The following is a 144,179-nucleotide window of genomic DNA, read 5'->3' as shown; positions in this document are numbered from 1 at the left end:
CCATATTGATTATCAAATTCCATTAAAAATGTGTTGGAATTTATTTTTAGAATTGCATTGAATTTACAGATAAATACAGATAGAATTACCATATTTTGAGTTTGGAATATTCCTATCAATAAATATTGTATATCTGCCCAATATTTTGATATTTTTAATGTTCCTTAATGATGTTTCTTTTTTCCTTTTTGTGAAATCTAACATGTACTTTATTAAAACACTTCTTAGGTATCTTATAATGTTTGTGGCTATTATGAATATATCTATGTTTTCTTGTTTGTTTTAAGTAAGGCTCATGGGGCCCAGTGCAGGGCTTAAACTCACAAGTCTGAGATCAAGCCCTGAGCTGAGACCAAGAGATGGATGCTTAACCAACTGAGCCACCCAGGTGCCCCTGTATGTATGTATTTTTTAAAAAAGATTTATATATTTATTTGAAAGAGACAGAGAGAGTGTACACACATGGGTGAGGGGCAAGGGAGAGAATCTTCAAGCAGACTCCCCGCTGAGTGTGGAGCCTGACTTGGGACTTAATCCCATGACCCATGAGATCATGACCTGAGCTGAAACCAAGCGTTGGATGCTTAACCAGCTAAGCCACCCAGGTGCCCAAATCTATATATTTTTAATTGCATTTCTAAATTGATTGTTTCTGACAGATAAGAGATTTATCAACTCATATATATTTCTCTTATAACTAGTGAACTTGATTTACTCTTTTATCAGTTCTAATTCCCTGTAGATTTTTTAAATGCAATTATAATATCCATCAACAATGACGTTTTTTCTTTAACACTATTTATTTTAAAAATGTACTATTGTGTTTGTTAGGACTACCAGGACAATGTTAAATAGAAATGATAATTTCTCCTTGCAATGCTATTAGTTTTTGTCTTACATAGTTTTATGCTCTGTTCTTAGGTGCTACATATTAAGGATTGTTACATCTTCTTGGAGAATTGACAGCTTATTGTTATGTAATGCTCTTCTTTATCCCTGATTTTTTCCTTGCTTTGATGTAGACTCTGTCTGAAATTACTATACCTACTCCTGCTTTCTTTTGATTAGTGTTAGCATGGTAAAATTTTTCCCCATCCATTTACTTTTAATCTATATATGTCTTTATAATTAAAGTGAGTTTCTTATAGACAACATATAATTAGGTCTTGTGTTTTGATCCTCCCTGACAATTTCTGTCTTTTAATTAATGCATTTAGAACATTGACATTCAAAGTGATTACTGATATAGTTAGATTAGTATCAACCATACTTATTACTGTTTTCTGTTTGTGGTCCTTGTTTTTTGCTCCTACTTCTCTCTTCCACTCTTTATTTGCCTATTGTGGTTTTATTTTAGCATTTTATACAATTCCATTTCCTCTCCTTTCTTAGCATATTAGTTATACGTCTTTTTTTTTTACAATTTTTTTTAGTGTTTGCCCTAAAGTTTCTAATATACATTGACAATTAATCCAAATCCACTCCCACTTTCAAATAACACTCTATTACTTCATGGGTGAGTGCCTTATAATAGCAACATCATCCCAGTGCCTCTCCATTGCCTCCCAATGCCCACTGTTGCTTCTACCATTGCTGTCATTCATTTCACACATATATAAGCATTCCTATATGTATAAGGTGTATGAAGGCATAAGGTATATATAAAATGCATATATGTACACTGATATATGTTCATATATAAGGTATATACATAAGTGTACATGAGGGAATACATTGTTGCTATTATTACTTGGAACAAAAAATATCTGTTGTCTCTGGTAGATCGATTAAGAAAGAAAAATAAAAATTTTTATCTTACCTTCATTTTTTCCTTCTTTGATGCTTTTCCCTTCCTTTATGTAGATTAAGGTACCTTATCTATGTTATTTTCCTTCTTTGTAAGAACTTCTTTCAACATTTCTTGTAAGGTAAGTCTACCTGAAGCAAATTCCTCTTCAATTTTTGTCTGAGAAAGTCTTTATTTCTCCTTCACTTCTAAAAGATAATTTCATAGGGTACAGGATTCTAGGTTGGTGGTTTTTTTCCCTCTCAACACTCCACTCTTCTTTCTTGCATTTTTTAAAGATTTTATTTATTATATTTTTAGTGAGCCCATGTGTGTTTCTCAGTTGTCCTTCCCCCCCCCCCACTTAAATGGGAGGCTAATGATGCCTGGAGTTGATTATTTCCCTTCCCCCAAGTCAATTAGGCTCTGATAAAACCCCAGCAGGTTAGGCTCTGGTTAACTAGTTTCTCCTGAGGGCAGGTTTTGTTCAGGCTATTAGAGTGATGTGGTGTCATTCAAAATGGTTCCTTTCCCCTTCTGTTGCTGAAAGCCTGAAGGAATTCTTTGATATTTACTGTGAAAACCTGGCTGAGCTCCCGAAGGTAAATTCTCATGAAATTGTGGGGCCTTCTATGACTGATTCTCCCTGGAGTTCTTAATTCTCAGAGTTGTCTACATTGAGCCTCCAGCAGTTCATACCCTGTAGTTCCTTGGGCATTGGTTTCTGCTCCTGAGTCTCTGTTGGTAAGCTGTGACTTCCTGCATTTTCCTGTCTCTCTAATCTTGGGGGCTCTTGTTTGCCCTGTGTCCTCCCCTTTCTTGTGGATTCAAGAAGTGTTGTTGATTTTTTAGTCTGTTCAGCATTTGACTTGTTAGGATGGAGTGGTGACTTCTAAGTTCATTAAATGTGGAAACTTCTGAGCTTTTTTTTTTTAAGATTTTATTTATTTATTTGAGAGAGAGAGAGAGAGAGAGAGAGAAAACATGAGCAGGGGGCGGGGCAGAGGGAGAGGGAGAAGCAAACTCCCTGCTGAGCAGGGAGCTCGACATGGGGCTTCCTCCCAGGACCCTGGGATCACGACCTGAGCCAAAGGCAGATGCCCAACCACCTGAGCCACCCATTTGCCCCCTACCTTCTGAGTGCTATTTTGACCCTATTAAAAGAAGATAAATGGCCTGGTGGAGTGCAGACTTAGTTCCACTTGGGTTCCTACATCAGTGCTGGTAAGCCCCCTCTTGATTCCTGATCATGGAGGAGGAGGTTGAAGGCCTGAGCATGGAGGGTGTGGTCATAGTGCTATTGAGGGGGGCCCACTTGATGTCCTTGGAGGGAGAGTAGCAAGTGCTCCACATTCTTGACTGATGATAAAGGATGACTGGGAAACGCTGTTTTACATTTACCTCGAGTATCTCCTCTTGGTCTCTGATAATTATGGGAAGAAGAAGGTGGAAAGATTTCATTTATTCTATATGCAGGATATTGATATCTGTGTTAATAAGTGAAATCTGCCTATAATTTTTTTTGGTTGTCATGTAAAGGAAGGTCACCCTAGCCTTATAAAACAAGTTTGAAAGAATTCCTTCTTTTATTATTCTCTGGAACAGTTTGTGTAAGACAGGGCTTTTGTGTTGCTTGAAAGTTTAGTAAAAGTTGTCTGTAAAACTGTCTGAGCCTCATGGGGTTCATGTTTGGGTTTGTGGGAAGGTGAGGGTATGAAAAGATGGGGGTAGTGAGATGGATTTTTCAACTCTCAATTTCTTTAATAGATATTTAGTTTATCTATTTTGTCTTTGATTAGAATCATTAATTTACTCATTTTTCTATAAAATTGTTCATTGCATCCCAGTTTTCAAATTTAATGGCATAAAAGTATTTCTAATATCCTGCAAAGATTGGAAAAAAAAATTCTCCATTGTACCTATAGGTTTATTCCCTTTTTAATTTTTATCTTGACTAGTTTAGAGATGGATTTGACTATTTTATTAGTTTTTTAAAGAATGTTTTCATTCATTGTTTTTCTCTATTTATCTTGCTTTTCTATATTATTTCCTTTTCCAAATTTCTTTAGGTTATCTTAAATTGCACATTTAGTATATAGGTTTCAAATCTTCATTATTTGCAGAAAGATGAAATATATACATTTGCATAAATATAGATACCTGTGTGCAGATGTGTACATCCCTGTAAGTACTGTTTTAGTTGCCTCCCATAGATTTTAAATGTGATTATTTAAGCTTCTGTCTTTTAATTCACTTTTTGTTCCTGACAGCTGGGCATTTCTCTTTCTTGTGAGCTCTCTTATATATTTTAAATACTTCTCTGTTGGCAATATTTTAATTGTGGAAAATGGGGTTCCATTTTAGGTTAGTCTACTGTGTTGCTGGAATTGGGAGACAAATGTACCTCTTAGATTTGATAATGATTTTCTTTTTGTACTAAGAGGGGAGAAAAATAATGCATCATTAATATTGAAATTTCTTCTTTTATTATTAGTTTCAGAGGTAGAATTGAGTGGTTCATCAGTTGCATATAACAACCAGTGCTCATTACATCACATGCCCTCCTGAATGCCCATAATCCAATTGACCCTTCCACCCCAACCCACCTCCCCTCCAGCAGCCCTCAGCTTGTTTCCTAGAGTTCAGCGTCTCTTAACAGTTTGCCTGCTTTCAATTTTTATCTTATTTTATTTTTCCTTCCCTTTTCCTATGTTCATCTGTTTTGTTTCTTAACTTCCTGAAAAATAAAAATAAGATCTGTTAAGTCAAAGAGGAGAAGTAAATGAATTTATAGGCAGGGATATTTATAAGTTTTCCTAATTAAGTTTTTAATTTTAATTCCAGTGTAGTTAACATACAGTGTTATATTAGTTTCAGGTATACAACACCAGATGCTCATCATGATAAAGGTGCTCTTAATCCCCTTCACCTATTTCATCCATCCCTGACCTACCTGCCCTCAGGTGACCATCAGTTTGTTCTTTACATTAAAGAGTCTGTTTTTTGGTTTCCCTCTCTCTCTCTCTTTTTCCTTTTCTTATTTGTTTTGTTTCTTAAATTCCACATATAAGTGAAATTATATGGTATTTGTCTTTCTCTGACTGACTTATTTCACTTAACATTATACTCTCTAATTCGATCCATATTTTTGCAAATGGCAAGATTTCATTCTTTTTTATGGCTGAGTAATATTCCATTGTACATATATACCTCATCTTCTTTGTCCATTCATCTTTTGATGGGCACTTGGGCTGCTTCCATAATTTGGCTATTGTAAATGATGCTGCAATAGACACGGGTACACATATCCCTTTGAATTGGTGTTTTTCTATTTTAGGGGTAAATGCCCAGTAGTGTGATTATGGACCTTAGGGTAGTTCTATTTTTAACTTTTTGAGGATCCTCCATATTGTTTTCCTCAGTGGCTATACCAGTTTGCAATCCCACCAACAGGGCAAGAAGTTTCCCCTTTCTCCACATCCTCACCAACACCTGTTGTTTCTTGTGTTGTTGATTTTAACCATTCTGACAGGTGTGAGGTGATACTTCATTGTAGTTTTGATTTGTATTTCCCTTATGATGAGTGATGTTGAACATCTTTTTATGTGTCTGTTGGCGATCTGGATATCTTCCGTGGAGAAATGCCTGTTTATGTCTTCTGCCCATTTTTAATTGGATTGTTTGGTTTTTAGGTGTTGAGTTGTACCACTTTATTATATGTTTTGGATACTAACCCTTTATCAGATATGTCATTTGCAAATATTTTCTCCCATTCAGTAGGTTGCCCTTTAGTTTTGTTGACTGTTTACATCACTGTGCAGATGCTTTTTATTTTGATGTAGTCCCAAGAGTTCAGTTTTGCTTTTATTTTACTTGCCTCAGGAGACCTATCTAGAAAAATTTTTCTGTGGCCAATGTCAGAGAAATTACTGCTTGTGCTTTCTTCTAGGATTTTTATGGCTTTGGGTCTCACATTTAGTCTTTAATCCATTTTGAGTTTATTTTTTTTCTTTAAATTTTATTGTTATGTTAATCACCATACATTACATCATTAGTTTTTGATGTACTGTTCCATGATTCATTGTTTGTGCATAACACCCAGTGCTCCATGCAGAACGTGCCCTCTTTAATACCCATCACCAGGCTAACCCATCCCCCTACCCCCTCCCTTCTAGAACCCTCAGTTTGTTTTTCAAAGTCCATCGTCTCTCATGGTTCGTCTCCCCCTCCGATTTCCCCCCCCTTCATTCTTCCCCTCCTGCTATCTTCTTTTTTTTTTTGTTTTTTCTTAACATATATTGCATTATTTGTTTCAGAGGTACAGGTCTGTGATTCAACAGTCTTGCACAATTCACAGCAATCACCATAGCACATACCCTCCCCAATGTCTATCACCCAGCCACCCCATCCCTCCCACCCCAGCCCCACTCCAGCAACCCTCAGTTTGTTTCCTGAGATTAAGAATTCCTCATATCAGTGAGATCATACGATACATGTCTTTCTCTGATTGACTTATTTCGCTCAGCATAACACCCTCCAGTTCCATCCACGTCATTGCAAATGGCAAGATCTCATTCCTTTTGATGGCTGCATAATATTCCATTGTGTATATATACCACCACTTCTTTATCCATTCATCTGTCGATGGACATCTCGGCTCTTTCCACAGTTTGGCTATTGTGGACATTGCTGCTATAAACACTGGGGTGCACATAACCCTTTGGATCCCTACATTTGTATCTTTGGGGTAAATACCCAGTAGTGCAATTGCTGGATTGTATGGTAGCTCTATTTTCAACTTTTTGAGGAACTTCCATACTGTTTTCCAGAGTGGCTGCACCAGCTTGCATTCCCACCAACAGTGTAGGAGGGTTCCCCTTTGCATCCCCACCAACATCTGTCATTTCCTTACTTGTTAATTTTAGCCATTCTGACTGGTGTGAGGTGGTATCTCACTGAGGTTTTGATTTGGATTTCCCTGATGCCGAGCGATGTTGAGCACTTTTTCATGTGCCTGTTGGCCATTTGGATGTCTTCTTTGGAAAAATGTCTGTTCATGTCTTCTGCCCATTTCTTGATTGGATTATTTGTTCTTTGGGTATTGAGTTTGATAAGTTCTTTATAGATTTTTGGATACTAGCCCTTTATCTGATATGTCATTTACAAATATTTTCTCCCATTCTCTCGGTTGTCTTTTGGTTTTGTAGACTGTTTCTTTTGCTGTGCAAAAGCTTTTTATCTTGATGAAATCCCAATAGTTCATTTTTGCCCTTGCTTCCTTTGCCTTTGGTGATGTTTCTAGGAAGAAGTTGCTGCAGTTGAGGTCAAAGAGGTTGCTACCTGTGTTAGCCTTTAGGATTTTGATGGACTCCTGTCTCACATTTAGGTCGTTCAACCATTTGGAGTCTATTTTTGTGTGTGGTGTAAGGACATGGTTCAGTTTCACTCTTCTGCATGTGGCTGTCCAATTTTCCCAACACCATTTGTTGAAGAGACTGTCTTTTTTCCATTGGACATTCTTTCCTGCTTTGTCAAAGATGAGTTGACCATAGAGTTGAGGGCCCATTTCTGGGCTCTCTATTCTGTTCCACTGATCTATGTGTCTGTTTTTGTGCCAGTACCATACTGTCTTGATGACAGCTTTGTAATAGAGCTTGAAGTCCAGAATTGTGATGCCGCCAGCTTTGCTTTTCTTTTTCAACATTCCTCTGGCTATTTGGGGTCTTTTCTGGTTCCATACAAATTTTAGGATTATTTGTTCCATTTCTTTGGAAAAAGTGGATGGTATGTTGATGGGGATTGCTTTGAATGTGTAGATTGCTCTAGGTAGCATTGACATCTTCACAATGTTTTTCTTCCAATCCATGAGCATGGAACATTTTTCCATTTCTTTGTGTCTTCCTCAATTTCTTTCATGAGTATTTTATAGTTTTCTGAGTACAGATCCTTTGCCTCTTTGGTTAGATTTATTCCTAGGTAACTTATGGTTTTGGGTGCAATTGTAAATGGGATCGACTCCTTAATTTCTCTCTTTTCTGCCTTGTTGTTGGTGTATAGGAATGCCACTGATTTCTGTGCATTGATTTTATCTCCTGCCACTTGACTGAATTCCTGTATGAGTTCTAGCAGTTTTGGGGTGGAGTCTTTTGGGTTTTCCACATAAAGTATCATATCATCTGCAGAGAGTGAGAGTTTGACTTCCTTCTTGCCAATTTGGATGTCTTTGATTTCTTTTTGTTGTCTGATTGCTGTGGCTAGGACTTCTAATACTATGTTGAATAGCAGTGGTGATAGGGGACATCCCTGCCATGTTCCTTACCTTAGGGGGAAAGCTCTCAGCCTTTCCACACTGAGAATGATATTCGCTGTAGGTTTTTCATAGATGGCTTTTATGATAATGAGGTACATACCCTCTATCCCTATACTCTGAAGAGTTTTGATCAAGAAAGGATGCTGTACTTTGTCAGATGCTTTTTCTGCATCTATTGAGAGGATCGTGTGATTCTTGTTCTTTCTTTTGTTAATATATTGTATCATGTTGATTGATTTGTGGATGTTGAACCAACCTTACAACCCAGGGATAAATCCCACTTGGTCATGGTGAATAATCCTTTTAATGTACTGTTAGATCCTATTGGCTAGTATTTTGGTGAGAATTTCTGCATCCATGTTCATCAAGGATATTGGTCTGTAATTCTTTTTGATGGGGTCTTTGTCTGGTTTTGGGATCAAGGTAATGGTGGCCTCATAAAATGAGTTTGGAAGTTTTCCTTCCATTTCTATTTTTTGGAACAGTTTCAGGAGAATAAGTATTAATTCTTCTTTAAATGTTTGGTAGAATTCCCCTGGGAAGCCATCTGGCCCTGGGCTTTTGTTTGTTGGGAGATTTTTGATGACTGCTTCAATTTCCTTAGTGGTTATAGGTCTGTTCAGGTTTTCTATCTCTTCCTGGTTCAATTTTGGTAGTTGATACATCTCTAGGAATGCATCCATTTCTTCCAGGTTCTCTAATTTGCTGGCATAGAGTTGCTCATAATATGTTCTTATACTTGTTTGTATTTCTTTGGTGTTCATTGTGATCTCTCCTCTTTCATTCATGATTTTGTTGATTTGGGTCATTTCTCTTTTCTTTTTGATCAGTCTGGCCAGGGGTTTATCAATCTTGTTAATTCTTTCAAAGAACCAGCTTCTAGTTTCGTTGATCTGTTCTCCTGTTCTTTTGGTTTTTATTTCATTGATTTCTGCTCTGATCTTTATTATTTCTCTTCTCCTGCTGGGTTTAGGCTTTATTTGCTGTTTTTTCTCTAGCTCCTTTAGGTGTAGGGTTAGGTTGTGTATTTGAGACCTTTCTTGTTTCTTGAGAAAGGCTTGTATTGCTATATACTTTCCTCTTAGGACTGCCTTTGCTGTATCCCAAAGATTTTGAATAGTGGTGTTTTCATTTTCATTGGTTTCCATGAATTTTTTAAATTCTTCTTTAATTTCCTGGTTGACCCATTCATTCTTTAGCAGGATGCTCTTTAGCCTCCATGTATTTGAGTTCTTTCCGACTTTCCTCTTGTGATTGAGTTCTATTTCAAAGCATTGTGGTCTGAAAATATGCAGGGAATGATCCCAATCTTTTAGTACCAGTTGAGACCTGATTTGTGACCTAGGATGTGATCAATTCTGGAGAATATTCCATGGGCACTAGAGAAGAATGTGTATTCCGTTGCTTTGGGATGGAATGTTCTGAATATGTCTGTGAAGTCCATTTGGTCCAGTGTGTCACTTAAAGTCTTTATTTCCTTGTTGATCTTTTGCTTCGATGATCTGTCCATTTCAGTCAGGGGGGTGTTAAAGTCCCCCAGTATTATTGTATTGTTGTCAATGTGTTTCTTTGCTTTTGTTATTAATGCCTTATATAATTGGCTGCTCCCACGTTAGGGGCATAGATATTCACAATTGTTAGATCTTCTTGTTGGATAGACCCTTTAAGTAGGATATAGTGTCCTTCCTCATCTCTTATTACAGTCTTTGTTTTAAAATCTAATTTGTCCGATATAAGGATTGCCACCCCAGCTTTCTTTTGGTGTCCATTAGCATGGTAAATTGTTTTCTGCCCCCTCACTTTCAACGTGGGGGTGTCTTTGGGTCTAAAATGAGTCTCTTGCACACAGCATACGGATGGGTCTTGTTTTTTAATCCAATCTGATAGCCTGTGTCTTTTAATTGGGGCATTTAGCCCATTTCCATTCAGGGTAACTATTGAAAGATAGGAATTTAATGCCATTGTATTGCCTGTACGGTGACTGCTACTGTATATTGTCTGTGTTCCTTTCTGGTCTATGCTGCCTTTAGGCTCTCTCTTTGCTTAGAGGACCCCTTTCAATATTTCTTGTAGGGCTGGTTTCATGTTTGCAAATTCCTTTAGTTTTTGTTTGTCCTGGAAGCTTTTTATCTCTCCTTCTATTTTCAATGACAGCCTAGCTGAAGCTGGTATTCTTGGCTGCATATTTTTCTCGTTTAGTGCTCTGAAGATATCATGCCAGTCCTTTCTGGCCTGCCAGGTCTCTGTGGATAGGTCTGTTGCCAATATAATGTTTCTACCTTTATAGGTTACATATCTCTTCTCCCGAGCTGCTTTCAAGAGTTTCTCTTTGTCTCTGAGACTCGTAAGTTTTACTATTAGATGTCGAGGTGTTGACCTATTTTTATTGATTTTGAGAGGAATTCTCTGTGCCTCCTGGATTTTGATGCCTGTTTCCTTCCCCACATTAGGGAAGTTCTCTGCTATATTTTGCTCCAATATACCTTCTGCCCCCCTCTCTCTTTCTTCTTCTTCTGGGATCACAATTATTCTAATGTTGTTTCATCTTATCGTGTCGCTTATCTCTCGAATTCTGCCCTCGTGATCCTGTAGTTGTTTCTCTCTTTTTCTCAGCTTCTTTATTCTCCATCATTTGGTCTTCTATTTCGCTAATTCTCTCTTCTGCCTCATTTATCCTAGCAGTTAGTGTCCCCATTTTTGATTGCACCTCATTAATAGCCTTTTTGATTTTGACTTGGTTAGATTTTAGTTCTTTTATTTCTCCAGGAAAGTTTTCTCTAATAACTTCCATGCTTTTTTCAAGCCCAGCTAGTATCTTCAAAATCATGATTCTGAACTCTAGTTCTTACATTGTACTACTGTCCGTATTGAGTAGGTCCCTGGCAGACGGTACTACCTCTTGTAGTCTTTGCTGATGTGATTTTTTTCGTCTTGTCATTTTGTCCAGGGGAGAATAGATGAATGAGAGAACAAAATGCTAACAGGTTAACATCCCCAGAAAATATACTCCAAACAAATCAGAAAAGACCTGAAACCAAGGGAAAAGAAAGGGAAAGAAAGAAAAAAGAAAGAGAGAAAAAAAAAAAGAAAAACAAAAAGATAAAAACAAACAAAAACAAAAAAAGAAATAAAAACAGAGTATGTTCACATATGATCATGCTAGTGCATAGATCAGTGCCACACACTAGATTTTGGGTGTATTTTGGTCTGTTAGAAGAAAGTGCCTCCTAAAATTTTAAAGAAAGAAAGACCTATATATGTACAAAATAAGGGTTGATACAATGAAGGGATGGAATATGACTGTAAAGATGAAAATTATAAAAGATTTTATAAAAGGAATTGATAAGATAAGAAGTTGTTTGAAAAAAGAAAGAATAAGATTAAAAAAAAAGAAAAAAAAAGGGAGAGAATGTGATCAGGCAGGAGACTAGAACAAAGCCATACACTAGTGATTTAGGGTATATTTTGATCTGTTAGAAGAAACTGTATCTCAAAATTTTAAAGAGAGAACAACTTATATACATATGCCAAAAATAAGGGTAACTAATATGAAGGGATAGAATATGACTCTAAAAATGAAAAATAAAAATGTTTTTTTAAAAAAGGGATTGATAAGATGTTGGTTGAAAAGGGGAAAAAGAAAAAAAACAGTTAAAAAAATTAACTTTGAAAGACTAATGAATCATGGTAAAAAAGCCATGAATTCTATGTGCAGTATTCCCCTGGCGCTGGAGTTCTCCCGTTCTCCTTGATCTGTAAACTTGGTCTTGGCTGGCTGTTCGTGCTGATCTCCTGGGGGAGGGGCCTGTTACCGTGGTTCCCCAATGCCTTTGCTGGAGGCGGAATTGCCCCACCCTTGTCGGTCCGGGCTAAGCAATATGCTCGGGTTTGCTCTCGGGAGTTTTGTTCCCTGCAAGCTCTTTGTATAGCATTGGAGGACCAGAGTGAAAATGGTGGCTTCCCAATCTCTGACCGGAGGAGCCGAGAACTCAGGGCCCCGCTCCTCAGTGCACCCCCAGAGAAAAGCAGTCAGTCACTCCCGTCAACCCGGTCTCCAGCCGCACTCCGTGCTCACATGGCCTGTGACCGAGTGTTTCTATCTCTGGCTCCCGACCCCGTGTGGAGTCTCTAAACCCAGCAGATCCCTGCGGTGCGCTGCCGCACCGCTCCTCCCTGCGGTGCGCTCCCGCACCGCTCCTCCCGAGGAAGGGGAGACTCCACGGATCTGCCGCTTGTTGGGTCCCTGCTGGAGGAGCAGTGACCCGACTGTCACAGATCACAGTTTATGGCGACCCTGAGCTGAGAGCCCACGCTTCGGCTCCGTCTCTGCAGCTGGCTTCCCCGCTCTGATACCCAGGAGTTCTGCCTCACTCAGGCACCCCCAGTCTTTCTGTTACCCTGAGGGTCCTGAGACCACACTGTCCCGTGAAGTTTCCACCCCCAGCTTAGCCACTGGAGCGACGTCCCTCAGTGGAGCTGACTTCTAAAAGTTCTGATTTTGTGCTCCGCGGCTCTATCACTTGGCAGAAGTGGCCGATGGAGGCCCCCTCCCCCACCATCTATCCTCCTGAATATCGCCTCGGATTCACTTCTTCACACGTTCTACCTTCCACAAAGTGGTCGCTTTTCTGTTCAGAGAGTTGTTGCTATTCTTTTCTTTGATCTCCTGTTGAGTTCATAGGTGTTCAGAATGATTTGATCCCTATTCAGCTGAATTCCTGAAACCAGACGAAATCCAGGTCTCCTACTCCTCTACTATCTTGCTCCGCCCTTGAGTTTATTTTTATGTATGGCACAAGAGAGTGGTCCAGTTTCATTCTTTTCATATAGCTATCCAGTTTTCCCAACGTTGTTTGTTGAATAGACCGTCCTTTCCCCATTGTATCTTCTTTCTTCCTTTGTTGAAGATTAATTGACCATGGAATTATGGGCTTATTTCTGGGTTTTCTGTTCTGTTCCATTCATCTATGTGTCTGTTTTTGTGCCAGTACCATACTGTTTTGATTATTACAGCTTTGTAATAAAACTTAAAGTCTGGAATTTTGATACCTCCAGTTTTGTTTTTCTTTTTCAAGATTGCTTTGGCTATTCAGGGTCTTTTGTGGTCCCATACAATATTAGGATTGTTTGTTCTAGTTTGTGAAAAATGCTGCTGGTATTTTGATAGGGATTGCACTAAATCTGTAGATTGCTTTGGGTATTATAGACATTTTAACAATATTTGTTCTTCCAACCCTTGAGCATGGCATGTCTTTCCATGTTTTCCATCTTCAATTTCTTTCATCAGTATTTTAAAGTTTTCAGAGTACTGGTGTCTTTCACCTCTTTGGTTAAATTTATTCCTAGGTATTTTATTATTTTTGGTGTAATTGTAAATGGGATTATTTTAATTATAAGTTTTTAAAATGATAATTCTAAAGCATAAGTCAAATTCATGGAGCATTTTAGTTTTTTCAAGTATAAACTGGGTGTTAATGAGTCTTTACTACCTCATAGTCTTAGAGTAAAATGAGAATACTACAGGAAACACTTTAAAAAGTAGACACAGTGTTAGAATATGGCATATGAAAGTTCAGTTTCCAAGTGTTTGGAGTCATGTAATGGAATGTATATGAATGTGTTATGTAGACCTACAACCCTACATACACAGTGCTAATTATTATTTGTAAGTACCGATTTGTAAGAAGAGCTATATAAATTTTTTAGGCTTTTACGGTCTAACCAAATTAGTACATTCTAACATGTAAGGAGCACATTAAATATTCAATTAAGTGACCTCAAAGGGTGAATACCTGGAATGCATTCCAGGTATTCACCTGGATGGAATGAAGAGCTTAGTGTGAGAAAGGCACCTATGAAGTTTCCCTCTTATCTTCTCTCTTTAAGTAGTATCTCAAGGCACCATCTTTTAAAGACTCCACCACACCCTTCTCTGTAGTTGCTTTCTGTTATTAGATTTATTTTAAAAATTATCTCACATCGTTTTCTTGGAAATAGGTAGTATATAAGTGATTCATTAAAAGTACCAATAAAACCCAACATGCATACATAGAATAATGGAATGTAGACTTTTCAATTTCTCTTCTTAAATAGAGAAACATGTCACTAGGTATTAAGTGTTTTAACCATATTCTCAACCATAGCTATCTTTGTTTCTTGAGTTCAAAGTTCTAGTGAGAAAGCATCTTAAAACTGAATTCCTTTCATATGGATAATCTAAGTGAGAATAGTTAATTAGTCCCTTTTGATGCTTAGAAATTATTATATCCAGAATCAGATGTGTACTTATGATTTCTCTATATGTGGATATTACCACTTCCAAAACAGTAACACACTTGTAATTTTTTTTCTTGACAGTAACTTATAAATATCTTTCTATTTATGCTACTCTGTTCCTACGTTTGGGCCCAGTTTAAGTACTTCAGATTACATTTCTTATGGTGTCATAGCCTTTATTACAACACATTAAAAAGTTCATATTTACGTTTAGTCTACTCATGCATTCATCCATTTACTAGTAAATAAATAAGGGTAGAAAAATTGTTATCCTCTGAGGTCTGCCCCTAATCTATATCCTACATGAAGCCTGTATTAGTCATTTTGGCTTACAGAAGCCTCTCTTGAGTACCTGGAGTGTCTCCTTGGGCACTGAGCACAACTGCCCCATGCCCTCTCCTGTATGGCTAGGCAATTTCCACATGCCTGTGTTGCATCCCACGTAGATCTGTGAAAAGGCAGATTGAAAATTTTTGGCTGATACCTTCCTGAGAGATTTCAAATAGAAAATACTTTACAAATGTAGACCAGCAGCATCTTCCTGCTATCCCTGAGACTTGGCCACTATCACCCTGACTCCCTCTCCACAGTCCACGTAACTTGGAGTACAGTGGCTTCTCCATGCCTGTTTGCAGATTCTCCAAACTTAGGTTTCTGCCAACAAGCTGTCACTCCAAAACTTGCTTACTCTGAATTCTCTTTTTCCATGCTTTACCTTGGCTCTGTTTTTTCTTTTTATGTCCTCTTTATATTCAACCAAAGAGGGGAACCCCCAATCCTTTCTCCCTGATAATAGTCCCTAATCTTGCCATCTCTCTGCCTTCTGCGATAGCCCCCCCTCCCTGACATATGATTCAAAAGGTGCAATTTTTTTCCAAAAGGTATAATTTTTGGTAATAAAATAATGATAAACCAGATTATCTTACAGCTCTAATGATTACATAACTTCAATGGAATGCAAATTTCCTATTCTAAAAAATTCCCTTGGTCATTTCTACAGAGATATCTGCCTGCTGCTACATTTTCTCTCCTTTCCTAACCTCTTCCTCCACATCACAACACTCCAGCAACTTCTCCATCATACCTTCCACTTTATCCACAGAACGCACTCAGCATTTCCCTGCCCTGAAACTACGTTCAGTTTCTGACCTCTCTGTACTTACTCAAAAACATATTAATGTGCTCAGCTAGATGATGGTGAGACTTATGCTTTTTCTTTCCCAACCAATCTCCTCCAGGAACAAGGACCAGGGCAAAGATATTCCCTTTATGATATGAGTTATGTTACCCCTCCTTCACCAAAACAAATTGTCTCTCCCAAACTGGGAAATGAGTAGATACTGAATAGTTCTTCTGGAATAGTATCTGCGGATGGCCAGGACCATATACTTATGAGAATTCTTCCTTCACTAACTAGAGTAACGCTTCTGATCTTGGTGTCCTAATTCCAGGGAAGGATCTGATCATGAGAAGTTATGGAGTTATGGTTATGGCATTTAGAGATGGGTTTCTTGGCAGCCACAGCAACAAGGAAACCTGATGAGCTTCATCAATAGAACAAAGGAAATACACTCATTCCTCAAGAGACGCACATTTTCTGGTCTTTAATCACAAAAATAACTTGCAATCAGATATGGTTATATTCTTGACAGTAGTTTTGCAACAAATTCGGAGCCATTTTCATACATCATGTGCTTTATTGAGCCCGTCATAAAAGCCAAAGGCGTGGTATCATGACACGTCTTGGTGAAAGGCATTCTGCTGTGACTAAGGGAATTGGTTCAAAAAACCCTCTGATTACAACAAAGAAGGTGAAAATTGATTCAGAATTAGTACCGCTGAGACACTACTCTCTGACAGAGGCTGTTGTGCCCTGGAACCTCGCTCCATTTACTAGAACATATGCTTCAACCTGAAAAGTGTGTCTAATTTGGATCTTATTTCACAGTTTAAATTCTTGGGACCTTAAGTGATTCAGCCCAACGAGTTCAGTTCTAGAGTGTTTGGATTCTGAAAACAGCATAATATTGATGCGACAGGTTCTCAGTTGGAAGTTCTAATAGACAAACTTGTAAAAAAAAAAAAAGGAGCCCAACACAGTAATAGCACTGATATCCTTTGGGGTTCCTGAACAACAGATTTAGGACAGGAGGACACATACAACAGGAGCAACTCAGTTGGTGGGATCCATTCTCTCAGCCGTATCTGTGTGGCCTACCAGTGGAGGCCTATCAAGCATAGCTCAAGGCTGAGCTCAAGAGCTCAAGTCAGCGCATTCAGCTAGCTCGGTGGGCTTGCGTGGAGCCTTGCAGGCTGGGAGCCCCTGATGGGAGCAGGCTGCCTCAGCGCTTACACAGCTGTCAGGCTCCTCATGTTCTTGGGCTGGCGCATCACATGTGTGGCTTCAAAATGCTCAAACCTCAGGCCTCAAATAATCTTTTGTTCTGCTTTTCTGCTTTGTATGTTTGACTCAGTAGCTTTGTTTATTTTCTTAAAATATTTCCTTTTGGCTTGTGTTTCTTGGCATGGCCCAGCTATGGTTTTTCTAAATGCAATCTTCTCCCGACACCCTTGCCATTCATAATGCCACACCCCCAGAAGAGTGCAAGCTGTTAGCATGCCTTCCAGTTCCTGAGGCTTGAAAGGGCACTCAGGACTATGGTGCCACCTCCTCTTCTCCTGAAGGGTGAATGCTCATCAGTGACACTGCTGTGTAGGGCCCGCGTCACTCTTTTTTTTTTAAGATTTTTTTTATTTATTCATTTGACAGGGAGAGAGAGAGACAGCGAGAGAGGGAACACAAGCAGGGGGAGTGGGAGAGGGAGAAGCAGGCTTCCCGCTGAGCAGGGAGCCCGATGCGGGGCTCCATCCCAGGAGCCCGGGATCATGACCTGAACTGAAGGCAGATGCTTAATGACTAAGCCACCCAGGCACCCCAGGCTCGCGTCACTCTTACTTATGGTTGAAGGGATGTACCCAAGCCAAAGAATCCCTTATTCTCATCTTCCAACCAGGTGTTTTTACCATTGATATCAGCACTACTGGTTTTCTGAAATTATAAGTCTCTTGACCTCACCTTTGGGTTCTACAACTAGGGAAAGCTTTTTTTAAATTTTATTTTATTATGTTATGTTAATCACCATTCATTACATCATTAGTTTCTGATGTAGTGTTCCATGATTCATTGTTTGCATATAACACCCAGTGTTCCGTTCCATACGTGCCCTCTTTAATACCCATCACCAGGCTAACCCATCCCCCCACCCCCTCTCCTCTAGAACCCTCAGTTTGTTTCTCAGAGTCCATTGTCTCTCATGGTTTGTCTCCTAGGGAAGCCTTTAAAAGGAAGCCAGACAGAAGGGTAAGTTCTCCTTTGCAGCCCCAACACAGCCTTAGGCTTTCTTTACACAGATCTACCAACTTTTTTTTTTTCCCCCTGAGGGAAGACATAAAACCATCTCCCTAAGATTGTCAACATTTCAAAGCAACTAGTCCTGCAGGTTTCCTGCATGCTAATGGCTATTGCCCTTCCCTGGAGCTGAGCTCCAGGCTGGAAGCTCTTGGCTCTCTGAGCATCCCCTTCAAAGCGGAAAATACCAGCACCTCCTGAACCAACAATGAGACATGTTTGACTAGTGGTGATGAAATGTCTTCTACAAACACTCCCTACCTTACCCACCTCCCCTTTCCAGGACCGATTCACCGTTGAAATATTTATGTCACCCAAGTTCAAGTAGATGAAACCAAACCCTTTGGTGTTGGCAGTTCTCAAGTGCCATAGAAAGCAGCATGAACTTCATGGGCAAGGGAGGTGATTAAATAAGCCAAAGCAAGCTGCTGGTCTCCAGCAGGGCAGCCAGAACTACGACTGAGAGCCAGGCCTGGGCCTTTCTAGTGCAGATCAGTGGTGCATGCTGGGAATCCATGTTGTACAGTGAGTCCCCCCAGAAGTTCCTGGCCCTCCCCAGCCAGAATACATACTTCCAGCATAAGAAGGGATAGGACTCTCACTGCCTCATGTGTCCTACCAGCAGCACAGTATGAAATCTCATTAGCTCAGGACCTTCTCCCTCAGAGCCTGGGACCCTAACTCAAGTGTACTTTCACACTCTTGTATGGGGACAGGGTATTTTACCTACATTTCAGAATAAGAAAGACTGTGGGGGTTCTCTTCTAATTATTTCCTTGGGAAAAGAAGAAACAAAATAATATTGAAAATACTAGAAGCAACCAATTTATCTACATTTCATTGAGAGTATTGTCAGCAGCAGGAGTGCCAATAAAAATCAATGCTCCCTGCTTGTGAGCAAAAACACTGAGCCCAAACTTCCCTGTGAGCAGATTTTCCTGGGCGTGTCTAGTCACTGGAAAAGACTATCCTGGAAGTCATGGTCAAAACTCCGGAGATAGAAGTAAGAGGAATTATGGTCCTTTCCCACAGAAACTTAAATTTTATTTCCCCTGAATTCCATGTTAGATATAAGTATTGCCTTTGCAGGATAGTCTAAAAATTTAACTTATTTATGATATAGCAATAGTATATTGTTTTTTATTATGGTACTGAATATAGCTGAAAGTGTATGCATTGGGCTGTTACTCTACTGTGGATATTATACAACAGATACATTAGTGGGTGGAAATAAGTATATGGGGATTTTCCAAGCTAATGTTTCAGTGAACACTATTCTCAGGATTTTAATTAAGATAATATGAAACAAAATTTGTTATGTATGGGGATTAATTTTAATGACAGCTGATGACAACTTATAAAGTTTTTTTTTTTTTTTTTTACCTTGGAATCTTTAGTAACTGTGCACTGTGAATCTCCATGTGTGCTGCATTTCCCAAATTTATTTTACAAAGTGATTTTCCTTTCTTTTTCTAGAACTCTTAACTCTTAACATCTCATGAAATACTGAGCTTTGGAAAACAGTTCAGTAAATGTTGGGTTAGGCAGTATTTCCTGAGATGAACTAATGTAGCCAGTATAGTTTGGACTAGAAAGTGCTAGAAGATCCACAGAAGCAACCTATGTTATTTTAGTAACATTCTTCATGGCCATTAAGTTCTGTTTTAAAAACGGCACCTGAAGAGAATTTCAACTTTATGTGGACTGTCTAAAGAGCAAGCCAGCGAACAATCTGGCTACTGCTTTCTTGGCTTAATGCTGCTCGGGTGTGGTACTTGTCACATTATGCTCTTGGATTGGAAAAGCTTATGTGGCCAACCTGGGAGGCTGATCACTTGATCACAGAATCTAAAGTTACATTTGCAAGAAAATTTGCTTGGAGTCATAAAGGGCTAGCTTACCATTTCATGGAAAAATGACTTAGAAGATGGCACTGCCCATAACGAAAACTTAACTGTCCTACATCATAGATGTTTCAGCCCTCATTCCCTCATTTAGACTTTGCCTTCCTTATCTATGTTGGTTTGAATCAGGGAGGGGAACCTGTCCCCAGAGCTATGACATGAATACAGTGTGAAGAGAAAAACCCTCCCTCTCAAGTGTTTCAGTCTGTTTTGCAGCTCTGGTCACACCTCCTCATGTTACTCCTAAATTAGTCAAGCTGCTGGCTCAAGTTGGCTACTCAGAGCAAGGCAACTTGTCCTTTGTTGAGTTGAGGGGCAGCCTCCAGGCTCCTTTTAATCTGATTGTTTTAATTCAATTTAATCTGCCCAGTAAATATTTTTTCTTCGGCTGCCGAAATGTGTAAATCAACTAAGTAGTTGTAATCTATGTATACAGTTAACAGAGCTCATGCTGACCAATGCCATGGGACTTGAAATAAATTTGCTTTTGCTGGGCAGTCACCACAGTTACCCAGAAGGGAATGCAATTCACATAAGAGCAGTAACAGAACTGATACCTCACCTTAGTGGCAACTACCACGTATTGAATATTGGCTAAGTTCTTGCATTTCATTATCTTCATTACACTTGGCAAGGTCGGCATTGCTATTCTCGTTTCGTAGATGAGTTAAGTGAGGTACAGAGAGCGAGTCTAAGGCCTCCCACCCACTATTGGTGAAGCTGGCATTCAAAGCCAAGTATGCTTGGTGCCAATACCTTTTATCTTGCTATTACACTACAAGCATTCTGCCTCTATAAAACTGACTTGCATAATTTTAACCTTTTGAGCTCTATGGCTAAGGAGCCTAGATTTGACTCAATGGATTTGGCTGGGAAGATTTTAATTTTTTTTAACTTGTATGTATGTATGTATTTGAATTATCAAATCTTTAGTAAGACTCAAGGCCCCTCTACTTTACTGGGGTCAGTGTTGGAGATAATCAGGATGCTGTGAGCATGGATGTGGTGATGGGGGTCGGGGGGTGGAGGGTAGGGGTGGGAGGCAAGATGGGGGAGGAGAGGGGTAAGTAAAAGCATGTTAAACATTTTACATGTGGAGAGAGTCAAAGATGACAGTTCTAATAATAATTGCAATTTATTGACTATACACGTAAAATGATTCCTTTCCCAAAATATGCATGTACATTGGTATGACTCAGAGATTAGAAAACTTAGCAAAATAGTATACATACATATATTTTACTGGCAGTTAAGAGGATTGATTTGAGGTAAGAAAGAATTGAGCTTGAATCTCATTCTGATTCTTATTAGTGATGCGACCTTAAAAAGTCATTTACCATACATGAGCCTCAGTTTACTGAGCTAATAAAATAAGAATGACATTACCTATTTTGGAGGGGTATTGTGAAAATGAAATCAGGTATTACAGAGAGTGTGCATGGCCTGACACACAGCTGATATTGGAAACTGGTAACAATAATAACATTTGAGGCCCTATTCCTGTGTTACTGCTGCACCACGAAACAGTCCTGCAAGGTCAAGAGAAGACATGGAGACTTTCCACGGCTACCAGCAACAGCGGCTGGATTTAAACTGAGATCTGGTTACTCTTCTAGTTAATGCTCTTTCAATTATACCTCCATGTTTTGGCTTGAGCCCATTAGACCAATAGATGTATGTTTAAGAATATTTTCAAAAGTCTTAAAAACAATCATTAAAAGAATTAAAATCGAATGCATACCTACTAAAATGCTGGACAAGATAAGAGCAAAGACCTCAAAGTTGAAAAACAAAATAAATATAAAATATAAATGACAAATGCAAAGCAAAGAAAGAATGGCAACAGGTAGATAACACAAATGAATTTTGAAAATAGAGACAAATGGTTTTAACATCCATATGGAAAGACTCAACCTTCTTTGGGGAATAAAAATAAATTATTAAAATAAATGTCTACTCTTTATAAGGGACAGGCTTGATACAATAGTACCACAGAAAAGATCAAAATAGTAATAGGGGCAAATATTTGTCTGGTTAATGCAAATATAATGAGAGTAGAGAGAGTTGGAGGTTTTGGGTCTACTTGGTTACTCTAAGGATGGTTTCCCAGAATCACCTTCTCTCTGTGTTTCCAGATTAAAGTAGGGCAAACAAGGAATTCACTTGCTATTTGCAAGGCAGAACTGAGTCATTACTCTCTGAAGGTCATTGTGGTTACATAGGAGGGCAGATAGATGTAGAGGCAGGAGAGGGTTCCAACTTGTTCTCACCCCTCACCCCAACCATTCATTTTTCCTGATGGTTCGTTCTGCTGACCACTCGCCTCTCCAGGCCTGTCACCAGAAGCTTGGTGGTAGACCTGCACAAGGGGTAGTTAAGCAGAGAATTTAGTTTTACATACACTTTTCCACCCACTCCCCTTCATGACCCAGCTCTGGCAGCTCCATGTCACTGGCCTCCCAGATTTTCCTGCACACTGTGATTCAGCTACCCAGGCCAGTGCTTCTGGAGAATTGGTTAGTGGTTTTCTCTGCTCCTCGATTCTTCCTTCAGACCCCTACTTCCCCGGCCTCTTCTATAATTAGATAAAGACTTCTTCCTATCAAATTCTTGATTTCATAATACTCAGAGGGATTCTGCTTCCTGATTGAACACTGAAAAATAGTGATAGGAGTATCAATTTTAGGCAATGTATAATTTAAGCAAAAGCATTGACTGGGCAGATATGTGTTCTGTGCCTGGGTCTTGATTTAGAAAGGTGACTGAATGACCACATGGAGAGTTCAATGCCATTGGAAGAAAAGTTGAATGTTACTCCTAGTTCCCCCTAGAAATGGGAGGCTCGGCTGGACATGCCGGGCCATAGGATGAATACCAGATCATAGGAGCAAATGATAGATTTAGACCAGAACCTTTAATGTGGGGAAGGTGAGGGCACCTGGGTGGCTCACTCTGTTGGGCATCTGCCGTCAGCTCAGATCATGATCCCAGGGTCCTAGGATCGAGTCCCGCACTGCACTCCCTGCTCAGCGGGGAGTCTGCTTCTCCCTCTGCCCCTGTCCCCTGCTTGTGTGTGTGTGCTCTCTTGCTCGCTCTCTCTCTCAAATAAATAAAATCTTAAAAAGAATGTGGGGAAGGTGAGACAGGGCAGGGTAAACAGTTTAGGATTGGCTATTTTGAATGATTTTGGCAGGTTCTGAAGTGCAGGGATGATCCCTAGTTGCCTGGTACCTGGCCCCGGGGATGATTAAAGTAGAGAAATATCGCTTCCTAGGGTCAAAAGGCCAGCTAGAGGAGGTAGGGTTCTGATTGGTTAGTTTAAATATATATAAAAGGCATGTTCCTAAAGATATGGTGTGTGTGTGTGTGTGTGTTTGTGTATGTGTGTATAATATACATTATAATATGGTATATTTATCACAAACTTATTATATATTTATATATAAATTATGTTATATAATATATACCACATTATATATAAAATATGGAATACATATTTTATATGTGCATGTGAAATATGGAATATTATTCAGCCATGAGAAAGAAGGAAATCCTGTCATTTGTGACAACATGGATGAACCTGGAAGACATCATGCTACTTGAGTGGGGGGCTGATGGGGTAGAAAACAGGGAGAGGGTGGTAAAGGGGTACAAACTTTCAGCTCTAAGATGAATAAAATCCAAGGGTCTAATGTAAAACATGGTGAGTATAACTCATAACATTGTATTGCATAATCGAAATTTGCTAAGAGAGTAGGACTTAAATGTTCTCAGTGAAAAAAAAATAAAAAAAACATAAACACGAGGTGATGGATGTCTTAATTAACTAGATGGGGAAATCCTTTCATGATGTTTACATATTTCAAATCATCACAGTGTAATCTTCAAATATCTTAAAATTTTATGTCAATTGTACCTCATAAAGCTAAAATTGAAAAAATAATTTTAAAAAAGAATGTTCCTGGCTGAGTCCTTTGCTGTCACTAAGAATTGGCTAGCCCCTGGGAGGGGCAGTCTTTTCCAGCCAGAAAGATTTTTTTTTAAGATATTAAAACATCATAATACACAGAAAAATTTAAAAACATGACTAATACAATATTACCCTTTAAAAAAGCTAGAGCCAAAATCCACCATATATATATTAACAGTTGTTAATCTTTATTCATTGAATATCATAATACTGGATATATAAAGAAAAATCAATTAGAAATACAAGAAAAAATGGCCAGAGGTCACTTAGGTAATCACAAACTTGATCATAAGGAAAATCACAATAAATTCCAAAACATACAAAAGAAATTTTATAGGAGTAATTCTCAGGTAGTGCAATGAAATCAAATGAGTACAAATAGAGATCAAATAGATCTCTATTTGATCAAACTTACTAATCATGCTCTTCAGATCTTCTATATCGTTATTACTAATTGTATAGGTTTGGATGCATCCAGATCTGTGTTTATGTTAATATCTTGATATTTGTGAAAGTACTGAAGTGGTGTAATTAGTGAAATTTAAAACTTGGGAAGCAGTGTTATTTAAGAAGGACTAGTATTGTTTTTTCCTCTATTGATTTTTTTCTTAGTCTCTAAGGACTTAGTGGGAGTCAACTCCTTTCTATTCGGCAGACACACCAAGTTACCCAAGCCTCTTTGGTTTGCTGATATTTTCCTATTGGCATGGAAAGCTTGCTGCCTCACCAATTCCATCCCCGCCCCCTTTAAAAACTCTAGAATATCCTTTAAGATCCTCTTCAGTTATCTCTATGTAATGCCTGACCTCCGAGACAGTATTATCTTGTAGTTCTCTCATTTATTGTGGTTAATACTTCATTCATTAATTAAATCTTTCCATAATACGTTCTCATAGTATTATCTCTTTATACATATGTGTGTGTGTGTGTGTGTGTGTGCATGTGTGTGTGTAAATCTTTAATTATATCTGCCTTCTTCTTTAGGTTATACTCTGATACCCATAGTTGGACGCGAAGGTTGGGGAGGGATATGCGTTTTAGTATTCAGAACAATTACTGGTCTATGGTACTGCTCAAATATTTGTTGAATATAGAAATGGATGAATGGATAAACATTTCTTAAGTGTCTACCAGAAGGCAAACCTTTCAGTAAATTATCCTCAAAGTGTCAAGTTTCTATCTCCATTTTCCCTTCTGGTCTATTGAATCTCTCAGCTGATACAGTCACGGTGGTCTAAAATATTACCATTTCTGACCTGGTAGCAGCCTCCCTGGTGCTTTTCCTGCATCCTAGCTCACTGGCCTCCTGTGCTTTCTACACACAGCAGTCAGAGTGGTGAGCTCCTAGAGACATAAATTCACATTATTCACCTTCATACTTAAAACCTTTCTTTAAGAACATCTGTATTCTTTGAATATATAAGGAAGCAACCATACATCCCAGTTTGCCTAGGACGGTTCTATTTATGCCCATCATGCCAGTGTCAGTCTCACACTCAGGATACAAGTCGATGCCCCTGGGGAAGATATCTAGTCTTTGAAGCTATCCAGAAACAGTGGCTTGAAGGCTGCAAAGCGTAGCCATGTCGCATGTGCTTATTACTGATGGGAGTGAGTTAGAGTTGATTAATTGCATGCCCTAGAACTCCTTTTGGGTTATCTTGGTCATTTTTTAATCTTATATCTGTGAGAGCCTTGTATCTAAGTAACTGAATGATAATGGCATCCTCTGGATTCCTTGAGCTGACCCCAGAGTAGTTTTTGTTGACAGACTAGGTGAACATCACATATTGCATTTGAGCCACTCAGTCCAGCCCTGACAATGTCCCTAAAATTTCCACTATGTGTTGTTCTGAAAGTTTGTGATGTTATTTTTGACATGATTCCTAAACATATTGGAGATGAAGATTGATGGCTACCACTCATAGGATATTGGTGTAAGTGCAAAATATATTTTACATGTTATTTTATTTAATTCCCATATTAACAGTGTGAACACTTTAATCTCCATTTATAGACAAAGAAATTAAGACATTAACTCTTTCCAGGCATGAACAATCCAGTGCTTCCTGCATTCAAAGCTAATACTTGGGAGCATACCTACTTAGGCTCAATAGACATAGCTTGTTATCTGGTAAGTAGATAAACAATTACCGGATAAACAATGATCAGTTTCGGTTGAATTTACAGAGTACAAGACATAAATTTGCCTATTATAAATATAATTTCTGAGCAAGGAAACCAGGCACCTTGCCTTGGGCACTTGGGATTTTAAAATACAAATGACAAAGCTCCTGACCTCATAAGAACTGCAGTTTTGTCAGAGAGGTAATTTTCATAAACAAACATTGCAATATTCTAGGGTATGTAGCTTGCCTGGTGTTTGGCATACAGATAGCTTTAAAATATGTACTATTTGAATAAATGAAATAAAGCGTGCCTGAGGAAAAGAACAAATGAAAGTGCAAAGATCAAAGGAAGCAGAGAGGAAAGGGCTTTCTCCCTGGGAAGTGGATAAAAACATCACTAAAGCGGTTACATTGAAAGGGGTTTCTGGAGGGTGTGGATGAGTTTACTAGGGGAGGAAGCCTAGAGGACGGCCTTCTGGGCGGATGGAACAGTTGGGCAAATGTATGGAGCTAAAAACAAAACCATGGCATGGTCAGGAAGTGGGTAAGAGTTCACTGATTCAGAATTGCATGGGCAATGTTTTACCTGCTTGGTGAGGAATCACAGCCTCGACAGCACTGCTGTTCATGACTCAATGGATTCGTTTTGCAAAAAGTGTCATCTTAATATCTTGGACTGAATTCTGAGCGCTTGTGGGCTGGAAATCGGAAGAGACCAGAGCTGAGATGGATGGATGTAGTCTGATACCATGAGCCCCGTTCTTCTGAGACTTTCACAAGATGTCAGACATTGAAACTACTTGCCATTGAGGGAGAGCAGCCTCCCACCTAAGGAGTATTCTGCTTGTCCTCTATGTTCCGGCAAAGAGCGCACAACCCCCCGACCGTCAGGGCCACTCTTCCCTGCACACACAAGTCTTAGGAAGGTCAGAGTCTGGTAACTCCTGGGTTCTCAGAGATTAATACGGATACTTCATGGCCTGTGTGGGGCTCAGAGAGCTTCTGCATTCCCTTGAGGGAAATAGAAGGTTCACAGGGTACAGCCCCGTATCTAGGCGGAGAATTTTCTGGGTGTAGTGTTGTGTGGAGGAGGCTTTGTGTCTGTGGAGGAGACTCAGGAAAGGACACACAGAGAGACAAACAGAAAAGTGACAGATGTGAATGCGCTTCCTGTCATTTTTTTCCCTGAAAGATGAAGGTTGATCTTGAGAACACAAGGATATTATAATAAAACTCTCATCCTTGTAATAGTGAGGGTGAGAAAACCCATTAAAGTTGTGTGTGTGTGTGTGCACACGTGTGTGCGCGTGCGTGTGTGCACGTGTGCGTGTGTGTATGTGTGTGTGTGTGTATGTATGTGTGTGTGGTATCTGGCTACTGTACTTTAACAATAACTCCTCTTGACATTATACAAGGTCAGCAAGTCACCTCAAGACCACCCTGCTTGAGGATTTGCTCTCCGCACAGGGTTGTATGGACTCTCTCAGCTGAGAAATGTCACCCAGCACCTTTCATATTTATGGTGACTCATAAACAGGAAACCAGTCCTGTCCATGACATTGTAACTTTTTTTCATATCAAATCCTTTTATGAAAATGAAAAAAAAAACCCACCAAACAAAACTATAGAACTTAGCTGTCTTATGCTTTCTGAGCCAAAATAAACATTGCCAAATTAGTAAGGCAGACTGAACAAATTAAGCGCTAAATGCAAATTTATCGACTGAAATCCAATGGCAGAGTTGCCAAAGAGCTTAGAGGGGTGAAGCACAGCCCTGTAAGTAGGTGTTTGTGTTGGCGAGTTTCTGCAGAGAGGCATGGGAACAGTAATAGAAAAAGAGAGCGTTTCTGTTACACCCAAGATGAACAGTTTGTTTTAGAAAGTTCAAGTAAACAGTGTCTAACATATATTCACTGAATTCAGAATCTCAGTTGCTACCAAGAGGGAGATGAAAAAAAAATAAGCTGGCAAAATTTCTTTTAAAAAACTCATTTGGAAATGTTCAAGTCAGCCTTGTTAATCATTGGATGGGATGGAGACATCCTTTCTCATTGGTGAGCCATGAATAAGTCCCAGCAGTTCCTCACCAGGGCAGACAAGAGCTTTTCCCTGAAAGATATTCAAAACCTTACACAATAAGGAAAAGATTTATCTTCATGTTTTCTAATGCCCCAAGTGGAATGTATAGGATGTATCCTTTTAAGGTGTGAGCATCGTTTATGATGCCTAGGTTTTGAAAGTTGAGTGTATATTGCTTCAGCTCCATGACTGACTGGGGAGGGGCTGCAGGGAGAGAATGGTTGTGATTGTAATTGCTTCAGTGTTTTCCTCCTGACCATGGACTCGGTGACTTCTCTTCCCACTTTGGTCAGGGTCTCTTACCCCTTTTCTTTTTTTTTTTTTTTTAAGATTTTATTTACTTATTTATTTGAGAGGGAGAGAGAGCATGAGCCGAAGTAGGGGTAGGGGAGGAGGGAGGAGAGAATCTTCAAGCAGACTCCCCAGTGAGCATGGAGCTTGACATGGGGCCCGATCTCATGACCCTGAGGTCATGATCTGAGCCGAAATCAAGTGTCAGATGCTTAACTGACTGAGCCACCCAGGTGCCCCTCTTATCCCCTTTAACATGAAAGATCCTAAGATGCACATTTCTGTTTGCATTGAGTGTTCTTCCTCCTGCTCCTTCCCTCCCTCCTTCTTCTCCTTCTTCCCTTTTACCCCCTTTTTATAGCATTGCATCTGCAATGCAAAAATAAAATACTGGTCATGTTTCTTCCATAATACTACCTTGTATGAGATTTTATTTTATTCTCTAAAAGTTTTAAAAAAATTTAACTGAAGGATAATTCATATGTAATGTTATATTAGTTTCAGGTGTACAACATAGTGATTTGACAATTATATACATTACAAATTACCCTGGTAAGTGTAGTTACCATGTGCCATCACACAAAGTTATTACAATATTATTGACTATATTCTTTGGATGTTGCTTATTCTTCAGGGAAGAGTTCCCACAAGCTTCCTGGGGCTTCCCACAATGCCTTGTCTCTTCTTTGACGGTTGAAGAAACCAGGACACAGAAAGTCATTTTATCATACAATAAAAATTGGGAATAAAATGGGAATACCATAGAATACCATAGTGTGCCAACACCGGATGGATATTTAGAAAGCTGTATTTTATAGAGGAAAATCAGAGGCCCAGAGAGAAAGAGATCATAACATGCCCAAAGTAACATAGTGAATAAGTTCCAGAGAAATTAATAGATCAGATTTTCTTTATCCTTTGACTGCTAGCCAAAGGAGTCAACACGCCACTACATACCACAATCCCTCCCACATACTTACTGTTTAGAGGTCTTTTCTATAGATAATACTCTCTTCCCAAACCCAGCAACATAAAGTAACAGAATTAAATATCTCCTTCTCCAGGACATTCTCTTGCTCAAGGAAATATATTGGTCTTCTACTGCAGAAGAGGTCAAGTATAAACTCCTCAACTATTTTAGGTTTTGAAGTTGAGGAGAGTCTTGGCTTTGGTTGGCCAAAACAGGAGACAAGCTGAGAATTGTCTTGTGGCAGAAAGATGGCAAAAGAATTGCAAAGCAGAAATCGCCCCAGCTATGACCCCTGGAGGAGAAGAAATGTATAAATATTCAGAGGGTGGAAATGAAAATGGCTTATAAATTATCTTTTCCTACGTGACATTCCCTAAGAAATCAGCCCGGGTTACATTTTTTAAAAGAATCTAGATAGTCAAAGAAATGAATGTCAGCTTGGTGTAATTTTTTGCATGGTGTAATTTCAGTTCACTAGTTGTAACACACAATAAGCTGGTAATACCTTTGGTTCACAGACCCACACGGCACAATTGACAACCTCATATATGCAGCTTAATTTATCTGGGACACTGAATTTTTCTTAGATTCCTTTCTAGGTCAAAAGTCTAGGTTAATGAGCATTCCTACCCACACTCAAAACATGTCCTGGAATGCAGGAGAAACATGAATTGTTAACAACAATGACAAACTCTTTTGAATTCATTTTAACCAGAAATGGTATAAAAATAAGTATAATAATTTCAGAATATTGACAATATGTGAATCCCTTGAAGAAAGTAAGCAAAGATTACTGTTATTACACCTGAGTTCTTGCTGATCTCTCCCTTGATTAAATATTAGAATAGGTCTTCTCATGGCCTTGGTTATTGGTGCAAGAATTCATAGCCATCATCAAGCTACTCTCCACTTGAGCAAGGCTATTCAGAGCAATGGTCTACTCCAGAGGCTACATTTTCCACCATCAAGGGATTGGGTACTCCTGTATACAGTGTGTTATCACGTATCTGCTAGTGGAGAGTTCTGTTTTGGAGATTACTTCTAATATAGATATTTTGGTAATTAACAGTAAGTAATGTTACTCTTTTGCCATGGCTGACCTGCCCCAGAATAGTCTTAGGTTGGCATTCCTCCCTCAAAGGGTAAGATTCCTCAAGTCGTGGATGTGAAAGTGCTGCACATAAGCTACTGAGAACTAGAGATTGAAAGAGACATGGTTATTCAAATGGATACTGACAGAGATGCTGTGGCCAACTTAGAACCTGTGCTGACCTTGAAATCTGTCCCTTTGGAAGCACACAGAGGACATAGTGGGGTTGGGGAAAGGTTTCTAACAACAGGACAGTTTTCTAAAACTGTGATTGGGGGTAGAATGGTTGCATGTGGAATGGACTGGGCAATGAATCACCATTTTGGCCACAGGAGTGACCACCAATCCCTGAGAAGTGACCTCCTCTTTAGTCTTGCATAATTAACAACCTAGTTTTGGGGCCCAACGCAAAGCTTAGAGTCCCCAGAGGGCTCACAGATCCTGTAGGAAAGAGCTGGGTTACCATACCCTCTACTTTCTCTGCCAGTTCTCCCCTGGGTCTCCCTTCAGACCTCTCCTTCAAGTCTCTCTTCAGAGTTTCCCGGGACACATGGATGCCATCCAAGCTCATCATGTGAATCTATGTAAACCACTGAATCCAACACCTGGCATATTTAAAGACTTAATAAAGATCCATCATTAATCTTGTTGTTCTAACCTTATCATTATCATCATCATCATCATTTATTTCATCCTTATAACATCCTTGTCAGTTCCTTCATGAGGAAAACCCAAAAGCCAATCTCACACTTATAACTGGTAAATAGATTATTTATAGTTTGTCTTACAGGACAAAATCTAAATTAACTGTACATTTAAAAAAGTTACATTTTTTTTTTGGTTTTTATTTTTTTAAAGATTTATTTATTTATTTTAGAGAGCAGGGGAAGGGCCAAGGGAGAGGGAGAACGAGTCCTGAGCAGACTCCGTGCTGAGCATGGAGCATGGAGCATAGAGCCCGACGTGGGACTCAATCCCAGGACCCTGAGATCAGGACCTGAGCCGAAACCAAGGGTCAGACACTAAACGAACTGCACCACCTGGGTGCCCCTAGAACATCAGTTACATTTTAGAGAATTCGCTCAGCATGTTGAAAATATTCCTTTTTGTGGCCTCCATAGATTTTTAAAAGACATCCTCAGGTGAGGGAACCCGCAGGTCCCTGATCCCCAGTCAGTCTCCCTCTTGCTGGGGGCTGTTCTACCTTGCAAGTATAGACCTCTCATTTTTCATACCATGTAGTGACATTTTTGAGCACAGAAACCTCATCTTTATTTTTCTACCTTTTTTTACAATGTCTGTCACAGGCCTCGGCACATAGTAGGCATTCAGGAAAACCACTGTGATGAATTGGTGAGTGTGAGGGCCACTGGGGTTTGCGCTGAACCAGCAGTGTCTTCAATGAATTGAATGTGAAGACTGGTAATTGTGGAGGCCTGTCCATAGTCATGCATTTCTAGAAAACTCCGCCACCCACAAAGACGCACTTGACACAGGTGAGTGTGCACATATGCAGCTGTACACTCACAGCCGTGCATGAGTGGGCATCCTTGCAGCCCCAAGTGCTGACATTCACCTCTTCTCTACCCCGCATCAGCGGCCCTCCATCCATGGTCACAGCCAAGTACATCAGACACAGACACGCATGTGACTCGCTACAGGAAGGCACCTGTGCACATGCAAATCTGTGCACACTCCAGATGACTTTGAAGCTGGGCCCGAGCATCAGGAAGCATCCAGAATCCCGGCTGTTGTGGCAGTCACAGCACATCACATGAAAAAAAAAATTCTCTTTATTCCCTGGAGACTGCAGGTTGACTTCAGGGTTTTAAAGGACCCCCAAAACTGACTCTCCTCCGACTTTGCTTGGGGCTAGTTCCTGAACAATACACAGATTGTCCGGATCTCTAAGTGCCTTGAGGAGTGTCTCTACCTCCCGAGACAATATTGCTATTGTCTCCAAAGCTCAAGCCTGTTGTTTTATCTTTGAGGAAGTTTATTCCTAGATAGAGATCTTCATAACACCAGCCGAAAATGGAGGCATTGACAGGCTGGCTCGCATTTATTGCTGCCGTATAAGAGAACCATTTAAAAGCTGGCTGAGTTTTTGTCTTCAACAAATACAGCCACTTGCCCTGGTCAGGCCATCAGAGGCCTTCTAGAAAGCTCAGCCCAGTTACTGGCAGAATCCACAGAGCTGTAAAGGCCAATAGGAAGGGTGAGAGTTTAAACTTTAACTTCTTCAGACATCATGGGACCATCACAAAAATGAATCAGAAACACCCAACTGAGAGCATTTTTCACAGTCACTCTGCAGATGACAGAAGATAAGAAATGTTAGTAAAGGTGGAAATTTCCATACTGATAGCATCTCTGGCCTTGTGGATGGAGACCCTCTTTGTCAGGGGTTCACTAGAGAGTTCGCATCACACTGGTGTCTTTCTGACCTATAGAAACAGAAGGAAAAATGTATCCAAAAATCACTGTTAAGACATATCCTCTACTCCCTGCCCCTGGGTCTGGAATGCTGAGCTCAGAGGGCCCCAACCCAATGCCTGTCTTTTTTTTTTTTTTTTTAACGAAAGAAGAACCAAGAACGGGAAAAGAGAGGGACTTGCCCACAATGACCTATAATGTAGGGGCCAAATGAAATCTCATGCCCAAAGTCTTGGACTCTCATTTTAGGGTTTTTTATTTCTGTTCTCCCCACCAGGTCATGCTAGTTCCCCCTCTCATTTAATCGTCCTCCGTGACCACTGGAAAATAGGCATCTTTCCAGTGCAAATGATTGCTCGCGCAGTCTCCTTCTGCACTTCAAGTTTTAATTTATTCTCACTTTTGCTATAATGATTAGTGCAGGATTTTAATTCACTCTTAAATGAAGTCGGTAAAAGAGCAGCTGAAAATGAATTAGTTTGTGATACCAAAAAAGGTCTTTTATCCTAGAGACCTGAGGATTTTTAGAACAGGATTTTCAGGGTAGTAAAGGAAGAGAATCTCCTTTTGACTTCTCTTTGCTCCAGGTATGGATGGGTCAGTCTCCTGGAGTCTCTATGAGGTCAGGTGGTTGCAGAACCATCAGCAGAAGCATGAGTGGCTGGACATATTTTGGGTTTTTTTGTCTCATACCAAAGACCGGGAATCAAAGGCCACTTCAATTGTTTAGGTATCTAGAGTGGAGAGTCTTTATCAGTCTCCCGATATGGGCTGCCAGGCTCTAGTTTCTGGATAACTATTTGCTACCCACCGGTAGACAGAACTGGACAGGTACTTAGAGGCCATGGGATCCAAACCATTTTATAGGTGGAGGAACTTAGTGCTGTAAATGGTATGGTGGTCAGAATGGTGGCCCTCCCCAAAATGTCCATGGCCTAACACCCAGAACCAGTGAATGTGCTACTCTTACATGGGAAAAGGGACTGTGTAGATGTAATGAAGTTAAGGATCTTGAGATGGGGTGATTATCCTGGATTATCCATGTGGCCCAGTGTAATTACAGGGTCATTATAAGGGGAAGAGGGAGGCAGGAGAGTGAGAGTTTGAGAAGGAGAAGGGGCCATGGAAGCAGAGGTTAGGGTGATATAATTGCTGGTTAGGAGTCACCTGCCAAGGGATGTGGGAAGCCTCTAGAATCTTGAAAACTAAGGAAATGAATTCTTTCCTAGAACCTTCCTGCTGGCACCTTGATTAATCGCAGCCCCCATGAGACCCATTTCAGCCCTTTGATTTTTAGAACTCTAATATAAATCCATATTATTTTAAGCTACTACACTTGTGGTAGTTTGCTATAGCAGCAATAGAAAGCCGATAACAGATGGGAACAGGCAAAACTGAGACAAGGACATGCCTTCTTTCTTCTTCCTTTGCCTGGCAAGCTTTTCTCTTCATCCCCTTTCTTCAGTTGGTCAACTGCTGTCATCCTCAACCCTAGTTGAGGCTGTGTCATTGAAGAGCCTCCTCTTGGATTTGACTCAGAACGTTTCCCCAGCTCTCCTACAGTTTCCTGGATCTGCTATGTAGTATTGCACATTATGGACTGTGAGATTGAGTTGTTCCCTTCTCCCCCAGCAGACTGTGGACGCCTTGAGGGCATCAGCTGGCCTCATTCATCCTCTGATCCCAAACATCTAGCACAGGAGAGTCATGATCATTGGTTTTGAGTGAATACATCAAAGAATAAACAAAAGCTCTTTTTCAAACACAACATTTTGAAGCTACTTAGCAAGCATTAGTAACTGTATATTTTTTCTGAAATATTTTCTTGCCTTTTGTTCCTTTTTTTTTTTTTCTTCTCAGCCAGGCAGATTCTGAAGGTGACCGTGGAGCCCATAAATTCAGGAGAGTTGCCTGTGGAGGGACAGGACCCTGAGGCCAGACTGAGAATTGCTGATCCCAGGCAGCCTTGTGCCTTGAGCTCCTCATGAAGGGGCTTCCTTAGGCTTGTTACCGAGTTGTCCCAGCAACCTGGAAAAAGCTCCCCTCTTTGAGGTGGTAGACCAATTTTCTGATACTCCCCAGTCCTCGGACTAACCGGTTCATCTCCTCAAAAAGGAAGCTTTTTTTTTTTTTTCCCCCTAGGCTGCTGAGAAAACACCAATGGCAAATATCATCTGGTTTTCATTGAGTGGTTCCAAAAATCTGTCACAGGCTAATTGTGTATCTCTACTCACACAAATGAAGATAAGCATGAATGAAGATCTGTCACCAGCTCCTGGTTCTTGGTACCTAGGAGTATGGGTTGACCTAGGAGTATAGGTTATTTTGGAGAAGATAGCCCCGTTTTTCTAGGCTCTTCTGTGGCACATACACATGACTCCTGGAGGGTCCTTTGGTGGCTTCTCAAGTATCTCAGAGCCTGAGGAGACAATAGGACTCCTTTGCCTCATCTCTTCAGTCTGGAGGTTGTGGGGCTGTTTCTGTCACCCAGGTCCTTCACTTTAACCTCTGTGGATGTGGCTCCTGCTCAGGGTTCAAAGGGTGTGCCTCATATGCCATCATCAGGAGGTACTCCAGATACTGGTTAGATAGGAACTCAAATTGCTGGCTGCTGTGTTCTCTTTACCAATATTTGTTTCCATTTTGCAGGTAAAAACAATTTAGCATGAAAGATAGCATGCTGATAGCCTGAAATAACCTCCAGTGGGTACAGCCTTGTGAAATACTTGGTGAAGGAAATAAATACGTAGTCAGCCCATGAAACCAAAAGGTTTATTGCTTAGGAGGGGCTCCGTGGAAACTCCTGCTTCATAAGGATATGTCTAAAGCAGTTATTTTCCCAACTTTGGTCTTTAATGTATCACTCAAGAAGGCAAGATTCTGGAGAACCCTGTGAAAAGGAGTTCACTGATTAGGTGAGCTTGGAAAAAACTGCCTTTCATGTCTCTCAGAAATTTACAACACACCCTGAGAAAACCTATAGGACAGAAACCTATTTACATTTGTTTAACTCAGAATTTCCTCTTTCCCCATGAAATCCGCCCCCCACGGAATACCTGTTAATTTGTCACATAATCAGTGTTCTGTACCCTGCATTTTGTGAAGCCCCACATTTTGTGAAGCTTTCTCAGGGCTCCTTGGAGAGGTAGACTCCCTTACCGTACTTTCTAAATTGTGCATGTATATCATTTATGAGGCTGATGTCAGACACCATCCCAGTTAACCCTCACCAACTTTGAGGTCGGTACTAGTCCTTCAGTCAGTAGTTAATTAAATAATTGATATTTATTAGTTATGTACTATGGGTATGACACCAGGGCAGGTGTGTTATTACCCTTATTTTATAGGTCTAGGTGGGGAAATTGAGGCCCATAAAAGTTAAATAATTTATCCAGAGTGACATGACTGGAAACAAAATTCAGAAACAAAGCCAGAAACAAAATTCAGTTTCTCTGATTCTTGCGTTGTTTCCACTTTTTTCAGACTGCAGAGAATTACTACTGCCATCCTCTCTCCCAGCATTGCTCTGAAGTTCAGAACAAGGTTGCTCAAGACGTCTTCGTTATGAACTTAATTTGAAATCTTGTCCTTCTTCATCTCCCACCCTGTGCTGTCCTGCTTCCACCTCTGAGCTGGGGAGGGAGGTTGATGAGTTACTTCTTAAGTAGAGGGGCCCACTCAGACCTCATGTCCACATGATGCTCAGAGCCCCAGTGGCCTTTGCATTTGTATATCCCAAAGGTGGGAAGCAAGATTGCTCAACTCAAGACCTTCAAATCCCCATCTCCTCGGCTGCTATGTAGGAGGTTCTCTTCCACATATGAAGCTTCAGGACAATAATTCAAATGGGTGCCCAGGCACAGTGCATGGGGTGGGAGGCCTTTGGACTCTGGGTTTCCTGTGCTGGGTTTCCTGTGCTGAACCTGTTCAGTCAAGTAAAATTGTACTGGAATTCTGGGGTTTGTGTTGGGAGCCCACAGCCCGCTGTTTATTATTTTAAGAACTCTTGGTTTCTACCTTTAAATGTGGGGGTGGGGGAGCAGCCTACTGTGGAAGGCGGCTGCCACCTTCTTCTGGGAATGACAGTGTTGCTCTGTATATTCCACAAGGGCCCCTCAGGCAGAGCTACCGCATTCCAGAGCTCTCCCCAGCCAGATGAATAGACACTATTTCATCTCATCGGTTACTGAGACAAAGTCAGGGCTCCAGCAGTTGGGTTCCTTTCTGTCATATCACCTTGGTGGGGGGAAGACCCCACTAAGGCCTTGAGACCAGGACGCTCACAGCTTTACCAGAGTCAAGGGTCAGCACGTTCACTCTGGGCTTTATGAAACCTGCTCTTGCCTTCCTCACCTTTCAAATTGTGTCCCTGCTGGGTGCCCCACATGGTAAGAATGTTCCAGTGTCCCACCGGAACATTTGTTATTGCCCAATCCAGCTCAACACCCCTTCCAGCCATGTCCCAAGAAGCCCGCGCAGAGTACTTGAAATAAAACAGAGCGATGTCCTCGAGCTGTGAATGCCTCCCAAAGACAAACGGACAGAACTTCATTGTCTCAGGGAAGAAGGCGCCTCACATAGTGATCACATTGTGGTTACCGGGGGCCTGATGATTAATCTACAGAGAGGATGTGCAGGAGAGAGGAGCTGGCATCATTCCTGTAGACGAAGATTCTTTAAAATTTCATGTCTCTGACTGAACATGTGCACCAGAAACACAAGATTTCCATTGTTAAGGTCTCTTCAGTGACCTCATTTTCCCAGTTGCGAGTTGGCATGTAAGTCATTACCTTTTCTGTCTGCACAGGGATACCGTGTTCCTGAAACTCAAATGCTTCACACTTCAAAATATACATTGTGCTGCTTATAATTATACTTCTGAAGGTGAACACTTACAGGGCTTTATAACATTTCTCATTTAGAGATGGGCTATAAGCAACTGATGCATGGAGAAATGAACAAAATCAGATACTGATCAATATGCATATATTTGGTATAATTGAACTATTTTTAGAATGAATTTTTAAAAAGATCTGTGCTAAGATCTTTTGAAGGCACTCCAGGAGGTTCCAGCAATATCCACAACTATCCACCATGGTTCTTGCCCTTTGTGTGATCACCAGTGGGGAAGTTGACTCTCTTGGAATGGCAAAGGCTGTATATGAGGGGCTGATGCAGATAGCATGATGGTGCTGATGGGTGAAAATCCACAGCTCTGTCACTTGCTGGAGACAACTTCTCTGAGCCTCTGTTCCCTCATCCAAGAATGGACTAGATCGTAAGACGTAAATATAAGATGCTCTTGCTCATAGAGCTTATTAGAATAACTTCTTAAATATAAGGTCAGTTCGGGATGACATTGTGATTTTGGACCGTCCTGAAATGTTTTAGACATGGTCTCAGAGATTGTGCCTCTCCAGTCACTTCAGAACTCATGGAATAAACTGATAGCATAATAGGGATGGATATGGGAGTGGTACAGGGAGTATCTGGGGAATGGATCTGCTATCAGAATGAGGGGGATAGTCTCAGAGAGTTCCTCTTTATGTACTGGGTGACTGGGTCTTTAATTCAGATCGTTTGCTGCCCAGATTAAATGTATGCTGGAACCTCTGGGGAAACCCAGGTCAGTGGGCAGTTCCTCTAGGCCTATGTCCAGAAGTAAGCTTTCTGCCAAGGCAGAGTGAGGTAAGCTGTCACCTGTTTTTGTAACCTACCATCACACAAGACAGGCCTTAAAGCTCAGAAGACAAAGCAGAGAGAGTTGTGTCCCTTTGTTTTGAGCTCAAGGCCTTTTTAAAGCCATCAAATGTCTCCTTGTTCCCTTGTTGTGCAACAAGGCACACAGCTCTGAATGGGACCTTTTGTACCTGGAAATTCCACAGTTCCAGTTCCCCCTGACTCTTGTCCATGCCAGATGACATCCTCAGAGACTTTGAAGTTGCATGTTTGAAGGAAGCACTGCCTCACCCACACCTCTCACCCCACGTGCCTGCCCACAGTATCAGTCAGACTCCGGGAGAGCAGTGGGACGAGCTTCTGGCTACCAACGGACAGGAGCTGGAGCCAGGGGGCCGGTGCTGCCCCACCACTCAGCTCTCCTTGTGTCTGGCCTCGCAAGGACAGCACTTCCAGAAGCTCTCTCTCTAAGGAGGGACTGGGCTCATCTTGAAGGGAATCCATCCAAGTCTTCTCTGCATCCTGGTTCCAGAAATGGTATTCCTGGGAGAGGCCATCTTACCTGATGTAGAGCCAAGCAGCCTTAGCCACATCCTGCCTGGTCTCAGACAGCAGAGTGTCTGCTTTGCCTGCAGCCCCTGCTCTCCTGATTTGTATGTGAACACGTTTCTGAATAGATACCCATGGATTATCTGACACCAACAGAGCCATGTGGATTGAAAGCACATCCAAGCACAGGGATTGCTTTATACTTAAGTAGGAGAGGAGGGAAGAGGGACAACATTTATTGAGCACATACAATCTAAATGGTTATTTGATATTAAATTTCATTGAAGCACCACAACAAACACCATGAGGCCATCTCCATTTGTGCAGATGAGGAAATTGAAGATCAGAGACTGTGAGGTTTGCCAAGGTCTTTATAACTACTAAGTAGAGAGATGAGATTCAAACCAAGTTCTTTTTAACTCCAAGATAGGCTCTTTCTTTTAGAGCATGCTTATTTTCAGATCCCTTTCCCACTGAGCCCAATTATCAATAAGCCTTCTCCTTGCACCGCCAGCTCCCTTAGAGATGTGTCTTAAACAGAAACTCATTCTGACTTGACCCCCTCTAGCTCTTTCCTTTTCTCCTTGGTGGTGACAGTCATTTCCCTGGGCCTCTGTAGGTGTCTGGAGGCCTCAGGTTCTCCTTGTTTCTCCCTCAGTTCCCCAGCCACAATGTATCTGAGATCCTTCATTGAGGTTCTAAAGGCATAAAGGACATTTAGAGAAGGAATTCCTGTGTACACACTGTCCAATCTCAAAATAGGGATTTAAAACCATCAGTCCAGGGGAAGACTATTATAGTTGTGGAGTAACAGCCAGTTCTGATTATGTTTTATAATCCTGGAATCCAGCACAGTGTTGGGCCAATGTGTGGATAGATGAATGAGTGGAGCTCTAAGAAATTAGGCCGCTGGTGGAAGGGCATTTGAGGATATCAGGCATTTTCCCTTGCATCTATGAAATCGTACCATGTTGGCTGACACCTCATAAGCCTGTGCAGAATGCCAGTATCCCAATATGTTAAATTTATTTGTTCATTTATAATTTCATTTAGTGTTTACTGAGCACCAACTCTCTGTTAGATTATGCTGGGGGAGATAGCAAAATGAAGGAGTTTAGGCTCTGTCCTGAAATAATTCAACAATCCAGGTGGGAGAAGACTTGAGTTTCATGCAGAAAGCAAGATGGCAAGGAATAGACACTTATCTCATCCTGAGAGATACATATGAGAAGACTTCCTGAATGGGATGGCTTAGAATTGCTACTTGAAGGATATAGTAGTAGGACATAAAAATTGGTAAAGGCATTTAAAAGAAAAAGCATTGTTTTTCTCTATCCTCACACCAACATTTCTGACATCCCATATGTGGGTTTTTTCAAACCAAGCAACTCTCCAGTTCTCAGCAGTCACCAGTTGGGTGTCCTACAATTAATGAAATTCCTACACTAACTGCTTGGGGTTGGCACAGACCACACAGGATAAGGACTCCATCCCACAAGACTGCCCCCCACTTCATAAACCAATTGCAAGTCCCGGGTTGTCACCTGTACTTCTGACTGACTGGCTATACATGGGGTTCCTGCAACCCCTTCTTGGATTGGGTCATTTGTTAGAACAAGTCACAAAACATGGGGAAACTGTTTACTTACTCGAGTACCAATTTATTATAAAAGGCTACAGCTCAGAAACAAGAAGAAGGAAGAGAAGCATAGGGCAAGTGGGAAGGGGTGCATGGAGCTTCCACATCCTCTCTGGGCTCACCACCTTCCCAGTACCTCAATGTACTCTCTAACCAGGAACCTCTCTGTACCCTGTTATTTGGGGGTTTTATGGGGGATTCATTACACAGGCATGATTGCTTAAATCATAGGCCATTGATAAGTGAACTCAATCTCCATCCCTCGCCCCCTCGGGAGGTTGGGTAAGGGACTAAAAGTTACAACCCTGTAATCAGATGGCTGGTTCTCCAGGAAAGCATCCCTCCATCTTTTGGAGCTTTCCACAAGTCACCTCATAAGTATAAACTCAAGTATGGTTGGAAGGGACTTATTATGAAAAATAAAAGACGTTCCTTTTACCCATATCACTTAGGAAATTCCAAGAGTTTGGCAGCTCTGTGCCAGAAACTGGGAACAGTGATCAAATATATATTTCTTATTATATTGCAATATCAGAGCTTTCCATGTAGAGGGAACAGAACAATCAAAGCAGAGCAGGTGTGAGAAAACAAGTGTTAGGTGTGGCTATAATAAAGAATTTCTGTGAGGGGGTGGGAATGAGCTTGAACAATCAGTAGCAGCTTTTTTATGTTAATGAATTTGAAACTATACTATTCTCTTCTGGGGGCATGGATAATAATACTTTACACATATAGAATGCTTCTGAGCAGTAAGCACTCTAAGTGCTTTACATCAAAGATCTCATTAAATTTTTGCTACCACTCTCAGTTAGGTACTCATATTATTCCCACATGACATATGAGGAACCTGAAGGACAAAGCCACACAGATCATCCATGTCAGAGCTGGGATGGTAAACCAGAAAGTCTTTGAACCACCATACCCTTATGCCTCCCAGAGATATGATGGAGTGAGCTCTCCAGAAACTGGGGTTATGAGGACAAGCAGTTCATTGGCATAAAGGACAAATTATAACCTCAGGCCCTGGCTTGATTCCTGTACTCATTAAGATCCAGCCCCAGATGACAGTGTCAGGATGGCAAGCGCCATTGTGCTGGCCTGGATGGCTCATCACAGGGGCTCAGATTTGTGTGTTCAACATTTAAGAGACATTGAATCTAGTGGAAACAGAGAACACATGGAAAATGACCTCACTGGCTAAGGGCTGAAGTTGAAATGCCTGGCTTGAATTTTGGCTTTGCCCTTTCCTGTTTTCTGGCTGAATCCCAAGGCCACTGTAGAGTAGCTTTCTGTGCACAGGATGGTAGCTCCTGGCCACCCAGTGTTTCTACTTTGCTTCATGGAGGAATCTGCTAATTTAAGTAACAATCTGCAAAATTATCCAAGAAGACCAAGGTAGAGACATTTGTAATGTGTGAACATGTTTCCTGGCTATGAAAAAAAAAATACTGGAAGAAAATGAAGTGATTCATTGAAAAATTTCACTGAAAGGTCCAAATAATCATTTGGGGTACAACATTTCTACATCAGTTCAGTCATATATTTTTTGCAGAGAACTCATATATCTTCTTTTCTCTACCAGCCCAGTGGAGTAGCCAAGTATTCTTTTCCTTTTTTACATGTGAGAAATCTGAAACTCAGAAAGTGACTGAGAGACCAAGCCAAGTTTTCCAAATCAGATCTTTTTGACTTTGGCTTTAGTACTTCTCCTTGTTGGTACTGCTTTTCTGTGTGAAATACTGAAGAAACTGTGAATACTGTTTCTTCCACTTGAGATGATGCTGTTTAATTTATTTATCAGCAAGGATGGTGTTCTGCCTGCTTACACCAGTTTGACATTTTTGTTGTTAATGGATAGCACATTTCTGATTGGCCAATGACCATGCCATAGTAGTTATTAAATATTTTGATTATTGCTTCTGTTTTATATAAATATTTAATATTTCTGCTACATTACTTTACTTCAAAAAGGATTTATGGCAGTTTATAAAAATACCACACACTAGTAAGATAACATCTATCAGAAGTAGGCAAAGAAGTAAAAACAAATAGAAGGATAGAAAGAAATTGGGGCAGGAATGAAATTGACACAAAAGTATAGATTGTAAGCCTGAAACACTTGCTAGAGTAGAGATGAGCTGCTTGTTGGATTCTAAACCTGCCAGGAGCCAATGGCAGAAGAAATGCATATTGGTTATGATGCACTGTATCTTCAAGAAAAACCAAATGAAAAGCATATCTTACCACAAAATCATCTTCCTGAGACTCTCAGGAGAGAGAACACTAATTTAGTTAGTACAATTCCCATGTCATCTATGAATGGTCAAGACAGCAATGAGTTTCAAAGGGTCATTTCCATGGGCTGCTTAACTGACAAGACCAATATCCTGCACTTGCCTCGATTGCCTTGAGTTGTCTGGTGACCTTCTGAGCAGATTTGCCTTGTCTCCCTGCTTAGATAATAATTTCTCTGATGTGGTGACACTAGATCCAAAGTTCCCTTGGAAAATTACCAAAAATAATACTTTTTAAAAATGAGAACAATAAAAGAGTTGAACTACCACTGAGGGGGTGGGAATACAAGGTGCTGCTCCAAGATTTTACATTTCTTACTGAGCTCCTTCGTCCACAGGACAGGCAAGCTAAGTGTTGTCCATTGCCCTCTGACCTACCAGGTGGAACATCTTAGAGATGTTCCTGGAATTCTTGTCAACTTCAGACAGAAAGTAGTCAGTGTGATTCTTATACCCATTCATTGTCACTCATTCATTTGTCCTTTTATTAGAAATGTGTAGAAGATCACTTGCTGTGTGCCTTGCCCTGCAGACACAGAGATGGATAAGAAACAGTGCTACCCTGGAAGAGGTTATGGGTAAAAGGAGAAGACCAAAATGCTCATGGACAATTATAGTACAGCACAGGAAGTTCTGCAAGAGAGATATGTACAGTGTCATGGGGAGAGGGGAAAGAAGAACCATTATAACCATCCGGGAGGCCAGAGACAGACTCCCAGTGGAGGTGACGTTTGATTCCAGTCCTGGCACAAATCCCTCAAAGAACTAAGGATGAAAGGAGCTGACTGACGGAGAGAAAAGCATATTGATGGCAGAGCAGTGAGTATGTGTTTGGGCAACAGAGGAAATCTGAAGTGCACAGGACAGAGCTGATCAGACTATCTCACCCACAAACCAGTTAAGAATCCATGACTCTGGTTATTACATTTTAAAAGAATAAAATGCCTAAACACATGAGTAATTTAAATTTTGAGAGGGAGTTCTTATGGGCCAAAACTTCTCCATCTGCATTCATTAACACTCTGACACGGGTTGCTGAGGGAATGGGCCAGAAGCACAGTGCCGTGTGCTAGGCACATGTAGGGCATCTGATGGTCATGCCTCGATGACTGCCCATTTCCCCACAACCATAGCACTTTTTTTTTTTTTTAATTCAAGCAACAGCATATGATGTTATGTCTTCCATGATGTACTTCTCTCCTTTTTGGTTAAAAAGTTTTGGGCTTTGGCTTCATGTTTTGGTCTTGCGTACGCTCGAATCTGTATGATTAATATGCAGCCCACATGGCCAAGAAAGAATGTGCTGCCTCCAACCCAGTTGCATAGGCACTAATCCCAAAGCCAGAGATTTTCAAAAATCATACCATGAGTTAATTTTTTTTCTAGCAGAAAGATCACATTGCCAGAAGAGTGAAGTGCCTTAGGAGTTGCCAAGTGCCAGGTTCAAACTTTACTTTGGGAGTCAATGAGCTGTCTTCAAAATGGGAAAAAAGTCGGTCTTTACAGATACTAAGTGATGTGCACTGTTGAGGTTGAGTTTTAGAAAATTAAATCCATATTGGAAGTTAACCTCTGAGGATTTGGGACACATCATTCAACATTTTTAATTTCATCAGTAGCAATGGAATCAGTATGAGTAGCAGGGGATTTGCTGTACAAATTAAATAACTTGAAAAATTTTAAAATCCAAAAAATAGATTGTAAATGTTCTAATAACACAGATAGTTGGCCAAATATATAAATTTAATTTTTTAAAAATTGTGGTAAAGTCCTTTTTATTTTCATTAGATCATTTTTTCCCCCAAACAGAAAAGCAGATAGAATCTTTGTCTTAACTTCACAATAATTCATAGACTCAGAATCTATGCTCGCATCTCTTGTTTTCTGTGATTGGAGTCATCCAAGCCAATCGGTAGACCTAATATTGGGTTTCAGGTAGTTGTCTGAGTTTGCCAGATCCCTGAAAGGATTCTGCCACAAGCAAATGCTCATTAGCCAACTTCCTTACTGCAGTAGTAATTTTCTTTCATTCTATTTAAAGCAACCCTCACTCATATCATGCTAAATGATTTTATACTGCACAAAATGTGCTGAAGTGCTCACATTTTGGCTGATCACAAACCACACAGGAATAGGACTTTACTCTTAAAGAATAGTTTGTGCCTGCCTTGGGTCTTTGCTGCTCACTTTCAACACTCTTTGCCAACTCAACATTCTCCAAGAAAGTGTAAATCCTACCATGGGAAAACGAGGTGTAGAATATGTGTCTCGGTTGATGACATCACCTTCTGGTTGGGGCTGTAAATTGTGTGAGACTATGCATACAGTGCTGGATTTTATAGTTGTATATTCTGAGCTTGGAAACACATCATCTGAGGAATGGAGAGCATCCCTTCTGCCTAACTGAGAGTTGTTCTGTGATCTTAAGGGAATGCACTGGCCCAGAAGTCCAATGAATAGGAGGTTTTACACCTGAAACTGCTACTGCTTTGGGACAAATGCTTGTGATCGCTTTATTATAGGTCTCAATTATACATAATTCTGATAAACCAGCTAAGAACTGCAAGGCTGCCTTCATTAAGTGACCTCGGGATCCCCAAGAAGGGCACTAAACTGGTGAATGCCCCAAATTCTATCATCGTAAGACAGTTCATTGTCAATTTCCTGGGAAAGGATCACTGTTAAGGTCCCTTTGGTGCAATAGTTATCCACCTGGGGTGTTGGTGTCCCCAAGGAGACATTTGTCAAAGTCTGAAGACATTTTTAGTTTTCATAACTGAAGAGAGAGGGTGCTACCAGCGGCTAATGGGTAGAAGCCAGGGATGCTGCTAAGCATCCTTCAGCGTACAAGACAGCCCCCCACAACAAAGAATTAATCAGCCCCAAATGTCAATAGTGCCGAGGTGAAGAAATCCTGTCTTAATGTAAATAAAAGAGGTTTATGAAAGGGGGAGGAGGGAAGCAATATGGGGAATCTGGCCACTTGTGTGGGAAGTTGGAAACCAACGGCACAGAGAGGGACACGTGGTGGCAAACTTTTTGTTTTATGGAGGGTCAGCCCTGAATCTATGCTAGAAAAGCATAGTTGTTAGGATTTGTTGCTGTTGTTAAGGGCTCAGAATGAAATCAAACAAAAAAGTAGAATGTCTCTAGGCTTTACTCATAGTTGAAGGAGAAGAAGAACAGGAAAAGAAGAGGCTCTCCTAGAGAATATAGAATGTAGGACCCAGATGAGCGGACTGGAGTAACCCCAGGGGAGCTGTGGCAGTTTCCATGAAGAAAGATGGACATACTAAACCGCTTCCCTTAATTAGTTGGGTTTTCTGTCTTTGTAAAAACACAATTATCCCTATTATCCAGTCAGTTGGGCATGAGATCCCAAACCAACAGCAAGTAGTCGGTCCCTGTCTTTCCTGGTCTGTGGATGATAGATTTGGGATCCTCATATATCCACAGAGAGGTCTCTCTAAACAGGAACAATGGGCAAAGCATGCAGAGCAGCCGTTTTCCCAGGCATATTCTCCAACCGTGGTGCATATTCAATAATTTCCAACCAAGAATGGAACACAGCAATTGTTTGCAAGGCTGTGATAAAAGGGCATTACAGAAGGCTGTGGAAAGCCAGACTGTGAGGCACGTAGAGAAGGTGTTGAAAGGGTGGTACATTATGTTGCGGGCTTGCTTTCCTCCATCAACAAACAACACATGCCCCCTTCCAAACATACACTGTGGATTCTTAAACTTGTGTACATCCCTTTCAGTTCCTGCAAATTCTGTCACCGAGGTATCCGCAGCGACTCACCAACTTCTTCAATTAGGCCATGCATTCACTTTCTCTTTGCTTCCTGTTTGCTCATAAAGAAACTGTCCAGACTTCTCTTGTGTTTTCTTTGCTCAGATGTCAGCTACATGAAGTCACATTGTTCCCAGAAGGGGACTTTTTGCTTGTGCCGCTGCCTAGTGTTAACAGAGCGCTAATGCTGCTTGGCGTGAAGAAGGCTAGTCATTGTGGCCAAACTTCTGAGAGGTGCAAGAGGCCAAATGTCAGACTGCCAATTAAGCAGCAAGGTGGAAAATTCTTGCCTCTCTTTTGGCTCAAGTGAGTTGGTTGGGGGAAAAATTTAAACAGGCAATAAGAAGAAAGATTTCATTTGTTAACGGACTTGAGCAGTGCAAGAAGTTGGGCTACCATTACTGTCCCGTAATAAATGATATAATCATTTATTTATTTATTTATGAATACATTAATTTTAATTAATTTAATTATAAATAATTTTATTTATATATATAAATTATAAATAATTTAATTATAAATAATTAATTTGATTATTAATTATTAATAATAAATTTATTAATAAATAAATAAATCACATTTATCACACGCACACCCACACATGCACGCACCACAAGGACTCCAAGAAAGTGTCTCTTTGGCTTCAATTGCTGGAGCTCCTAGCTAGGAAAATCTGCATGAGAGGAAAGACCACCTTGCACCCCAAGTTAACAGTTCAATCTCTGCCTACATGGCCCTATAAAGCCAATCAGTCCAGTTTTGGGGATTCAGATTGAGTTATAGAATATTTATTATTAGGAAAATAGTAATCATACCTCCACATCATGCTTTCAGCGTTGCACAGAGTGTGCACGTGCATGATCTTGTTTGACCTGCATAATGCCCTTCATTCTCCCATTCATTCATGGCCTAGCATGTATCTGGCCCAGGATTTATGCGATTAACTGGGGAGTGAGATTAAATAACTTGACTTGGATCATACAACTCCTAAGTGGCACACCTTGGACTTAAACCTGCGTCTTCTGACCTGGAGTCCTAGACTTTTCAACCTGCTACATGTGTCACTACTCCCTTCGATAATTGGCATTTAGCTCCTGTAGGGTTAGTGACTGCAACCCCCAATGTAATGATAAGCTAATAATGGTTTTTATTTATATCCTTGAAGTATTCCTCCAAGGAGAGGTGGACTCGGTCCATTCATTGGCATATCTGGTGATGTCTATGATTAGCAAGCCCTTTATTCCCAAATGGGACAGTGTAGCTTAGTGACAGTCCTTCAGGTTTCTCCCAGTGAACGTTTTCTTCTGAGCTACTGTCTGTGTTTCTCAGCCTTCCAAGGATACATGTAAAAAGTGTAAGTGGGTGATTTTTATCGTATTTTACAGATGGCCAAATTGTGTCATGGGGCTATAAAATGACCTGCTTATAACCACAGGCAACATTCCATAGCTCCACGGGCAGATTGTTTTGTACATTTGTTACATGTAGGTTTTGCTTTTTTGGTGTGTGTAAGGACAATTAAATGTATCACAGAGATGTGGACATTTTGGCTCTGTAGCCCTTTCTTTTCCTTGGACTTGCTAGTTGAAGGCCCTGATGACTCTGGCTTGCTCCTTTCACATACACACATCACCCTTTACCCAAAGAATTGAAGAGTTTCCTCTTAAGCCAAACTAAAAGCCCATTGAATGGGCAGCTTGGCTCCCAGTCCACACCTCTAAATCCTAGTTCTGAAGTCAGGGAGTAACATTTCTCTCTCTGTGTGTCTCTGTGTCTGTTTGTCTCTCCCCCCCTTCATTCATTAATTCATTGATTTTTAAAATTCATTCATTCATTCACCTATTAACTTATTCTACAAGTTTTCTGTATTTGTTCAGTACATATTCTGTGCCCGATACTGTAGTTCTCTCAGTATCTTTAGGTACCATCTCATTCATCAATGGTCAGACACCATCCTTGGGGATTCATCAGTAAACGACCCAATGTGTGTGTGTGTGTGTGTGTGTGCGCGCGCGCAGCTATGTATGTGAGTGCATGTGTGAACTAAGTCACCTGTATCATTACTATAATTCATGTACAAAAATTCTCAGTTGTGAAGTCTCCTAGACCGAAAGTATAAGACAAAAACATTTCCTAAGGATATCTTTGGTCCCCAATTTCTCTATGACTTTCCCATAATCTTCTCTCTATAACCTGGGAATGGCTTTTATTTTTAGGATCACCTCCTATCTTTTAACTTGGATGTGCCAATGGAGGAGATGCATACTTTCCTTGCTACTGGAGCCATAATGTAGACTAACTTCCGTACTGTAAATGTTGAAACTTCACATCGTCCTGCTGCCTCAGCATCCCCACAACCAGGCTGTGAACTCACCACCGGGTGGGACCAGGAGTATCGGTATGATAAGGCTGGTCACTGCCCCAAGTTCCCCTGTTTACCCTCCCCTCACGGTGACCCAGTGATCATCATACAAAACAGTAAAATCCTCTCATACCTGATTCCCAATAAAGACACTTGTCCGTGGGTCCTCACTCTCTTTCTTGGCTCCCTCCCTGCTTGGTTGACCCCTCTCTTTTGATGCTCTTCCTCCGTGTGGCTCCCTCATGGCTTATGGTGTCCCTGTCTCTCTAGGATGTTTGAGTATAATACAGTGTGTTTTCCTGTGCCTCTCCTGTATCCCCTTTTGTGGCCACACCTGACTGACCATCTCTGAAACCAGGCAAAACTTGCCACATATCAGACCTCTTAGTCGCTCCTTCTCTACTCCCAAGAGATTAACATACACTTATATCTTAAAACAAACAAAGAAACAAAAAACTGTCCTGCACAAACCAAACCAAGATCTGCGTGGTGAATGACTCCCTGAAGACTTTCTCTTTAGCTGCATGGGGACCTGGCATCTTGATCTGGGATGGCCGGGGAGTTCTCACACTTCCTACCAGTGCTCCACGAGGCCTCCCAACACTGCCTTCTGCTGGTGCTCTAAGGAGATTCTGACCCATGTGAGTATCTTCCAGTTGCTCTGTCCAAGGGAGGCAGAGGAGCCCCAGCCCAACCATGCCTCCATGTCCCCTTCCATCCAGCTCCAGGCAGGCAGCTGGACTAAGTTTGAGGACAAACCCTGCTACTTGGCTTTCTGACTTCTGCAACCATGCTTTCCCAACTAATTTGATTTCAGTCCTTTTCTCAGTCCAACTTCCTGGTACATTTTGCCTGTGGTCATCTCCCTTAACATTATTCTCTTTTTATTGTTCTCTCAGTATCTTTAGGTACCATCTCATTCATCAATGGTCAGACACCATCCGTTTATTAATAATAGTAATGCCTGATATTTGGAGAACTTTTACATACATTATTCTGTTTAATCCATAAAACTGTCCTGTGAGGTAGACGTTGGTCTTACACATATTTAGAAAAAAATGGAAACTAGGGAGCAGGGAAGTAAAGCCCTCGGCTATAGTGGGTTCTAGATTTTTCTCTGAATCAGACTCTACTGGAGCTTCCACACAGTTACAACGAAGATGGAAGGGCAGGCAAGGCTCTGTCCACTGGGGACGCTGGTGTCCTGTGCATGTTTTACTTCTTGTTAAGGCTTATATGCTGCTCCTCAGGTCATCATTCCTTTTGTCTCAAAGTCCATGTTGCCTCTGAACATGGCAACCAATGAGTTTGTTGCATGTTGTTATTATTCTATGATATATAGGTACATTTTATTTCTATATTATATACGTTATGTATCTCTCTCTATATAAAATTATAATGTAATTATAAATTACTATTTACTGAGTAACTCCTTCAGGACAAGCTTTTTATACAGTATACTATTTAATTCTTATGGAAAATTATGAGAAAAATATTGTTGTCCTAGTTTAAGAGGCTCAGGGATTGGGTAATTTTTCCAAAGTTATACCTGAAGAAAGACAGGAACCCTCATCTGATTTTTCCCTAAACTCCTCTTTTTACTACATCAATTAACCTCATTTACGTCATGCAAGACGTAGGTAAATACAAACTATGCTCCTGCTTGAATTTCTACACAGAGAATGGGAAAAGCTGCAACGTGGTGTACTATTTGCTTTGTAATTGGTCAAAAAGGTGAGAAGAGTGACAGGGCGTGGGAGATGTCATGGGCATGTGACTGACCGTGCCTGGGGCACGAGCAGGGGGGACACGGAGCTCCCCTCCTGCTGTCCTCACACAAGATCAGCACAAGGTGTAGAAATGGGACAAAGGATGCAGATGGCTACCTGGCCCATGGCCTGGCTCCCTGACTGCGATCCTGCTCCGGCTGTGTGACATCTCCCATTTGCTCTCCCTCTCTCTGCCTGGATCCCAATGGCTGGGGGGGGGCTTTTCCAGCTCTTTTGCTCAATCTCCTTAAGAAATGTATAGTTTTCTACACCAACATTTAAGTGCTTGCACAGTGATCTGTAGGAACATTTTCCTGGAAAGACTTTGCATGGATTTTCCACTGCCCGCTGCCTTCACTAGTACTTGGGAAACTGCATTTTTTTTTCCTTCCTGGTTGCATTTGCCACTTACCCTACTGAAAACAGGAATTAAGACTTTAGACAGCTGCTTACCACATAAAATTTTCAAATAAAATATTCCTATTACATTTTCTTAGGGAAAAAGTTCACTCGACCAGATTAGCCAAACTAATGTAAATATGAAGTAATGCCAGGGGGCTGCCTATAGAAGGTGTTTTGAACTTTCCATTTTGACTTAAGGGCCCATGCACTGAGGTGTCTGTGACACTGCTCTGTGTCACATTTGTGGGTAGGATGATGTTGTCATGCTCCCATAATGGCCAATATTATGTTAATGGAGATTGATGCCAATGTGTGCTAATATGTATTTAGTCAGGTGGAGACATTCCTAACTGGTAATGTAACTGGTGTGATTAAATAATTTACCCATATAAATAAAACAAGGAGGATTCAACTCTTATTTTGGACGCTGCTTTTACCTTTGTATGAATCGTTGATATTATTCTCTAATGTCTAAAGTCCATTTTCACCCTGATGTAGAAAGTGCAAAAATACTCTGACCAAATTAGTCAATGACTAGAACTCTAGCTAATCTTTCAAAACAGGGGAGCTGTAGAAATTAAGTGCCTCAGCCAAGAGATGGGAGGTCACATCGCCCTGGATGCGGTCTCCTCAGTCACAGTCATATGGTATTGAGCAGAAGGGGTCAGTGGGACAATTGCAAGGACAAATCAAGGGGTGATATGCACTTGCCTCATTCACTTGTATAAATAAAAACAGAAAGATCAAGAGATCAGGGTAAGCTTCTCTCTAGTATTAGCTCCCTATGTGGTTTGGAGGAAATCACTTAACTTCCCAATTCTCTCATCTGTCAAAAAGCTTAGGACTCCCTGCCATTGATTTCTTCTGAGTTGTTCAAATAAAATGATTCTGGTAAACTGCATGGAAACATGAAACACTTTGTGAAACGATGGAAGTACGTAAAGCAATGATGATTCAGTGGATAGCCAGAGTTCTGCAGAGCCTTCTGACCCAGACCAGAAGTGGGTAACCTCTCTCTGGGTCAGCAAGCAGACCTATCCAGCAGTTCCTCTGCAGTTGGTTTCACAAAGCACTCTCTTGCCCCTCCCCCCCCCCAGCCCCTCTCCCAGCACACCTGCCACATTTAGGGAGCAGATTTATCTTATCAGGAACCTTCTCAGAATGTTATGGGAATGTACCTTTCAATAACAGAAAACAGAATATAAGAATCTTTATAGTCCACAAATCACATAAGGAAGCAGAAATGATCTTGATAGATCAAGATGCCAGTCCTTGAAGGCCCCTTCCCCATGCCAGGGCGTCCACAAGAGTCAGTCTTCTTGGCTAGGTTCCCCCGCCTCTTCCTGTGTGGCATGCCTTCATCCCACTGAGCTTGAATTCTGTCTTCTGAATCCTCCCAAGTGGGCACCATCTCTAGAACTTCTGGGGCGTATTGCCTCATGGAGATGGTAGACTTTTTGTTTCCTCTGCCTCTACCAGTCGCAGCCATATGACTTAAGAGAAGCTGCCTAGCCCAGTCCAGCCCTGTGCCAGGAGATTCCATGATCTGGAGAGTAAAGGAGGAGATAGGATCCTTCCATGAATTATACAGATGTTTGGGGGTACTTTCACCAAGATGGCCCTGGCCTCTGAGAGAAGAATCAGAGATGTTTTATATCTGAATTACTAAGAGTTTATTGGCCTTTCCATTTCACTTTGCTGTAAGTACCCACCCAAATCAGTGAGAGCATCCGGGAGAGGAGCTACACAAGGATGGAGGTGAGAAAGAAGTTTTATCTCAATAGGTGGAAGGCCTTCCTACAATGAGAAGTCTGTGAAATTGTATGGGCCACATGAAAAGCAGAGATGACTTAATACTGGAATAGTTCCATCAGAGCTATATGACCAGCTAGCAGAGGTGCTGTAGAGCAACTTTTCATTGGTGTAGAGGTTGTTGGAGGAGAAGTTGCATCAGACATTGTAGAAGTTTGCTTGCAATCCTAAGATATTTGGATCCTACAAATAGGTGCCCAGTGAAGTTGCTCTCCCTCGAGTGCATGCACATACACACAGGAATGTGTAGGTGCTTTTAACCAGTAAGCCTCCCCGTAGAGATCTGGTTCATGTTCAGGAGAGTGAAGGACAGTGGTAGGTGCTCAAGGGAATTTTGCCCATAGGTAGTAGCTGCCTTATTTGTTACAAGAGCAGGAACTCCCGGAGGAAAGAAGAAGGGGCAGAATAGACGATAGGAGAAAATAACCAGGAGGCAAAGCTTACCTCTTGGCCTCATTAAAATACTGTGCGGTGGGCCCCAGGAATCTAGTTCTGAAGCAAGTCCACAAAGTAAGTCTTCAAAATGTTTGCGCAAAAGATTCTTAAGTAAGCTCATAAATGTGACACCAAGCAAATACTTGGCAAAATGCAGCCAAGTCATAAAAGGAGTGGTTGGGACTGTGCAGCATTACCTGTGCTGGCAAAGGCTTGGATCAAGGCTTCTCGACTCCTAATTAGGGATCAGGTAAGTGACAGAGATTTCGAGTTTTATTGGCATTTGGTCCTGGGCCAGTTCTTTCTGGTCTCTGGACTCTTGTCATAAAGGGGGACCAATATAAAGTAGGACAAGAACAAAGAAAGCACATGAACTTTTTGTTGTAGAAATGTGAACTTCTCGTGGTAGAATCAGGCCTGATGTGAGTGCGTTGTTGCTGGGGAAGCTGGGTACTGGGAGCATTTTTCCAGTCATGGACTGTTCTTGGCTTTATCCTGCCTGCCTTCTTCTCTCAACTATTTTGTTTCTGATTGAATCACTAGAATCTTTGATTCAGGCCCTGATTGGAAGTGTGTCCACTGCCAGGCAAAGCTGCACTGGAGCATCCCTCAGCCCGGAAAAATATAATGTCATGTGCATTAGTTTTCCAAGAGCTGCCTTCACAAAGGGCCACAACCTGAGTGGCTTAAACAGCAGAAATTTATCATCTAACAAGAACGGGCATTAAAGTGTGAGACCAAGGAGTCAGCAGGCTTGGTTCCTTCTGAGGGGTATCAGGGACAACCTGCTCCCTGCCCCCCATGTAGCTTGTGGTGGTTTGCTGGTGCTCTTCGGCGCTCCTTGTCTTAGAGAAGCATCATCGTTATCCCTGGCTTCATCTTTATGTGATGTTACGTGTTTGTCTATGTCCAGTTTTCTCCTTCTTTTAAGGACCTTATTTTAACCTGATTAACTCCATACAAACTATCTCCAAGCAAGGTCACATTCTGAGGTCCTGAGGGTTAGCACTTCAATATATGAATGGGGAGTGGGGCACAATTGAACCGATAACAACCTGATTGCCAAACCAGGAGGGGAAGGAGCTATTTATTGTAAATTAAATTCTCTTTAAAAACCCAAGAAAAAAAGTATCTGCAAAGTCCTGGTAAAGACCGTCATTTCAGCTCTTCAGAAGTACCACTTTATTTTTTTTTTTAAGATTTTATTTATTTACTTGACAGAGAGATAGCGAGAGAGGGAACCCAAGCAGGGGGAGTGGGAGAGGGAGGAGCAGGCTTCCCGCGGAGCAGGGAGCCCGATGCGGGGCTCGATCCCAGGCCCCCGGGATCATGACCTGAGCCGAAGGCAGACGCTTAACGACTGAGCCACCCAGGCGCCCACAGAAGTACTACTTTAAATAATTTATTTTCACATGTTGAGATCCTTGTTGTTCATTGCCCCCATATGAGGATGCTTTTGAAAAATCTAGTTTATAGTCAAGTACCAAGAAAAACTGGGTCCTCTTTTCTGACAAGGAGAACCACAGAACTTGCCATGTTTTACCTTTTCTTTTGGTTGCCAGAAGTCCCAGAGTCAAATGTAATACTCAGTCTCGCCTTCCTCATTAATTTCTCCATCTTGGGTTGAGTCTGGTTTCTGTTTTGGGTTTTCTGCTTTCTTCACATAGATTTCATGTGCCTCTGAGCAGTTGCTTCGTGGCCTTTCTGGGAGAGGTGGATATGCTGTGATGCAGCAACAAGACGAGTCTCCGTGTCACCGCTGCCTCTTTGGCCCGATGCCTAGACCATAGCCCATCATGATCTTCTCAATGAGGTCTGCCCCCCGCATTCCTGGATTATCCCTTTAACCGCACCTCTAACCTTTCACCTCTCTGTTTGGTGGACCTTTGGAAAACAGTGGTTAACCCTGCTCATAGCATGGCGCTCTTCACTCCCTTGCGTCAGATTTTATTTGAAGGGAAATTCAGCCCTAAAAATCCAATTGCATAAAATACCAAAGCACCTTCTTCGTATGACAAACAAGAAAGAAGTGGCAAAAAGTTCTGTCTCTGCTTAAGTTGTCTTTAGGGAAGACAGTTGTCATTTTTTTGAAATAGGAAGAATCCAAAATAGAGGGAACACACACACACACATACACACAAGTGCAAACCACCAACAAACTACTAACTCACTTCAATGTTCATTTTGGTCTCTGTGTACCACCTTACACAGAACGGTTGTGAATTTTAGTGACAGTTGTCTCAGCTTTATGGGCAGCAATAAAATATGGAGGATCGGCTCATTGAATTAGGGACTTCGATCCTCCGTGTGCTTGTTCTGTATTGTGAATGAACTCTTCCCCAGGATCTTTCAGATATAAATTGGTACTCAGCTCTACATGCGCCTGCACCCTTTTCAGTTTATCTGTTAAAATTTATTTTTTTTCAGTTCCAGGAAGACTTTAGTGGGTCTCTAAGTGGCTTACTTTTATGATTCATCATTTGGAAAGTTCTCTTCAAATGCTTTCATCTACGCAGTATCAACAGAAGTCGTATCTTCTAGATTCATACCCTTCTCTCTAAGAATCCTTAAGTGTATTGTTATAGTTATTTTGCCTGCTCATGCTTTTCTGTAACTTTGGCAAAGGTGGAGAGGTGGGGAGCACGGGGGGGGTGCAGAAGGCTCATTCTGTGGGCCAACCTGACTGCTTCTGGGCCCCCTGAAAGCCTCTGTGCAGCCTGCCTCAGCCATCACAGTCACTCCTGTGGAGGGAGGACCAGGCAGTCAGTCTCCCTCCAGGGGGTCTGGCGGGAGAGAGGGAACAAGGGGGAGCACTCAGGAACAAGGGGGAGCACGTTTTAATCTCTGTCCAGACTTTGGACAGAGTTTCAGGAAAACAAAGACAACAGTGCTTCAGATACATTCTGCACTGGGGTGCCTGGGTGGCTCGGTCGGTTAAACATCTGACTCTTGATTTTGGCTCAGGTCATGATCTCAGGGTTCTGAGATTGAGCCCTGTGTGGGGCTCCACGTCTGCTTGTTCCTCTCCCTCTGCTCCTCTCCCCACCACCCTCTCTCTCTTTCTCTCAAATAAATAAATAAGTAAAATCTGTAAACAAAATAAAACATTCTGCACTACCTCAAAGTAGAATTTGTCTAAAAAATATGGATAGTTAAACATATTTCAGCATAAGACTTTATTTCAAGAAATTAAAAGAGAAATGCATGTTTCTTGTTGAAATATAAACTGTCATGGTGTGCCTTTCAGCCACCATCCAGGGGCCATATTCTAAAAATCTCTTTATTTTGTTGTCATTCTTGAATGATGGTCCAGCTGGTTTAGAATTCTAGATAGAGTTCTATTCCCAAAGCACTTCGAGGTAATTGTTTTCATTGTTCTTTTACACCCATTGGTGCTGACATGAAGTCTACCATTAGTTGGATTGGCATTCATTTGTAAGTAATCTCATTTTCCACCACTTTTTACATTTTTTTTTTGGTCTTGTTTTTGATCTTCGGCATTGTGCAATTTAGGTTTATTTGTTACCATGTCGGGACTCAGTCCGATTTTTATTCAGAGTACTCATCTCTTTCTTGAAATCCTGGGAAAATAGAAACCAACACCCCCCCCCCATAACAATAAGAACTAAATATTTTTATCATGAATAATAAATAACAAAATGTGGCAGAATTAGCAATTAAAAATTAATCAATAATAAATGGATGACGTTCAAAAGCCCAGATGTTTGAAAATCAGTTGAAAAAGAATCTCTTGAATTAAAGCAGAAATCACAAAGGAAATTATTAATTGCAAATGCTAAGTAACAAAAGCATATGTGCCAAAATTACATCTCACTTTTTCTGCTTCATGTCATCTTTTTCTTCCCCATTTCTTGAGTGGTCATTGCATATTGTATACTGTACATTGTCTGCTGGCATGTGCTTCCAGTTATGAGATCTCCTTCCTTTTTGCCCCTCCATCTTCCTAATCTCTCCTCTGTTTCATTCCGGGGGATTTCTCCAGCTCTAGATTCCATTTTTAAATTCAAGCTTCAAGTTCAAATGCAGGGATGCAGTGTCAAATTCAGTTTTTTTTCTAGTAGACCATTACAGTGCAAAACTGGGGTTGCTTTTTGGTTTGTTTTAATTCTGCGAGTATAATTTTCAAATTTAGAATTGATACTGGATCCTTTTCAGTTGTCTATTCTTTCCCCCCAAAACATCCAGTACTTCTCCCAGATTGTGTTATCTTTTCTAGTATTCTAAACATCCGTATTTCAAATTCTCTGTCTAACCTCTTTGTTAGATACAGATTTGTGGGTGTGAATTATCCATTTGTTTCATCCTCTTGGGGTGTTTGGTGAAGAGCAAGGAGACTCAGAAATTGGATTGCCACGATGAAATTCAGATTCCACTGTTTGATGTCTGTGTGAGCTTGGCTGAGTCGGTTGCCCCCGGGTGCCTCAGTTTCCTCATTTGTAAAATGGAGATGATAGTTTCTTCCTCAAGGAGTTGTTATGATAGAAAAGTTTAATGTGTGTAAATCACTTTTCAGATGCCTTGAGTACTGTAAATTGTTTATTTTCCATTGCATAAGAATGAAAATTCTAGTAGGTATAGATTTGAGGGCTCATTCTGTTTACCCTCACACTCTTCAGAAATCTTTGCATTATTTCCTGTCAGCCTTATAAGAAGCTGATTTGTTTTCTTTGGCAGGTCACATCAATTTTTGTTTACTTTTTTTTTAGTGCTTATAGATTTCTTTCATTGTCCTAAAAAAAAAGGTATGTCTGAGTAAGGATTTCTTTTCACAGATTTTCCTTATTAAATCTCCTACTCTCTTGTCTCAGTCCCTTTTCAAATAAAGAAATATTCTTTTTGTAATACATTTTATTATTGTTTCTGGCTGCTATAGATTGAACATTTGTGTCCCCTCCTCCCTAAATTCATGCTTGGAAGACTAATCCCCGGCATGGGCGTGACAGGATTTGGGGATGGAGGTAAGTAAGTCACGATTGGTCATGGAGCCCTCATGAATGCCACTTGTGCCTTTCTAACAAGAGACACAGAGGCATACTTCCTCTCTCTGCTTCTCGGCCTTGTGAAGATACAAGAAGACAAGATGACTATCTGCAAACCAGGAAGCGGGTCTTCCCCAGACTTGGGATCTGCCAGCACCTTGATCTTGGGCTTCCCAGTGCACAGAACTGTGAGGAATAAGTCTGTTTAAGCCACTCAATCTATGGTGATTTTTTTACAGCAGCCTGAGCTAAGCACTGCCCATTTGCTGTATTTTGTTCTTAATTTCTGAATGCCCCTTTTCTCATCTATAAATTGGAAAGAATAGTACATACCCAGCAGGATTGTTCTGAGAATTACTCATGATGAAGTACATAAGGAATCCAGCCCTGTGCTGCATGAATAAATCATATGCCTACATTAATAATGCAGAAGGAAGGGGCACTTGCTGTCTGTATTTCAAATATTTTCTTATCCTAAATTCTGGCACATTTTGAGCCCTTAAACATCAGCAGAAAACAACCTAGCAGAGGGACTGCACGGGTTCTTCCCTTCCTTGCTTTTCTGAACTTGAATTCACACACTGACTTTTTTTTTTAAGATTTATTTTATTTATTTCACACAGAGAGAGAGAGAGAGAGAGCATGCACAAGAGGAGGGGCAGCAGAGGGAGCAGGAGAAGCAGGCTCCTGGCTGAGCAAGGAGCCTGAAGTGGGGCCCGATCCCAGGACCTCGGGATCATGACCGGAGCCGAAGGCAGACACTTAACCGACTGAGCCACCCAGGCATTGACTTTTTAGCCTCTTTCCCCTATTTGTCATGAGTCTTATTTACATCTCTTCCTTTTCTTCCCCACGTGATGCTGTCTTACAGTTTTGTATTTCATATCATTAATTCAATTTTACCTACGATGCATTTTTAAAAAATTTGGTCACTGCATTAAAAAAGCCTCTTGGACATCTCTTTTCTTCTCCATCAGAGTAGTATTTAATTTCAGAAGCAATGTCCTCTTGTGCCTCACTGAGCACACAAAAAAGAATTTCTGAACAGTTTTTTGGTGGTTTTGCTTCAGAAAGATGAGATTGCTTCTTATCTGTATGATATTTTCTTGAATAATGGATTCCAAATTTGTAACCTTCCTCCCTTTCCACTTGCAGCTGTGTAATCAATAGCTCTTTTTAAATACAGTTTATCAAGCATTGCTTCCAATGGTCTGAGTGTTGAGCTCTTTGAAAAGGCAGTTGGGAATTTGGTTTTGGAGTTTGACTTTTCAGTGTTTTTGTAACTTTCTGATAGAAGGAGTTTAAACTCTCATGATATGAAATATTATAAAGTGTGGTTTGGGTAAAATTTCTCTGTGATGTGGATTCTATGATAGTCGTCTTTGGATGATTTACGTCAAGGGATACCCTATTACCAGCAGAGATTTTCTCTTTTGGAGCAAAATACCAAATACTTAGTGGCAATAATCTACCCAAGCCTATTACGTATGTTCAAAGGAAACTAGGCTCAAGAAAATTGCCTCCACGTTCTACACACCATCACTGGTATATTACTTAAATTACTGTAGACTCTTACGAGGACAGAGAACACTGAACTGTCACAGGTATGGGCTGTTTTCTCACGGTTGTAATTGCAAACCTAGGAGATATTTTAAAAACTGAGTCTGCACAATAAAGACTTGGTTACCTTCCTATTACTTATTGATGCTATTAAAGGTAAAGGGATAGATGATTTCTTTTCTTGGGATTTAAGATGATCTTGAGCTTAGAAGATATTTTTCTTTTAATTAGAGAGACAATGGTCAACAATGTGCTCCTGAGAAGAGTAAGAATTCATTGAGTGTTTGCTCTAAGAAGACAGGCTCTAAATCTCATGGAAACCCAAGTTAAAAGGCTCTGGGCTTGTCCTGCCTGGGTGTCTGTGGTGCTTTGATATTGTGGAAGTGGAAACATTTGTATTAAGTTTCTTTTAAAAAGAGACCATTTTCAGGGTACCTGGGTGGCTCAGTCAGTCAAGAATCTGCCTTTGGTTCAAGTCATGATCCCAGGGTCCTGAGATCAAGCCCTGTGTCAGGCTCCCTGCTCAGCGAGGGCCCTGCTTCTCCCTCTCCCTCTCTCTTGCTATTTCTCTCTCTCAAATAAATAAATAAAATCTCAAAAAAAAGAGAGACCATTTTATCTATGGGTTGATTTATATTTTCTACTGCCAAGAGATGGGGCAGGAACTCATACCTGGCATGCATGACCACCCAGCATCACAGCAGGTTTTATATACATGGGATTGCAGTGTAGCATCAACACCAAGCAAGGCAAGAATGGATGATGGTAAGAGATGTGGGCTCCAAGGGGTAATCACCTGGTAATAAGAAAACTATTAAACCTCTATTGGGGGCCAATGTCCATGTGAGGCACTTACATAGATGTTAACCCATTTAGGTATTTAGATTCAGATGTTCACCCCTTACAAGTGTCCTGTTCCCCTTTTATAAATGAGGGAGTTAAGGAACTTGGTTGAGTGGCCTTGGGAAAGTTCTTGTTCTCTGTCATCATTGTGGACTTGGCCCTTATTATGCTGCAGTCCCTTCCAGCTCTGACACTCATGGCTCTAGCCTACTCCACGGCTTGCTAGTCTATTCCACATACAGGCCAGAGACATTGCTGGCAGACATTGTGTTTTCCTTCACATTTATGTGATTGTGGTTTACAAATATACTCATTCTTTGAGTATGCCAACTACTCTCTTCAGAATACACCAGAGTCCCATACCCCACCAGAAGCTGGCTCAGAAAGTGCTCCAGAGGCTGCTTACGTCTGGCTTGGAAACCCATTCTCTGAAATAAGCCAAAGAAAGATGCCAACTTAACTCTGCAGGGGAGAGAAGGCCTCCTATAGAGTGGGACACAGGCATCCTGTGCTACTCATTCTTGAAGACCAAAAGTAATTATCAACATGCTGTTTCTGGTGCCAACCATGGGCACTGGTGTTACTAGTCATTAATACCATGAATGCGACCTTCAGATTATTACCCAGAGGGATTAAAAGTAGCCAATAAGGCCACAAGGGCTGACTGTGTAGCTCAGGCTGTGGTGGGAGCTCCATATTCCCCGGAGGGCCAGACTCCTCCCTTCATAGAGGCTTTCATCCTGCCAAGAGCCTTCCTATCAGCACTTTGTGGCATTCCCAGTATTCAAATAAGACAATTTACCTCATTCATCAACAGAATGTAGTTTCTAAAACATCGATTTTAGCAGCTATCAGTGCCCTGAGGACTATTCCATGGGAATGAGTTTATGAGCCCAAACGATATGCTTACACTTTAAATGTTAAATATAACATGTAAGCTCTTGCAGAGGACACATTTGTATGACAGGATATGAAAAGAGCTAAACTCTATAAAATCTCTGATGAGGCTATTTATTCATTTATTTTAATAATGTAAGGAAGATCAAAACACTTAGAAGAGTTTAACGAGTGTTCAAATCCCACCATTCCTTGAGTTGATCTTTTTGTATAAAAGGAGGTGGCTAATCAGGATTTCTCACCCAATTATTCTTATGTAGTGGAGTTTGTACTTTTCTCTGGACAATAATATAAGAACAACATGGGATACCTGCATTTGTGGCTCGTCTTCTTACCAGGAGGAAGTTTGCAGGGCACTTGCCAAACAGTCTTATAGGAGCCATAATAAAAGTGGCATAATAAATGGCTTCAAGTCTTTTGGGTGACAGAATCTTGTCATGCTTGGCTTAGAAAATAAGATGCTCTGCTTGATGAACAAGCAAGGTAGAGGTATTAACATTTCAAACACAAAAATACTCTTAACTTTACAGACATCATTATATCTTATTGGTATCCTCTCCTTATACAAAAAGAAACATTGTTCAGGATTCCTAGTTCTACTGATCAAGGGGCCTGATGAATTTCCCAAGTGCAAATATCAACAGTTAATAAATCACTTTTCTCTTTAATGGGATAGAGGAGCTAATAGTTCCGGCAGGGTAGTAAAACCTGGGTAAAGGCATTATCCAAACTCCATTCTATGTGCTAGTCAAGACAAAGTTTATTCTGAGAGCCTTTGTGTGTGTGTGTGTGTGTGTGTGTGTGTGTGTGTGTGTGTGTGTGTGAGAAAAATAGGCATGAACCGTGTTGTTTTTGCAATTTAATATCCATTTCAGTTCAAATTTATGGCAGAAAGAACTATAAAGTTGCAAATAAAAAGCGTTCAAAAGCAAAACATATCCAATCTCCATATCCCTCTATAAAAGTCTGGAATTCTCGTCAGGCATTCTTCAGAAATGCTATCTAGACTTCAAAGTGTCCTTCAATCCTCCCATTGAATGCTAACCCCAGCCTTCAAGCTGCCCTCATTTCTGATGTGACAGCAACCCTACACCCCCATCTTGACAGGAAGATGGCCTCACTGCCAGGTCCCTCTTCCTCCCCCACCTCAGCTGGACTTTCCCTACCAGCTGGGAAGACTTGGTTGCCTTTCGACAATAAGTCAGAGTCCATCACTGTGACGTTTTAAATCTCACATGTGATTCGTACACATATAACAACCTCACTTTCAACCTTCCCTTCTATACCTCTCTGTGGTGACTTTGACTTCATGTTATCATGCCAGTAATAAAGATAGTCGCCCTCAGGCAAATTTATTTTGCCAAATTTGCAGTCAACAAAGGCTTAGAGAGGAAATCTCATTCTGTGTTCCAGAGAAGAAAAATAGAATCTGGTCTTTCAGAATAGAGATGAATGCATGGGAGAAGGAAATAGTACTAAAGTGTAAGGAAGCCTTGAACGTCAAATCCTTGTTCAACTGTTTATAATTCGGGAGACTTTGAAGAGGTTATTTCACTTTTCTGAGACTTTGGTTCCACATAGGCAAAACAAGCTAAAATGTCTTCTTTATAGGGTTCTAGTGAAGATTAAGGATTTTAAGTGTCAGGTACCTTCTGACTGTTGGTGCTACTGTAGTCACAGCAAAGAGGTTATGGTGGTGGAGTTGTCGTAGATGGTGCTCATAGAGTTGTTGGTGTAAGTGGTACTGTTGATGATGGTGGAGGTAAAGATGGAGTTATTACTGGTGGTACAGTTGGTGGTGTTGGGATGGAGGAGGAAGTTTCGGTGGTGGAGGTGGTGATGGAGATAGAGGTGTTGGTAGTGGAGTCGTTGGTGGTGAAAGTGATAACGGTTGGTGTTAGCAGGGCAGTCATGGTTATGAAGTCCCTACGTCACACATAGAGGAACCCCAGGCTTCCAGGGAGAGTCTAACAACAGGCTTCAGTTAACATGGGCTATGGAAAAACAGATTGTCCTTAATTTTCTAGGTAAATAAACTTTGAACAATGGTGCAAAGTGAAAAGTGAAATCAGTTTTGGATGTATGAGATGTAAGTGTGCACTTCAGGGACACTGAAAAAAAAAGTTTTTCAAGGACAAGAAAAGAAAACCATTTGTTTTAAATGCTATGTTCACATCACTTGATGATGCTAGAGAAACAGGTCAAAGGTCAAAGAATTAGACAGAAATTTAACACAGACATGCACAAACATGCATCTCCTTTTGTTCAATGAACAGTCTTAGGAAAGAAGTACTGCATTGCTGTCTCCATTTTACAGATGAGAAAGCTAAGGCTCGGAGATGGCAGGAAGCACTGTAGGAAGTTCATGGGCTTCAGAATGAGACATATCTTATACCAATCCTAAGTTTTGTATGCACCTGCTGTGTGACTTCATTTTTTACTTACCCCCTTTAAACTGTAATTTTTTTTATCCTTGACAATAATGCCAATAATGATGTTGAAGAATTGCTATAGGGAATAAACAAGTTGTATTTTGATCTACAATGGCAGCTTCATATAAAAGAGTGAACATGATACTTATTGTATAGAAAGGCTTCAGCAAAAATACTTGCCTTCCATTCATTCATTCACTGTTTCAATTATCCTTCTAATATCTATTCTTTTATCCAAGCAGTCCAGATAGACTATATGAGAAGTCAAGAAGTCCATGTGAGACCTCCACAAATTCCATCAGTTGGGAATTTTGGGCTTCAAGGAATAGAAAACCTGACCTAAATTTACAAAGGAATTTATTGCTTAATGTGACTGAAAAGTCCAATTTCAGACATGGCTGGACCATGGGCTTCATTGATGTCTATGCCTCTGTTTCTTTCATTTCCATGCAGCATAAGTCCCTATGAACTGCTTCCTTTTTTTGGTCAGACTCTCCTCTAATGATTGTAAGATCAGTAGCTTATAAATGTACATACTCTCATTTTTAAGTACAGCAGAGGGAAAAAGTTTCCCTCATAACTATCTAGTCCAGGACCCGACTTCTAGGCAGGGGGACAGACATGGTCCAGAACAAATCACTTTTCACAGTGAAATCGGTTACTCTGTTCAGCTTCAACCAATTAGTACTTGCCCCTGAAGTATTTGAGGCAATTCCCCAAACCAGACACCCTGGAGGGGAAGAAAGCTGTTTCTCCAAGAAAATGGAAGTTATTGTGTTTATATTAGGGGAAGGTCAAATTGACTCTGGGTAGCAAAGCAACAAGTTACCACTATAGGTACTAACATTGTTCTTCCCAAACCTGGTCTTTTTTCCCATTATTCTCTCTCCATGTTCCATCTTTTTCAAAAGCCTGAAACGCAGGAGTCAGCTTGGACGCATCCCTTGACCTTTCTGTCTCCCACTCTCTCCTTGGCCAGTTTCTGTCAACCATACCTTTTCCTTCTGGCGTCCCATATGCTATTGTTCTATTAATACAAAATACTATTTACTACCCTTTCTCCTAGTTAGTTTAAGGTATTAGCTTAAATGTATCTTTGGGGAAGACTTTCTTGATTTTCTGCTATATGTAAGGTTCCTCCGCTGTTTTTTCAAATTCCTGACCACAGTTTGTAATTATAAATGAAAATGAGTGGTCAGATGAAACCTGGAGCTCACAATGCCATGGTCTCTTTTTACTCACTATTCCCCTAGTGACAATCACAATGCTGACATGGAGGGGGTGGTGTGCATGAACAATTTGAATGAATGAATGAATGAATGAATGAATGAATCCACGTGTCTTGTCCTATATCATGGAGGTAGTAAGTGACCACTAGGTCAGGGTGAGGTCTTCTGACCACATATCTAGTGCCCCTTCTTCTTCCCTGGGAGGAAGCTTGGTGTAACCGGGCAGCGTTAAACAGCTAGCCTGTTAGAGCTTTCTGAAGTGCAGAAGGAAGTAGGGAGATAAGAGTAGCTGGCTGGATAAGGTGGAAAACTGTGACCCTGAAAAGATGGGCAGAGCAGAGCGGTAAGGGATTGAATACCAATGAACCTGTGTTTGAGGGATTCATAGAGGGGTGTGAGCCTTAAGAAGGGAAGGACAATAAGATGTGGACCGGAGCTCCCCTTCCACCATTCTGTGACAAAATTTCTGTGAAGCTGCTAGTCACACTTTCAAGTCCTGAGACTTCTAATAACATTCAGTCCACGGCCTGTAAGAATGGCTTTTCTTCCTCAAACCAACCTGCAGAACCCTGTCCTAGTCTAGGACCCCCAAATGCTTCCCATTCACCCTGGAGTTCTTTTGGGGCCAGAGCCAATATCAACCTCCTTGTCTGTATCCAACAGGTTTCTCAGAGTAACGGAACCGAGAGAGTGAGAGAGAGAAAGAGTGGTGAGAGAGAGAGAGGACAGATTTATTTTAAGGAACTGGATTGTGTGACTATGACTATGGAAGCTAACACATCCAAAATCGTCAGGGTAGATTGCTAGGCTGGAAACTCAGGGAAGAGCCTCTGTTGTAGTTCAAGTTGGAAGGTTGTCTGCTGGCAGTGTTCCTTCTTGCTCAGGGGAAGTCAGTCTTTGTCCTGTTCAGGCCTTCAATAGATTGGGTAAGGCCCACCCACCTTATGGAGGGCAATCTGCTTTATTCAAAGTCCACCAGTTTAATATTAATCTCATCCAAAAACTACTCTCATGGAAACATCAGAAATGATGCTTGATTAAATGTTTGGGCACCATGGTCCCAACCAAGTTGACGTAAAAATCACATTATCGAAGCCATTAGTCTTGGCCAAAGTTAGTGTTTGCCTCTGCGGTATAAATAATGAGAACTAACAAGATCTCTTATCAAAAATTATCTTCCCTGTTTCCTGCCATGTTGTGTAAAATTCCACTATTTGAGATTCATTCTTTCAGATTTATAAGTATTTTCATGTTCAAGAGCCCCTATTAAATTTTAATTAAATTAAATTAAAATTTACATACCTCGTGAGGGTTCTATCTTTATCTTCCCAGTTTTTATGGGCAAATTTTATAATTTAGCTATAGAAAGACAGAATAAAAATAAGAATGTAGTTGTAAGGACTAAAGGAGATTCAAGTTTGGTTCAGTTCCTGTAAGTTGTGAGCACTCCAGAAGTAACAACTACTTCTGTCATTGTCATTATTGTTATCATATATAGAATCTCTACAATTCTGTGTTAGATAGATTTTTCCATTCTATAGCCAAAGAAAAAAATATGGGCTTAGCGAGCCTTAGGGTAACTCCGCAAAGTCATGCATCTAGTCCGGGGCAGAAACAGGGACTGACCTGTAGTCTGTGTGAAGTCCAAGCCCTTCTAATTTTGGCTGTTTTGCTATTCCCACTCCTACCTTCCCCAAACTGACCTTAATCCCAGGAAGAAGGCTGATTGACTCTCCCTTAGCACACAGCCAGCCACATGGCAAGTAGCCTCTAAGTACTCAAAGATAGCTCATACCATCAATGAAAAACCTATCTGGGCCAAAACATGGGTGCCTGAGGGTGATGCCAGGATTTACAAAGGTAGGAGGTGGGAGCCAATCTATTTGCTGAGGAGACAAAGAGTGCTAGAGAAAACCATTACCCAGCAGCCTCAGGTTCCAGGGGAGCCCAGCCCATAGGGTTAGGCCTAAAAGAACCTTGAGGCATCTTCTCAGGATCCTCTGGTCAAGACAGGAACACTGAAGCCCCTTCTCTGAAGCCCTGAGGGAGAAAAAAAACAGATTCTCGCTCCTTCCGGTGCGGCCAGGCTGATGTGTCTGGGTTGAGGCTGAAATGTATACCACACATCTGGCTGGAGGGCAGATGGGGAGGGCTGATGTGGTCAGCAGGGGTGCAAGGTCATTTCAGGGCAATTAAGCTGGAGTAACCCGAGTACGCAGGGCCTGACTCACTCTGGACTCAGGGAGCTCCCGATTGGGTGGGGACTGACACCTGAACCCATCCGCGGCTTTGCCCTGGCTGGCCCTGCCCTGCCCTGCCTTGTCCAGCTTAGCTCAGCCTGGCCAGGTCAGACCCCACTGGTTCCAGCCCAAAGCAACTGACACCAAACTGCAGAGCCAGGAGTTCTGAGCAATAGCAGTGATATCAGCAGGGGTGAGGTGCTGTGTGTGCACAGCTCCAGGAGGTATCTGCCCCTGGGTCCCTGTGTCTGAGGGTGATCTGCTGCCATCCTGTGCTTTCCCCTTGACCATCTGAGTGTATGTTCTGGGCATCTGTGTCTGGGTCTGTGTTCATGTCCATGTGTGTTGTCGGCTTGTGTGTTTGAGTGTGTTTCTCCTAAAAATGAAAACATAACTGACTTTGTTGTAGAATTTGGTTGGTCAAAGTGCAGCAATCCTTAAGGGTTTTAAAAACCTCTTCGTATGTGAGGTATTTAGGAAACTGAAAAGAACTAGCCACTAAACTCAAGGAGTATGTAGTTAGCCTGGACGACACACTTTTCTATGAGAACCAAGCCTGCTGCCCAGGAATGTTCGTGCAGGGCCTAGAACAAGGCATGGATGTGGTCATTGTGGTTTGGTGGCTGGAGACATCAGTCTGGGCAGGTTGGGGTGGGGGCAGGAGAGGTGTGTGTCAGGGTTTGCCACCTTCTTCGAGTAGTTTCCTACTTAGATATAGAAACTTTGTGTCCTTTTATGATACCAAAATCAATATATTTTTAAAATGTGTCAGAGTGATAGGGAGAAATGTCACTTCTTAGATTTTCTCCCCCAGAACCATCCAGACTCCCATCATGAGGATTGGTGGTCCAGTATATGGTCACCATGGCCCACTCTAGGGTCCCCTCCCCGCTGTGTGGTGATGACTGCTGGTATCTGATCCTGCTGCTTAGACTGAGGATGTGACAGTCAGGTAGAGGAGCAGCAGGGAGGGAATCATTCCACTAGGGCCAAACCATCACTGCCCTGGGAAAGGGGAAATGCCATTTAAAAGGGAGGAACTCAACTGTGAATGAGAAACTCAGGACTCTGAGACTTGGAGTCTCTGAAGATTTAACAGGAGGCTAGAGGAAAGAATGAGACATTTGTGAGGACTCCTTGAAGGAGAAAGAAGGGCAGAAAGGGAGAGAATGGGAGGAAGAGGGAGGGAGGAAGGGAGAGAGAGAACAAAACACCAGATAATACTCTGATGACTAATTCAGAGAAGAGGCTTGGAGCCTCTTCCCACATTCTAAGTTGCTCTGTAGACTTCCTTTTTTTTATTATTTAAATTAAATTTAGTCAACATATAATGTATTATCAGTTTCAGAGGTAGTGATTCATTAGTTGCATACAAGAGTGGGTGCTCATTATATCAAGTGCCTTCCTTAATGCCCATCACCCAATTACCCCACTCCCCCACCCATCTCCCCTCCGGCAATCCTCAGTTTGTTTCCTACAGTTAAGAGTCTCTTATGGGTTGACTTCCTCTCTGTTTCCACCTTAGTTTATTTTTTTCCTTCCTTTACCCTATATTCATCTGTTTTGTTTCTTAAATTCCACATATGAGTGAAATCCTACGGTATTTGTCTTTCTCTGACTGACTTACTTCGCTTAGCATAATACCCCCAAGTTCCAATGAAATGGCAAGATTTCATTCTTTCTGATGGCTGAGTAATAGTCCATTGTATATGTAAACATTATCCATTCATCTGTCAATGGACATTTGGGCTCTTTCCATATTTTGGCTATTGTGGACATTGCTGCTATAAACATTAGGGTGCAGTGCCCCTTTGAATCATTATTTTTGTATCCTTTGGATAAATACAGTGCAATTAGTAGTGCAATTGCTGGGTAATAGGGTAGTTCTATTTTTCACTTTTTGAGGAACCTCCATATTGTTTTCCAGAGTGGCTGCACAAGTTTGCTTTCCCACCAACAATGTAAGAGTAGACTTCTAGGCAACTAATGAATCGTTGAACACTACATCAAAAATGAATGATGTACTATATGGGCTAACTGAACATAATAAAAAAAAAGCGTAGACTTCTGAAAACCTTGACTTGCACAGCCGGTGATGGCTCATCTCTCCATATAGCACACAACCCAGTAATCATGGATACGGTAATGAAACAACCCAGCTCCCACCACAGTGCACCCTCTGTTATCCTCTGACGGACACCAAGGACAGACAACTGTCTATGTAGTTCAGCTGCTACCTCAAGAAAATGTCCCCCTCTAGGTCTACCACTTAGTATTGTGATGGCCTTTTATTTCTCCGCTCTAGAGGGAACTTCTGAAAAAGTATTTTTCAAGATATCCCCCATGGGACCAGAAACAGAGCCTTGGCTATTGAATGTACTCCATAAATACTTAATAAATATATGATCATTTAGGACATCCTACATGGGGGATTGTTATGTGAGTCCCCAAAGAGAACTTGGAAACTCCTGCCATGACACTGACTCTGACGCTGAAGGACCTCACCCTGGCATCCTTCCAGCCATTACTAATCCACCTTATATAAGCCTTAGGGTATGTGCTTAGGGAATGGGCATCTGAAGAAACAGCAGGACTGTGCTCACTCTTTTCCCACACTGTAGCCAGTCATCTGCTAGTGACCATTCTATTCTACTCCTGGTTTGGTTTACAAGAGACAAAAAGAATATACTCAGGCATATGGTACTCATGATGTTCTCTCATACCCAACACCACTTTGGATTTGGTGTGGGCAGGCCATTAAAAATTTCACAAAGCCTGAATCACAAGTGGGCTCCAACAATTTGGTGAAGGAAGGTCTCTCAGCTTCTAGCAGGGATGGCTTCATGACACTCACAGAAAATCCACGAAGTGCCTACCATAACGTGGCCAGATACATTGTGCATCAGCCAACATTCTTGACCAATCTCATTCACTGGCTGACGGGTGAGGACACAATCTTGGGGGTCCTCTGGCCACCATGCTTTAAGTGAGGAACCTCCCTGTGAATTTGGACCAAGTCTCCAGCTACCCAACAGAACAAGACCGTGCCAAGAGCTTAGCAAAGATAGACTGCCCGAAGTTCCTCAGCTTCTTAGAAAGCAAAACGGCCCATCTCCATCTATCACCATAAATGGGCTGCCTGAAATGCTGGTGTCTTCAGTCTGCACCATAATATTTCATTCACCTACCCATTTGTTACACACATCCTGAGAGCAAATAATGTTAATGTAAATAATTTGGGAAGCATTGTTCCATCTGTTGAAAATGTGCAGTAGTTGCTTTGCCCCTTGTCTAAACTGGGGCAGCTACTTTCAGGCAAGTTTGGGAGGTAAATGAACTGTCTGGATGCTTTTCTTGGCAGTCTCTCTTATTAGTGGGAGGTGGCAGTAACGAGAACATGAGGAAGACGGAAAGTGTTTACTTAAAGTCGTGGCCAAATGGCGAGGGAGAGTTTAAGATAAATCATAAGCTGTCAATGATGACAACTGCAGACTGCTACTAGTTCACTCCTGTTTATGGAGCTTCAGATGCTACATTTAGAATGTGAAGGAGTTTATTGGTAGAAGTTGCTGATTGTTTAGACCTCAATGTTTGAGGCAAGAAGTAGCAGCCACCCGGACTGGGAATGGTGAAAGCACGAAGCTCTTACATGGTCATTCTGGGTGCATCTCTGCCCAGTGAATGGATGCCACTGACTCGTATTCCCCTTCAAGACTCAGATCATGGATCAGTTGAGGCATACTACACTTTTGTCACATGACAAGCAATAGTAGAGCATCATGGTGAAAGGCCAAATGCATACATGAGCTGGCTTCTTTGCTTTTCTGGTTATTTTTCTTGTCTAAGGTAATTTCACTTGGGTGTTGACTTTTGGATTGCAGCTGAGAGCTTGTGAACATGTTCATGATTTGTTCATGATCAAAAAGATCAGAGTCTTTTGAAGTTAGTCAGTGTTATCAACAGTGTTCTCTCAAACTCCTCTCTCAATGTACACCCATAAAAAACAAAATGAGCTTTTGTGAACCTTCCATGTTTACTTTACTGAACTGCAATATCTTCCTCTGTTCTAGCACTCACTCTTAGCAAGACACAGTATCAGTGGCAAGTTGCAGAGAATGAGTATGTTCTGTCCTTATACAAAAGGCCTGTGAAGACCTGGAAAGAGGTTTTCTGTGACTTGTATATCTCTTCTTTCTACATGCCTCTCAAACATTTATGAGATACCTGTGAGGGTCCAGATACAATGGAAAGTGATTGTCCATATCATCAGAGGTACCAGGTATCAGGAAGAACTGCATTGTCGACAAACAACAGTGAAAAATGGCCAGTAGCTCCTATAATGATAGAAGCTTGTATAAATCATTGAGAAGGGAGTAAGTAGGTAGAGGTCAAATCCCTGAGAAAGCTGGGGAGATGGCACTTAATCCAGATGTTGGAGGTTGACTGGAGTTTTCCAGATGCACAAGTAAGGCTAGGTTACTCCAGACTGAGGAAAAGACAATCAAAAGCATGCCCTGGTTCAAGAATTGCTTAGAAGATCTGTGTGGCTAGAACATGATTTACAGGGACGGTGGCTGAAGGCAAGTAGGAAAATTAATTGTAAATTTTATAAAAATGGGAATAATTAATTGGTAAAAGGAAAAACAAAGCAACAACAGGGAAACAAAATAACTCCCCACCTTGTTATTTTATCTGTGCTTTAACACTGCCTTCCTTTGAAATTTTTTGAAAGAGACAAATCACCCAGGATTTCTAATAATGGGAACTCTACTGGGAGAAAAGTTGATTTCTTTTTCAGAGGAAAACCAAACTAAGATTATCTGGGATGTTTTATCAACAGGGTTAAAATTCTGGATTTTGAAGTAGGAGAGGCAGAGTTTGAGAAGGAAAGAGAAAGTCTCAGACATGACCACTAGCTTGGGAAATTAACTTGGGAAACGATTATGAGGGGGTAGGAGGGGTAAGAGCTTTCAGGCATAGCCTTTTCCCAAACCCTTTCTTTCCCCTCACCCCATCTGTTATGGATTGAATCTTATCCCTCCAAAGGATTTTTTGCCCTAACCTCTAGTACCTATAGATGTGACTGTATTTGGAAAGAGTCTTTGCAGATGATCAAGATGAGGTCATTAGGGTGGACCCTAATCCAAATGACTGTGTCCTAAAAAGGGAAAATTTGGAAACAGAGTTAGGTACATGGGGAGAATGCCATGTGAAGCGGAGATTAGGGTGATGCCAAAAAACAACAAAAATTTCCAGCAACCACCAGGAACTGGGGAGGAAGGCCCAGAACAGATTCTCTACATGGCCCTCAGGAAAAACCTGCAGACACCTTGATCTCAAATTTCTAGCTCCCAGAACTGTGAGACAATAAATTTCTGTTGTGTAAGCCATCCAGTTTGTCCTACTTTAATATGGCAGCTCCAGAAAACAAATACAACACGACATTGCAGAACTGGCTTTAAAACAGCCGGGGGACAGGTGGGGACAAGGGAAGTGAAAGTATGTTGCCTGGCTGTGGGGAGAGCAGGAAGATAGGTGGGAAATATTTGTGAAAGAGCCCAGAAGAATGGTGCCCCAGAAGGTGTTGAGCTTCATAAGACGATTTTCCAGACGAGGCCGATCCGTGGCAGGCTAGTACATGGCTTTTGGTATTTCTCAGATGAAAATGGATTTTATGATAATAAAACAAATGGTTTTAGATCAAAGAGTACTGTAGAACTTAAATAAGTGCTTTATCAGGAATCAAAATAAGGGGGCGCCTGGGTGGCTCAGTTGTTAAGCGTCTGCCTTCGGCTCAGGTCATGATCCCGGGGTCCTGGGATCGAGCCCTGCATCGGGCTCCCCGCTCCGCGGGAAGCTTGCTTCTCCCTCTCCCACTCCCCCTGCTTGTGTTCCCTCTCTCGCTGTGTCTCTCTCTGTCAAATAAATAAATAAAATCTTTAAAAAAAAAAGGCTAAAAAAAAGGAATCAAAATAAATTATTTCTTGACTGAGGAAATATACATTTAATGTAGCTATCCAAGGAAATAATATGACATGGACTTTTAAAGCATGTGCTTCAAAAAAAGAAAGGAATGAATATTCATTTTCTTTCCCCTAAAGCTTACTAGTTGTCCCCCAAAACCCCAGACTTTTTCCTTACCTTAAACAATCAATTTTCCTTTTTCTGCTTTGACACTTCTGTCTCAACACTCATGCTCTTAGTGTCTTTCCTGCTAATAACCCCTAGGTGAGATCTTCAGTCTGTTGGCGCTGTTGTCTTTGCGCACATCTACCCGGAAGTCCCCCTCCACTCTAGGCTCAGAGAGTGAATATTACTCTTTCTGATTCTTACAGCTCAGTTGATAGCTAAGACTTTAACAAGACTTTATCAAAGGCCTGAGGGGAACCCCAAAGTAATGTCCATGTCCAAACCCAAACCTGGCCCTGATGGGTCTCCAAGACGGGGGCACCTCTGTATGTAAGACTCTAAACCAAACCTGTCTCTGGCTCTGTATAGAAGCATGAGCCCTCCCTCAGCCCTGTTGCAGGGTAATCTTGCACCCTACTCACAGCAGCTGTCTTACCCCCATGGAATAGACATTGCAATAAGATTACTTGACCACAGATTGGATAGGATTCAGTCATTCAGCAGGTATCTATTGGATACTGACAACAATGAACAAGATAGACAAACTTTTTGTCTTGTGAAGCCTATGTTCTGCTGGGAGAGGGAAAACCAGAGGAAATAAAGCAGAGCATTTGGAAACGTGGTAAGTGGGGGGTAAAGATACAGGAGCCTAGCACCTGACAGGAAGGGGGAAGATAGTGTTTTCTGAATTAACAAGATGGTGGTATTATAAAGTAGAATAATGTATCATAAGAAATGTACCAATGGGGATGTAAAGGAGGGAGATTTTCTCTCCATTGTTTTATTTCATGGGTTGTAAAGTTGTGATTCTATATAGACTCATCCCTACTGGCCTTTCTCAGTCTTTCATGAGACTTTGTATTCCTTTCATTCTCTCATGATCCAGTTCAGTCCTCTCAAAGTACAAGAGAAGAGCTAAAAAGAGTAAGATGACCATCCATAGATGTCATCCAAATGTAAAATGTCTTTCCATGAAGATTTGTTGAAAATCTGTATAAACTCATGTGTGGCCTACTGGACACTAACTTGGATAGGTTATTAAAAAGCCAGCTCTGTCGTTAACTCTGTATCCTTGGGCAATGCTATTCAAACCCACCATGTCCAAATTTCTCAAATGTAAAATGAGTTTAATAATATAGCATTATTGTGAGAAGTGCATAATATGTGGAAAATGCACAGAACAGTCTCTGACAATACTAGATGTTGGCAAAATACTGTTTGCTCATTTGATGACATAGGCATTCATTCATTTATTGCCCTAGAGATTGGTTGATTGATTGATTGAATGAATGAATGATCCAAATCTATGCTTAAACAGAATTATAGGAGAAGAATAGATAACTCAGCAACTAAGCTTTAGGCCAAATTAAATGTCAATGGTCTTCACTTTCTACTGGTCTCAAATAAGGGAGCTGTTTCATCAGGAGACATTTGTGGCTCCAGCTGCACATCTGTAGGTGTGCAGACAATGCTATGGTGAGAGCATTTCTAATGCACACACCCATATTGAATGAAGATGCAAAAGCAGATGGCCAAGAGAGACCATCACATGATTCTAGGAAGCCAAGAAAATCTATGCTACCACCTGATATAGTCCTGAGGTCCCAAAGGATCTGGAGTGGTGGGCTCTAACATGCAATTTTGTTCATTTTAAGAGAATAGTACCTGTCATTAAGAAAAGGCTTGGGATTGGGTCCCACAGACAATGAATAGTGAGTAAATATATATGAAGTGAATGATAATGGTGTACTTGGAAGACCCATTACAGAATCTTTAGAAACCAACTTTATTGGGTAAAGGATATCTTAGTCCAGTTCGGACTTTACTTGCTTTATAAACTGCAGCATCCCACAGAAACATCACAGCTTGGCAGCTTGGAAATAATCATCAGTTACCTCTGGCTGTTTCTTGAGTTCCCTTTCAGATAGTCCCAACATTGGTGTCATATCTGAATCTGTTTCTATAGATTGATTTATCTCTTGGCATTATATCATTTTTCCTTACCTTTTTAAATACTTTGCAAATTTTTGTTTAAATCTAAACATTTTGTGTAGGGCAGAGACTGAGATAAATGATTTGTTATGCACAGGAATGAGTATACATTTCTTTCTGTCAGGTTTTTAGTGTGGGAGTTTGAGTTGATTTAGTCAAGAGTACAGATGGGTCTTAGGTGATATTGTTGCTGTGGTTTCTCTCAGCACACCAGGAGCTTCCAGTTCCTTTAGTCCTACCTTATATCTCAGTGTCCCTGCTTCTCCCTCAGCTATACTTCTGGGCCCTGAATGGATTCCTGCACCTGCCCCAGAAACTGAGGTTTTCTTCCTGTTTCTTTTGCCGAGATGCAATAGATTTTCACTGGTGCCCTCCTTCCTCAACAGATAAGGATTGTCTTACTTTGTCAGGGAGAAGAGAGAAAGGTCTGGGCCTACACCACAAAGGACACTTTCTCAAGACATTAACCAATCATTTTTTCTAGTGCCCAGTGGGGTCTGTGGAGAAGGAGGTACAAACAAAACTCTGCTTATATTTGTAGGTCTAAGGAGGTCAACACTCTCTTACCAGCTCACACCTGACAGCCACCAATCTCTTGACTATACTAGATGACATTTCCTAACTGGTGTCTGACTGCATGTGCCCCGGGTAAGCCATGGTTCCTGTCCCATCTTTTCCTGCAACCCTGGCTCTCTGTTGCAGTCAAGAAAAGTGAACTTGTAGTTTGTCTGGCTTTTGCTGTTGTTGTAGGGGTGGGAATAATAATCCTTCTAGTTCTTCACATACCAAGCAGAAACCAGACATTGGCCCATTTCTTAATAATAATAACCATAATATCTATATAGTGTACTGTGTGAATATGGATGTATATATATGCACTTATACATACACATGAATATTTAGATGGTGAAATTATGCAAAAGCTAGAAAGCACATTCATATACATTTATGCATAAATCAGGAAACCCCCTTTTCTCTGGAACTTGTTAATGAGGTCAGTCATACCTCCAATATGGGAAGTAAATATATTATGTATGTGATGCAAAATATATGTACATATTCCTATAATTGTTTGCACTAAATGGTTGTTTCAACTCAGGTACCTAGCTACTTGGGGTGAGTAAGCATATGAATAAGGTGATCATGACAACTTATAAGAAAGAATGTTTTCTTTGGAAGAGTGTAGCAGTTCTGTGTGAAGAAACTTCTTTTCCTGACAGTATCAAGATGTCTTTTAGAAAATGCTGCGAAGGGCATGGTGAACAATGCCTGCTTTGTTTCACTTGTGTACAGGAAATAGAACTCAGTATCTACTCTTAATATTTCCATAAAGGCCAAATTGTAATGACTAATAAAAAAAATCAAGTGACTTCCAAAACCTGTTCTAATTAATAGTGCAATTCTGGTATAATAAACTCAGATTAAAAAAAATGATAAATAGCATAGGTTCTGGATTCAGATAACTCAAGATCACATTTAATAGCTATGAGATCTTGGTCAAAATAAATTTTTAGAGGCATATTTTCCTGATCTACGCAGTGAGGTTTGGAATCTGCCTACCTAAAGCAGTAGGTAACTGTGATGTTTGCAGGAGTTCCTCCATAAATCTCCCTGCAGAGTGTAAGAGATTCATAATGGCAGCATTGACCCTGAGAACAAAACTACAACCTAAAATTCATAAAGACCTCTCTTTCTTTCCTGGTCAATCCCTGACTTGTGGGGGATTGGCAAAGTAGGCCCTTCATCCTCTTGATCCATTTCTCACTTCTTTCTCAGAGAATAAGGTCCTAAGCTAACTGGGCCAGATGCCCTGCTGCTGTTTGGGCCATGTTCAGCAGCAGGGCAGTTCATCCTATGCTGCAATTTCCTTTCTCCTGTAGTCATATGGCTGGATCCATGAGAGCACCCAACATCACTGAGCTCTTCTTCTTTTCTTATTCTCAGGGTTGATGTTGGAACCCACAATCCCTCCATGTCTGTCACTTAAGGATTAGGTCCAGGATCCTTATCTGTCTGATGGTGAGAGATTATTTTTTATGATAGAGCTATTTTTTATTTGTTGAAAACAAACTTTTCATTTTTTTGTTGTTGTTGTTTAATACAAGATTCTGTCTCTGAAATTCCTCCAGGTTAATTTTATTTCTTTTTCCATGCAGTACTTCCCTCATTTATTATTTCTGTTCCCTCTTCCATGTGAGCAGCCCAAGGTTGTTAAGATTCCAAGATAAGGTACTCGATTTAGAGTTTGGGGATCTGGATCAGGATCTGAGAGTATGCCATGTGTCCTAGACACATTAACAGAAAATTCTGCATTTGTTTATTTGGCATTGTCCAGGCTAATAATAAAGTGTACTTTAATTTCCCATTTGCTATAGTCCCTTTTTAAAAAAATAATTCCTTTGGGAACTTTATGGGAAAGAGCTATAAGGTTAGGGCAGGATTCCAATGTTCCTGGTCCCATCTAACATTACCAAAATTTTAACATCTAACATTACCAAAATTTTATCCCTCTTTCTAAAACATCACTTTTCTTTTGAGGCTATAGCCGTCGACACGTTTTCTAGATTTGAAGGATGCACATAATTCTTTTCTGAATCTTTTCTTCATTGGCTTTCCAACACAGATGAAAGTTGAATATTAAGATAAAGATAGAGTTGGGAAGTTCTCATTTGTGATATGACCTTTCAGGGCTAAGAGGTCCAAACTGTAAAAGGTGACACCAGGATCAAGTTTTCTGGGTGAGGACATGGTCAGGGAGGTGTCTCATGTGTCCCATTTTGGAGTAGCAAAAGCAGAGTTTCTGGTTCCACATGCTTGAATTCACACAGAAAGCTCATTTCCACCAACCAGAAAAAGGAAGAGAAATTCCCAGGAAAGGAAGGATTATGAGTAAATCACTACTCTTTGTTCAGAGTCCCATGGTAAACATGGCTTTTCTTGTTCAGGCAGGTAGCCCTGATCTGAATCCTTCTGTGACACAGAACATCTATCTTTAGGCCTGTGTCTCACTAGATGGTGAACTCCCTTAGGTGAAGTCCTTGCTCAGTGGCTCAGGGAGGTAAACAGTAAATGACCCGGAGCTTCTGAGATTAAAATTCCAATTTCTAAGAATCTTTTAGATTTAGAATTCCAAATTCTAAAGAATCTTTTCTAATTAAATACAATTAGCCAAGACGAGTCAAACAAGGGTGTGGATTTTCTGGTCACTGTTTTATCTAGGTTCTTTGTTGATTTTTTCCTACTTTTTTGATAGATTTGATCAAATTTATGAATCTTAGAATTTTCGTAGAAGCCGAAAGTAAAAAGATAGCAAGAGTTTAAGACTAATCCATTTTAAATCTTAGTAGTTTTTCAGGGGAAGGGAAAAACAACCAGAGTAGACTTTAATGTGAGACTAATCAAGTTCTTCATTTAATTCTTCCTTCTCCCCAGAGGGCCTGTGTAGAAATGAGCTATTTTTCCTGGCAGACTTATAAAAAAGCTGATCTTTCTCCTGACAATTTATAAGCAACCACGAGGAAGGAACCACCTCTCTTAGTCCTCGATATATCTCTGGTGCCTATCTTACGGTCTAATAACCAGTGGGCAATTAACCAATACTTTTTGAAAGAATATATAGATGGAATGACTGGTTGGCAGACTGACCTTGATTTCTCAATCCTTAGTTAATTATTTAAAATATATTTGGATCTTTTGTTTTTTTGGGTGTTGAGTTTGATAAGTTCTTTATAGATTTTGGATACTAACCCGTTATCTGATATGTCATTTGCAATATCTTCTCCCATTTTGTAGGTTGACTTTTAGTTGTGTTGATTGTTTCCTTTGCTATACAAAAGCTTTTTATACCATATGATTTCACTCATATGTGGAATTTAAGAAACAAAACAGATGAACATAGGGGGAGGGGAGGAAAAATAAAATAAGATAAAATCAGAGAGGGAGACAAACCGTAAGAGACTTTTAACTATAGGAAACAAAGTGAGGATTGCTGGAGAGGAGGTGGGAGGGGGATGGAGTAATTGGGTGATGGGCATTTAGGAGGGCAGTTGATGAAATGAACACTGGGTATTATATGCAACTGATGAATCACTAAACTCTACCCTGAAACTAATTATACACTATATGTTAACTAACTTGAATTTAAGTAAAAAAAAATATTTGGATCTGAAGCACACAGAGAAGGGTTGTCTACTTATTACAGGTGTGCCAGTGGCCCCTTCTTATTTAATTATATCTTATTGTTTCCTCCTCTACCCTCCATTCCTCCATTTCCAGTTACATACACCTGTCTGTCAGCTACCTTATCTTGAATAAGGTAGCATTAGATAGAGTACCTGCATTAGATAGAGTACCTCTATCTATTTTTACAACTAAACCTGGAATTTCAGTGGCTTAACAAAACAGAAGTTTATTTCTTGCTCCTGTGTGTGTGCATGCACACACACTTTGGAGAGACTAGCTCCTTGTCTTTTGTCTCTCTTTGTACATATATACATACAGATAGTGAGACAGAGAGAGAAAGAATTATTTAAAGACATGTAGAGAAGATGCATGAATGAGAGAGAATGAATGGAAAGATTCACAGTGAAAGGTGGACAGTGGTTAATTCTGGATGCTAGAATTATAGGTAGCTTCTATTTCCTTGTTTTCTTTTGAGTTTCCAAATTTTCTGAAACAACAGTATTATCAAAAAAGCAAAAGTAGTTTTATCATTTTTAAAAGGAAATGCAAGCATGGGAATGTAATAGAGGTGAGGCCGTGAGGACTTGGTAAGAAGAGAAGCCACAGGGGATCCAGTGAGCAACAGGAAGTGAAGCCAGTCACAAAAGGAAAAGCAACAGAGAGCGCAAAATCAATGTCCTTCCCCTCTGAAAACTTTAGTGAGGATTTGGATGCCAGGTGTGTCTCTGGTTGAGATTTGCCTAAATGGACAATGAAATTCTGTGAGCTCAGAGGAAAAGGAAAGTCAAGAGATTAGAGGTTCTATAGCCATTCCACTGCTGGTTTCCCCAACACAGACTTCACATTCCCCACCACCTAGGAAATCTTGGCTCTGGCCACTGTGATGTAGAAACCACCGGAGAATGGTTTTAGCTCCCATAGACTGAAGTTCTGAATTTGACTATAGGAATGGTGTTTTAGAATGTGACTAGGTTCTATAATAGGCTTACAAGAGTTTTATGAAGAGCCTTATGGGGGATTTAATCATTTAGAACAATGAAATTACAAATTTAATTTACCCTTAGAAACAAATGGTTTCATCTAAATGTTAGAATCCAAGTCATTCTTAAGTGTGTATTCTAGGTATTCTAAAGAAAACACGACACAAATTAAAAAGACTATAACAAAAGAGGAAATGAAAGCAAGGAACAAATACTTGAAAAACATTCCACTTCACTCATAACCAATAAATGTAAATTAAAACCAAAATGTTTTGCATTTAAAAAAATAGAATTAATTCTATTTTCACTAAAAGAAATCAGGGGTTCTTGGATAAATGGCCAATTCCAGAATGAGAGCAAAACTGTAATGTGGTTTTGTGTGTGTGTGTTGGGGGGTGCTGTTGGGGAGCCAGAATATAAGAAAGGCCTAATAAAATGATGGGGATATGTCCAAAGAACTTCAAAACAAGGGCTTCCATTAGCCAAATCAGGGATAATTTCAATATCAAAATGAATAATAACTATAGTGGATTATAACATAGTGAATATAAAAAGAATCCCTGTATCCATTCTATTAAAATATAAATGAGGGTGCCTGGGTGGCAGTTGGGTAAGCGTCTGGCTCTTGGTTTCGGTTCAGGTCCTGATCTCAGGTCCTGGGATGGAGCCCTGTGCTGGGCTCTGTGCTTAGCGGGGAGTCTGCTCGGGGTTCTCTCTCTCCCTCTGCCCCTCCTCCTGATTGCCTTCTCTGTCTCTCAAATAAATAAATCTTTAAATATATATGTATTTAAATTATATATAAATATTTTAAATATATATACATATAAGCAAATGCCTGACTACATACATACATACATACAAAACAGCAAAAAAAGGTTTTTGTTTAAGTAAAATGACAAATAATTTGGAAGAGATTCTTGATTTAGAAAAATCAGTATTTTGCAACAATCATGGTAATAATTATTTCAAACACATATCAAAATGGATGCTGGGACCCATGGGCAAGAGTTTGTTGAGGCACAGGATATTTACACAGTCTCAAGTATCTTCCTGTAGGTTACTTAGTAATCACAAAAGGGAAAGCTACCTTTACGGTGGAGAAACATGTAGAATCATTTTAACCATGTGATTAAAGTTAATATCACCAAAAATAGGACAAACTGACGTTACTATGTAACACACTGAAAACAGAATGTCGCTTTCATGGGATACTTGCCAAAAGTGCATAATCTGAGTCTGACTATGAGGAAACTCAGAAAAACCCAGATGGAGGGATGTTTTACAAAACAACCTGTCTGTACTCTTCAAACGTGTCAGTGTCATGAAAACTAAAGACTGAGAAACTGTTCCAAATTAAAGGGATTAAAAAGACATGAAAACACAATACATTATCCTGGCTTGGATTCTAGATCAGTAGACAAAGTGCTATGAAGGACAGTATTAGGAGAATTTAAATACAGGGCTCTGTGTTGCATAATAATGATTTCTCAGTGTTAAATGTGCTTACTTTGAAAATACAATATGAGAGAGTGTTTTTCTTAGAAGATAAAAATTGAAATATTTAGGGGTAAAGGGTCTGCAACTTATTCTCAAATGGTTCAGCAAATAACAATAGTAATGGTGATAATAAATAGTTTGAGATCATTCATGCACACATAACAAATATAATAATTGGTGAATATAGACAAAAAGCATGCAGGACTTTATTGTACTGTTCTTATATCTTTTCTGTACATTTGAATTTTGTAAGGATAAAAATTCTTTTTTTTAAAAATTTTATTATGTTGTGTTAGTCACCATACAATACATCATTAGTTTTTGATGTGGTGATCCACGATCCATTGTTTTCGTATAACACCCAGTGCTCCATGCAGTACGCGCCCTCCTTAATACCCATCACCGGGCTAACCCATCCCCCCACCCCCCTCCCCTCTAGAACCCTGTTTGTTTCTCGGAGTCCACAGTCTCTCATGGTTCGTCTCTCCCTCCAATCCCCCCCCCCATTTTTCCCTTCCTTCCCCTAATGTCCTCCATGCTGTTCCTTATGTTCCACAAATGAGTGAAACCATATGATAATTGACTTTCTCTGCTTGACTTATTTCACTTAGCATCATCTCCTCCAGTCCCAACCATGTTGATGTAAAAGTTGGGTATTCATCCTTTCTGAAGGCTGAGTAATATTCCATTGTATATATGGACCACGTCTTCTTTATCCATTCATCTGTTGAAGGGCATCTCGGTTCTTACCACAGTTTGGCTATTGTGGACATTGCTGCTATGAACATGGGGGTGCATACGGCCCTTCCTTTCACTACATCTGTGTCTTTGGGGTAAATACCCAGGAGTGCAACTGCTGGGTCATAGGGTAGCTCTATTTTTAAATTTTTGAGGAAACTCCACACTGTTTTCCAAAGTGGCTGTACCAACTTGCATTCCCACCAACAGTGTAAGAGGGTTCCCCTTTCTCCACAACCTCTCCAACATTTGTTGTTTCTTTCCCTGTCCATTTTTGCCATTCTAACTGGTGTAAGGTGTTATCTCAATGTGGTTTTGATTTGAATTTCCCTGATGGCTAATGACGATGAACATTTTTTCATGTGTCTGTTAGCCATTTGTATGTCTTCTTCAGAGAAGTGTCTTTTCATATCTTCTGCCCATTTTTCGACTTGATTATTTGTTTTTTGGGTGTTGAGTTTGAGAAGTTCTTTATAGATCTTAGATACCAGGCCTTTATCTGCAGTGTCATTTGCAAATATCTTCTCCGATTCTGTGGGTTGCCTCTTTGTTTTGTTGACTGTTTCCTTTGCTGTGCAGAAGCTCTTTATCTTGATGAAGTTCCAAAAGTTCAACTAGCTTTTGGAGATGTATCTTGAAGGAATTTGCTGTGGGTGATGTCAAAGAGGTTACTGCCTATGTTCTCCTCTAGGATTTTGATGGATTCCTGTCTCACATTGAGGTCTTTCATCCATTTTGAGTTTATCTTTGTGTATGGTGTTAGAGAATGGTTGAGTTTCATTCTGCATGTGGCTGTCCAATTTTCCCAGCACCATTTATTGAAGAGACTGTCTTTTTTTCATTGCATGTTTTTTCCTGCTTTGTCAAACATCCTTTCCTGATTAAAACTCTTCAGAGTATATGGATAGAGGGAACATTCCTCAAGTTCATAAAATCCATCTATGAAAAACCTACGGCAAATATCATCCTCAGTGGGGAAAAGCTGAGAGCCTTTCCCTTAAGATCAGGAACACGTCAAGGATGCCCACTCTCACCACTGTTGTTCAACATAGTACTAGAAGTCCTAGCAACAGCGATCAGACAACAAAAAGAAATAAAAGGTATTCAAATTGGCAAAGAAGAAGTCAAACTCTCTCTTTTTGCAGACGACATGATACTTTATGTGGAAAACCCAAAAGACTCCACCCCCAAATTACTAGAACAGCAATTCAGTAATGTGGATACAAAGTCAATGCACAGAAATCAGTTGCTTTCTTATACACTAACAATGCAACTGTAGAAAGAGAAATTAGAGAAACGATTCCCTTTACGATAGCACCAAAAACCATAAGATACCTCGGAATAAACCTAACCAAAGAGGTAAAGGATCTATATTCTAGGAACTACAGAACACTCATGAAAGAAATTGAAGAAGACACAAAAAGATGGAAAAACATTCCATGCTCATGGATCAGAAGAATAAACATTGTTAAAATGTCTATGCTACCCAGAGCAATCTATACCTTCAATGCCATCCTGATCAAAATTCCAATGACATTTTTCAAAGTGCTGGAACAAACAATCCTAAAATTTGTATGGAATCAGAAAAGACCCCGAATCGCCAAGGAAATGTTGAAAAAGAAAAACAGAGCTGGGGGCATCACGTTGCCCAATTTCAAGCTATATTATAATGCTGTGATTACCAAGACAGCATGGTACTGGCACAAAAACAGACATATAGACCAATGGAACAGAATAGAGAACCCAGATATGGACCCTCAACTCTATGGTCAAATAATCTTTGACAAAGCAGGAAGGATAAAAGTTCTAAAAAATTAGAATAACTAATGCTCATGACAGTCTAATGAATTAGTTGGTTTAACATATCCCTGAAGGAAATGTGAGTTGACACAAGCTATCTGTAAAAAAAAAAAAAAAATTCCAGTGATTATCAAGGGTTTTAAAATATCCATGCTTTTAATTCAAACCTTTAGGAATTTATTCTAAAAGTTAATTATGTCATACAGGGGAAAAAACATTTGTTGAAAGATGCTCACTGTTAGACTATTTAAAATACAAAATCTCTAGAAAATCAAGGCCATGAGTTATGGTATATTTGTTAAGAAAGCCTCAGATAATCGTCAAAAATATGTTAAGAGTTTTTATTCATGTTGGCAAGTGCTTGTGTTATATTATTATGTGTTAAAATAGCCATACCAGATTATATATAATTATGATCCAAAGTATATAAAATAAATTTTTCATAATAGAAAATGACATTCACTAAAACATGAGCAAGAGTTATCCATCCAATATGAGTTGTCATTATCATTTTCTTTGTATTTTCCAATGTTTTCCACTTTATTTTCTACAATAAGAGAGAAGAGCTCTGAGCTCAGGCAAAGGGACCCCCCACTAGCACATGATTATTGGCAAGGCCCTTCCTGTCTCATTGCTCTTCCTCATCTTTGCTGAGAGGGGCTTTGATTGGAGCACTTCTCTATTCCCGCCTGAAGAGAAAACACAACATCCAACTTGAGAGCTTGTGGGGTGAGAGGCTGAAGTAGGCATTGTGTAGAAAATCTCTCTGAAGTCTTGGTCTATCTGCAAAATGCGTGTGAATTTTTTTCTCATCCTATTTTATAAGATAGGTGTTGGTTTTAATATGACAATAAAACTGTTGTGTGGACCCTAGAAGCAGGCCATTTTAAGAAACAAAGTTCTCAAGAGATTTCCTAGTTTTCCTGAGAGTCTTTAAACCCAAGTGATAACAAAGCCAAGTGGTCTTCAGATGTTTAGAAAGGTAGGGCTGGAGATTGCATCATCTCCCACTTTTGGACAACTGGATTTCAAACTGAAATAAAAGAACAAGTGAAGTGTGTGCACTTTCAGTAGGAAAAAAAGTTGTCTAGGAGAAGCATGAGGTTAGTGTTTAAAAAAGAAGTGTAACAACCTATTTGGATTTTCAGCAGATGTTTAAAAAAAATCCTACTGTGAGCCTCAGAGGAAAAGAGGTTTTGGGAGGACCCAGAGTGCACAGGAGATGATGAACTTGTAGAAAAACAAAGCCCAGAGGAGTGTCTTTAATTGCGCGCTGTGAGATTTACTGGGGCCCAACAGGGGTCAGACTTGAGGTCCTCCCTGTTCACAATCTATAAAAGATGATATAGACTAGTTAATTCTGCTGACAACACAGAGCTGAGGGAGGCCTAGTCATTCAATAACAACAACAGCAAAAAAAAAAAAAAAAAAAAAAAAAAATCAGCCAAATTCAGAAGTGTTTGGGACTGAAAGTTCTCGGAAATTAGCTGATGTTAGTTCATCAACACTCACATTTGGGGGAGAATGTGTGACCTGCAGAGTAAGTGTAGAAGACCCACCAAAAGTTGTTTTTGGCACAAGAAGGAAGATTACATTAGTGTAACTTGAATTTCTGGATTGTTTTGGACAATGCCAAGATCTGGGACTCAATTCTAGATAAGACAAGTTTCCTAGCCTCCTATTTCAGTCGTGTCATAAGGAAAGTGTAGCAGTCTGGGACAGTGCACACACATTTGTATGTCTTTGGAACACTTCATCTTTACTTTACTTTTGGTAGGCTGGCCCGTCATTGGCACTCTGGCACAAGGTGGGTTCTTTACTACAAACAACCCAAGAAATCATGATACATGAGGACTCCAGTTTCATCTTTCCTTGCCAGTCTATGGAGGCTAAGCAAAAATGCTGTCTTTTCCTGAAGATGGAATGGAATGCATCCAATTTATTGTCATTGAGTACCGAATATGTTTCCCCAATATAGACGGTGTAGGCATTTCTTACAGGAGGAAAGGCCGCTGACACTCATATTTTTTTTTCTGTTCTTCCCACTGTTTTTTACTCTTTCCAAATAAAATATTTTGCTTGGGCTTAACTATACTGTTTGTTTCCATTTTGATATCTGGATACACCACCTGAGTTTGGAAGGTCTCATTCTCTACTAAATTATATTGTTGCACTGTTTGAACAAAGATAAAAGAGTGGGGTTCCAAAGATGATATTTTGGTGGGGGTCACGGTGCTTTAAGAGAGGAAGAGTTCCAGGGTCTGGCTTGTGGTCTTCGGAATGAATTGTCTAGGTGGGGAGGAGAATCTGAAGCCATTTGAATTAGTAAAGTTTTAGGATTGTGATTGGTGAAGTCACCGCTGCGTTTTAGGATTTAATGTGGAGAGTAAGATGTTGTGTCAGGTTATAAGAGGTGCTAAATTATGAAGAAATGACCAACATAGAGGCTGACAGATGACAGCCACACATCTGAGGAGAGCTTGTTAGTGGCCTGACACTCAAGGAGGAGGGTATTCTCAAGGAGGGTAAGAAAGCAGTGGCCTAGAAGCCTCGTAGGTCTAAAAAATTTATTCTATACTCCCTAGAATCAATATCTAGGAGTCCCATAAACACAAGGATTCATCACTAGAGGTCTTCAGGGTTTCTGAGACCCTGAAGGGTAGGAGGAAGAACACTTTCTGAGGAGTTTGAAGATTTAGGAGCCCTGTTATCATGGAGTGGTCCTTCCTGGGAACACAAGAGGATGCCCTGGGAGCTCGTTAGTAAAAGGGACGAGGGCAAAGGCCCCATTTCGTGTAGATAATCACCGAGAAGAGACTGCCACTCTGGGTGGTCCTAGAAAGCACCAGCAATTAGAGAAAGAGAACCACTGGGGCTGGAGGGAAGCAAAAGGGCTTAGAGGAATTTAGCACACCTTTTCAGCAGGTAATACTCTTGGTTCTCCACAAAGCTGGGAAATGGGATTTCCATTTCAGCTGAAGTGCCTGATTCCTAAACCTATCCTCATTTAGATCATTTAATCCTTGTGTGAATTGGTCTTGCCATCTGAGCCTTGCTTTCTCTTCTAAGCAAAGTGGAGGAGGTTCACTCCAGTGACTTGAACACAAGTCTTACATGATTTAGGGAATGCACACCATTGATGCCATGGATCCTAATTTAGGGAATGCACACCATTGTGTGAGAGTGCTCTTCCTTTTCAAGCCATTCTGAATTCTGACAACATGCTCGGAGTGACGGCAAGGAAGTTGTAGCACTTGGAAGGCCTCAGAAGAGGGAGAAGGAGCTGACTCTAAGAGTAAAAGGTTGAATGATTGTCAGGCGGGGGGCCAAGGAAAAGGGGAGCAATTCTGCCAATTCTGCACTCCCCCACCATGCGCTCCAACTTACCATCTGCCGCCAAGACACATTTTATTTTTCTGACATGAGATATGTATATAATTCTAGCCTGATTTTTTAAAGCACAAGAGGGTTGATTCTGTTTATGCCTCCCTCCAACTCCCACCCAGTACAAACATTGGCCTCCAGCCTGGTGGTGACGACAGGATCTAACAAAACAGAATCCTAGAGCCAGAAAGTAGATGGCTAAGTAAATATACTCCCAAACACTGACATTTTAAACCAAATAGGTACGGTGTTGGAGGACTTGGGTGAGGAGGCACAGGAAAGATAACTGCATGGGAAGACAGCAGCAGACATTTAATGACTGACTTTTTCCTTAGAGGCTAATACTATTTGTCTAGTCCCAGCATTGGGACTTCAGGTATCATTTTCTGCATTTAGATCAGCATTGGGACTTCAGGTATCATTTTCTGCATTTAGATCCTGGTGGTTGAAGCAGGGAATGGGTAGCCTCACTGAAATGGGATCTGTTTCAGGATGTTTCACATATGTACCCAAAGTACATAGCTTTCCATCTTCATGCACAAATATGATTCATGTTAAGAAAGGGGGACTTAACGCAAAAAAAAGGAATTAGGCAGTTGACAATATGCAAGTCCGTGAATTAATGTGCCTGTATTATGGAGCTCTTGTGGTGTGCCAAGAACGTCCATTTGATAATGGAGCCACCATGCTCTGCACCTTGCAGCTCTGATCTCATTTCATTTAATCTCCACGTGGCTACATGTCAGCTATGGGAAGAACATTAAAAACACTCCCGTTGCAATAGGCTGGGATCCATGGCATCAAAAATCTTGTATCATTTCTCATTTATTAAGGTTCCTGAACAATCATTAAATTTCATTCTTTGTTTCACTACTTCTGTGAGAAGAGTGGTTCATTTTTGAATGTGTTCATTCCCAGCACCTAGCTCAAAATATGCATTTTTATTATGTGTTTTTGAATAAATACAATCAATGATGATGATTGCTCACTTTGTCAATAGCTTGATTCTGAGAAATAAATAAAAGAAAATGTGTGAATTCAGCTTAATTTCTAATAATTATGCTACTGTTTCAAAGAGCTGTAGAAAGGGTGCTTTCCCAAAACCAAAGCAAGACCTTCTTCTATGTGGCTGCTTCTCTGTGTTCCTTTCCTCCCAGGTATGGAAGTGCAAAAGAGGGTCATTCTTGTTGGTGTGATCAGTAGTTTCAGAGTAGGAAATGACACCTGCCCTCCAGTGGACCAGTCTAGACCTTGGTGAGGGAGGCATTTGACATTCAAGGAGCTATAGAGGCTGAAGTGTATGGATCATATTGGGGTGTGGGTCAAGCTGAAGTTGATTCCTTAACTTTAAAATCATTGGATTTTCCTATTTGATTATTTATTAATAATCACGATTAATAAATTAACAATTTAACAGATTATATTAATATTATTTATAAATATTATAAATATTATTTATTAATTTATTAATATGCTTGAAGGTTTTTTTTCCTGGATCTCTCTTTCTCTCTTTCCCCCTCTGTCTCCCTTAACCCATAAGTCTGTTAACGTCCCTGCCTGTCTTAGAACGGAGGCCTCGAGTATCTGTCACCAGTACTTTGATTGCCCAAGGTAAATTCAAAATCTGAAAAGAATCTTTCTATAGATTATGACTCCACTCAGTGTTGGTCATTATAATCAATATCAAAAGACATGCACTTGTGGGGATATGCCTTTAACTCAAGTTCTTTTTAGTTAGAAAATGTTATTCTTAATAAAATTGGCTGGATGAATTTTGAGCACTTCTAATTCTTGCTTTTTGTCACCATGCCTACAGGATACTCAGCCCCTCACTGGACTGCTCCCTGGCTAATTTCCTCCTCAGTTTTTGGCTTCTCTTCTATCTATGTTTAGACATCTGAGCTCATCACCACACTCCCCTTTCTCCAACTGTTGTTGGGCTCTTTCCCATGCCCCGGCCTGCAAGCTAGACAGCTATCCAGCAGGATTCTCACTACGTGAAGATGGTATCTCAATAGCAACAGGGCTCTTCTCAGCCAGAACAAAAGGAGTATCTTCTATTCTTCTCAGCCAACACGGGGGATTTCTGGAAAATTGTAGACGAATGTGAGATGATTCTTTATTGGGCTGGATGGTCTAATGCCATCTTCCATTTTTTGTGATGTTCCCTTTTGAGATGCATTTTTCCCATATAACACCATATGTATCATAGCAGTTTTCATGTTCCACAACTCCGGGGAGGTGGGGAGCGTTCACAGGGACTGCAGTGAGAACAGCACTCCCTTGAAGTTTGCAGTGTGCAGCCCAATGGCTGTCCTGTGGCATGTATATTCCTCGACACATTGTTTATTAGCACCGAAAGGGAGAGTCTAAATAGTTCACTCCTACTTTCACCTTTCATAGGGGAGGAAATGAGGCCCAACCATGGAGGGTCTTATGTATTTTCATACAACTAGTTGTGTGCTGAGTGGATATATGAATTCATGTACAGATCCCACATCTCCTCACTATAATCCACATTTCAAGCTAATAGCACTTGATGGGGGATAAACTTTTTTTTAACATAAAAAGTTATTTAAAGATAATTTTTCGATTAAATTTAAGATCTACCGTGACCAACACAGATGTCTTCATTATTTAAAAGCCATTGATAGTTGAACTAAAATTAAAATTTTTATTCCAAAATTCCCTGCGTGAAGAAATTAATGCTCTTCTCTTTGGAGGTGGGGGCGAAGGAGAGAGGGAGAGAGAATCTTAAGCAGGCTCCATGCTGGATGGGGCTTGATGTCATCACGCTGAGGTCATGACCTGAGCCGAAATCAAAAGTCAGATGCCTAACCGACTGAGCCACCCAGGAGCCCCAAAATGAATGCTATTCTTAAGGAGGAGGAGTAATAGCATGGAACACAGAAGTATGAGCTTATAAAAAATACTAAAAGAAGACCCACGGTGATTTCTTAAAGAATATCCAGCCTTGGGCAAAACCTACTTTTCAGATGCTATTCACTGAATGGGATAAGATTTGACAGCCAGCTTATTTATTAAAAGAGAGGACTGCAGCCCCCTGTGCTAGGAAGAACACTGGGCTGGGAAGTAGAGGGCTAAGATCCCTAGAACTGGCTATTCTTGACCTAGGCATGTTTATTCCCTTCTTGGGTCCTTGACTTACCAAGTTGTGAAAAGAGGTTAGACTAGACAATCCGTAAGAAGTCTTATCATCTTTAATATTTTACAATTCATTTTTCTAGAATTAGGTACAAGGGAAAGACATATAACTGGACGAAGAGGAGTCTCTGAATAGGATATCTGATCTTCAGACCTGCTGCCTATATCTCCTTTCCATGGGATCATTCTGCTGTACTACTAGTCATAGGTAATATGCAATTCTCTCCTTACAATCTACTAGATGGAGCTGCAGTGAAATGTCCTGGTTCCTCCCTCCCATCACTATCCCTTTTTCTGGATCTTGGAACTTTCTCGGCCTTGAAGCAGCTTGCTGGCTCTGAGCTGGGTATTTGTTTACTTGGTGTTTTCCTTCATCAGAGAATTCTCATCCAGGACTTTCTGTTCTCTGTTCATCGGCTCCCTGCTCTTTGTGCTCCCAGCCTCTTCACTGATTATTCACTTGCACGGTTTCCCTTCATGGCTCATCTTTTTCATTTGTTTCTTGATGCTCATGTCAGTATATTTAAAATCAGGCCTGGTATTTCTGGAATCTTTCTAACAAAACTTTGTTTATTTTTCCCTCTCTTCTTTCTCTCCTTGTTTGATCATCTGTGCCTTTCCTATAGTTTGATTCCAGCAACAATTGCAGAAAATTTATCAACACAGTTTAAAATTTTCCCATTTGTTTACTGGAAACTTACTTCTCGCTCAAGGTCTTCTATTCTCAGGAGGCATCATCTTCTACGTGGTATCTCTTGGTTTCTGAAGCTTCCTCACAAACCAGAACAAAACATGCCTCAGTGTGGTAGGCAAAATTTCTGAAATGACCTCCTCTTCCCCTGAGTGTCCCGACTTAATTTTCCAAACCTGCGAATACGATGATATATCATGTTTGTGATTTTGTGTTCTGCTGTATGGAGCAGTTGCCCTTAAAACAAGGAGGTTGTCCAGGTGGGGCTTGATATAATCACATGAGTCCTTAAAAGCAGAGGGGTGGCTGAAGACTTAGAGTGTGAGGACAGCTCCTGTGAAGATGCAGGGGCCAGGTGGAAAGCAGGAGGGGGAATGTCGGTGGACAGATGAACCAACAAGGAGATGGAGACCCTTGTCTAACAACCGGTAACCACAAGGAACTAAATGTGGCCAACAACCTGAATGAGTTTAGAAGCAGATTCTTCCCCAGAGCCTACATATGAGAGCCCCACCTGGCCCTACCTTGACTTCGTCCGGTAGGACCCCAAGTGGAGAACCCAATTACTCTGTGCTCAGACCTCTGACCTACTGAAACTGTGACATAATAAATTAGTGTTGTTTAAGTTGGTCAATTTGTGGTAATTTGTTACAAACAGTAGAACAGCAATATTCCCAGCTTGTTTGGTGATTGGTGCTTCTCTCCTCCTGCTTCTGGATCCAGCAACTATGGAAGCAGGATCTTTGGGTTCATTGAGTCAAGTCTGCTCGAACCATAAGTTTTCTGAAATACCGAGGGTCCAGGAAGCTTCTAATTAATATTTTATATAATGTTAATTTATGGGATACAGGCTTCCAGTTATGGAATGAATAAGTCATGGGAATAAAAGGCACAGCATAAGGAATATAGTTAATAGTATCATAATAACGAGGGCGTGATGACAGATGGTAGCTACACTTGTGGTGAGCATAGCGTAATACATAGAGAAATTGAATCACTATGTTTTACACCTGAAATTAACGTCACATTGTGTGTCAACCATACTCACATAAAAAAAAACAAAAAAAATGCAAAAATAATTCTAATTTAGAGTTGAAATATTGCCTTATTTGAAGAGAATTGGGAATAGCACAGAGTTTCTGTTACTCAGTTACCAGTAACTGAAATCTCCAATTAGCAAATTATGCCCTAACCCCATTTAATGACACAGTGCGGAAGAGGAGTGTGGAAAGAGGGTGTGAATGGCAATGGACCAATCACATGAAAAATGAGTCACTTACTGCAATTTTAAAAGTAAATAAAAAAGAGTAAGAACAATTTGGAAAAGTAAAAGGAGGCTAGACTAGCATAGAATCAGAAATATTGCAGACAAGTTAATGGATAAACTCTTGAGAATTTGATTCAAACTGCTTATAAAATAGCCACTGCCTTTGGGGGTAAAGAGAATTAGGCTGGAGAGGAAAAAAAAAAATCTACGTATTTAGACAATATGGTATGTCTTTTCTTTCTGCGTCACTACAAAATGAGGGATAAACTAGGAAACTGTAGAGATAAGTTGTATTTTTATGCTGATGATTTGAATCTGTGAATATTAAATACAAGTTAACAGAAGAATAAGATTAAAGATGACAGAAAGTCACATCGACTGCCCTGAAGCTGTGAAACTCTCAAAAGGATTACACCTAAAAAAGTCAATAAGATAGAGGTTCAAATGCCTTGTAGATGCATAAATTTGGAAGTATTCAATTTGGAAAGCATCTTCAGTGAAAAAGAAGATCTAAAGGTGTCAGACAAAATCAAGTCTTAAATTTATGAATTTGGTGATTTTTAACTAAGTGTTTCCATTTCTGTAGATCTGTCTCAGAATGGCATACCGCTTGCGTATCAAAAAATTGTAATTCTGTAAACAAACTTACTTTTAGAGGATAAAAATACAATAATGTGCTGGTGTAGCAACACTTGTGGCCCAGGGCTTGCAAGTACAAAGAATAGTAGAAGCCCTCTATGAAACCGGGGACTTGAAAACTTCAGACAGAGAGAAATTAAGGATTGTGTTCAGACATTTCCCTGCTATTGGGCAAAGTCAAGTTGTGACAACTTCTAAAAATAAATCTCTGGGTGGGTGTCCCCAGGTGGGGGCCATGGCAGTCCCATGTCAATGCACTGAGGTGTACAAGTAAATGAGAGCGGCAGAGATGGCTGGCCTGGGCTGGAGGCTCGGGAAGGGGAGGAGAGGACCACTGCATCTGAAATACGAATACTAATGAGTGAGGTGAGGTGAGGAAGTGGGGAGGAGGAGAGCATTCCAGGCAGAGGAAACCGAATGGGAACTTAGGCGGCTCATGCTACTTCTTTATGGGGCCTGTGATGTTGCCAACCACCATGAAAACGATATTTTCCCACATTTCATAGGTAGTGTCCATGTCTCTTCTCTTATGGTATTTTCAAAACAGCTTGTTGAGATTTATAAGGCAGGAATTTATTATCTCAGTTTTAAAGATGACGAAATCCAAGTCCCAAGGGAATGAAGTGGCTCTCCCATAGTTAATCACAACTGACCACCTGATACAACCTGCAGGCAGAAATGCCACTAGGAAAAAGCCTGTCATTTACATATATTTTACAGTTTTTGCATACTTTTTTACATGTTAAGTTAATTAACGGACGCCATTAGGTATTATTGTTAAGATCATCACCGTTTGGAAGTAAAGAAATGAACATCTGAGGGTTTACGTATTTATCCCAAATCAACTGGTAACTATGAGAACTAACCTTAAAAATACATCCATTGCCTAGCCTGTCTCTTAGCTGGAATGATGAAAGACCTATTTGAGTGATAGAACAAGTCCCAAATAATTCTCATCTTCTTGAGTTAGTCCCTTGGACAAATCAAGACAACTTAAATTTGTTCCACTGTAGGCTTCCTTCCTATATCACCGTGTCCAACGTTGGAAGCTGCCTATGATTCGCTGTGGCAAACATCAAGGTATTATCTCATCTGTCCTGTGTATATTTCAGTGGTTAACAGCCATTGGCAAACATTTGCGAATAGAACATTAAATATCTATCTGCTTTTTGTGTCAAAGGAGAGTTCCTTTAAATTTTTTTAGGGGGAAGATAAGAGAAATGAGAGAAAGCTTGACAGATGATGGGGGAAATAGGGAAGGGGGAGCGTGGGGGATGATGGTTCCAGGAATATGGAGAAACTTGGAGGAATGCCCAGAATTTGGAGTGGGAGCTAGGGAGGGAGACACAGGGAAAATAAGGGAGGCGATAAAGACAGCCTCAATGTGTAAGGAGGCCTTGAATGTCAGGACAGGAAGTTTGAAATTGATGATGGAAGTGTGGAGGAGACAGAAGAGTCATACAGGGAAGCAGGGAGTGATGCTGTCTCAGGAGCCTGGGAGGCCTGCCATGGGCATAGGGAGGCTGGGACTTCGGGGAAGGAAGGATTGCAAGGGGAGGGAGAATTTCCAACTCTCATGTGCCTCACAGATACATTTAAGAAAAGCACAATAAGGGCTATAATGAGGAAATAAATGTCATAAAAATGTTTGATAGCAGATGGGACATAGAAACACGAAGAAATGCCAATAACCTCCAGCCAAGAGCAATAAGGGAAAGAGTTTGGTCTAGCTGACCTCGAAGCTCTGTTCCAACCTTGCAGAGTCTGTAATTCTACACTTTGGTTCAATTTATTGAATTCCACTCACATTTATTTGCCAGCTACCGCCTATGTATAAAACATGATGCAGTGCGCGGTAGTGGAGGGTGGGAATGGGAGGGGGATGTGAGATTGAATGTAATCCCTCCTCTGAAGGAGATGTGGGTATCCTGGGGAGAAGATCTTGTAAACTATAATGAGCAAATGAGCTCCAAAGATTATACATGCAATGGAAGCCCGGAAGAGAAGGTGGACAAACTTAGTTATCTAGGAATGTGTTGGTTTTAGGTACTGGCAGAGAAGGAGAAGACACTTATTAGGCAGAGGTAAAATTTGTCTAAAAGGGGTAAGAAAAGTGCTCTGAGAATGATAACTTTGGAGGCAGAATTTTAGGATGGTTCCCAATGAAACACACTTTTGTATAACTCCCTGTCCTTGAGTGCAGGTGGGACCTATTAGGTGCTTCTAGCCAATAGACAATGTCAGGGGGGTGGATGCCACTCCTGATTAGATTATGTTATAGTGTAAATAGGGTGATAATCACACATTTGAAGAAGTGAGTTGCCATTTGTGAGATGTCAGCTTGGCAAGGAACTTTGGAGCCTCAAGGAGCTGAGAGTATTCCCCAGCTGATAGTTAACAAGAAAACAGGACCTCAGTCCTACAACTGCAAGGGACTGCAGTCTGCCAACATATGGATGAGCTTGGAAAAGGACCCTGAACTCCAGAAAGGAAAGCAGCATGGAGGACACCAGACTGTAGTCTTATAAGATCCTGAGCACAGGATCCGGCAAGGCATTTCCGGATTCCAGACCAACAGAAATGAAGAGATAATAAAGGGATGTTCTTTATTTATTTATTTATTATTTTTTAAAAAGATTTATTTATTTATACGAGAGGGAGAGAGTGGGGGGGAGGGGCAGATGGAGAGAGAGGGAGAGTCTTCAAGCAGACTCCGTGCTGAGCACAGACCCCAATGCAGGGTTTGATCTCATGACCCTAAGATCACAACCCTGAGATCTCCACCTTGAGATCATGACCTGAGCCCAAACCAAGAATCGGACCCTTGACAGACTGTGTCATCCAGGCACTCCAAGAGATGTTCTTTAAATCACCAAGTCTGTGGTAATTTGTTACATAGCGATAGAAAACTAATAGTACAAGTTATCATATCTGGCTGAAGCTCTGAGTACATGTTGGGGGGGGGCAGTGGGAGGAAGGCTCAAAAGATTGTTTGGGATGAGACAGTTTAGATTAGAATTAGAATTAGAATCTAGGTAATGAATGGAATCTGATTCAAAGGAGAACTAAATTAAATTCCAGTGGGTGGGATAATGTTGGGGACACTGTGTGGGCCGCCATGTTCTGTGGTGATGATAGGGGCGTGGTTTGGGGAATAGGCAGAGGAGTAAGCATAGAGAAGCAAGTAGCAACCAACACTATGCTATCTTTCCAGCACTTGGCTGGCACAAGCCTTTGCAGCCATTGTGATGACTTACTCTGTGGCTATACCACAGAGTGGTACTTCAGAGTGAACTTCCAAGTTCACAATGTATGTGTCAAATCACTATGTTGTACACACAAAATTAATGTAATATAGTATGCCAATAATATGTCCATTAACAAAAAGCCTGAGCACCTGCTATTAGAAGGCACAAGGCAGGCGTGAATTATGGCTAGACGAAACTGCCGTGGAATCCGAGAAGTGGGAGGTGGGTGGAAGCCTTAAGTACATCTCTCCTAATCTACTTATGTAATGAGTTAGAGTTAGTAACTCTACTAACAAATCAGTCACTACCATAGAAAGACAGGATTGTTAGACCTTGTCAATCATGAGAAGACTCTTAATCTGAGCTGTAATTTCATGGAATCACAATTGTCGGAGATGAGAAGTCCCTTTACAATGTTTAAAAGATGAAAAAATGAAGACCCAAAGAGGAGACAGTAATTGTCCCATCTCCCAGAGTCACTCCATGCTAGACCACATCCAACCTGCACCCCTTCTACCACCAGCCGCTCAGGTATGGGACGAACAAATGAAGGAGGAAGGGTTCATTTAAAAATGTCAACATTAGGAGTAAAAAGTGGCCCACTTTACCTTCTGAATCTATATACAAACCTAATAATTGCCTAAGCCCTGCCATGGCTACTAGATAGAGCATCACGTTTGTTGTGAGTGCAGTCAGCTCTCTGCCAGACTCTGTTCTTCTTGATTACTTCCATTCCCATTTATTTGTTTTATATGTGCTTATTGCATAACTTTCTACCTTTCCCTTTAGAAAAGCACTGCTAACAGCAGGCTCCATAAGTCCTGGGAGAAGAGAAAAGAAAGGGAACATATAATGTGATGCCTCAGATTTTTTTTCCTGACTCATTAAGAGCACTTTATCACACTGTGTGTGCACCCAGACATATTTTCCTGGATTGGAATGCTGTGGCCAGGCCAGTCCTACAACCACCCACTCGTCAAGCACAGACTGATGTCCTGGGAGGAGGTCAGTGACTACCTCAAGATGAAGCGAAGTCCCCATAGCCAGGATGGCTGACGGGAGCCCTTCGCGTTCCTCTGTGGAGTCTGTCGAAGGCCTCACCTTATAGGAAATGACAAATCGCCACTCTCTAATAGCGGAATTGCCCCTGGGAGGCATTCCTGGGAAAGAGCATAAAACCACAATCAAATGACCATGCTGCTTCCCACGTTAAGTACACAGTGAGTGGTTCACGTGTGGGCTTTGGACAGAAGTCTAAAGCTCCGGATAGATGATTGGTGTCCCTAATGACTTCACTGGCCTTGACATGTGAGGAAGCAGGACATGTACCCATTAGAGGCAAATTTTTATTAGAGTGGCCATTCCAGGGATTATTAGCAACTTGTAAAGAATGTAATTACCACTTAAGCTGTATTCAGCTGGATACATTTTAAGTCTAATTGAAAACAAATGTATGCTTCACTGTATGGTTGGTTAAGCCCCACGATTGTGACTCTTATCTTATTATTTGCCATTAATTAAAACAGCATGTGCTGGGATTTATTTGCAATTATGCAGTTGCAATTTGATGAAGGCTCAAAACAGACGTCTCTGTTTAGTGTTTGCTTGGCAGCAACCAGCTCAACGTGAGCCACTGTGATTTTTGCCACAAACCTCAGATCCACTGAAATGATGAGATAAGATACAGGTGCACTTTTGTTTCCATTCTTTTTAAAGAACATTTTAAACTCATCAAACTCTTCCATACTCTTATGTAACAGGAAGGCCATTGATGGCTATGGGCACCTGAACATTTTAATCTTGATGACTTTCAGAAGAAATCAGTTTCCAGCTTCTCTTGATCATTAAGAGGAGTGTTTAGGGCTTTGAGCTCCTTTGAATATTGTGTCTGTTTTTAACCACATGCAATTGTCAAGGACCTCATAGTATTTTTGTTTTGTTTTGTTTTTACCTCAGTTTGGATGTTTCATCCCAATGTGCTGGGAAATTTGATTTTAGGAGAATTTGATCTAATTACATAACTTGCCTTTTGGGACTGCATTTCAAGGCCTAGATTTGAAAATAAGAGCCCTGGCTCTAGCTTCCTAGTTTGCTGTGAAATCAGGAAGTGACTTCATATCTCTGGACTTCAGTTTTGCCATCTGTAAAACTGGGATAACGAATCTGATGTTATCTACCTAGCAGGGATATGTTAAGACCAAAGGAGATGACAGCAGTGGAAGGGCTTTAAGTCTGTAAAGAATATTCCAGAGGTCAGGATCATAATGATGAGAGTCTTCTTCTCACTACAGACCCATGAGGTTGGCCTCCACGGAATGCAGCAAGGTCTCTACACTTATCAGATGCTCAGTAACGTTTTCTGAAATTCAGCCATGCTTTCATGGTATGCTCCTTAATGGTCACCGTGATGCACTTAGGACAGGCACACAGAAATTAATCTCAGCCACAGATGGGGGGATTTGTGTATTTGAAGGGAAGTGCCCAGTCTTTGCGATGATGAACTGCTGGATTACCTCCTGTAGAGTCCTCTCCAAGTGTTGTTGTTTGTTGTTGTTTTCCACTTGCTCGTCCACTGGTTTTCCCTCACCCTCCTGCCGTGACCACCTAAGGGTTTCTGTCCGGGCATCATTCTGTTTCATATTGTCACATCGTCCTTGTTGTCAATTTAAGGTGTATCTCTGAGCTTCCAGAGGCTTAGCTACACCCAAGCTTACCTCATACATTGTATGTTCCAATGACCATACGATATGGTAATGGGAGGTGTTAGCCCAAGGGGAAGTGCCTGGAAGAATGACTAGCCAAGCTACAGAGAGGACAGAGCTCAGGGTTCTAAATTCTGTAATAAGGGTATAATAAGATTCTGACAGAGATAGGGGAAATTTGATTCCAAGACAACACACTTGAGGAAATCAAAGCTAGTTAAAGATCAAATTGTGCAAGAATTGCCATGTATAAAGCAACTACCAAATAAGCATGGCGTACAGATCTGATCCTTGTCTTTCCATCAGATCTGGCCCTTCTCTATCTTCCCACCTTGGTTTGTCAGCCCCTCTCACCACTCTACTCAATAGATACATTTCCTCTGCACTTGAAGCCCCTGAAATTTCCCCATGCTCTGAACATGCAATGTTTTTAGGCCTTTGTACCTTGTTCCGTGCTATTTGCTGCCTCTGCTTGGAACCTCTCCCTCCTGCCTCCACCTCAGGGGTGGTGGTATGATTGCAGGTTTGCCTTCTTCCCATGAGCCCCTTGAGAGCTGGAACTCATCATATTTGCTTCTATATTTTCAAAACTCAGGTGCTGGAACAGAGTGTGCTTTGACTGGATATAGGTATAGATCATTGGTGTCTGATAGAACTTTCTGTGATGATGGGAATGTTCTATATCTGTGCTGTCCAATCTAATGACCACAAGCCATGGGCATCAAATCAAGGATGAGGGGATGAACTTCTTTGCCTGGGCTGCAGAAGCTGTCCGAATATGAGACAATGCTCTAAGGCCCCTTTTCTGGGTGGAGTCATCTTGCCTTTGGCACAATCATTCCTACAAGGCCAGGGAAGGTATAGGGCAGCCAGGGAGACAGAGCATGTCTGGGTTGGGGAAGAAAAAAGAGCACTGCAGGGTCACCAGCTGGAACAAACTGAAACTGAACACAGCTGGAGGTCATGCTACATGCTTTCCAGATGCCTCCCTGGAACCAGTTCCTATTATATCTCTGCAAAGGAGGTGCTTGAAATAAAAGTGAAATCACCATGGCTCCATGGCCATTTAAGTATGACTCTCTAGAACCACAGTGTTCATGCTGGGGGGTACCTCAATAGTCATCACCCAGAGGGGTTCCTATGGCTTCAGAAAATCCACGAGTCCCCTGAATTATAGGTAAACATTGTGCATATAACTATTTTCCAGAAAGAAGGCTCTCGGCATTCACAAAAATTTCTATGAGATTTATAAATCAAGAAAGATTTGGAACTGTTGTTGTATCTCATATCTCGCCTACCATGTCCTGTGTGAAGAACTTGAGGCTCAGAGAGCAAAAATGTCATTTTCCAGCTCATGCACGGAGTCAGTGGGAGGTCAAGGGGGGGAGGGAAGGCAACCAAGGATACAGTTTATAGTTAAGCATTAGAGACCCTGTCCCGTTGGCCTGATGGTCGTCAGCACCTTTAAAGCCGCTGTCCCACCTCGTATTCACCTGTTATGTTCACATCAACCTTTGTTTTTTTTTTCAGTCTTCACAATATATCATGAGAAACTTTGCTATGCTTGGTGAATACTGAAGCTAACGTCAGAGCTTCATGATTCCCAGGGCCACTGGGAACCTTAGAATTAGCAGCAATCATCACTAAACCAAATATTATCTGTGGACTAAAAAAATTGTATGTTTTCCACATATGTATGAGAATCTTAAAATAAATGCAGACACTGTGGGGATAAACAAAATGCACCCCCCTCCCCCCCCCCCCCACACACAAACAATGGCAACTGGGGCTCTGAGCTTTGAAAGCTTTTGATGCCACAGGAGCCCCCACACTCACAGGGGTATGAACCCCTGAAGTATGTCTCCTACATTTCCCTGGGTCCGGCAATCATGAGGAATGAAGTTCAAATTGATGTGTTCTTAATAAAATTATTGTTTCAAGTGCTTTCTCTAGTCCCCAAATCAAAGCTAACTCCCAGCATTTCTCAGGTGTGAAGACACCCCATCCTACAACAAGGGTCCCTGACTCTGCCAGGCCTCCTCTACCATTTGGAAGAAGCCCCTGGGCTTCTGACTTTTAGGGTGGTAGGGGATAGGTGTTATTGTTTTTAGGGATATTGGCCTCATCATTGGGCAAGTGGGTTAGAGTTAGGGTATCTTCATCAACATTGGGGACGATTGGGATAACTATGTAGTCTGATGGGAAGGTGGCCCAGAGTTGAGTGGGTCACATACTGCCAGTTGAGGGGCAGACATACTGTCTCGTCCAAGGTCCCAGAAGGCAACATGGCCAGCGCCGTCTGCCTGGTTTACTTACAATGAAGATGCCATTTATTATGTCCTCTGCTTTGTTTATTCTCATTAGGGTTTGTCATCAGTAAAAACTAGCTTATGGGTTGTGCCGTTGTGAGCATTTAAAATGTACACTTTGGGACAGACCAGTTGTTTCGCATCATAGTCTTTCCCCTACAGACTTCAATTAAATTCTAGGCCAAGGAAGACCCAAGGGAAGAGGACCACACACTGTACTTTAAACTGTGTTTGAGGAGATGATGGATTGTGCCCTCACAGTAGCCAGATTCTTAAGGAATGCTCCCTGCCCCATTCCCCTCACTCCCGCCCAAGACATTTCCACTCAGTGTTGTTTGTTTAGACATCTACAGACAGGCACCCCATTCAGAAAGTAGAGCACAGAGGGCCTCCTTCTGCCCGAGTGTCTCAGAAGTACATGGACTGGTGGCCCTGGTCCTTTTCTGTGAGGCACACGACACATCTCCTCATGCAGGCTCTGGGGTTGCTCATGGAAAGGATGTCCCCTGAGGGAAGTGAGCATCGGCAGGGAACCTTTTTTGAACGCCCTCTGTTACAAGGAAGTAAGCTCTCTGAAAAAACACATTGAGATCTTGCTGAGGGTTTATTCATAGAACTGAGTGGCTCAGGGGCGCCTGGGTGGCTCAGTCGTCAGGCGTCTGCCTTCGGCTCGGGTCCTGATCTCAGGGCCCGCATCGGGCTCCCTGCTCGGCGGGAAGCCCGCTTCTCCCTCTCCCACTCCCCCTGCTGGTGTTCCCTCTCTCGCTGTGTCTCTCTCTGTCAAATAAATAAATAAAATCTTAAAAAAAAAAAAAAAAAAAAAGAACTGAGTGGCTCACATCCACCAGATCTTCTCCTTGGCTAAGCTTGGCAGTGTTTCACACTCTCTCAGAGTTGGTGTAGTGCTCTCTGGTCTTCCCTCTGCCAGTGACCACCACCGGTGATCTCACTGTCCCTTTTCTTCTCTACAATGGTGCCACACCCTCCCGTACCTGCTGTTCAGGTTCCTTCAGTCTTCCATCTCTCATCACAAATGGATTTACAGTTTTCTTTTTCCCCAGAAAGTAGTTTTGGCAGTGATGTGTGGGGCACAATCTTGGGTATTCTGATTGCTGCTGAGAGAAGAGAAAAGATGATGCTATCGAGGTGAGAGAAAGGATGGGAAATGAGGATGAGAACTCTGTTATCAGCCTACTTTAGGATTCATAAGGAAGAGTCTCTGCTCGTTTGCTGGGAGTCAAGCTCCAGGTGTGAGAAGTTACAGGACCTCATGTGACTGGAGTTGAAAGCGAATGTGGAAGACCAGTAGCGCTTCACATCGTGGGCTTTTCTGTGAGGGTGTCTTGCTCTTTAGCTGCTAGGCATTTGGAATAGACAACTGCAGACACCACTCCTATCTAAGGCAGGCTTTCATAATACCTTGCTTTCAGATATACCCTGTTCAGGATATACTCCTGGGAAGAGAGGGAAACAGCAAAGTTTACCCAATTTCTTAAGAATGAGACTAGCTTTGGAGGTCTGGAATGATGTGGTTCAGATGAAAAGACCGAAGAATGTCATAAATGCCAGGAAAATCTGGAAGATGAGACTTTTACAGATGCCCTAAAGATCTCTCAGCCCTGCAAAGCTGGTGGATAACTGCTATCTCCTTATCAACAGATGAGGTCTTCCTGGAACTCATTCAGAAAATAGTTCATAGTGGACCAGTTGCTTTTAACAATGGGATGGTGAGGACTTTTCAGTATAGATGGAACTTTTACAGAGAACATTTCTCAATGTAGGTTTTAAAAGATGGGTGATTTATTTTAGCAAGTATTTGGTGAACACCTAAATGGATCAGTAACCCAATGTGAAAACAGACTTGGCTCTGAGTGCTAGGCCCACCTAGACTCAGATGGCTTCTGGAGAGCAAAGCTGGCCACTGGATTGAAAGGGAATCCAGCACAACAGTGTCTTTCAAACAAAGTCCCTAAAAATAGAAGATGAGCTATAATAATAGCAGTGGAAACATACATTTTAGGTTCCGTAAAGAAATAGTTTTTATCTTCCTAGAAGATAAAAACATTTTAAAAACAAATTGGAAGTCAGCTACAGTTCTAGAGGGGAGGGGGGTGGGGGGATGGGTAAGCCTGGTGATGGGTATTAAAGAGGGCACGTACGGAATGGAGCACTGGGTGCTATATGCAAACAATGAATCATGGAACACTACATCAGAAACTAATGATGTAATGTATGGTGATTAACACATAACATAATAAAATAAAATAAATAAAAACAAATTGGATTTTTTTGAGTGATTTTCCTTATTTTTGGAATGAAAGAAATTTAGAGAAGATAAAGGAAAAATTGGGTGAGACCCTGACTGCTTAATTCCAAGTTTCTCTTCCCCTCCTAACCATCACTTTTTCTTGCCTTCTTGAGATTCCCTTAATAGTTTTTGGTTTATTGTGCAGAAACTCTGAAGAGGCCAGGATAAAGTAGAGAGGAAGTTGCCATTTGGCTGCATGTGGGCATCTGGGCTTCTTACTCCCTCAAATGGAAGCATGGACTGTTTTTGATTGGGTGGCATGCTATGATAGCAAGCACAGAAGGTTTCTGGATGACTAAAAAATTCTAGTTAAATCTGGTCACCTCCTCAGAAGGTCATATTTTCAACACGTATTCTTCCATAGGGACAATAATGGAGCTATGGTTTGAGCCTTTCCTTCCCCTCCTCCAGGAAGCTGTGTCTCTCCCTACATATTGTAAAGAACAGGACAATGCCTCTGATATGATGGTATCTGGCCCCCATGCAGACCCTGAGGGGAGAGAGGCAATGGTGCTTTAGGGAATCATGGGATGGAGGCTTAGCGGGAGAGAACAGGAAGTCTAAGGTAAAGGACGGGGATAAAGGAACGACATTGGGTAGTGCCAGGGTTTTAGGTGTCAGAGTAAGAAATCACCAGAAACTCCTCTTAGAAACCCTCTTTCCCGACCTATCAGAGTCATGAGATTTTTATTATCACATTGGACCCTGAGATAAAATTCTTCCACCAGGAAGAGAGGGATGACAATTTTATCAGTCATTAATTTTGGTGAGCACATTTGGGTTTTATTCCTAAAAACTGAATGGAAAAACAGCTGGTAAATGGGCTCTTTTTTTTTCTTTTTTATCAGAAGACTCATATATGCTGTGTGTGCTCAACTTTCTGTTCCCACAGGAGTGTCGAATTTATGTTGGTTTCTGCAAAAGACAGATCAACCTTCTCAAGGCTTTTGCTCACTATGAGCTATAAACTACCAATCCAAGGCAAAGGTTGGACAAATGGGCAAAATGGGGAGTGCATCTAGGGACAATCTGTTGGGAAGCTTTACTGGTGATGGTTCTTGGGTTGGAAGTCCTTCAGGGAAGTCTTATAGTGGCTGTTCTTGAACACCCTCAGTGACTCCCATGGTGACTGGTACTTCTGCACTCACGCTCACCTTGGTTCCAGCAGTGAGGCCTAAAAATACTTGCATTTTCCAGGATTCTCTTCTATAAGAGCAAAGAAAAGCTGTCCTGCTCTCACTCACATATTCTTTCTTATTTTATCCCTTGTCAAGACCTCTAGGTAATTCTGGCAATTGCAGGCTACCTCAGAATGTAGCTGTTTTCCATTTGGCTTCTGGGTCAGGTCCAGGTGATGTTTGTAGAGGATTCTTTCCATTCTCATACTGGACTATCATGGAATTCACAAACTGGGAATGTCTGGGTCCTAACAAAGTTATGTCAAGGAAGGGAAGAATGGCATTGGTATGCATTTGCCAAATATTAAGTTATTTAAATAGGGCTAGTTGTTGCAAATAGAGAGAACTAGACAATCCCTGCTATAGAGAGGCCCACAGTGTGGTGGGAGAGCAGATATATAAACAGATGATCACTAAACTGGTATGGTGCTAGTAGACAGGTGTGCATGGAGAATAATGGTAGTGTAGAGAATAAAGTCATCTCCCTTATGAGCAGGAGTAATGAAACGTTTGAGATGTAAGTTGAACTATAAAGAATGATCTAGGCTTCACCAAGCTGTGAAGGGGTAAAAAAAATTACAGACAGAAAATAGCATATACAACACTGCGGAAATGGATGTTATGGCTAATCTACCACTGTAACTCAAGTGGGATAATGTGAAGATTGTATTTCCCTCTTAAAATCATTGCAACTTCCCTTCTGCTTATTGGATTTGTTCATTTTGAGTGACAGATAGATATGGGGGGGAGAGAGAGAGAGAGAGAGAAAAGGAGAGAAACAAGATCAATTTGCTGGGCCATTGCTTGTATTACCATCACATAGAAGAAAGATGAGAAGAATCTCCTTCAAAATCTTGGATTGGTGAAAACACCCAATAACTTCCTTTTGCTGAAATTGTGAAATTGGGCCTGGAATGGAACCTTCTACATCAAGCCTTAGTCATTGGGTCAGGACAGCACTTCATAGAATCCCAGATACTACCTAGCTCAGGATTTATTCTTTCTGTTTCCTCCATGCCATTGAGGTACCTCGCAATGGAGTTCTGTGATCTGGAGAGTATATGAGCATGGCTCGTTGTCCCATGAGTTACCATAAGTACATGAACTGTGGGAAAAGTGTTCCCACAGGGTGGACACAATTGACTCCATGAAGCTCCCAAGGGAGGCAGATCTCTTGGCCCATGAATTTTGGTAAAGCGCCCTAATCCTTCAGTAGCTGTCCACAGAAGGTCTCTCCTTGAGGAATAGGCCCGTAATGGAACATAATTTATGGACAGTGAAGCAGCACCAAAGAAGGACCTGGCCTCTCCTTGAATCCTGGACTCTGAGAAACTCCCCTGGGAAGACTGCCTGACTGTGGCTGTCAGAGATTTTGTCCAAGTTCTAAATTGAAAGGAGCAGTGGAGAGCCAACTGCAGGTGCGGGCATGCCCCTTCCTTCACCCACAGACCTTCTGGAGGAGGCTGTGCTTTCTGAGAAAAGCCTAATGAAAAGGATCAAGCTCACCCAGAGGCCCTGCTGTGCAGGAAGATTGCTTCCAAGAAGCGATTCATTTTTAGTTTAACAACTGTGCACTTGGTCCCCACACAATTTATCTTCATGCAAAATCACATACCTGTGTGCCAGATGTGCACAGCTGTATGTGAGCAACTGCTGATCTATCTGGATCTCATGCCAAGTGCCTGTTTCTTTAAATTAGGGTGGGTTGGGATTAAGGCTGTGTGAAAATGTCATTTTGAAACCAGAAACCAAGCAAGCCCCGGCTACATGGGGGTTGGAGCATAGCATGATGATGAACCAGGGTTGAATTAGTCTTTTCCAGGACCCCCCAGAACCTCCCCCTTTCACGACCTCTGAAATTCAGCCCCATTCTGGGTCTGCAGAGGTTAGGCTATCTGGAGACTTGGTCCTGCCAAAGTGTGCGGCCCTTGTAAATGCTTGTGGTAAAACTGCAAAACCTCTGCCCAGCCCTCGGGAGCTTCTGGAGCAGAATAGAACTTGACATTTTTTAGTTTGTGTTTCAGTTTTTACCCTCTGGCCTCAGAAGAAGCAAGACCACAAAATCCTCAATGGTTCTAGGAGTATGACCATCCATGGAAGAGGAGGGGGCTGGGGTGAGGAGATGGCCTTCCCCTGAGAAACCCAGGGATCCACAGCACTGGCACATGTACGTTTCCTCTCTAGTCTTGCCTGTCTCTCTTTTCACGGCCAAAGAGTCACCACTGAAGAGATGCAGCCATTGTTTTGCCATTCTATGACTGATTTGTTGGGTTTCCACTAATGTTAGGTGTATGCCAGGCATCAATAGGAGGTAAAGTCCTAGGCACATCATAAGTGTTCAAATGTTAGCTGTTGATGGGATTATTGGAGATTTACCATTTTTTCCAATTTTTTTGGTGACCTACCCGATGCCAGGTACTATGCAGAAAGTCTCTTGTTAATTCTCACAAGTCCACAAGGCAGGCACTATTATTCCTATTTTACCAATAGGAAAACTGAGGCTCAGAGAGATTATAGAGCTCACTCAAAAATTACATTATTTCCTTCATGGTGGAGCCAGAGTGAAGATTCAGCTGAGTCTGATCTTAAATTCCATTTTCTTTTCACTATGCTGCTGTTGTTCCCTCTGCCTCGTGGCTGTTACCGGAGCCCAAAGAGAGGGCAGGTGTCTCTGTTCAGGAGTGCACTGTGTTTGCTCCTTCTGGCCATGACACCATCATTGTACCTGAACAGAGGCCTGTAGTGTTTACTGCCTACTTGTCACACCTCTCAGTTCCATTCTGGTTCTCCCATGGACAGGCACTGATAAGTCAGCCATGATACACAGGCTCAGTTTGCATTTCAGCAGCATTCTCTAAAAACAATAACCAGATGCAACTTAACTCACATTGTGTCCACATAAGGAATCCATTCCAAGAAAAGTCAGGGGATGCACTGTGATTCTCAGTCAGATGAATGACTCTACTCTTCCCTGGGCTCATTTTAGAACTCAAAGAAGAAATAACATCTAGATTAATTTTAGAGTTCAATCTTTGAATCCAGGCTCAGGAAGAATGCAGATATAGTTTAGTCTTATAATGATGACCCCTTAGATCACAGATCACTCGTGGGTAGTGGCTCCTTCTAGACACCTGCTGCACTCAAAGCAATTTCCTCTTTTTAGTTTCGAGAACTATTTCAGACTTTGCTTTCTTCCAAGCTACTTAGAAGAACCAGGCCACCATTTTGGGAGTACACCAGGATCCTCCAGGAATTACATCATTTATTTTTCAACAAGGATTAATTTAATTTCGTTTAGTTTAACAAGGGTGTATGATCATATACTTGATAACCAAATAGAAGCCTTGATGTAAATTTCAGTCCTGGTTTAGCTCTCTTCCAGTGAGAAAAACAAAAACTCTCAAAGGTAATTGGTATACCACCTCTCCAAGGGGGGAAAAAAGGGTAGGCTTTCCATTTTCTTAAACTTAAAACTTAAAATCCACATATAATAATAAACAAATGGTTTAAGGCATTTTATGTCATAAATGTGCTCCCATTATTTAGTTATGAATTTTCAGGTTCAGGAATTATGCTAAAACCCAAGGGTCATTATGGAATGTCTGTATATTTGATTTCCAAAGCTCCAGATAGGTTTTAATGTGTTCAGTGTTATACCACTGCACTCCCCGAGCTATTTCTATATCCTCAGAGACATGTCCTAATAACAGGCCTCCGTGTCTTCTGCTTAGTGAAAAGTGTGAATAATAGCTCCAAAAAGAACACACACACATACACACACACACACACACACACACACATATATGTTATGTATATATATATATTTTAACTTTAACATATGTTCCTGCATGGCCAAGTGATTGAACCTAATACAGTTAACAACTTAGGAAAGGATTCATTGAATTTTCCAGGTCTCTCCATGGCCAGCGTTACTTTGTAAAGAGACCCTAAATGTGAAATAATCAACATGTTAAAGTAATCTAGATGTTTATGATTTGATAACTCTTTGGTGCATTGTTTAACAACATGTTTTCAATTTACTTTCCTTCAAATAGCTCCAAATAACCCCGTGATTTTGGATGATTGATTATGGGAATGTTGCTTTTACTGTACATCCAAGGTAATTTTAAAATTACATCTTCTTTTCATTGTTAAGGGGTAAAATCATTTTCAGGTCTTGACATGATTTATCAGAGAAAGGCGGATAAAGGGTCAGTCTTGGCCTCGCGCTATTAGAACATTATTCTGTTAGCCCAGAAGTAAAGCATTAGACTTCATGGAAGCTGGGTTCTAGTCCCCAGGATGCTGAACAATCGGGTCTGTGGTCATAGCAAAGTCATTAACCTTTTACGACTCACCTTCCTTCCATATAAAACCCAACAAAACAATTGGGATCAAAACCTCCCTTAGTGATTCTGATTTATTGTAACTGCGGCAGGCCTAGAAATCTGTATTTTCTTTTTTTTTTTAAGGTTTTATTTATTTGACAGAGAGAGAGACAGCAAGAGAAGGAACACAAGCAGGGGGAGTGGGAGAAGGAGAGCAGGCTTCCCATGGAGCAGGGAGCCCGATGCCGGGCTTGATTCCAGAACCCTGGGATGATGACCTGAGCCGAAGGCAGACGTTTAATGACTGAGCCACCCAGGTGCCCCAGAAATCTGTATTTTCTATTAAGAAGCTGGGGTATATAATCCTAGAAGTTTGGAAAACACTAGATTAAATGACTTCAGTGTCGGGGCCTAAAGTTCTACAGCTCTAGAACCAAGCTTTTTTGTGGTCCAGACATTTTTCTTTCAATACAACCATTTTATTATGTAATGGCAACCTTACTTTAACTATATGGCGGATGTGTATTTCTCGCAGACAAGGCACCCAAGCTTGTGCGTAAATGACCTGTTTAATCCTTATTAGAACCTTGCACTGCGAGCATGTTAGTCGTGGTTATTCATCCTACCTGCTACAAAAAACTCCTCAATCTTTGTCGCTTCACACAACCGAGTTTTATCTTACTCATGTAAAACCCTCCTCCATCTTATAACAGCCATCTGGAATGTGTGTCCTTCATGAGAAAACAAAGATAGGAGGCACTGGATCTTACCTCTCATGATGGGAAATGATGCATGGCCCATGGGTTACAATCAGTCTCCTGGCCCCAATCCAACGGGAAGGCTGGGGAAATACAAAGGAGCACAGGCAGATCTGATAAAGAAATGGTCTTTGACACAGGAGGGGATCGCAATGTTACTGCTTTAAGAAACTGAGGCTCAGGAAACCAGTTCACAGTAGGATTGCACTTGAAGAATGCCAATGATGAGAGGGTTACCTGGTATTTCATTCAAAAAAGGAGGCATGCTTTATTCACAATTTGCTTTATTCAAAAAGGAGGCATGCTTTATTCACAATAGCCAAGATGTGGAAGCAACCTGAACGTCCATCAGTGGATAATGGATGAAGAAAATGTGGTATGGACATGCAATAGATATTCAGTTTTAAAAAAGAAGGAAATCTTGCCATATGTAACTTCATGGATGAACCTGAAGGACGTTATGCTAAGTGAAATAAGCCAGTCACAGAAGGGAAAATACTGCATGGCTCCACCTACACGAGGTGTCTAAAATAGTCAAGAAAAGTGTAGAATGGTAGTTGCCAGGAGCTAGGGGGAGGGGGGAATTGGGAATTGTTGTTCAACAGGTATAAAGTTTTCCCATTTATCTTCCACCCTCCCCCCCAAAGTAAATTGTACTGAGGTAAAGGATGCCCAGCAAAAATTCATAAATAACAAAATATAAAATATTCTTTATGTTAAAAAAGGCATGGCTTCCAAGAATAAAACTTATGTGTTTCCTTTGAAAGAACATTTTCTTCCAAATAAATAACAAGAGAAACAATATTTTTGAAGTTGTCTTCGCCACTCCGTGTCTTTACATGCTGAAAACAGAAGGAATCCTTCTCCCTAAAGCAGAAAGCAGACACGTTGCCCCTACTAAAGGGCCGTGAAGTCTGAGGGGACTTGCCCGTGATCTACTTTGAATGGTACTTGTTCACGAAAATGAAATAGAAACCTCAAAGTATCAGAGAATCATCCTTTTCATCTTAGCTTTTTAAAGCAGTTCTAAGCACAGATTATTTCTTCACAACTAAAACCTATGAAATAACAACTTTGTCCATTCAAAGCACACCTGTTGTAAATAGATACTTTTTTTCTTTCTTTCTACTTTTGACCCTGAGAAACCTCTCAATAATTCCACAAATAATTTTAAAGGCATGGAGAGATTCCAAGATCTGCAGAAACAGAATTCAGGAGGATAGGCCCGGTATTGGAGGAGCAGTGCATCCACAGCGAAACAAAACAAAACAAAACAACAACAATAAAACGGATCCATAAGTCACTGTAAGACATGAAGTAGGGAGCCATAATGATCGACGTATGTATGGAGTAATAGAAGCCTAGGGAAGGGAGTTTCCTTCTGGGTTTGAGGAGTCAGGAAGGGCATCAGGGAGAGAAACTGACAAGTTCTCGAGGCCTGCAAAGACGAGGCATTGTTTGTCAGATCTGCAGAGTAGCCTGCATGTGGGAGAACCGTCCAGGGCAGGCGAGAGCTTGAGCGGGAATACGGAGGTGGTATGGTCTTAGCACTGGGGAGAAGGCGGTGGGCAGCCGGTGGCTGCAAATCTGGGCTTAGGCCAAACACTCAAGAACCTAAATTATCCTTGCAGAGGAGTTTGGACTTTACCCCATGTCCGTTACGGAGACATCTGAGTTTTTCAACCAGGGGTCAAGATTGTGCTGTGGAAATACCTCTTTGAGGCCCACGAAAGGTGCAATTCTGCACTCGCACATCTCTGGGTAGCCCAGACAGACAGGAAATTGTCCCCCATTGTCTGTTTTTCTCTCCTAATATATAATAATATAAAATGATGTGACTGTTGAGAATAAAGATGACACTCTTGCATTTTCCTGACCCAGCTGATGTGTCCATGTGACTGAGTTCTGGGCAACGGGACAGAACTAACAACCTGGTGGCAGCTCCGAGGTATTTTTTTTTCCTTAAAGACAGCTGCCAAGCAGTTGTTTCTCTCGTCTTCTTGCTGCTACTTAAAGCGCAGATGTGATGATGATTTACTTGGGCCACTTAAATGGAAAAGGTCAATTGAATTTTCTTTCATTTGAATTGCTTTTCCGCTTTTGTCAAAACTCAGCTGGGCATATTTATGGAAGTGTATTTCTGGCTTCTCCGTTCTGTTCCATCGATCTATGTATCTCTTTCTGCAAATACTGTGTTGTATTAATTTCTGTATCTATATGGTAAGCTTTAAGGTCAAGTAGAGTGATTCCCCCCACTTCATTCCTCTTTTTCAAGATTCAAGATCATTTTAAGAAATAGATTTTACTTTATAATATAGAATACACACATGTAGACACACACATAAATCTGAAACCCGTTTCATGAAAATGATATATTGATTATTTGTGATGTGCCCTGATTCTTTTCTAACCTATTCTACTCCCTATTCTATTCTCTCCTTAAAAAGTGCTGGTCGTGACCCACTACATTGGTTTCACAGCCCACCAAATGGGTCTTTCCACTTTGTCCATTCAAAGCACACCTGTTGTAAATAGATACTTTTTTTCTTTCTTTCTACTTTTGACCCGGAGAAACCTCTCAATAATTCCACAAGTAATTTTAAAGGCATGGCGAGATTCCAAGATCTGCAGAAATAGATCCACTTGCAGTTTAAAAGACACTGCAGTAGAAGGGAGTGGGGAGGGCCTACTTGCCATCAACCCACAGTATCCCCTACTGAAAACTATAGCAAGAGTGAATCCAGCTTCCTTGGAGGAGGGACAAGCCATGGGGTTGCCTTCTTCACATTAGGTTTCTTCTTTAACTGGAAGAAGGGCTTGGAAAGAATGTACGGTCCACTTCGCGGGATTTTCTCACTCACAGAGAATCTCCTGCACCTAAACACGGGCTTGGTTTTCTTTGACAATGGAAAAGCCACACAGCCAGCAATGTAAAAGCACCATAAAATGGTATTTGCTCTCAGGCTAATCAGTGGGCTCTTTCATGCATTTTACCTTCTTTTGTCCTCCTCCTGCTCTAAGAGATCCTATGTTGTAATGTCCATTTTACATATGAGAAAAGGCAGCCTCGGAAAAGGGAAGGAATTTGTTGAGATTTGCACATCTGGCAGGCAGCACAGTTCAAACTGCAGCCTGTGCCCGCCTTCCTCCCTATCCCCAAATCTCATGCATGAGGCTAAACTGAGGCACACTGTTGTGGTCAAAAGGCAGGAGCCTCTAAAGGAAGGATGGGTTTTTTTTTTTTGGTTTTTTTTTTGTTTTTTTTTGGATGGTTCAGGAGATGGTTCTGAAGATGATGACCTAACTCCCTGCCTGGACCATGAAGCCCAGGGCCACGCCCTGAGCTGGATGGGGGGGGGGGCCTGCCCCGCGGGGTTGGATCTCATGGAAAGCGCCTCCACGCCAACCCGGGACTGCACAGCTGGTCTTCTACACAAGCAAGGAAAAACTACAATCCGGTTTAAGCTGCTGTTATTTCGGGTTTATGTTACTCACAGTTGAATTTAATCCTAACTGATATAACCACTATCCTGTAAGAACAGTGGCAGAAAAATATATATCACATATCCATCACATAAATCTACTTTTATAAGGGAATGAAGTCAAATTATTACCCCCAATAAAAAGGTGTTTTGCAACATGACCCAGGAATTCAGAAGTACCATTTGTTTGCTGTTTCTCCCTGTCTCACAGACGCGGCTCCCCGTGGCCTGTGGGGACAGACGTGAGAGCAGGGTGAGTGAGGGTAAAGGTATAGTGACCCAGGAAAGTAAGAGCCTCAAAGGACAATGCCTGGATTGTCTAGGCTTGGCCAACAGCGTGCTTTCTCCAACTTTGCTGTTGTCAGGGGAAGAGTTTTCCTGTTTTCTCCTCTACTGAGTAAGATTTCTGGGAGAAGGAAGGAAAAAAGACAATGGCAGGTAAATGGAATAGAAGAAAAATGAAATATAAACACACTAAACTCTTCACTGAACAGAAAAGTTCAATTAAAAAAAAAAAAAGAAGAGAAATGTAGGATCCTAATTTAAACCATAGCCCCATGTCTAATGCTTTTAGCTAAGAAAAAGAGAGAAAAGCAAAAGAAATCTGAGTCAGAGGGAAGATGTCATGGTGAGTTTCAATGGGATGAATTCCTTATTAATTCTAAAGAACACGCTGCAACATGGATTTAATTATACAAGTCAACCCACCCACATTCCTCTCTTGCTTTTTACACACATGGGCTTCTGAGGACGATGAAAGGTGGGTGGGGAGAAAGGGAAAAGGAAGAAGAACACAGGGTGGCTAAGGCCGTGGAGAAGGCGGCTCTCCTCCAGGACACAGCTGCTCTCAGCCTCCCCTTTCTAAACGTGCAAACCATGGGGCCTCACTGAAACCCCTGCCACCGCACCAGGCCCCATTGTCCCCCTCGGCCCCAGCAGGTCCATCTACCTTGGCCTCAAGGACACTTCTATTTTGTTCTATTTACTGTGGAGGGAAGATTCTTTAAATTTTGAGGGATGGAGAGAAGAAATATCACAAAGGGGAGAGATAGGAGCCTGAAAAAAAATCTCAGCTGCTTTTCATTTCCTGTGGGATGCGCAACACAATCACACCAAGATTTTCACTAAGAACAAACAAGTCTATTAAAATACCAAAGAGTTTAAATGGATCAGAAATTTTAAAAATTTATATTTTAGTAACAATTGTATATATCTGAGAAGTAAAACATGATGCTTAGATACCCATCTTCATAGTGAAATGATTCCTATGGTCAGGCTAATGAACATATCCATCTCCTCACATATTTACCTTTTGTGTGTATGTGTGTGTGTGTGTGTGGTGAGCACACCTGGAATCTACTCTCTTAGCAAATTTTCAGTGTACGATACAGTATTATTAACTGTAGTCCTCATGCTGTACATTAGATCTCAAGACTTACTCATCGTGCATAATTGCAACTTCGTTGAAAGAGCATTCAGCTTTCCCTAAGTTTTCTCTGGGGCATTTTACTTGTGCTTCCATCAATACCCCAGTCTCTGTATAGTGAAAACATCAGCAATTTCCCCCCATTGTTTCTTCCTGCTTTTTCTTTTCACTTTCGGATAATATCCCACAGAATTCTAGCTGTCAGAGAGTCTCACTGACCATTCTGTGACTTTAGCTAATTACTTTTGGACATGTTGACTATTAGATGGAGGACATCTCATTTGGGAGAGAATTCAGTGGTGGAATGATGGGTCTACAAAGTCACAGGGCATTTGCATCAGAGTTCAGTTGAAGATTAAAAAAATCCATAAACAAACATCAACAACCAAAGATAGCCACTCTACTAAGCAAAGGGATATACCGCAGAGACATGCATGCTTAGAAAAAACCTTGAAAGGCTTTAGGCTGGACTCCATGAATGACTCCCAGAGCAACATCACCCAAGTGGCCTGTCAGGATAGCTGCCACCTCTCCCACCATTGGCAAAATGGAAAGTTGGCAAAATATACTGGAATATGGCTCTAGGAACATCTCATCTTTAATCATAATCCAGGAATCCAGAAACTATTTTCAAAACTATTAAATTTAGAGCTACCCCATGTCGGCTGCCTTCGCACTGACAAAACAAAAACAAAAACTGTTGCCCATGCGTGGCCTCTGGATACCCACAAAGCTAGTGAATGGACACTGACATATCTGCTTAAATCAAGGGTGAGGTCAAGTGGGGTAGGAGAGTAGCCAGATGCCTTCGTGACCACACTCACTCCATCCCACCTGCTCAATATCCTGGGAATGCATCTAAAACCTATATCACGTTTGGAGACCTAGTCTCAAGAGAATGTCTTTAATTGTCCAGTCTCTACAGTATAAAAAAGTATATTAAAAAGATAGCTTTCAACCATTTTTCAGTCATGACCCATTTTTTTTTATAAATTAAACCTATTTTGAGATCATTGCAGATTCGTGTTCAGTTGTAAGAAATAATACAGAGATCCTGTGCACTCTACTCAGTTTCAGTTGCAATGTCTTACAGAACCATAGCACAGCATTACGACGAGGATGTTGACATTGGTAGAATCCACTGGTCTTCTTTAGATTTCTGTTTTACTTGTATGTGTGTGTGCATGCGTGCATGTGTGTGTGTATGTAAACTTTGTTCTCTGCAATTTCGTCACATGTGTATCTACGTATTATCATGACAGTCAAGACACAAGATGCAATACCCCTTGTTGTGCTGAAAATCCAGGAATGACCAGAAAGGAAGCTATGGATTATCTTGGATGGTTCCTAAGATGGTTTTGAAAATGATGTCTCCTGTAGTAAACTGGACAGGGTCCTTGTTCCATAGTAGGAAGTGCCATTATTGTAGAACCAGGTTTCTTTTCTTTGACCTATATTCAGGCGTAAAATTTTCTTCCTATTGGCCTCCTGTTCTGCTCCCTTTCTCCAGCTTTCCCTGCGCCAGGGCTCTCTCGTTGTCTAAAGTCTTGGCTACCTTGAATCTTCTGGGCTCCCATCCACCCTCATAGAGCTTCAGAGTTCCTTTTGTTTCCCATAAATAAATAACAGTTTTCTCAGCAAACTACATTTATCATTCTTGCCCAAAAGCCAGGTATGAAAACTGGGAACTTGGTTCAGAGTGCTCACTGCCATGCCCTAGGCTTGCACAAGACATGCACAGAGATTGCAGAGTGCTGGCACACTTAAAATGCTACTTATAATTTTATTCCTGCTACATCAAAACTTCTTCATATATAACAATTTATTTTTAAAACTTAGCTTTTTAAAAATTTAATAATTTGGTAATATTTGAGTGTTGACTCTCAGGTAAAGAGATATCTACCCCCAAATAAACTGAATATAATATTGAGTTCCATTTCCAGATGAATGATAAAAACATCCTTATGTTGGTAAATGGTCAAAATTTTGTTAGAACTTCCTTCATTTTTAAATATTTCATCATATTTATTTTACTTTTTTCATTTCATAAGTTGCAGTATATCATTTTGTTTGATATTATTATTAGCAATAGTGATTATTAAAGGCCTAATACAAATAGCTAACTAAAATAAAGCATGGTAAGGGCTTACAAGGACATCAGAACAGGATGCTATATGAAAATTAGGAGAGAAATGAATACATGTAAATTTTTTTATACTTCTATATACATTTTCTTTTTTTAAATTTAAGATCAAGTAATTAACATATAGTGTATTACTAGATTCAGAGGTAGAGTTTAGTGATTCGTTAGCTGCATAGAACACCCAATGTTCATCACATCACATGCCCTCCTTAATGTCCATCACCCAGCTACCCCATCCCCCCACCTCCCCTCCAGTAACCCTCAGTTTGTGTCCTATAGTTAAGAGTCTCTTATGGTTTGTCTCCCTCTCTTATTTCGTCTCGTTTTTGAATACGTGTAATTCTTGGTTTTGATTTTTATTTTAAGTATAATCAGTGTGTTAGGTTTGTTATGTGTTCCATTAAATATCTTAGTGCTTACTATGTGTTTGGCATTGTGCTAGGCTTATTGGGAGTAATGAAAGAAATATTAAAAGGGGGAAAAATCCTGGCTAATACGTAGACTGGCTTTGAACTGGAAGAGAATTAAAGTTTGGGGGCCCTATTTTGGGACATTGTTTTTTTAGAGAAGAAATAGGCTTGAGATGAAACAAAGAATTTCACCTGACTACCTAGCTTCCTGGTAACTCATTTCAAGTTTTTCTGATGTCGGATGACAATACCCAAAAGCTTAGATGACCTTTCCAAAAGTCTTGTGGACAACTCTAATTACTGGCGAAACCATTCCTGTAACTGGGAGGCCTGTGGGTGGTGGCAAACCCAACAAGGATAACAGTTGACCCAGTGACAAGAGCAGGTTTAGAGCCAGCAGGACTGGCCTAGGGGTCTGCTGGGATACGAGCAACCATGATCTCTACCTAGCACTTCCTGAGCATTTGCTCAGAATCTGGCAAGTTGCCAGGTGCTTTACGTGCACCGTGGTTGACCTTCATAACTAAAGTCTAAAATAGATACAGTCCACATTCTGTGAGTGAGTCTCACTCTGCTAAGAAGTAGCAGAATCTGGATTTGCCTCTGAAGCCATGGTCTTCCTGACACACTAGGATGCCTATCAAAAGTAAGGACATTTGGAAGGAGAGGTGTCTCGGGAACTTTGGGAACACAGGGGAGATGACTGAGACTGTTGCTCTTGTCGTTCATGTCAGGATCATCTTCATGCTGGCATGGTCTGGGGATACTGGTACGTATGCAGTGACTGTGGTTGAATTAAGTTGAAAAGAGTCTCTAGGGGTCCCTGAGAGGCTCATTGGCTTTGGCTCAGGTCATGATCTCAAGGTCCTGGGATCAAGCCCTGAGTCAGGCTCCCTGCTCAGCCGGGAGTCTGCTTCTTCCTCTCCCTCTGCCCTTCCTCCTGCTTGTGCTCTCTCACCCTCTCTCTCTCTCTCAGTCAAATAAATAAATAAATAAAATCTTAAAAAAAAAAAAAAGAGTTTCTACCAGGGCCCCGGTCTAAGCCTAACATCCTCACCCACAGATATTTAGGAACCTTCTCTGTCCACTCTAAAATTTATTTCTAGCGTCCGCCAGCGGATGGGTGAAGTTCCCAAAGTCACCTTTAAAGAAGAAAGGTATCCCCTAAATGTCTCCCTGATATTTTTGAGGGTTAGAGGGAGGCCAACCAGAGCCTATTAGCCAGGAATCAGCCTCCACAAGAAAATGAAAGAGTCATTGCAGTTACTGATGTGATTTAGACAAGCCTGACTCAGCAGGCTGGGAATTTGAGGCTAAAAACCACCACCACCACTGACAACAAACACATAGCTACTTTTGCCATTCTCTTCTCCTCTCTTCTGTGAGCACTTACGGATCACCCACAAAACCACCTGCATCTTCCCTATGTTTATACCAACCCCAGCAAAGAGCTCTTCAACCACTCTTTGACCAGGTCCCCTCCACCATGTCGCTTCTCCTGTCTCCTGTTGTCTGCCTCTCAGTCCTTCCATGAGCACCTGTGGTCATGTGGCTTCCTGTGCCTTCCCTAGAATTGAGGACTGTTCTTTTTTTTTTTAATTTAAATTCAATTAGCCAACATATAGTACATCCTTAGTGTCAGTTGTAGAGTTCAAGAATTTTTTTAAAAATATTTTATTTATTTGAGAGAGAGAGTGAGAGATCACAAGCGGAGGGGAAAGGTAGAGGGAGAAGCAGGGAGCCTGATGTGGGGCTCGATCCCAGGACCCTGGGATCATGACTTAGGCCAAAGGCAGATGCACCACAGACTGAGCCACCCAGGAGCCCCAAGTTCAAGAATTCTTTTTTTTTTAAAGATTTTATTTATTTATTTGACAGAGAGAGACACAGTGAGAGAGGGAACACAAGCAAGGGGAGTGGGAGAGGGAGAAGCAGGCTTCCCGCTAAGCGGGGAGCCTGATGTGGGTCTTGATCCCAGGACCCTGGGATCATGACCTGAGCCGAAGGCAGACGCTTAACGACTGAGCCACCCAGGCGCCCCAAGTTCAAGAATTCTCAATTGAACATATCAGATTCCATGGTCTAACTCTTAGGCATCCCCCGGGAGCCATTCTCTAAAAGCAGTGTGGATTTTAAAGTCACAATTCGCATGTTGTTCCAGAGCTTATATTTTTTAAAAATTTACAAGCCTTTACAAATAAATGTTTGTGACCAAAATACAGGATGAAATAAAGTTTTAGAGTTTTTATCATGAGTTGGTGCTGTCATGGGAGCTGATAGTCTAAGTGGCCAGGGATGGTATCTCTTCTCCAGCCACTTTGCCAAATCTATCCATGGGGGACATTCAGGAAAAAAAAAAAATCAGTTGTCTATCCTCAGAGCTTTCAATATTTTAAACACTAACAAAGTGAGAGACCACAAGTTTCCTTTTGTACATGCCATATTATTGGGCTGGATATTTCTAGGATTTGGGACAAAAGAGACCCAAATTTCAGAAGCTCTGGTAGTTTGTGTGTCGTTGGAAACAAATCTGACTCTCTTTTCTTGATTCCAAGTAGCCCTGGGATACATGGTGCGTACACCAAGGAGACGCAGGAGAGTCCTCAGAGGGCTGCCCATCGCACCGGTGTGCCTTCTTCCTATCCACGCCACTCTTGTCCTCCTTGGCCTTCTCTGCTTCTCAGGATGTAATTTGCTGTTTAATGAATTCTCTGAGCTTTTAATTTCAACCATTTTAATTTTGTTTCCAATAATGGGCCATCTTTTGCAACAGTTTCCTAATGTTTACCTTCTGCTGTCTGCAGTGGTCCTGTATCTACATTTAATCTTGGGTGGGTTGAAAGGATGATAGGTTCTAGAATTTGGCTTTTCCCAATCCCACCTTAGTGAGTTGTTCCGTGGATCTCAATCCCAGTTCCAATGAAGGGTTGGTCTTCTAAATAGAAGACACCTCCTTGTTTTAGTATATCCTCCTGTCTATTAATGGGAGGGAGGGACGTTGCCGACAAGACATGAGAAGTTTTCTGGGGGTGGCATAAATAGGAATGGGGTCCTGAGATGGTGCAGGGGTGCTCACCCTCTGCTGGCAGCATCTACTCGCCTCCACCTCCACATGTGGAGTGGCCTAGCTCACCATATAGAAATGTACCAGCCACACTTGGTTCTGCATATATTTACAGTCAACATACATTCTGAACCCAGCTCCCCTGCTTTATATCCCTTCACTCAGTCATCACTTCCACTCCTCAAATGAAAGACTTTCTGTTTACTTATACCAAATCACATGACGGGAGATAAATGCTCAAATCCTTATTTATGGGCATTTAAAGATTGCAACACTGCTTTTACAAGGCAGCTATTTGATTCCAAAATGGATAAGCTACAAAGCTACAGTTGGCCTCCATCACGTCTGCAAAGCAACAGAGTCCTAAAGTTGGTTTTGCTCATAAAAAGGTAAACAATGACACACAGATCTGGAAGCAAATAGAACCAGAATGTACCCTGCAGAATGCTAGCAGGGCCCATTAGACTGGTGTCACCATAGTGGAACATTAACATTTGGAGACCCAGCGTAAACTCACAAGTTCTGAGAGTTGCCAGCCAACTATATTGCCTAATCAAGCCTGTCTGCAGTCATGACACCTGACAAAAAGTGTTAACATTCGTCAAACATTTATAGAGGTTTAGGACAGTTCTAGTGCAATGCGTGAGTTATCAACCTAAGTCTCACAATGACCATTAGCACTTATTATCATTTTACAGATGAGGATACGGAAGCACAGAGAGGTTGTACCACTTGCCCCAGATCACACAGCCAGAAAGTGGCAAAACTGGGATTAAATTCCAACCCGCTAGCTCCAGAGACCCTGCCCCTAGCTACTGTGCTCTACCTCTCCCAGGACAGGAGAAACTCAGAAACTCATTCAGCCACTCACACTCAGGGTCACTGTTACTCAGGGGAGGGACTTCTGTTGCCTCCCAGGACAGGACACCCCTCATGCTCAGCTACACCTGCTTGTCCACAACGCCTCACTTTTGTCTTCATCCCACTCCCAGAGACATCCAGAATGGGCTTTTGTTTTCTTTTTTACCTCCTAATAGCCTCTAGAGATTTGAAGATCTTAATTGGTCCTCTCAAGTGCACCCGAATATTACCTCTGTGGTGAGAGGAAGCAGCCCTGGCCTAATAGAAAAACGGGAGCATTCAATAATTAAACAATTTGCCACTGTCCAGGCTCTATTGGCAACATAAGTCTAAAGTTGGATATCAGGTGCCTTAGGAATAATCCCAAGGAAATAGTAAGATATGCTGACAAATATTTATTTAGCTGTTCACAGTGTCATTTATATTACCTACAAATTAGAAATAACCTAAGTATCCAAAATAAGGGAATTAAAAAAAAGCATAATTTAATCATACAGTATTACATGAATGCATTAAAATTAATGTTTTCTAATAATAATTAAGGATCAGAAGTTCTCAAAACATGGTCATTTCTAAAAGTGGGATTAAAAAAAGGGGTACCTGGGTGGCCCAGTCCATTAAGTGTTTGCCTTTGGCTCAGGTCATGATCCCTGGGTCCTGGGATCGAGCCCCAGGTTGGGCTCCCTGCTCAGCGGGGAGCCTGCCTCTCCCTCTCCCTCTCCTCCTCCCCCTGCTCATGCTTTCTCGCTCTCTCTCTAAAAAATAAATAAAAATAAATAAAAAAATAAAAGTGGGATTAAAACAATATTATTGTCCCAATTTTGAAAAAAAATGCCAAAAGGAAAAAAATACCCTCAGAAATACATATACATAGAAAAGAACAGAAAGAAATGTCCCATTCTACTAATAATGGGGTATTTTTATCTTTTCTGAATACTCTGTATATTTTTCTTTCTTTTTTTTTAAACTTTTTATTTATTTATTCATGAGAGACAGAAGAGACGCAGAGGGAGAAGCAGGCTCCCAAGGAGCAGGGAGCCCGATGCGGGACTCGATCCCGGGACCCCGGGATCATGGCCCGAGCCGAAGGCAGACGCTTAACCATCTGAGCCACCCAGGCGCCCATGAATACTCTGTATATTTTTCACATTTTCTAAAATGGGCATCATTGGTTTTGAAATCTGAGGGAATACACTGTCATTGTATGTGTGTATTTTTTTTTTTTTTTTTAGTGATCTAATGTGTCCAAGAATCATCTACAGCCGAGGATGGTTTGAAGACTGGCAAATGACACTGAAATGGGTTGAATCCACCATTCATTTTGATCCCAATGTTTTGGCCCCAAAACGCTTTGAACTCCCCGACGCATTCCAGAACTCAGCAGCCAGGGAATGAGAGCAGCTGTGGCCTCTCCCCTTCAGAATCCATCTCTTTGGGGTTTGTGGTGGACATTGTCAGGGCTCCACCCATTTAGGGTTGTCAGATAAAATACAGGACACCCCGTTAAATTCAAACTTAGATAAACAACGAATATTGCATGGGACATACTTACATTAAGAAGTTACTCTTTGTTTATCTGCAAATGAGATTTAGCTGGACATCCTGTATTTTAGCTACTAAATCTGGTGACTCTACATGCAGACCCCATTCAGATTTCCTTTCCACCAGTTTTGTAAATGTAAAAGTGTTCCTCTTCTCCCTTACTAGTCCCTCTAGGAGCACTTCCTTATTAAATCACTCACCCAGGAATCCTGCTCAGGATCTGTTTCTGTGAAGGCTGAAGTCAGGAGAAGCTTCTCCCCCCTTCCTTGCCCCATCTTTTCCTCTGTCTCTTCAGCTATCTCTCTGTCTCTCTTCCTCCCCCTCTATCTAGTTCTCAAAAACTGTTCCTTTTTACTTTTTCATGGATTACCTAAAAAATAAATATCCTCAGGATTTTCTCCAATGCATAAAAATATTACTAGTACAGGTAGTAAGCACAGCACAAAAACTTTCCCACTAGAGTCCCACTGAGGGGTGGACTGGGCTCCCATTAGCTTCTTGGCAGCAAGGCCTGCCCATATTTATACTCTGTATTCCTCTGACCTAGGTCACTGGACCTGTGGCCCTCCTGCTTTCTCTTCCTCTTGGAGGGCAGAAAATGCAGCTCCTATCTCTTCACACTGTCCTGGGATGTGCAGGGCTCTGAGGCTGCCCTCTGACCCATCTGTGGTGAGCGTCCTAGAGCCACTTGCCTGCTACTCAGGCACACATGTGGTCCAAGGCTTCTTGCTGAGCCTTGCTTTCTTCTCAGCTCTGCTCTTGGCTCTGGAAACATCTCTCAGGATGCCCAGACTTACATGATATAAAGATGTCTGGCCTCCCTAACCAGCCCTCCTCAGGAGCTCACCTAGCATGGGGAGTGGACAGGACCCAGTCATAGACCAATATCTGAACTATGACTTCCCCTAACTCTCCTTTCCCTTCCCCGTTGGTGAGTTCCCAGATTGTCTGAGGTTCAGTGGAAAGGACAGGATCCTTTCCTTATAGATCCTTATAAGCACATCTGCTTTTTAAATCTTTCTGTCTTATTCATAACGTCAAGATTGTTAAACTTAGCTGTTAAGAATTCATTTCTCCATCCTCTGATCCTATTCTGACAAACAGTCCCTGTGACAGATCGGGCAGGTTGATGGTGGGAGAGAGGACAGGAAGGGAAAAAATATATTGTGACTATCTTACATTATGATACCAGACTACACAGTAGGTCAGCAGATGTAGCTGAGGCAACATAAAAAAAATTCAACTAGAAAAATCTGCCCAAACTATATCAAATCTAACTCAAGCTTTTTTCTTTCCTTAGTGTACCTTCGGAAAATTGCTGTAGGCCAGAAGGCAGAATAATGTAAAAAGACACCCTCTCCCAACATCTAACAGGTTATTAACTAGTTTGGGAATAAAGCTTAAGCCCCAAGTAGCAATAAAGGACAGAAACAGCTCCTGTAGCCAGGCGACATTCACTGATGGTGAATTAGGCAACACAGAGAGAAGGAACTATCAGGAGGTAGAAAAATATGGAAGAGTTAGAAAAATACGATGCCACCAATTTTTCGGTTTGCAGTGGGAAGGGAAAAAGCAGGGGCTACAATCCCTTTCAGACATGGCATGCTGGCGAGTTGGGTGTCAGTCAAGAGAAGATATGACTTTTTTCCAAAATGTTGTTGTCTTTAATTTTCTTCATGTCATTCATGTTTTCAATGAACCACTTACTGTTAATGGAAAAATCATTTCAGTTAGATTTAGATCATAAAGAGCTGGTTTAGTTGGCTGGGTAGCTATGAGCAATTTTGGCTAGGCATTTTGGGGTAAGCTTAGAAAGGCTAAAATAACAGAGGCACGAGATACAACCATCCATTTATTCATCTTATTAATTCACTTCGCAAATGATTCTTGAGCATCTACACTGTCCCAGTCCTGTCCTAAGCAATAGAAGGTAGAGAGATGAATAAAAAATGATATGCCATCAAGATGTCACCATGAGGTAGAGGAGATACATGGTAACTAGCTTTATTATGTAAGATGGTGCCATGGTGACCTATGTCATGGAGACCAACTCTACCTAGAGAGGATGGGTATTGACTTCTCAAAGGAGATGCTTCTTCAGGAAGCAGAAGATAACCAAATGTATGCTTTGAAAGAAAGAGCATCCCAGGGAGTGAAAACAGACTTTAATAAGGATGAGAGGCCAGAGAGAGCACAGCATGTTTAAGGGAATGACCCAACTTTAGTGTGAGAGGGCTCAGAGGACTTGGGGAAGCAAATGGAAATGAGTCTGCAGAGGCTAGATTGTAAGGGCTCCTCAGCTCATGATGTAAAATTTGGACATTATCTTTTGATGGTGGAAAGTCAATTGACTGTTTTTAACAGGGTAAGCATGACCAAATATAACACATCTTGGAAAGATCACTCACGTGGTACTGTGTTGAGGCCAAACTGGAGGGCTGTCACATACCCTAGGGGAACTAAAATGGGGTCAGACCTAAATCAGTAGGAGTGGGGATGGAGGGAAAGGTAGGTTCAAGAGGTTGTGAGGGCGTGGAAAACTAAGGAGGTAGAACATGTACAAAGGAGTGGGGGATAAGATGTTGTCCAAGGTTTTGGCTTGGAAAGGGAATACTAAGGCATGCAGAATTGAAAGGAGGTTTCCCTGGAATCAGAGGAAAGATATTCAGCTTTCGATATGCCAAATTTGAGATCCCTGTGGGACATCCAAATGGAGATGTCTTTGTGCTGCTTGCCGTATAGGTCTGAGGCTCAATAGACAGGTCTGAGTCAATTTATTATTTGGGAACTGAGTCTCTGAGGCTGTGAATCAGCACTCTCTGGAACACTGCTATCTAAGGTATAGGAAAGAAGAAAACCAGCCAGTGAAAGAGGCTGAAGATAATCAGCCAGAGGTATAATAGAGGAAGCTGGGGCCTGATTACCAGGAGACAAGGAAGACAGAGTATCAAGAAGGAAATGGTTAACCTTGCCAAATTCTGTAGCAAAGTCACATAGGGCAGTTGCATTATAGTTTGACAGAAAGATGACTGTGCTCCAACCCATGGGAGAACGTCGGACAATCAATACATCTAGTACCCTGAACATAGTAGGCTGCTTACCAATATTAGTTGAAGCCAGGGGTTTTAACAATTGAATAATTTGTCAGACAAGGGCTACACAGAAGCTCATTAAGCAGAGGTGGGTTGCCCACCAGACAGGGTTGTTTAAAGAGGAGTCCATGTAATGAGTGGGAGATCTGTACAAAGAGGGACCTTATAACATTTGGATGGCAAATATTTGATCTGAGTAGTTTTTTTTTTTAATGAAATTATTTTGGGCAAATGAATAGTGAGACCCCAGGCCACCATTTTTTTTTTTAAAAGACTATTTATTTATTTATTTATTTATTTGAGAGAGAGAGAGAGAGAGTGTGTGTGTATGATGATCAGGGGGGAGGAGCAGAGGGAGAGGGAGAAGCAGACTCCCCGCTGAACAGGAAACCCGACATAGGTTTCGATCCTAGGACCCTGGGATCATGACCTGAGCCAAAGGCAGACAGATAGCCAACTGAGCCACCAGGCACGCTTCCAGGCCACCATTTATTTACCATGCTATTCGAGGTCATTCTTGTAACCTTTGTTACATCTCATCCATAAACGTGGGACAGATCATCTGTTCCGTCTACTCCACAGAGAACAAATGTATTTTTTTAGTGGTTTTGAACATTAACAGAAAGAGAAGAGTAATGAAACTGCCCAGGCCTGGAAGATCTAAGCCTGGCTTTGCTACCATTTTACTAGGTCAACTTAAGCAAACTAGTTTTTACATTTATAAAATGAAGGAGATAGACAAGATGGTGTCTAAGATAACTTCCATCTCCAGTGTCCAGGTGATCATCACCATTTGCTTCAGCACAATCACCATTGTCATCTTTCCTTGGTACAGGGTGCATGCAATGCAGAAAGGGCTTTTAAAACACAGCTGGTCCTCAGTGCGGTCCAAGGCTGGGCGAGGGGGAGGGAGGCCAATTTTGCCTCCACATTCCAGGTGACACTGAGGCTCAGTAAGGTCCGCTGGGACAGGTCAGGGGTCACAGAACTGACAAAAGGTGAACTCTTTTGTCTCCAATATCTATGTTCTTTCTAGTTCCTATAGTGCTGTGTGCTTACACTGGACATTATCATCGTTAAGCAGACACCCTTGATTGCTAAGGAAGGGATAGAGCCTCCCTGAAGAAGCCCTGAGGCAGAGTCCAGTCTCCAGCCCTTCTTTGGTGTGCAAACTCGGGAAAGTCATTTCCTCTTGTTGGCAGGTGCTCAATTTCTGCATGTACAAGGGCAGAGCTATCCCACCCTGAGGCTTCCCAAGGTTGTTAAGGGGGCAAAATGAGATGAAGGAGGCAGGCTGGAGAGTGCTATGCACTTAGCGGGGCTGCTCCTTCTGCCAGGCTTGCACACATATTGTCCAGCTGATTGCACAGCAATCCCATGGCTCTCCAGGGCCATGGGGCCCAGCATGCCTGTGCTGTGAGCTGGTTCTCTCCCGATGGCCTGGGTAAAATACCCCTTGGAGGGACTGGACTCTCCCTCCCACTCAATCCAAATATTTAGCTTCAAGCCTGCCTCAGCTGTGCTTTGGCAAGAAGTGTTTGGGAGGAGGAGGCTGCTCCTTTGAAGCCCTGGGTGTCCTACAGTGATGTGGGGCCTGGGCCAAACTAGTTGAGCTTTGAGGCCAGCAGCAGGTTTGAGACACTCTGGGGCTGCTGACTTCAGCTGAGGGGGCCCAGGGCACAAGGCCCCGCACAGTCGTGGCCTATCACGGAGCTCCGTCAGCTGGGAGTGGAGCCTCATGTACCAACATGGTCAGCTCTAGAGCAACCTTCTCAGGGCTTCTGTGCACTGGCCAGTCACTGGACTGGGGCTCAAGGTGGCATCTGGCTCTCTCCAACGGGAAAGGGACTATTATTGTTGAGTCCTGTAGTGAACTCTTTGGGTGCCCATTCAGTGGCCCTCCCAGTCACCTGCTTGGGGAATTTATGCTCCTGGTCCCTGAAACTTTAGCTTCTGGACAGTGTTTCTACCAGAAAACATAGGAATCTCATTAAGTTAAAGCTCCGACTGCTGCCTGGTCACTTTGGCCCACTGTGCTGCTAGACTGTTAAAGAAAGGAGTTACTGTACTGGCAGTTGTAGCCAACTCTCATCTAAGGTGAAGGGCTGCTATTTCACAAAGGGGAAGCAGGTACATGTGGCCATATGTCGTCCACTAGCCACTCTTGGTTCTGCCATTCCCAGTGCTTACTAGATGTACAGGTTTAAAGGCATGGTGATCAGGACTCAGACCCTCAGAGATGGGTTAACATACCAGGCAACCCACCTAGACAGACATAAGCCCTAACCAAGGGAAGGGAGGTGATGGATCTAGAAGTGTGGTGTTCTAAGGTGATGGAGTCTCACTTATTTCTGGGACCCACTACAGTGCAAGAACTGGAGTTAGTCCTGCTACTCTCTGGTATGCTTCCTCTAGAGTTGTGATCAACCAGAAACTTGGAGAAGCTAGGCTTGGAAGAACAGACGGTAATGTGAGAAGCCTGGGCTTGTGAGCAGGCTAGAAGGTGAAGGGTGGTAGATACTGCTAGTGCCTACCAGAATCCCTTTTCCCATGCACTCATTTCTCATTCCCTCACCCTAGAGAATTCTAGAGAATTATGTTCTATTCCCTGGGAGACACATTTTCATCAGGGATGTTATGCACCCCTTCTACCTACCCCCCCCCCATCTTTTATGCCTCAGTCAATGACTCACTGATACAGAATTACTAATACATCAAATTCCATTGTCTTAAGGTGGGACTCTGGTGCAATTCATGCTCCTCAGTTCACAGTGGGATCTGGCTGAAAGTAGACTCCAGGTGAGACCATGGACTTGCTTAGCTCCCTTCTTGTCAAATCCTCTTCCCCTCATTCCTTATCTCCTAAAAGCATTCTAATCCCCATTCAGGCTCTGTTCTTAGGTACCAGTCTTAAGTCTGGTAACATACTTGCTATGTTGGGCATCATGGGAGACCCTTTATGTGCATTATCTCACATAATCTGCAGTTAAACCTGTGAGGTAATATCCCCATTAATCTTTATTATTAAGCTCAGGAAACCAAATCTCAGAGTAGTTAAGTAACTTGCTCAAAGTTGCACAGCTCATCTTCAAGTCTGAGTCTATTTCCAAAGCCCTGGCTGTCACACGTGTTCACTTCTGCTTCTGTGGTAGTGAACCCTCTTGCTGGAGAAAAGGCCTAGATAAGGAAAAGGAGGAGATTTAGAGAAGAAATGGCTCTTGAGAGGCTCCAGAGAGGCAAGACTAAGGTCTGTAAACTTCTGATGTGCTATCAGTTGAGAGAACATCTGATTTAGGTGACCTCTGAATCCTTGAACGTGTCCCAACCAATGCTGTAGAATAAACACTAGAAAGAGACCACAGGAAATTCCTACAGCTGAGGGAAGTAAAATCAAATGGCCCTTGAGGTCCCATCCAACCTCAACACCGTGAAGATCATGAGAACGATTCTATGGCTATGTCTATATTGCTCAAACCCATGTACATCAGTCTGATAGCCTCAAGCCTGAGTAACCTCAGAATCACTGGCTCGAACCTAGACCAACACTTAATAAATAAAAGGTCCTGAGTGCTCTGTTCTGGATGGAAATCACAGAAGACATAGAAAGAGGGATGTTAACTTCACCCCAAGTGCAATGCATGCTAAGTCCCAATTCTGACTTGGAGGGTCACTACACAGGTCCTTTCTCATTCAGGAAGTGGTTCAGCAGAGTAAATGCTAATGACAATGGTGTTGATAACAGTTCTTGCTCTTGTGCCAGATATTGTTCCAAACAGTTTACAATGCAAAATCATTTAATTCTAATAACTGTTAGATAAGTAGGTGCTATTATTATATCCATTGAAAAGATGAAGAAACTGAGGCACATATATGCTAAGTAATGTTTGGTCTTTCGTGAAGATAGAGTTTTCCAGAGGCTATATGTTGTGTGATATGACAGCCGATTGAATGCAGAGGCAGGTATGGGAATCAACCTTCTATTAAACTAAACATTAAAGACATTTGCTTATTCTCATTAACCACTTTTATAAAAAGTATAATTATTTTCATAAAAATATGTTATTTGTATCAAAATATGAGTTTGCCATTATTTTAAAATGAACTAATAAACATTGAAAATTGTCCTCAGTTTTAGTTTCCAATATGTAAATATTGATAGATAAGATCTACATTAAATTTTGAAGTCTTGTGTATACCTGAAACTAATATGTCAGTTATGCTTTAATTAAAAAATTAATGTCCTCTATAATTTCTAAGGGTATAAAGGCATTCTGAAACCTAAAAGTTTGAGAACTCTTAATTGATTCCATTCTTTAATCTAGAATACTCTCACCCTCCCATCTTGGCAAATAATTTGATGAATAAAATCTGTGCCATGTTCACTGGTGCCTGGTCAAATGTAACCACCCTTTGTCCTGCTTATTATTTATCATACTTTTCACTGATCCTTCAGGAAGGATATTTCCTTTTTCCTCTGGAGATGCTGTCCTCTCTAAATAACTAAATTATCTAAATAATTTATTGAAGATACCAAGAGAAGTTGGCACTTACATATTGAAAATGCTGCTTTCCTCCCCCACCCCCATATTGGAACTAGAAGGTAGGTGGAAATGGAAGTCAGAGAGCAGTGGAAGCTGGAGAATGAGTCAATGGGATACTGAGAGGGGAGAGGAAGCTCTCTCCTCTAGGCATAGGTGTGACCTTGGCCACTGTGGAAGGGCAGGAAGCAGAGAAAGTTGGACATTCTTCTCTTGAGTGGCCCTGCTCTCCCTCATCTGTGTTAGAGGTGGTTGTAGGGGAAAAATGCTGTCACTATACCACACCATCATCTCATTTGGAGCAACTAAGATTTAGGTGAACTTCAACTCAAGGTCATGATTGAGAGAAAATGGGTAATCATTTGGGGAAACAAAACCTCTTAAAAACAGAAAAACAAATTGATCCAATGATTAATAGAAAAGTCATCACTTTGTTTTCTATAGCTGAACATTTTTTGAAGTATTTCTGTTGCGATGAATACCTAGAATTGATTGCTGTTCTTGGGGAAGGATACCTACCTCAGCAGTTGAATACTTATAAGTATAATTAAATGATTAAATGTGGAATTATGTGGTTAATGTTTTCCAGGATTATGTTCACCACTGTATCTGCAACAGCTAGGGCAATTCCTGGCACATGTAGGTACTCAGAAAATACTTGTTGAGTGGAAAAAAAAAAAAAGAGGAGAAAGGAAAGAAAAAAGGAGGGAAGGAGGGGTTTCTTCCTTCTGACTGATGAGCTTTAGATGCTAGTCCATGAAAATGTATTTGGCATAACTGGAGGTAGGAAAAATCTATTTTTCCCACTAAATTTTTAAAACATAAGGCATTTACCTTAAGGGAAGAACTGTGTTTATGGAATGGTAAAGTGTTTCTGAGAAAAATGATCCTGTGTGCAAAAGTATGCACCCTTTCTGCTGAGTAAGGGGACATCAGATTTTTACTGTGGCAAATTCAGAAATGTGGAATTCCCTGACTGTCCCTCTTGGTCTGGTAGATGCTTCCTTCTGTCACTCCGGCATCATAATGGAGTCTACTTCTGCCTGCCCCTTAACAGCAGGAATTGAAAGAAAATGTGTAGATATAGAAAAAAAAAAATCTAGGGCCACCTTTAAATGCATTTTTCCAAGGCATATCAAAATATCCTTGGAATTTGTTGTGAAAATTTGACCACATCCTAGTTAGCATGAGGTTAAAATTAACAGTAACATGTGTTTTAGGGATCTCAATTTGCAAAATATTAATAGAGTTCACGGGCAGTTAAGTGCAATAAAGGGAGGAAATGAAGTTTATAGAGCAAGACCCTGGGGATTACCGCCTTCCCTACCCCTGAGCACATTCATATCCCAGAACTTGACATGAGGTAAAGGAGGCCATAAAGGGAACATGGGAGGAAATCTCAAGGTTACTGTAATGGATCTCCTTCTCTTCCCTCCTGGGAGAGCTTGCAGTGCCTTAGAGGTAGCTTCACCCAGCGCTGGCCTCTTCTTCCTTATTCAGAAACCTTACAGTTTAGTCAGAGTTGCAAAAACAGGGAACTTCAGCAAGGTTCATAGCTTCCAGAATATCAGGAGAGAGCCCTGAGCCATCTCTTATAATTTCTCTGAAAATGTGGTCTTTGCTGGGTTGGATCTCCAGCTGAACTACTTAGGCAAGAAAAAGTCATGGAAGACATCCTGGATTGAGAGTCAGGAGATTAAGATTTTTTCCTTCCTTTGCTATTAGTTCCCAAGTAACCTAGAGGAAATCACTTTTCCCTCTGGACCTCTGCCTGCTCACCATTACAGAGAAATGGTGGGATTAGGTAGATGTCTATAAGGGCCTCTTCCTGTCCTTTAATCTGTGGTTTAATGTGAATCTGACCTTGTCTATTGGGTTTCTAGGAAACTCTATTAAATAATGCTTACTTAATACATGATTCAGATATTAGAGCCAGGAAAAGTCACTGCAAGCTAAAGTAATCCCGGTAGGGAGAAAGGTAAGTTTTAGTTCAAAGCCCTGAGGGGCGTATAAAGACTGGAGGGCATTTCAGGCAAAGAGAAGGCTCTGATTAAAGGCCTGAAGTGTGGAAAATAGGCCCTAATTTGAGATTCAGTGGGGAGAGTGAAGTCATTGGAGCAGGTTGGAGGAAACACAAGAGGAGAACCGCCATGGCTTTTCCAGAACTTCATGTGGGAAGGGTGGGGGTCTTCTGGCACTCTCTGAGGTCATCTTTAAGGACACATGTCAGTGTAGTGTATGGAAGCCTTTTTGGACTCAAAAATGTCAAAATCTATGACTGATCTAGACCCTTTCTGGTGAGGGACCTACTGGTCTTGCCTGTCTATCTAGAGCACTGTAGCTGAGATTTGACCCACGCATTACAGTTGGCAGGTATCTTCACATAAGTTCCTTTTCACACTAGCTCCTTCATAGACCGGTATTTTGCTCACCTTCTGCTTGCAGAATGAGGTCATTCTTCTTTTGGGAGAGCCTCCATGGAAAGGATCTGAGAGTGATGACCTTCCAGAATGTTCATGTAGAAAATATTCTATGCTCTGGTTTGCTTCCCTCTTCAGATTCTTAGGGTCTTGTCCTCTGAACTTCTAGGGGGCTTAAGAATACCGAGGACCCAAACCAGTCCTGCTCATTATAGAGGTTATCAGGAACCTTCAACCACTTCAATCCTTGGGCCAGTGGAGCTTAGAAATGTCATGCATCCTTGTTGGGCTCCATGCTTTGATGGCCAGGCACTCTCATTAGATTCCAATCACTTTGGTCACAACGAAGTCTGAGGTTTGGTTCTCCCCAGATCACTGGTGCTACCCTACTGATATATCTGCCCTCTAGTTGTCCATAAGACTGAGATCCGCCCTTACATGCTTATTATTCATGAAACCCTATTTTTTTTCGGTGTCCTAGACCCCCCACAGGACCACAGCTCTGTGAAGAATTTGGTCCATTTATCTGGGGTATTGATATCCTGGCTTACGCTTACCAGAGCCTGCGTTCTTTACCTGACTAGTAGGCACTATAGCAGAGATTGTCTTCTGAGCTCTGAGCAAGACTGCTAGCCTCATACACCCACTTCCTTAGGTCCACTTGTGTGGCATGCTCCCCTCCCCTGAACATTCATCACACATTCTTTCTGCTTACACATCATTTCTGGCCCTCGATTTGTGAGTAGTTGGAGCAATGCAGGCCCCAGAGAAATATCAGAAACTTTGTTATTATTAAGGCTTCATTTTACTCTCATTAAAGATCTACTTGAGAGGGCGCCTGGGTGGCTCAGTTGGTTAAGCGACTGCCTTCGGCTCAGGTCACGATCCTGGAGTCCCGGGATTGAGTCCTGCATCGGGCTCCCTGCTCGGCGGGGAGTCTGCTTCTCCTTCTGACCCAACCCCCTCTCATGCTGTCTCTCTCTCTCTCTCTCATTCTCTCAAATAAATAAATAAAATTTTAAAAAAAGATCTACTTGAGAAAGAATCTCATGACACTAGCTCATATTCTTTATGGGAATAATCTGATAACTACTTAATAAAATTTTGTAGGCTTATAATCAGTTGCTGTAGATCTTCAGAACATCAAGAAATAGAAGGAAATATGTAAGGTTTGTTTGTTTCTTTATTTGCTTGTTTTAATTAAAGTTAGTATTTGCACAAATGTTGTAGCCTCTTAAATTGTGCACACTTTGTGCCTTAGTTTATCTTTATACATTTGCAGGCCAGAGGTAATGTGTTTTCTAAGGAGAATAGACATGTGTCTGAAGCATCAGAGCTACAGGCTCTGCCCATCCTCACCCTACAGACTTTGTCTTCCTCAGTCCAAGGCTAAGGAACTATCAGCTGGCTCATTCCCACTATGCATGGAACCTAGAATTGGTCTGTGCCCACCCGGCCTGGGTCCCAAGGAAACTGGGGTGGATATTAAATATCTAGGAGTCTACTGAGGTCTCTCGACACCCAGAAGTACACCAATCACAGGCAGAGGCCCACTGCCATGCTTCCTCAAGCAGAAAGAACACTCCTGATACCATGGAACTAGTCAGTACTGAGCTAATAGAACCCCTTTGGAGCCTATGAACTGGACCCTTGACCACATCCGTCGAGGGCCTCTTCACACGGCTTTTGTTCCACCAATGGGCCCGTGAAATTGCTGTCCCAGAATGTTTCAGAGCCTGATAAATAGCTGACTGAGTCTTACAGTTTTGCATCTCTTGAGTGTATTGAGTTTGTCATGGAAGGCAAGGACCTTATTCTTTCCACTCATTCAGTTCCAATGAGAGAGGCCATCCATGAGAGCTGATGCACCTAGAGGAAATCACCTACAATCCTAAATAACTCAGGTCTGGTCACAAGAGAGAATCTGGGTAAAATTCCTTCTGAGTCTAATCCCTGAGTCTGTCATACTTTCTGCTCTTCTAGCAGATTCCCGTAAGCCGCCCACATTCCTCTAAAGGGTTCCACATGTTCTGAGGTCCTGAAGGCTGTGGGGAAAGTCAACCTTGGAGACGCAGGGGATGTTTGCACACAGAGCAAGCTCAGCAGGGATACTGCGCTAAGTAGCATTTTCAGAGCAAGGAGGAACTTGGGTTCTTCTCATTTAAGACCAGAAAGAATTGCTGGTCTAACTCAGAGGATCACAACAAGAGCCATATGAATAGGATGGGGTACGGGGGAAGTCACCTTGATATCGCAGCAGGCAGCTCTGGGTTCTAATCCCCACTCACCCACCTACCAACTCTTGAGCCTTTTCTTTATTTCTCTTAGCCCTAATGGCTTCATCAGTTGATGAGAATAACAAATGCACCTCAAGCACTTATCATGAATTAAATATGACCAAGGTTATAAAATACCTAAACAGAATTTGGTACACAGTAAGTGCTCAGTATATAGCAGCTCTTTACTACAATACAGGAGAGTTAAGGCAGGCTGCTGGATTTACTTTATCATTCTCTTTGGATCTGAGAGATTTCAAGGGTGCTGATGTAAAAAGGGACATGGCCCAGTTAGTTCTAGGAAAATCTATAATGAAAATCACTTTTCTTACGAGATTCAGCAGAGCTCATAGAAATAACTGTCCCAAAGTTTGAACAAAGGCCAAAGACTGGATTCTGGTTCTACCTGTGTTGCAGGTAGGTAGACTATCCTTACTGCATAGCATACAAAGGTGCCCATGCATGCAGACACACTCGGACACACTCACCTCAGAGCTCCCACTTTTGGCCCGAGCTGCCTCTTGAATGGCAAGTCTCTAAACACCTGGAAGTATGCCAGTCACAGGCAGAGGTCTGCTGCCATGCTTCCCCCAGCAGAATGGACATTCCTGATATGGGACTAGTCAGTCCTGAGCTAATACGTCCACGCCTCTGTTCTAAAGCCCCTGAACTGTGCCAGAGGAGAAGGAGAGGAGGTTTCCAGCCTGTTGAATTCTAACGCATCAAAATAGTTTGGGTTACCCCCTGCGCTACTTCATAAGACATTTTAGGCATTTTTTCATGGGCCTGGGAAATCATGTTTCACCAGGAATAAACAGAATTGAACCCCAAAAGATTCGAGCTCAAGTTCAGACTCCGAACTGAGGAGGTCAGAGTGGTCTCCATCACAGAAAAGCACAGACTCCCTTTCCTCAACAAAGCAAGACGGATTCTGGAAGGAAGAGAGGAGGCAAAAGTCAAGCACAGCAGTTTCTAATATTTTTCCTCTTGACTTTTCTTAATTAGTGTTGACTAGCTTAACGAAGCAATTAAGGGGCTTATTTGCTTTTTAAATCACATGTGAAATTTAAGAAACCTTGAAATAGAAGAAATATTTGTCCCCATGACCCTACCCCACAAGGGATATCAGTTTGAATATTCTCCAACCACTAGAAAGTGAGAACAACTGGCCCTGCTCTCCAAATGAGGCCCAAGCAAAACAGCAATCTCAGTAGCCAGCTCTGTATGGAGCAATCCTGGGTAGGTGAGCGGCGGCTTCTTAAATGTGCTTCTAGGATTTTCATTAAAAGCAATAATGAGCATTAGTTTTTGATAATAATTAATATCAACAGTAATAATGAATATTGGTATCTATCATTCATTGGTTACTTATGTACTAAAGGCCACGTTGTGCCCTTTTCATGTGTTATTTCAATCTAAGTCTGTAAGCCCCCTTCTTCTTGTTAGAATAGAGAAATAGGGACGCAGAGAGGTTAATTTCATGCCTAGGCTCCCACACCTGGCCAGGCCTGGATTTTTCTTGCTCTGAAACACATGGTCTTTCTATGATATTTTACTACTTCCCCTTATTTATGGCAATTCTTTTTTTTTTCCTTTAGTTTCAGAGGTAGAACTTAGTGATTCATCAGTTGCATATAGCACTCAGTGCTCATTATATCAAATACCCTTCTTAATGCCTGTCACCCGGTTGTATTCCATCCCCTCACCCACTTCCCCTCCAGCGAGCTCAGTTTGTGTCCTAGAGCTCCAGTGTCTCTTATGGTCTGCCTCCCTCTTAACCATGACAACTATGGCCTGAGTACACTGAAGGTTATGTGATAATTATTTTTGTGTATGTATGTTTACATTTATATGTCTACAATAGTACATACAGAATGTTATTTGAATTAGGCTTTTACATTTTAGTAATCATATAATCCGATAATCCATATTATAACCTAATATGTCTTATACTATATATTATATGCTAATTTTATAATTGTTGTATCATTTTGTATCTTAAATTACTTATGTAAATGAAATGATATAATTACATATAACTATATATAATTTATATAAACAAATTAATAATTAATGTGTATTATTACAATATATAATGTAGAAAACATGAGACATGATATAGGACATATAAATGATACAGATTCATGATATATAATACCAACCATAATATAATGGATGATATATAAAACAATAAAATACATGTGTGATATATGTAATATGTATATATAAAATATATAATACGTAATATATAATAAGTGGCAATTGTATCTTAAATAAGTATATACAATTGTTTATGAAATTATATAATTTGGTAAGTGGAGGGTTAACAATTAGATTATTTTAATAAGTAGATACTTACAGGGTATATTTTATATTATTATCTAATATAATGATAAATGAATCATATTATTAAATAAGATTAATGAATCATTAATAAACTGGAGTATCCACAGTCTAATGTAGTGCCTCTAGCTATGGAAAATTAATGCTTATTGCCTACCATATGCTACAAACAGTGCTAGGCATTTCATACATTGCCTCTACTAAACCTCACAAAAAACCAGCAAGGTAGGTGCCATCAGTGGAAAAGAAATTGAGGCTTAGATGAGTTAAATATCTTGTTTTGTTTTGTTTCTCCTTCAGAGACAGAGAGCTGGTAAAAGGGCCAGGATTTAATCCTATCTTCGTCCAAATCACACCGTCTTTTCACCCTACCAGCTTAAACGAGTAGGTGGAGAAGAGATAGTGACCAAAAAAGGAAGAGAGAGGAACTGCATCTTAATGCTTGCCTGGTCCTTACAACAGACGACAGTGTGGCATATCCCAAGTTTCACTGATCCAGTAGAGAAGGCAAAGGAAGCCAGCCCTGGCATCAGTCCAACCTTTCCCTTAGCCTCTTGCTATTCAACATGCTGCTTCTCAGGGTCCTGGGAAAGAGGGAAGGAGGTGGGGTGGCGGCTCATGTCCCGGGTCCTGATGCTGGCATGGGCAGGCTGGTTACCAGGCCCTCCCCAGTGTGATATCCTGGTGACCAGCATCTGCATGCTCATGGCACTCCTTTGGACTCCATCTATTTTTCCCACCTCTGGGATTACAGCCTAAATACTTGGCATTGAAAAGACTGGCAGCTTCGAGACAGATCAAGAGGACATCCCAGATGGGCACTGATTCAACGGTGCCAACAGGAGGCAAAAACATGTGAGTCCAGGGAGATTTCTTAACTATTTACCAAATAAGGGGAATTGTTTATTTTCTGCATATCTCCTAAAGAGTCCATTTATGAGCTCCATTTACAACTTCAAACAGGCAAGTTGGCAGACATATGGCAGTAAAGATAAGATGATGACTAATTAATGGTCTTGCAACAGGTTTCAACACCCAGATCTACAACTACTTATATTTTTTTCTTAACCACTAACATTTATTTTCAAATACAAAATGCTTTTAAGTATTTTTGTTAATACAGCTAATAGTTTTATCTTGTTCCTGGCACTATTTCCTCTTCTTGATAGGGTTATAAATAGGGTATTCCACTTGGCAAGGATCTTGCCTGTGGCATTGGAGAAATGGTTCTATACTTACTATAGCAAAACAGCACATAGTTGGCATATTTTTCCCCAAACTCTCCTAACATTTACACTACCATCTGCATACTTTTCATTTGACTTCACTCTGAAAATTGCTTGTTCCTCTGATACATACCAGAGACTTGGCTACTTGGGAGATTTCTGTGGGGGCGGGGGGAAGCAGAATACGAAAGAGCATTCTTCCCATTTCTGATCCCAGGCATTTAATACTTGCACTAGTATAGTCATTTGTAAGAATGATATAAGGGGCTTCCTTTAAGGTCAATTTCAATTTTAAGATCTTAGGATTCTCTGACTGGAGGAAAAATTCCAGCATCAAGTAACACATTGCTATTGATCACCCCACTGTTTTCCTTTGGTTTATATGATCAATTGCCTGAATTAACATAAATGTATAGTAAAAGACACTGATTCCACATTTTGTCATTTTGTCATTTTATTTACTTATTTTTGTAAGAAAACTCAAACAGGAGGCTTAAAGACACAAACAAATAAAATTATAATTGAGAATTTGGAGCTAAAACTCTTTCAAAAGTTGTGCTGCCAATATTCCAAAGAAATGTTAGATAACTTGAATGAGATTAAGATGCTAGAAAACAGTATCTCTAGAGGTTCAAGGATTTTCATTGTGAGACAAGAAGGGATAGGAGTACAATCTCCAGAGTTCCCTCTCTGAGGTACTCTGGTGGACTGCATCAGCTGATCCTCACTTGCCCTTCAGGTCTAGAAAGGTGGGTGGGAGTGTTTGGCAATAGCCACAGGTGTTATTGATGAGTGGCAAAGAATGTCTCCAAAATGAGGTTTTGGGGGAGGCAGAACACAGAAACCCTGCTCTGGAGAACTGGACAGACCCACTCTAACCACATCATGTGTGGTTGGCCAAGGCAACTTTTGAATCAATTTTAAGGAAAAACTTACTGACTTCCCAATCCTTCTTTCTGAAACTCTGCACATTTTTCTCACATCCTTGGGTAGTGGAAGAGAGGCCAGGTCATCTGGTGAACATTGGTTCCTAACACAGTGCATGGGAGGGTTATTTGGTGACCATTCATCCCCAAAATGTCCACATGTGAGGACTCACCAGCACAAAAATATTTAAGACATATTTGAGAAGGCAGTCACATGATGAGTCCATTTGCAGTTAAAAAAAATAGTAGTTGAGTTGGTGGTGTTGCCCCTCTGTGGCTAGTCTTGTTTTGTTCTTTTTTGCAAAGTATTGTAGGAAAGCCATTACCAACTTTAGCACTAGTTTTCACTTGTGGTTTTGATATTTTGATCTTAAATCTTTGGGGAATCAACTCCTTACAGTCTGGGAGAGCCCAATTTTCTGTTTGTGTTTTAATAATCCTTTCAGCCATAGAATGAGGGAGTGGACACTGACTTGTTTTACAGAATAACTTATCCATAACTTAAGAATCTAATGAAACTGAAACAAGAATATTATTTCCCGGTTTAAAAGAATACAGATAATGTGTGTGATAAACCATGTTTGGGTTTTTAAATTCCAAGTGCTTTGGAGATAAAGAAAGATTAGGGAGAAATAAACCAATGTGTGTGTGCATGCGCGTGCATGCATACATGCGTACACCACCCCCCCACACACACACCCCCACACATGCCAATACATTTTTTAAGGCTTATCTGGTTTTATATGTTGTGTTTAAGTAACTGAATGTTAACTACCTCCATTCTTGCCTTCTATCCAGTCTAGATAATGGATATTTATCTTAACTATATCATATTAACCCATAGCTACATTTGAGTTTGTCAAAAAAATATCACATGCACAACACATTTTGTGTAAGACAGGGCACTGGCTACTAGATATTGTTAAGAGATGAAAGAATGGCCATCATTTTGTTGTTGGACCAGTTTATAAATTTGGTGGAGAACAAATTTTATTATACAAGTGAAATGAGCATAAGCAGTTGTATTTTGAATTCTGTGGCTCACAAATTCAGCAGTTACAACCTGATGTGTCCTCTGATCTCAAATTCTAATTTTTCCACCTCTTATTCTCTTATCTCAGCCTCTCCACGTTCTCTCACTCCATTTCTCTCCTTCAGTCAGCAAGTATCCATTTCCCCTGGGTAAACCTAGAACTCTGTGAGAGCCTCAGTATATATTTAAAGGTCCCTAGAATTGCTCTGTACAAAATGGTAGCCCCCTAGTCACATGTGTCTTTTAAATTAAAATAAAATTTAATTAAAATTAAATTAAACTAAAAAAAATTAAATTAAACTAAATTTTCAGTTCCTTAGTCATACCAACCACTTCTCAAGGGCTCGATAAGCCACTTGTGGCCAATGGCTGCCATATCAGACAATGCCAGTTATAAAACATTTCCACCATCTTGGAAAATTCTGTTGGAAAGAGCTGCTCTAGAACCTGGGTAAAGGCTTGCTTGCCAGCCTCTTCTGCCCCTGGTCCTTCTCAGGCAAGGGATCCTCCAGTGAATTGAATATTTATTGTTTTCTGCAAAAGCCCTGAGATTTGCCAACTATGTCTTTGCTATTTCCTAGTGCTCTTTGGGGATATTGCTATCTTTCAAGGCCTAGAAGAAAGACCTCTTTTTTCCCTAGGAAGCCATTTCTGATATTCCCAGCCTGAGTTCTGCCTCCTCTGAAACCCTAGGTCACACAGTGTACCTCATTCATAACTCTACCTCATTGTGCTCCATAGTGTAGCTTCCACAGGACTTTTTAAACTCTCCTACCAGGTTATGCTGGTTTTTGAGGGAGAGGAGGTAGGTGGGGCCTTGTTTCATATTTCATGACCTCTGGTTTTCATTGTTTATGGGTTTTATTTTTATTTAAGATAAGACATTAATGAGGAAATAAAAGAATGAAGAGGGGGAAAGATATGTGTGACAAAGTCTTAAGGAAGGAGGAAAGAAATGTGGTTATGGTAACAGTATGGACATATGGTTATGTTAGCAGAATAAAGGAAGAAGAATGGGGTTGCCTCACTGGATATGCTGGAAAAAGCCCTCTAATTAAAGTTTGATTTTGCCACTTAGCCTTATGGATCCGAGGGAGTTAATTATTCTCCCTAAACTTCAGGTGTTTTTTTTTTTTTTTTTTTTGTTTTGTTTTTGTTTTCCATTTAGGGAATAAGAATAGTAATACCACATAGGCTGTGGTAAATATCACTGGAGAGATAATATATATAAAAGTGCCTCTTGCAAAAAAGAGAGAAAGAGAAAAGTTTCATACAAATGTGAGGGGTTATGCTTACAGCAAACTTCCAAAATAGAAGGGTGTGGAATAGGGAGAAACACATGTTGCGCTGGCCCCCTCACCAACCCACTTCATTCTGACAAAGCCCAGCTGACTGATAAAGTTCCAGTAGGCTCTATGTGGGTTATCCACAGGATTCTCTTTTTATCTCCCAGAAATATTTATATATCTATAAGTATCTATAATATTTTTTTATTCCACCCTCCTTGGGATACAGTTATGACTGTCGAATGTTTACTTTTCAGGCATTCCTTCTCACTTTGAAGAAATCCACAAAAGAAAGAGCAAAATGCTGACAAGTTTTCAAAGCCATGATTTACAGGAATGATTTCTGAAAAGCGAGTGGACAACGTCCGAGTTCATCATCAAATAATATTTCTAAAGCACCCTCTAGTGCTTGGCCCCAAGCCAGATGATTCAATGCCTGCAGAGGCTGCAAAGTTTTTTAAAGGAAAATGGACTCTCTGTTGGCTTCTGAGAAACAAGTATCTGTCATTTAGGATTCCTTAAGACTATCTAAATAAGCATTAAGAATGGATTGCTTTAGGAAAAAAAAAAAGTCAATACAATTAGAAACCCTAATACTATTAAGTACCATTCAAATCCCAGTTTGAAATAGATATTACAACTTGAAAGACAAGGTCAAAAATTACACTGGGGATTAGAAGAATTTGAAAACTAAGTAAATCTCAGGGCAGGAAAATCTGCTTGGTAAGAGAAGAAAAGTTGTGAGCCTTGAGGAGAGGTAAACATTGTAAGAATAGATATGTGTCATCTAGTAGGAATATGAGACCCATCTGCCATCTGATGATGCTGTGACTGGTCCTAGCCCAGAGTCCTTACTCAGCTGATTCATAAGTGGTGGAGTGGAAAGAGTGCAGTGGGCAGAACCGGAAGACTCACCATCAAGGGTCAACTTTACCATGTACTTGGCTGTGTTATGTGGAACCCATCATGTTAGATTTGTGCACCTTAGTTTCTTCACATGTAAGATAGTGATAATTCTGCCAACTTCATGGAATTGTTTAGACTTTCGAGGATTAAATAAAATACAGTGGACTAGTTCCTCAAACATAGTACTTGCCCCCACAACGTCAATATCTTTCTAGTTGTCTGATTTATTTTGGCAATAAGCAGTTTTATAATATGTATTCAGTATGACTCTCGAACATATCTCCTCAAAGGAAATCACACCCTAATCCTTCATCTTCTCTTTCCC

The sequence above is a fragment of the Eumetopias jubatus genome, unplaced genomic scaffold (assembly GCF_037043125.1).
Source record: "Eumetopias jubatus isolate StellerSeaLion01/CBP00866 unplaced genomic scaffold, mEumJub1_p1.0 scaffold_9, whole genome shotgun sequence".
NCBI lineage: Eukaryota > Metazoa > Chordata > Mammalia > Carnivora > Otariidae > Eumetopias > Eumetopias jubatus.
The sequence above is the reverse complement of the archived record's forward strand: the minus strand, read 5'-3'. Positions refer to the sequence as shown.